This window comes from Muntiacus reevesi, chromosome 1 (assembly GCF_963930625.1).
Source record: "Muntiacus reevesi chromosome 1, mMunRee1.1, whole genome shotgun sequence".
In the NCBI taxonomy this organism is placed as follows: Eukaryota; Metazoa; Chordata; class Mammalia; order Artiodactyla; family Cervidae; genus Muntiacus; species Muntiacus reevesi.
The window spans coordinates 59791923-59903092 of NC_089249.1; the positions used below are offsets into that span (position 1 = coordinate 59791923).

The 111170-nt window shown below is 57.5% G+C and overlaps 1 protein-coding gene and 2 long non-coding RNA genes across 5 annotated transcripts; 2 read left to right on the plus strand and 1 right to left on the minus strand.

Moving 5' to 3' along the window:
• The first annotated feature begins 13736 nt into the window (after nucleotides 1-13736).
• LOC136160538 (uncharacterized) lies at nucleotides 13737-16668 on the plus strand. The gene is made up of 2 exons (XR_010661627.1): nucleotides 13737-14038; nucleotides 14625-16668. It is a non-coding gene; the product is annotated as an uncharacterized lncRNA (long non-coding RNA).
• A 3562-nt stretch (nucleotides 16669-20230) lies between these two features.
• Nucleotides 20231-83038, plus strand: LOC136175114 (uncharacterized). Of its 3 annotated transcripts, XM_065945420.1 has the most exons (6): nucleotides 20231-20704; nucleotides 21274-21550; nucleotides 67312-67491; nucleotides 72293-72411; nucleotides 73734-73805; nucleotides 81392-83038. In XM_065945420.1, exons 3-6 carry the CDS (start codon nucleotides 67346-67348, stop codon nucleotides 82030-82032), a joined length of 978 nt encoding a protein of 325 aa, XP_065801492.1. In that variant the 5' UTR covers nucleotides 20231-20704; nucleotides 21274-21550; nucleotides 67312-67345; the 3' UTR covers nucleotides 82033-83038. The 3 variants fall into 3 exon arrangements, with proteins under 3 accessions (XP_065801492.1, XP_065801500.1, XP_065801508.1); XM_065945428.1 differs by lacking the exon at nucleotides 20231-20704 and having other exon boundaries at nucleotides 21262-21550; XM_065945436.1 differs by lacking the exons at nucleotides 20231-20704; nucleotides 21274-21550 and adding an exon at nucleotides 28162-28206.
• On the minus strand, nucleotides 29277-33060 carry LOC136160544 (uncharacterized). Its single transcript, XR_010661628.1, has 3 exons — nucleotides 31469-33060; nucleotides 30610-30861; nucleotides 29277-29581 (listed from the first exon to the last, which is right to left on the minus strand). It is a non-coding gene; the product is annotated as an uncharacterized lncRNA (long non-coding RNA).
• Nucleotides 83039-111170: the final 28132 nt, after the last annotated feature.

Sequence of the window (111170 nt, forward strand, 5' to 3'; positions counted from 1 at the left end):
TGCAGTCCACAGGGTCGAAAGGGTCGGACGGGACTTACCCAACTGAACAACAGAAACAACTGGAAGAGTTCAATAAAGGTCAAAAAAGAGACGCCGCGTGTCCTATTCCCTCCCAGAATCCTTCTCACTGGCATCCATCTTGGCTGAGTAAAGCGTGCAGCACCAGGAAGGACCCCGAGTCAGAGTGATTGGCCAAAGAAAACCTGGACAATGATCCCATCGCCATGAAACCCGAGAGTGAGAGCAGTCTTCCTGGGCTCCCTTACCTGCTGTTCTCCACGCGGGCGCCTCTGCCCAATAGTCTCTTGCTTTGCCAGTTCGTGTGTCTTCTCGGACAATTCATTGCTGAGAGTTAGACCAGAGCCCCCTCTCCGGGCCCTGGAAGGGGTCCCCTTTCCTGCAGCAGCCGGAACATCTGTCTCTGGGCTGGGCCTCTGTCTGCTGCGGTGAATGTGTCCAATTCAAATCCGTAGAAGCTGCTGGAATCATCTGGTCACTCACGTGCTTAAGCCTGCTTAAGTTTCCCAGGTGGTGCATACGCTTTCTAAGACTCCTACTTAGTCACATAATAAGACAGTATCCAAAAAAATAAAAAAATAAAAAAGACAGTATCCAGGCCAGTGAGGACTGACGCTGGGGAACCCACACTTCGGCCTGGCACAACCATTCTGGGTTCAATTTGTGTGTGCGCGTGCGCTCAGTCCTGTCCGACTCCTTGGCGACCCCATGGACTGCAGCCCGCCAGGCACCTCTGTCCCTGGGATTCTCCAGGCAAGCATACTGGAGTGGGTTGCCTCTCCAGGGGATCTTCCCAGCCCGGGGATCAAACCTGTGTCACCTGTATTGGCAGATGAATTCTTTACCACTGAGCCACCTGCGAAGCCTGGGTTCAGTTTAGCGACTTATAATTTAGGGAACCATGGCAACATTCCCCTCTGTCTTTTCTCTCTGAAAGGCTCCTCAAGGACTGGTATGATCTTGTTGACAAGCCTGAGTCCCGGGGACACCCAGGCGTCAGGGACCACAGCTCAGTCAGGGAGAACAATACTGTTCAATACTGTTAGAAGGGACATGGGTGAGGCGTGCAGATGGCAAAGGGAAATGCCCAGTGACAAAGGCAAGATTCTGAATCTTGAGAGCGCACCTCTCACCCCAGCTGGGAGGAGGAGAGGCGGTAAGCTTCCCAGGTGCTACCTCTGCTTTCTAAGGTTCCTACTTAGTCACATAATACAGACAGTATCCGGCCAGTGAGGACTGACGCTGGAGAACCCGCACTTCGGCCTGGCACAACCGTTCTGGGTTCGATTTGTGTGTGCGCGTGCGCTCAGTCCTGTCCGATTCCTTCGCGACCCCATGGACTGCAGCCCTCTCCGAGAGAGGGAATGGGGGCAGGAACCCACCCTGGGGAGCACCAGGTCCCTCCAGGGGGAGGCGACTATTGGGGCCACCTTTACTTTTTACGATCACTTAGAGGATCTAAAAAACTAACACCAATCAGAGAAAGAGAGGCAGGGCGGGAGAGACAGTCACGTAAAAAACCCTAGGCGATCTCCAGGCGCCGCCGCGCGGGGGGCGCGGGGCCGGGGTCGCCGCCCGCGGGCGCGGTGGGTCCGCATTGGCATTCCGCGCCGCGCCGCCGGGTGCGTGCCCGCGCCGTTCCCAGCCCGCGGCTCCGCGCGGGGACAGTGGCGCATTGTTCGCCGGGACACCCCGGGCGGCGCAGCGCCCTCGGGGCTTGGCGCGGCCCCGCCGCGATTTGCATGCGCTCCAGTCACAAAGGTTCAAGGTCAGGAGCGCGGGGCGGCCGAGCCCCGCCCGGCCCAGGCGCTATTCTTCGCCCCTGGCGGCGGGAATTCCTCGCCGCCCGCGCCCGGGCCGCCCCTGCGCGTGAATGGCCGAGCGCCGCCGCCGCCGTCTGAGGCGCTTTGTGTCTCGGCCCGGCCAGCTGGGCCCGCGAGGGACGTGCCAGCTCGCCCGGCTCAGCCCCCGCGCCAGCGCCCCTGGCCCATGCTAATCAGCCTGGCAGCGCGTCCGGGCGGGCGGCCCGGTGGGCGCCCCCGCGCTCCCTGCCAGGAGGCCCTCAGCCTCCCCCTGCGGCCCGGAGGCCCTCGGGTCCTCTGCCAGGGGCTCCCCACTCCCCGCGCCTCTGCCGGGTCCCCGTCCCTCTCCACCGCCACCCCTCCGACCACGAGACCCTCCCCTCCTCCCGCGCCGCCGTGGGAAAGGCAGGCCCACCGTCAGGGGAGGGGCTGGCCAGGGCGCGGAGCGCGGCCGAGGACCCTGCCCCCGCGCGGACAGGCCCCCGGGGCGGCCGGGGCATCCTCTCCGGGCCTCAGGTTCGCGGAACAGCCCTGCAGGTTGCCCTGGAAGGTCTCCAGGGGCCCCTCTGGACCGGGCTGTGTCTTCCTGCAGGCCTGGGGCAGCGGGGTGCCTAGACCGCCCCCTCCGGGATCTGGCCTCTTTTGCAGCCCTCCAGCCTGGCAGCCTGGAGGCCTAGGGCAGCCGCTCCTTCTGAAAGCCTGAGACATTTCCAGGGCTGACCCTGTGGCTGTGTGGGAGGCGCCCTGGTGAGCCGAGGCTCACAGCTCCCTGTCATGACCATCACTCCCCTTCAAGGCCGTCACCCCTTGGTTTCCTGGGGGCAGGAACAGCTATATCCTCACCTCACAGTGGCACTCAGGATGTACCTAGTGTCTTCATAATCGAATGCATGGATGCCAGCCCGTGTGGGTTCAGCTGTGTGGTGGTGGAGGTGTGCAGGCCATGGCGTTTGGTGTTCCAGGGAAAGAGGCAGACAGCCTGTCTTGTGAAGCGGGATCAGGCCTCTCTTGGGGGAGCCCCACTGTCCCCCAGGAGTGTCCCCACCTCTGACTGTCCGGGGAGGGTTATGAGCTGGCATGCAGGGCCCCAGCGCGGTGCAGGAGGTCTAGAGGCTGGCGCTGCAGAATCAGGGGCCCTCAAGGCACCAGCTCAGGTTTGCAGGTGGGGAGGTGCGTGCTCTGGGTGCATTTCCATGGGCCTCCAGCAGCAGTGGGGGGTTGAGCTGAGCCTCGTGGCCTAGGCAGGCTTAGGCCTGAGAAGAAGGGAGTGGGTGGGGTGGGGGCACAGGGCACCAGAGAGGAGACTGCCAGCCCCAGAGAGGCCCTCCGGAGGTGGAGAGTCTGACCTAAGGAATCAGACGGGTCCGGGTTCAAGTCCCTTCCCCAGCCCCTGCCCCTGGTGACCCCTCCTCCTCTGAGAGCCTATGAAATGGGCGTGATTAAGTTTTCCTCATTGCCGGAGCATCCCTCAGGACCCTGGGGTTAGACTCTCCAGCTTCCCTAACCCCGTCCCCCGCTCAGCCAATCCCACTCCTAGCTGTTTCAACTATCCGTCCCTGCGTTCCTGCGATGCTTCTTGGTGGTGCAAAAGGCGCTCTCCTGCCTGCCCCCAACCCTTCTCCGTCCAGCTCTTGCCCACTACTCAGCCTGTACGGTGTGGTTCAGTTACCGCCTCCTCCGGAAAGCTGCCGTGACCCTTGCTTTCCTGCTTCCCTCCTCCCACCTTCCTAGACTTCCCATGCCGCATTAAGATACTAGGCTCCAAACCCGAGGGCAGTAGGGAGCCACTGCAAGCTTTACACTCAGAACGACAACGCTCGCCGCTGGCCTCAACAGGGAGCACGCAGAAAGGGGTCCTCAGACATCTGGAACTCACAGATCTGCCCAATTTCAAAGAAAATATTGCAGATCTGTTGGCAACTTTCTACTTTTCCATGTTGGGATCTTTAGAAAAATAACTAATTATAATTTCCTTTTTTGAAAGCGTGCTTTTAAACAAACAAACAAAAAAAAAAATAGGAAGAGGATCTCAAGATAAAGGCCATCTCTTCATGCTGATCAAACGTGGCGTTATAAATAACTTCCACGCCATTCTCACATGTGTCATTTCTTCATCATTAACATGTGCAGCCGTGGTCATGGCAGGTCCCTCACCGAGGCAGGCCCTCTTTGGGGCGTTTTGTCCTCTCTGAACTACTCATTTCCTGACTCCACTGGACCAGGTGGTCTCCTGATGGTCCCCTGACACCACTGGGGTCCTCTAACATTGCAGCTCTCAGAAACCATCCCAGGGTACCCGATCAACCATTGCAATGAGCTGAACCATGAGGAGGGTCCCATGGGCGGCCTGCAGGGCCATAGGCAGGGGAGCGCCAACCACTGGAGGAGGAGGGGAGGGCAGGGCCACCTCAAGTGAAGCCGTGGCACTGCACCTTGAGGAATGTTCTAGAAGGACTCATCCTCACTTCCACCAGCAGGCTGCACCACGGACCTCTTGCTGATTGCAAGGTGGAAAAGTGAGTGAAGTCGCTCAGTCGTGTCCGACTCTTTGCGACCGCATGGACTGTACAGGCTCCTTCCACCATGGAATTTTCCAGGCAAGGATACTGGAGTGGGTTGCCATTTCCTTCTCCAGGGGATCTTCCCGACTCAGGGATTGAACCCGGGTCTCCCGCACTGCAGGCAGTCTCTTTATCATCTACATTCTGGGTTAATAGCTATCTGTCCAGGGTCCACAAGGTGGATACCATCAGTAATTAACATGGACATCTTGAACCCCGCATAAGAGCTGGGGTCCCGGGGTGGTCACTGAGGGCTGAGACCCAGAGAGAGACAGCTCATGCCCAAGGTGACACAGCAGGGTTACACTGGAAAAACAACTGCTCTCTCTTTTGGGTGACATGAACTCGTAATCTTGTTTCCAGCTTTCCTTTACCCTTTTATCCCTCTGTTGAGAACAAAGTTCAAGTGTTCCTGTTTCCAGATGGTTGTTTGAAACTAGATGGTCTGAATTAATTTCTGATCAGCTCTGCTTGGTGTATGAGTGCTCAACGGCTCACTCCTACCTGCCGTGGAGTCCTGGACTTGCTGCCCCAAACAGGATGTGCCTGGACACCAGGGACAGACCCTGGGCTGGGTGCTGAGAACAGTAAAGGCTCATGCTCTTGCTCTCCAAACGCCTGCAGCTCAGTGGGGCTCCAAGGCAGGAATGCAGAGCTGGTTTCCAAAGCTGGAGTGGTGGGGATCCACCCCAGAAAGCTTCCTGGAGGAAGTGGTAGCTGGACTGAGCCTTTGTCTGCGGTGTTTGCTCAGTAAACCAATAATGGCAGCTGCTATTGTTATTCACGGTAGGAGTAAGGGAGCAGGAGCTGGGAAGGCAACGTGGGTGGGAAGAACATCCCTTTCAGAGGGAACAGCAAGTGAGAAAATGCAGGCAGTTCTCTTGGAGGGAGAAGAGGGAGGCAGTGTTGAAGAAAGGGTGGGAGGTGAGGCTGGAGAGAGAAGCAAGGGACCACCTGCTTAAGTGGGGTGGGGGTGGGAGTGGGGGGCAGGGACTTTCCTGGCAATCCAGTGGTTAAGACTGCACTTCTCCACCGTAGGGACCACGGATTAAATCCCTGGTTGGGGATCTTGCATGGCCCGAGGCACGATCAAAAAATAAATAAAAGCATAAAAATAAAATGTACAATCCCATTTTATTATTAAAAAAAAAAAAGATCCACAAACACTCCGTTCATCTTTCCTGGAGGGCCAGTTGGTAATATATTCAAGAGCCTTTAAAAAGCAGATCCTCTGTGAGGTTACAATTCTCCTGTGTTTATGTGCTAGTCACTCAGTCATGTCTGACTCTTTGCCACCCCATGGAACCTGCCCCAGGCTCCTCTGTCCACAGGATTCTCCAGGCAAGAATACTGGAGTGAGTAGCCATTCCCTTCTCCAAGAATATTCCCAACCCAGGTATTGGCCACAGTCTCCTGCATTGCAGGCAGATTCTTTACCTTCTGAGCCACTAGGGAAGCCCAATTCTTCTGGTTTAGTCGCTAAGTCATGTCTGACTCTCATGACCCCATGGACTGTAGCCCGCCAGGCTCCTCTGTCCATGAAATTCTCCAAGTAAGAATACTGGAGTGGGCTGCCATTGCCTTCTCCAGGAATTCTTCTCCAAAGAGTACCTAAATTAATAGAATTTAGAACTTGGTAGATGAACAAGGTCCTACTGTGTAACATCAGTTCAGTTCAGTCACTCAGTCGTGTCCAACTCTCTGCGACCCCATGAACCACAGCACGCAAGGCCTCCCTGTCCATCACCAACTCCGAGAGTTTACCCAAACTCATGTCCATTGAGTGGGTGATGCCATCCAACCATTTCATCCCCTTCTCCTCCTGCCTTCAATCTTTCCCAACATCAGGGTCTTTTCAAATGAGTCAGCTCTTCGTATCAGGTGACCAAAATATTGGAGTTTCAACTTCAACATCAGTCCTTCCAATGAACACCCAGGACTGATCTCCTTTAGGATGGATTGGTTGGATCTCCTTGCAGTGCAAGGGACTCTCAAGAGTCTTCTCCATCACCACAGTTCAAAAGCATCAATTCTTCAGTGCTCAGCTTTCTTTATAGTCCAACTCTTACATCCATACATGACCACTGGAAAAACCAAAGTCTTGACTAGACAGACCTTTGTTGACAAAGTAATGTCTCTGCTTTTTAATATGGTGTCTAGACTGGTCATAACTTTCCTTCCAAGGAGCAAGTGTCTTTTAATTTCATGGCTGCAATCACCATCTGCAGTGATTTTGGAGCCCCCCAAAATAAAGTCAGCCACTGTTTCCCCGTCTATTTGCCATGAAGTGATGGGACTGGATGCCATGATCTTAGTTTTCTGACTGTTGAGCTTTAAGCCAACTTTTTCCTCTCCTCTTTCACTTTCATCAAGAGGCTCTTTAGTTCTTCTTCGTTTTCTGCCATAAGGGTGGTATCATTTGCGTATCTGAGATTATTGGTATTTCTCCCGGCAATCTTGATTCCAGCTTGTGCTTCATCCAGCCCAGCATTTCACATGATGTACTCTGCATATAAGTTAAATAAGCAGGGTGACAATATACAGCAGCCTTGACATAGTCCTTTCCCAATCTGGAACCAGTCTGTTGTTCCATGTCCGGTTCTAACTGTTGCTTCTTGACCTGCATACAGATTTCTCAGGAGGCAGGTAAGGCGGTCTGGTAATCCTATCTCTTGAAGAATTTTCCACAGTTTGTTGTGATCCACAACAGTTATATGCAGAGTACATCATGAGAAACACTGGACTGGAGGAAGTACAAGCTGAAATCAAGACTGCCGGGAGAAATATCAATAACCTCAGATATGCAGATGACACCACCCTTATGGCAGAAAGTGAAGCACTAAAGAGCCTCTTGATGAAAGTGAAAGAGGAGAGTGAAAATGTTGACTTAAGGCTCAACATTCAGAAAACTAAGATCATGGCATCCGGTCCCATCACTTCATGGCAAATAGATGGGGAAACAGTGGAAACAGTGGCTGACTTTACTTTTCTGGACTCCAAGATTGCTGCAGATGGTGATTGCAGCCATGAAATTAAAAGATGCTTACTCCTTGGAAGGAAAGTTATGACCGGCCTCAGTTCAGTTCAGTTCAGGATGGACCAGCCTAGACAGCATATTAAAAAGCAGAGACATTACTTTGCCAACAAAGGTCCGTCTAGTCAAGGCTATGGTTTTTCCAGTGGTCATGTATGGATGTGAGAGTTGGACTATAGAGAAAGCTGAGCACTGAAGAATTGATGCTTTTGAACTGTGGTGATGGAGAAGACTCTTGAGAGTCCCTTGCACTGCAAGGAGATCCAACCAATCCATCCTAAAGGAGATCAGTCCTGGGTGTTCATTGGAAGGACTGATGCTGAAGCTGAAACTCCAATACTTTGGCCACCTGATGAGAAGAGCTGACTCATTTGAAAAGACAGTGATGCTGAGAAAGATTGAGGGGATGACAGAGGATGAGATGGTTGGATGGCATCACCGACTCAATGGACATGGGTCTGGGTGAACTCTGGGAGTTGATGATGGACAGGGAGGCCTGGCGTGCTGCAGTTCATGGGGTTACAAAGTGGCGGACACAACTGAGCGACTGAATTGAACTGACACAGTCAAAGGCTTTGGCGAAGTCAATAAAGCAGAAGTAGATGTTTTTCTGGAGCTCTCTTGCTTTTTCGATAATTCAACAGATGTTGGCAATTTGATCTCTGGTTCCTCTGCCTTTTCTGAATCCAGCTTGAACATCTGGAAGTTCTTGGTTCACGTACTGTTGAAGCCTGGCTTGTTGAATTTTGAGCATTATTTTGCTAACGTGTGAAATGAGTGTAATTGTGGGGTAGTCTGAACATTCTTTGGCATTGCCTTTCTTAGAGATTGGAATGAAAACTGACCTTTTCCAGTCCTGTGGCCACTGCTGAGTTTTCCAAATTTGCTGGCATATTGAGTGCAGCACTTTCACAGCATCATCTTTTAGGATTTGAAGTAGCTCAACTGGAATTCCATATAAAGGGGCTGTCTGAACAATGGACTATTCTCCACATTTTAGTGTTTGCAGAATAGTCCGTTGTTTCAGACATCTCCTTTATATAACTTCTGTACCCAGTTCACTGTTGGCTGAAGTCACTTTGCTGTACAATAGTAATTAACCCCACATTAAATCAACAATACTTCAATTAAAAATTAAAAAAGAAAACACAACTTAGACTAAAACAAAAAAAAAAAAGAATTTAGAACTTGGGAATTATTAAAGATGTACAGGAAGGATGTTCAGCACACCACATTTGTAAATCACCTAGATAGTCAACAGTGAACCAGATACGGAAGCTATATAAAGGGGATGTTTGAACAATGGACCATTCTGCAAACATTAAAATATGGGCTATAATATGACCCAGCAATCCCACTGCTGGGCATACACACCAAGGAAACCAGAATTGAAAGAGACAGGTGTACCCTAATGTTCATCGCAGCACTGTTTACAATAGCCAGGGCATGGAAGCAACCTGGATGTCCAACGGCAGACTAATGGATAAGAAAGCTGTGATACATATACACAACGGAATATTACTCAGCTATTTAAAAGAATGCATTTGAATCAGTTCTAATGAGGTGGATGAAACTGGAGCCTATTATACAGAGTGAAATAAATCAGAAAGGAAAACACGAATACAGTATATTAACACTTATAAATGGAATTTAGAAAGATGGTAACAATGACTGTATATGCAAGACAGCAAAAGAGACACAAAGAACAGACTTTTGGAGTCTGTGGGAGAAGGCGAGGGTGGGATGATTTGAGAGACTAGCACTGAAACATGTGTATTATCCTATGTGAAACAAATCGCCAGTCCAGGTTTGATGCATGAGACAGGGTGCTTGGGGCTGGTGCACCGGGATGACCCTGAGGGATGGGATGGGGAGGGAGGTGGGAAGGGGGTTCAGGATGGGGAACACATGTACACGCATGGCTGATTCATGTCAATGTATGGCAAGAACCACTACAATACTGTAAAGTAATTAGCCAATGAAAATAAATAAATCAATCATAAAAAAAATGTGGGCTATAGAAACATATTGAAAGACAAAGTGAGTTGTTCATTGTGTATTAGTGAAAGTGAACAAGATGATAAAACATGTTATATAACCACCATTGGTCATGAATCATCACGATATATGAATATTCATTGGAAGGGCTGATGCTGAAGCTGAAGCTCCAACCCTTTGGCCACCTCATTCGAAGAGCTGACTCATTAGAGAAGATTGAAGATGCTGGGAAAGATTGAAGGCAGGAGAAGGGGACAACAGAGGATGAGATGGTTGGATGGCATCACCAACTCGATGGAAATGAGTTTGAGCAGTCTTTAGGAGTTGATGGACAGGGAGGCCTGGTGTGCTGCAGTCCATGGGGTCGCAAAGAGTCGGACATGACTGAGGGACTGCACTGAACTGAACTGATAACCATCATGATTTTAGGTATATGTTACGAATACAGAAGAAACACTGGTCAAATATATGGTTGAATGTAAGCTGTGGTTTTTTAGAGATAGGATTCTATATATTTGTTACTTCCTTGTGAGTGCCTTTCTTCATTTGTTGATGACAGTACATGTGTACCACATTTATAGTCAAGAGAGTTTTGCTTGAGTCAAAGAGATTTGCTTGTGTGTGTGTGTGTGTTTCAGGGGCCCAGAAAGAAAACAGCAAGTTCAGATAAAGATCCACAGTGACGCATTACCTCCCCAAAGCAGGTTTCTCTTTCCCAGCTTGGAAATGTCTATGGGAAATGCTGGATGTGTAAGGCTGAGCTTGGCCCCTGCTTCTCTAGGACAGAGCTCCCCAGAAGGGGCTGTCCTGATCACCTGGGCAAGGCCACCCACCAGGAGATTTGTGACATGTACAAGCCTTGTCCCACCCAGGTACCTTAGAACCAGAATCTGGGAGAGATCTCCCCACCCCCCACAAGAAATGTTTTTTTGTGTGTGTAGTAAAACACACATAAAAATTACCATTTACCATGTCAGTGTTATTAAGTATTCACATTTGTGTGCAACCATCATCAGTACTGCTCATCTCCAGAACTTATTCCAACAGAAACCTATTAAATAATAACCCTCCATTCTCCCCTCCCCAATGAATGTGACCACTCTAGGTGCCTCATATAGTGGGATCACACAGTATTTATCCTTTGATATCTGGCTTATTTCACTTAGGATATAGTCTCAGCTTTCATCCACGTTGCAGCATGGGTCAGAAGTTCATTCTTTTTTAAGGCTGGATAATATTCCATTGTATATATATGCTACATTTTGTTTATCCATTCACCTGTGGGTGGACAGGGGATGGTTTCTATCTTTCGTCTGCCGTGAATGATGCTGCTGTGAACGTGGATGAGTGAATAACTGGAGTCCCTGCTCTCACTCCCTTGGGGTATACACCTAGGTGTGGAATTGTTGGGTCACATGGAAGTTTTATGTTTAACTTTTCAAGGAAACTGCCATACAGTTTTCCACAGCAGCTTCGTCATTTCACATTTCCACTAGCAAATGCATGAGAGTCCTAATTTCTTTACATCTTCACCAATCCCTGCTATTATTATTTTAATAATAGCAATCTTAGTATGTGAGGTTTCACTGTAGTTTTGATTTGCATTTCCCTAATGATTAGTGATGTTGAGCATCTTTTTCTGTGTTATTGGTTATTTGTATATCAACTTTGTAGGAATGTCTATTTAAGTCCTTTGTCTGCTTTTTAATCAGCTTTGTTGTTGTTGAGTTGTAGGAGTTCTTTATATATTTTGGATATGTGCAGTCATTTTTCACATATATGTATTTCGGGATCATAGTACTTGTTAAAACATTCATTTATTACTTTTTAAATTTGGAAAACATGGAAAGAAAAACGAGGGATACAAGAAGCATTAGTGACTATATTCATTGACTCAGCAATTCCACATCTAGGGATTTGTCATAAGAAATTTTTGTGAACATGCACAAAGATTTAACCATAAGAATGTTCATCATAAAGGAAGGAGGAAGCAAGGATTAATGTCTAACCAGAGCATATAGGTTAAACAAAACACGGGTCACTCTACACAGTACTCTGCCATTACAAGTAACATTGTAGATGACCAGTCTGCACGATGTGTGGACATTTGTAATTAGCCAAGAATAGAAGCAGAAAACTGCAAAACAGTATCTACAGTGCGATCCCAGTTTTGTTTCAAACATATGTGTGATTCTGTAAAGAGAAAGGAAAAATGCGAACGTATTAATAGTGGTGATCTCCTGTGGTATATGAATAGTGGTGATCTCCTGTGGTGGAATCTCAGGTTATTTTTATTTTCGTCTCCGTAGTTTTTTCAATTTTCCAATTATTTCTGCAATAAACATGTGGCTTTACAGTAAAAAAGAAAACAAGTCAATTATTTTTAAGGTATCCACAAGTATATGCACAGTGTTACCCCGATTATGTGAAAAAATATTCACATATCTATTCATAAAGAGTCGAACACAACTTAGCGACTTAACAACAACATCGAAAAACAAATAAAAAAGGTCCCTGCGCTGAGATTCTGAGATGTCTCATTTTTATTTGTATTCTCGTAGGTTTTCCATATTCCCTAGGGTCTGGTTGTTTTGTTATCTGGTTAGGCAAGATAGAAAAAGAAGGAAAACTGCTAAACTTTTAAAAATGAAAACCTAAAGTAAATGAGAATCTGAATGAGATAAAATTTAGCTCAAATACCCTCGGACAGGCGACCAAACAGCTAGCCAGAGTCAGGAGGCGGGACACGGAAACCGACCCACTAGCGCAGCACCCGAAAAGAGGCCCCGCCCAAGCCCCGCCCCCGACCGCGCGTGGCCCCGCCCAGGCCTAGGCGTCTTCTCCGGGACACTACGTCCGCACAGCCCGCTGCCCAGGCTGTTCGGCGACGCTCCCGCAGAGGCCCCGCCCCCAGGAGAGTAAAGACCACGCCCTTAGGCCCCGCCCCGCCCTCTCGGCCGCGCCGCTGCGTCGGACCTCTAAGCTGGCGGGCCGCGCCCTCTCCAGGGCTTCCGGAGCCGGCCGCGCCATAGGCCCCGCCCCCGGGAACGTAAGGCCACGCCCCCTCGCCGCCACGCTGCGTCCGCGCCGCCCGTCGCGCAAGTCCTGGCTTCCGGAGCGGGACGGAAGGGCGGGCAGCCAGTCAGGCCGAGGCTGCGAGGCCCAGCCACGGAAGGGCGCGGTTCCCTAAGGAGCCCCCGAGCGTGCTTCCTTCTGTCCGCTTCAGCCGTGTCCCCGCCTGCCCCCAGGTGCTCAGGTCGCAGAGGCCACAGAGGAGGCCGCACTGCCAAGGGGGGCAGAGATCAAAGCGGGCAGGGCCGGCGGACCTCCCCCCGCCTGCCGGGGACGCGCGCCGCGGGCGGATCAAAGCGCGCCAGGCCGGGCCCGCCCTTCCGAGCGAAAGACTGGCCAGGACGCCGGACCTGCAGTCAGCGGGCCGAACGGGCCCAGCCGGGCGACTTCCTCCTGCCCCCGGTGGACTCTGCCCCACATGAGGGGTCGCAGCGGCCTCAGGCGTGTGAGCCAGACTGAGTTTGCAATGCCGCTTCTAAGATAGAAGGCCCCGCGGTCATGAGAGCAGTTGCCGGTTATTGAAACACAGTGCCAGGCAGGCCTGGGCCTTGTGCCTTCGTAGCAGCTCCATTGAGTGCTGTTCACCTCTTCTCACAGATGAGGGGCCGAGCTCCGAGAGGAGGCTCCTCCAAGGCCTCCCAGGAGAAGGGTTACAGTCTGCATTCGGGCCCCGATCCCCAGCTGTGGATCTCAGGCTTACACTTGGTGCTAACCTGACTCTTGAGGGGTTGGGGGCACAGCTGGCTGCCAGCTCTTAACTTACCTTAGCTCACTGCTGCCTCATCCCCAGCAGGTAGACCCAGAGCTAAGAGCTAAGGCCATTTTGCCCCACTGAAGGTGCCCAGCACCCACCAGCTCTGCCCCAGGAGCCTAGTGACCTCCCAAGTTAATACCCACCTGTTTGCCTCAGGTGTTGGGAAAGACACCCTCTGCCCAGCATCTGAGAAGAGGGTATGAAAAATCGAGTGGTTCCAGAATGGTTTGTTTGTTGGACCAGGTCAGCCATGCCAGTGGTGCAAGGCCAGGAAGTGTGAGTGAGAGCAACCTAGGATAGTCACACACATACACACACACACACATACAAACTCTGTTGAAGAAACCAAACCCCCAGCTATACCAGGGCTGCCTGCCTCCGTCATCTCCACACACCCGCTTCCTGGGAGGCGCTGAGGGGGCATTTTGTTCCACGTGACTTTCTGGGTTGGTATATGAAGACCACGTGATGCTGGACATTGGCAGCGGATGGGACGTGAGGCCCTACCCCAGGCCAGCTCGAGGCCCAGCACGGCATGCCTGCAGCAATCCAGATTTTCCAGCCTCCAAAAGCACCTCAGAGAGGAAGCTGCACATTTGATTTTTTTTTTTTTTTTGGCTCCATATTAAAGAACAAAGCATGGGAACTGGACAGGCCTCTCTGTAAACAGAAAACACATGTTTTCTGAGAGAATGGGCTCTTCCCTTCCTGGTTTCTTCTCCCGTGGACAAAGGCCTTCTTAGGCCTCCTTGCTTCAAGAGCCATGAGGCCTCAAACCCAGCCATGAGACTGAAAGAAGGTAATTATTTTTTGCCCCAACTCAGGGCACAACACCCACATACTTAAATGGGGATGAGAATGGGTGTTAGGAGTCCACTCGGCATTGCGGTGGGCCTAGGGTGTGGTCCCGGGAAGCAAGACCCTCAGGAGCCTGAACAGGATTGGGGTGAAGGGAGGGGGAGTCTGGGCCATTTGTATCTTCCAAGCACTTGAGAGTCATCTTGGGTTGTGCTCAAACCATTTTCAGGTGAGTGTGTGTTTCTTGAGGCCTGCTAGTCACACACCAGGGTAGAGACCTCGCTAACAGAAGAAAGGCTGGGACCTGGTGTCCACAGAGAGCAGACACACTAGAGCCTGCACTGCTGTGTGACCTCAAGTAAGTTTCTTAACCTCTCTGGGCCTTGGTTTTCCCATTGGTAAAATGGGAATAATGATATTTGGTTGTTGAGGATGAAATAAGATGATTAGTATAGCCCTGTCAGACAAAGAGAACAAATGAGTAAGTAAAAGAAATCCAAGTAATGCCTTAGTTTCAGTGGTGAGCTCCGTCTGTAAGAGTGGCCTGAGAACCCTCTACAAATACTGAGGACTCCCTTACTTCACAGAGCACCTCCACATCCCCTGTCCACGGGGCACTAGATGAGCATCACGACTCAGCGACCCTCAGACCAGCTGCAGCATCTCTTTGGAAGCAGTCATCTCAGGAATGCATCATTCTTTCAAATCACCCCAGCAGCCTGATTGTCATCCTTGGGAGAGATTTGATTTTGGAAATAGCCAAATGTGCTTTGGGCCAAGTTGGCTGAGTCGAGGTGCAGAAGCCAAGCCAGCCCCGCCCCCACCCACCCATTCAGTGCCAGAATGTGCCAGAACTGTGAAGTCAGGAGACCCGTGACTCCCAGCTCTGCGGGCAGTTTGGAAGGTGAATCTGGACCAGATCGTCTGGACTGGCCGCTGCTAGTGTCCGTGGGTGTGAGAGTGCCAGCGAGCGGGCGTATGAACCCAGGAGTCACACACACCCAGGCTCAGTGGACGAACCAAACCAAAGCCAGGCTGATTACCACAAGGCTGCCTTTCATCTCTCAGCTCACAGTTCGAGTTTCATGGAAATCTGTGTGGGAAAATTCCGAGCGTTTGTGACACAGGCAAATGCGTGAGAGGGAGGCAGGAAGTGGTCCTGGAAGAGTGCAGGGCTCAGAGGCTGGGGTTTCCTCCTGGCTTTGTACTTAACGGGCTCCGAGGCCTCTGGCTGATCACTTCTCCAGCCCTTGGCTTTTCCATCTGAACAGTGGGGATCATGCTGTCTATCCTTAATGTGAAAAGTAAATTGGGAGCCAGAGGGACGGATACAAACGTGTCTAAAAGTCCTGACCTCATGCAACGAGGGCCTTAAAAACATGGACACCATTTGACCTAACATACCTGCTTCTGGGAATTTACCTTCAGGAGAGAAACATAGCCACACGTGAAACTGTCAGTACAGAGATGTTCCAGCAGCATTTGGGGTGGGGGGTGGCGGGCACACCTTGCTGCTTTTGGATCTTAGTTCCCTGATTAGAGGTTGAACCCGTGCCCTCTGCAGTGGAGGTGTGGCGTCCTAACCACTAGTTCCCGCCAGGGAAGCCCCCAGCAGCATTATTTCTAATAGCAAAAAGTTTATTTTTATTTTTCTTATTTTATTTTGACTGCGCTGGGTCTTTGTTGCAGCGCATGGCCTTCTCTTGTTGCAGAGAACAGGCTGTAGCGCCCAAGGTCTCAGTTGTTGCTGCTATGGGCTTTGTTTCCCTGCTAACATGTAGGATATTAGTTCCCAACCAGGTGTCAAACCCCGTTCCCTACTTTGGAAGGTGGATCATTAACCACCAGGGAAGTCCCGCAAAAACTTTAAGGAAAACTACACATCCAGCAGGGCTTCCCTTGTAGCTCGGCTGGTAGAGAATCTGCCTGCAATGTGGGAGACCTGGGTTGGATCCCTAGGTTGTTCAGAAGATCCCCTGGAGAAGGAAAAGGCTACCCACTCCCGTATTCTGGCCTGGAGAATTCTACGGACTGTGTAGTCCATGGGGTCACAAAGAGTCGGACATGACTGAGCAGCTTTCACTTTCACTTTACACGTCCAGCAAGTGGCAGTCGTGGCAAGGATGATAAGATGGATGAGAACACGGCTCTCAGGACTAATCCAGGCAGGCAGCACACAGGCTGTGCCCACGCGATGGGTCCTTAACCTGTGCCAGTGACACTGTTATAAAAGCATCCGTAATAGTTCTGTTCACAATAGCCAGAACATCAGAAACGACTCAGTTGTCCGCAACAGCAAAACAGGTAAACAAGCTGTGATGGGCATGTAATGGGATAAAATAAAACAATCAACAGACTGAGCTGTTGATGGATATATTGATAGATGAATGTCGACTAGGCTGTGTGAGTCCACACTCTGTGATCCCATTTATGCTAAATAAAGGTAAAACATCTATAGTGGTAGAATTCAGATCTGTGGTTGCCTGGGCCCAAGGAGGCAAAGATTGCCTGCCAAGGGACATTTTGTGGTGATGGTATTTTCTTTCTTGATTGAAATGGTTTTTAGAGGGATGAAAACATTTGTAAAAACTCATTGAACAATAAAGTGAAAAGGATCTCATTGCATGGAAATTATACCTCAGTAAAGCTAATTTTTTAAAAATAAATGGTATTTAAATTTTATTTTTCAAATTCTGAAAAGAATAAAATTTAATGACATAAACACTCAAAGCATATTAAACCAAAAGATTCTGAAATAACCTATATTGTGATCACGCGCGCACGCGCGTGCACACACACACACACACACACACACACACACACACACACACACACACACACACACACACACACAGTACATATACATATGTGGTTTGGAAATACACCAGAAGGACTTTGAATAAAATGTACCTGGTAATTATCTCACAGGTAATTTTTGTTTTCTTTTTTGTGCTTTTCTATATTTCCAAATTTTCTACAACAAACACTTTTCTTTTTATAAACAGATTAAATAAAAAACAAATACATCTCCTGTCCCTTCTTCCAGCTGTAGCAGGCCAGGGACACGGGGCTGGGCTCTGGGACCGAACAGTGACTATTCCCGGGTCCAGCGAAAGGGAACCGCCTGCAAGTCAGTAGTGGTGATGGGAGCGTGAGGGTGGGGCAGAGCCCCACCTCTTTGGCCCGGGTTCTGTGCTGGGTTATTCTTGAGGGCTGCCATGCCCACTGAGCACCACGCATGCAGGGAGAAGCAGGGTCCCCGGGCCAGCCTGGGTGAGCGGGAAGCCAGACCTTCCTGTTTGGAGTGACAGGAACCTGTGACTCCAAGCCCTCCCCGCTGCACCGCTGCGATGTTGCCAGTCTTCCCTGCTGCCGTGGGCAAGGGCAGGTGGGCGTTCTGCCTCTGCCCCGGTGCCACTGTCCCTGCTACCAGAGGTCCTCCTCAGGGAGGTCTGCAGAGGAGGCGAGGGGGTGGCCAAAGTCTCCTGCCCCAGCGGCCCCAGGAGGCTGGGGCTATTCTTTGTCACTCCCACTCCCTCCAAGCTCGGGGGCACTGAATGGAGACGTGACTTGCCCAGAGTCACCCCGATGGTAGCCCCCTGGCAGTTCAGATTTGCCCCAACGCCTGGGTTCCTACTGCCTTTAAATTTCAGCTCCCAGGAGCTTCCGGGAACAGCTCATTAATGCAGCATGGGTTTGGGGGTCATGGGCTGTGTTTTTCTCGTGCCTTTTGTCCGCTCTGGGTATCGTGTGATTTACCATCTACCGCAGTTTTGGTGGACTGGTCAGCTGGGCTGAGCAGCTGAACGTGAGCTCCTCTGAGCGCTGGGCTCTGCCCGAGTTTAGAGCTGCTGGGATCCCCTCCCCTATAAGGCCTCTCCCCTCCAACCAGCTGGCCTCACAAAGGTGCCGAGGAGGAGACCTGATTGAATGGGTTTCTTTCCCCTCCTCGACTGAGCAGATTCGACAGCAGACTGCCGGAATTAGAAATAAGAGCATGAAACTCTCAAAAAAAAAAATTTTTTTTTAAACCAAGTCACAAATGGGAAAGATGAGGCAGCAGCAGGTTAAGGACATTTTGTGATGTAGAATTTTTATCACCCAGCACGTTGGTGACCGTAAATGGCACAATTTATGGTCCTTGGTAGCAGGTGGCAGTAGAAACTAGGGGCTCATAACTGCGTGTGAAGCTGCACGGAACTGTGCTCAGCCTGGCTTCAGTTCAGTGTGGGGGCCAGTAGTTCTGCTTGGATTCTTCTGCGGGGCCTCGCAGGGTTCCCATTTAAAAACAAGTTGATGGAGTCAAAGAAAAAAGTTTTTAAATGAAGTGCAGGGGGATGGGATGAATCAGGAGATCAGCATGGACTGTTACACTCACTATAGGACTGTACACTGCTGATACTACATATAAAATAGGTAACTAACGAGAACCCACCGTGTAGCAGAGGGAACTTGGTGCTCTGTGGTGACCTCGATGGGAAGGAAATCCAAAAAGGAGGGGATCGAGGTGTACACATAGCTGATTCATTTTGCTGTAGGGCAGAAAGTAACACAGCATTGTAAAGGAACTATTCTGCAATAGAAGCTAAGTTTTAAAACACGAAATGGGTTTGTATGTCTATTTATATAGAGAAATAAACCGTAGTGTGAGTGGCCAAAGGTGGCTTTCTTGATGAAAAGGACTAAGAGGCACATGCTTACTTTGTGTGTGTGCATACTGTCATCAGTATTAGTTTCATAATAAGAAGGGACAAAATATGCTTTTATTAAAACTAGTCAAATTTCACCTGAGCCTTCATGTCAAATGACATAACACGACAGACAATCCAGGGTATTTTTATTGAGTATCTGATATGTGCCAGATATTCTGCCAAACTCTCCCACCATCTTGGCTCCTCAGACAGTCCACAGGCGGGAGCTGGCACCCCCGGCACACGCCAGTCGAGGCCCTGAGTCCTACGTGCACCCACGTGGCAGAGTTGGGGGCTGAACGAGGATGGTTCCAACTCTCAGAACTGCACTATTTTCCAAAACAATTTTCTGCCTCTTCAAAGCGAACATTTTTCCTACATACCATGATCTTTCATTCAAATATTTTATCTTGTTTAGATAGAATCTGAAATTATTTCTATATACAAAATTTAATAAAACAAATATAAAAATCATCTGTTTTTTTCGCCCTTAACTGTATGACCCTGTTAGCCAACAGCCAAAGTAGGCAACAGCCCAGAGCCCAGGGCAAAATGAAAATGCAAAGCCCATTGTTCCAAAAGGAATAAGAATTTTAAAAACAACGAGGTCCTGATAAATCACAATGGAAAACAATGTAAAAAGAACATATATGTGTGTGTGTGTGTGTGTATACATATATATGTATAACTGAGTCTGTTGTACAGCAGAAATTGACACAGCATTGAAAATCAACTATACTGAAATTTTTAAAAATTGATTAAAAATAAATTTAAGACAGGGACAGCAGAGCATAGAGCAAAACTGCACAGGCTACATACCCATAAACAAGATCTTGGCTGTTTTTGGCAAAGCTAAGGTGACGTCCCCTTTGGGAACAAGCTGACCACCAGTGACCACATATTTGAAAGCAAATGGGTGGGCTCAAGCTTCAGGAAGCCATGCAGTCCCGGGTGCAGTTTTCAGTCTTGGAAACGCAGTGACTACAGCTCAGGAGTGGAGTCCCCGGTGAGGATGCCGGGGAGAGAACAGGCAGCTTGTCCCCACCCCCAGAAAGGACCTGGCCTCCGAGCGAGGGGCTTTCGTGTCAACAAGAAATGCCTCCTGTAGAATGCACCTCAGCACTGAATGGGGGGGGGGGAATCTTCAGCGTGTCGCTGGAGTGTGGGGCTGACCAACTGGATCTTAGGGAGAAACGCTTGGTCCTGTGAAAACGCCGCTTCTGGGGAAGGCTCCTGGGCTTCACTGGTGGCTGGGTTCTTTTCCAGATGAGGCAAACTGCAGGTACTGCAGGGGGTGACCCGGCAGCCTAGGTCCGTAAGCTGACAAACGCCCGAGGCTCTGAACACCTGCTCCACACGCCACCCTGGGCAGCCCCAGGCTGACCTGTCCGCCTCCGCCGCCTCTGTGTCCATGTCAAGTTCTGAAGCTTCCAAATGAGTGGGCGGCACCCACCAGGTGGCCCCGTGTGCAGCCTCTTCCGTGACCCGCTTGTGGGCATCCAGGACTGACTCCGCAAAGGGTCACGTTTGAGAAGTCACTGGCTGGGGTGGGGGGCAAATACCCACTGCGGCGAGAAGTTCTCTGACACTTGGAGGGAACACCCACTTTCCTGGGACAAGAGACGACATACCCCCCACCCTCCAACCCCAACCTGTCTCCACAGTCCCCTTACCCATTTTTCTTTATATGAACAACCCACCCCATTCTCCCAGCCTCTCACAGAGCTCTGGAATAGTGGGTCGGGGACTGTTTTCTCTATGAACATGTCTTGCTGGGAAAGACAGACAGACAAACTGACAAACAGGCACGAGAATCCCAAGGCCGAGTGACAACGGATGCTCCTGTTCCAGGGCTCACATAGCTGCCTCCTCGAGCCCCAGACATGTCCCCAGGACCCTGCCAAGCAGAGCCCAAAGGGCAGAGGATGGTGCCAGTAGACACGGAGCTCCCGAGAAGAGGAGGCCTGAGCTTCCAGGTGAGGGCCAGCCTGTGAACCCTCCTGCCTCGCACGGGACAGCTACCCAGAGGGCAAAAACTGGGTCCTACCCTCACCGCACCCCCGGGGAGCAGGTGGCCTGGACCCCAGACCCTGGATGGAGCCTAGGTCCTCTTCTGGACATCAGGGTCCCAGCTGTCCTCCTGCTCTCAGATGGAAACACAGGGGAGCTGCTTGCAGTGGCTGACCAAGCCAGTGTGCTGGGGGGACAAGACAGGAGGGAGCCCCTTGGAGCCCAGGCCGGCTGCTGCTGCCTTGGGGTCAACCACCTTCCGGGAAAATCTGGGGCCCACCTCACCCCCACCCCCGCCAAAAATTTGCCCAAGATGCACTGGCATGGGTTATGAAACAGGCAGGTGCCCAAGGAAGGTGCCTCAGCTGCCGCACCAGGGGCCCTGGAAACGGCCCCGCCCTGAGCTGGGGGTGGTTGTTTACCACTTAAGAAAAAAACAACCTAAAACAGCTTCTGGGTGGAATTTCAGGTCCTGGAGATTTCTGAGTAGCCAGGCGTCTCCCCGTCGTATTTCTTTCTTTCCTCCCCTCTCCAGGCCTGCGCTCCCTCTTTGTTGCCAAGCTCAGACGACGCTGCTGAAACCCAGCCCAGCGCCCCGCGAAGCCCGGAAACTTCCAGCTCCGCGACTGTGCGCAAAGTTGGGGTCGCGGGGCCGGGGTGACAGCGGCGCCGCGGGGCCGGGTGCAGCGTGCCCCGGGGCCGGCGGCCTCTCGCGGCTTGGCTCGGCCCGGCCGCGCCCGGACCTCGGACCGTGCGCAGGCCGGACGTGAACTTGACTCCGGCGGGGACCGCGGGGCACCGGGGATGACCTGGTAAGCGGCGCCCGGCTCTGCCGCCTTCGCCCTGGGCGCCCTCCGCGGCCGCCGGGGTCCGGGGCTGGGCCGGGGTTCGGGGCCGGGGATCGGGCCGGGAGGGGGCGCCCGGGGGGCGGGCGCGGGCGCGGGGGGCGCCGCCGTGACCGTGGCCGCCATGGAGCGCACGGCCGAGCCCGCGGCCCTCCGCCCAGCGAAGCCGCCCGCCCCGGCCTTGCGAACAAAGACTCGGGAAGTTCGGGAGGGAATCTTTCCCGACATTTTCGTCCCCCCCAACCTCGGTCGCTGGGTCTGGGCGGCGGCCATCAGGGCTCTTAAAGGGGACAGAAGCTCGCTCTGGTTTTCTCTGCCCTCCGGTCTTGCTCGCCCCCCACCCGCGCTGGCAGGAGTGGAAGGAGGGGGCGCCGTGCTGCTCCAGCTTCAGGTGTTGAGCACCCCGCCAGGCCCGGGCCAGCCCGGGGCTGCAAGCGGATCAGGGCCTGTGGGGTGAGAGACCCTGGCAGCCAGGGGGAGGCATCCCTGGACCCCCGCCCTGTTGACCTCGGCCACTGCCCTGCCAGGGGGCCCTGGGGGGGCTTCTGATCCTCGCCTCCTGCCTGAGCCGCCTCCCCGTGGCCCTCCGGGGTGATCCTCCGGAGTGGACCCCCAGCCGCCACCAGCTGCCGCCCTGTGCCAAGGCAGCGTAGTGCCCAGTGCGGTGGGAGGTTTGGGGGACACAGCCTCGCAGCGTGGTCAGGGCCTGAGGTGGGGGGACAGCGGCCTGGGCCCTGGGGGGCCTTGTCCCGGGAAGCAGGGCTGGGGCCAGTGTGTCCCCACTGGCCTCTGCCCGCAGGCCGAGGCCCCCTCCGGCCACTTTCTCTGCACCTTCCGCCTCCGTTTGCCTGAGACAAGGCCTCCTGTGAGTGGCCTGACCCCTGGGGGGCCCCCAGGGGGTGGGTGGTGGCGAAGCATCCTAGACCCCCCAGAGCAGTGCCCTGGGTTCTGAGGCTCTGAGGTTGACTACCCCCGTTTCCCCCGTCCCGGGCCGGACCCCGAAACCCCAGCAAGGAAGGCCCGACTGGGCCTGCTCTTGCCCGTGGACCAGTTCCCAACCTTCCAGAGGCCGTGGCTCAGGTCACCTCCATCCTCAGGACACCTGGACCCCAGTGTCCCCTCCACAGAAGGCCACGAATGGAAAAGGCCTGCGCCCACGGGGGTCTGGACCGGTCGCCGCCCTCGGCACCCTGGACATTCCAGCAGGGGCCTGGAGTGGACAGTCTTCAGGGATCAGGTGGGGTGCAGTGCAGAGTTTGGGGGACGGTGGGAACAGAGAGCCCAGACCTGCCCTAAGAGGGGGCCTTGCGACGACTCTGGCCACTTGCTGTCCAGCGGGTAAAAGCCTAGGGTTCCAGAGCTTCTGGCTCTTCAGGGGAAGGGAATCTAGATTTGTGCACAGGATGCCCAGATTTTGAAAACCCCAAATGCAGTACAGAGGAAATGCATCCCTGGGGTGAAGCCAGCCCGTGGCCCCCTCAGTTGCAACCCCTGTGTCTCCGTGAGCTGTTTAGTGTTAAAGTGGGTGGGGGGCAGGTTTCTTAAAGACCCCAGCCCCAGCCCAAGCTATGACAAGGAAGCCCTGTAGATCTGGGGTGCAGAGAGGGGGGAGTTTGTGCCTCATCTCAAAGGAATCACCTCCATATACTGAATCATTCAGGTGGCTGAAGCTGGTTTGTCTCTTTAAGACCTGATCTGCTTAATTGAGCTATTCTGAAGTCAAAATCTTCCTAAACAGAGGTACCCAATTTACCCTGGCCCCAGATCTTCTGGGCAATCTGCCTGTCCACTCGAGCTGGGGCCCTGATGCTCTGCAAGTGGGGAAGGAGAGGCAGGATGCAGAAAGTGAACCTGAACTTGAACTTTCTTACATCCCAGGCAATTAAGCCGCTGCTGCTGCTGGTTAAGAAAACCTGGGCTTATTGTTGCAACGAAGGGTCGGTCACCTCTTCTGTGAGGCAGGCCTGCACTCAGACCTTGTCTTGTGATGGCTGGATGACCCTGGGCCAGGAATCTCACCTCTCTGAGCCTCAACTTCCTCGCTCATAAAATGGGCTCAATAGCAGTTCTGATTCAGCGGAGTCCTGGGGGAGAGTTGTGACAGCCGTGTGCCTGCTCAGCGTGGCTCGAGCACGCGGAGGCACCCGGGAAATCTAGCTGCTGTTATTTGAGGTGGACTGTGGCTTCCTGCTTCTCTAACACGGCACCTACTTCTGGGGCAGCTTTTCAAATTTTGTATCAACTCTCAACGGCTTGCCTCTCCACACTTTTTGTGTTTCTTTTCTTACCCCTAAAGAAACCATCACCGAGCCACTCACTTGTGTTTATAGCCCTGTGCTGAATACAGGGGGTCGAGCGGTGAGTCTGATATGGGCCCTGCCTTGAGAAGCTGCAGGGTGCCCTGTGCAATTATAACAGGAGGATGAGCCCCTCTCGGCTAACTTGCTGTCCAGAGAAGGTTGTTTCCTGCCACGCTCCTGCTGCTGGCTGTGCAGTCTTTGTTGAATGCCCCCAGGGATGAGCAGCTCATTACCTCTCTAGTGGTGTTTCTGTAGAAGCTGTCAGAGGAGGCCTCCTTGAAGGCTCTTAGGGGCCTTCACTGGTAGGACCAGAGGGAGACAGGACTGCAGCAGTGGTTCTGGGTCTGAGACATTTGGTTTTCCCGGGGAAAACACACACCTGGAAAGTAGGTCCTAAAAGTGTGGCCAGGTGCTGATTTTCAGTCTCCAGGGAAAGCACTGCACATGATTGATGCATGTTTTTGCAAAACAGAGCCCTGTTTCCTATTTTTGCCAGTAGTATGTGCAGCAAGGAGAAGCGGGAGAGAAGGGGTCACGCAGTGTGAAATAAGACAAACCGAGGACAGAAAGTGGGCCGCTGCATGCAGGAGACTGGAAAGCAAGGGCCAGGTTCTGGAGGCCCCGGGCTCCTCGCTGGGACTGGCTACACCGGCGCAGCGAAAGTGAAAGTGTTAGTCGCTCGGCCGCGTCCGACTCTTTGCCACCCTGTGGACTGTAGCCCGCGAGGCTCCTCTATCCGTGGGATTCTCCAGGCAAGAATCCTGGAGTGGATAGCCATTCTCTTCTCCAGGGGATCTTCCTGACCCTGGCATTGAACTTGGCCTCCTGCATTGCAGGCAGACGCTTTACTTCCTGAGCCACCAGGGAAGCCCAACATCAGTGCAGAACCCAGTGCAAAATTAAAATCTAAAAGTGTTGAGATTTTCAGGATGGTGACAGCAGAGCATTAAAGCTAGCGTGGGACCTTCGGACTGCAGGGCCGTGCTGAGCGCGGGGCCCTGTGTGGCAGAGGCCGCAGGCCGCCACCCCCCCGAGCTGGCCCGGCTCCCTGCACGTGTTCCTGCCGCGTGCTGAGGGCCAGGGAGGGCCTGCCGGCAGCTCTCTTGAAGGAGGATGACTCTTCTCCTGCAGTGATTTTTTTTTTTCCATCACCGATGTTACATGCTAATTTTAGAACATTTTGAATCCTCATAAAAGAAGAAAAGGAGTCTTCAATCACCTGTGAAACAGCCCTCAGAAATAGCCAGTGGGAGCGCTTCATCTAGCTTCTATAAAACATAATTTTAAGCAGAATGAGCATCTTAGCATCTGATTATATGTATCATTTTGTCTTCTGCTTGTTTCACTAAATATTTTACTACAACTGGTTCCCCCAATCAGAAGATACTTTTCTGCAAGTTGGTTTTTAATGACTGTTTAATATTCCACTGATCAATGTCCTTATGGGCTCAGTCACTCGGTTGTGTCCGTGTGTGACCCCATGGACTGTAGCCCGCCAGGCTCCTCTGTCTATGGGATTTCCCAGGCACAAATACTGGGGTGGGTTGCCATTTCCTCCTCCAGGGGATCGTCTTGACGCAGGGATCGAACCCACATCTCCTGTGTCTTCTGCATTGGCAGAGGGATTCTTTACCATTGAGCCCCTGGGGAAGCCCCAGAACTCTTTAACTAACCCCTCATTATTGGACACTTCCATTATTCCCAATTATTTCCAGTTTTTCGTGTTGTTTGGGGAATGTCTGTGTGCATGTTAGGGCTTATTTCCTAAGGGATCGAAGGCTGTTAGGAGAAACTTTCAGGTGCCAGAGCCTTTGGAGGTTGTCTGAAATCCCACCTTGGCCAGGGGCTCAGCCCCCAGCACCTGCACGGCAACAATACTGAGGGGAGGACCTGCTGGGCCTCTTTTGACTTTTAGAGGGAAACTCAGCCCTCGTCAGAGTTGACCTGACCGGGCAGTGGTGAGCACACGCAGCACTGGCTGCTGCGTCCACGGCTGCCCCGTGATGGACCGTAACCAGCCCCCCTTTACAGGTGATGGACCGTAACCAGCCCCCCTTCCGGGGCCCTCCTGCCTGTCCTGTGCTGAGAAGGCCACGTTCGTGATTATGAAGCAGGAAGCGGTCCCTGTCCCCAGCAGACTTCCGGGAGGATCTGGGGGTCCAGGCTGCCTGGAACCCCGAGGCTGTCAGGCTGGGGACGGGATGAGACAAGGTTTAGCGAGGTGCCCACGCGTGGGCGACGCACAGTGAGTGGTGACCAGGCGGAGGAGGAGGTGGGGGGAGGAGGTGGGGAGCCGGGAGGTGAGGTTACAGCCCCCCGGGCGAGGACGGCCCTCAGTGTGACTGGCCACCCGCCCACAGGCTCCTGAGCGCAGGGGTGAGATCTGCTGACCCCCGCCCAGAGCTGCCCGGCGCCGCGCAGCTCCGTGTTTGCGGCGACTGGGCCGCATCCCCAGGGTCTCCTTTGGAGGCATCTGGGCTTGCTGGAGGCAGGGTGGGGTGTCAGGTTCCTGGTGCTGCCATGGCAAAGTCCACCAATCTGATGGCTCAAGCGGCCAGAAGTTACGGAGGCTGGAAGTCTGCAGTGTCTGCAGTGTCGCGGGCCTCAAACCAGGTGGGGGAAGGACTACCTTCTTCTGGAGGCTCTGGAGGAGAATCTGTTCCTGGCCTCTTCCAGCATCTGGAGGTGCCCACACTCCTTGGCTCATGGCCCCTTCCTTCATCTTCAGAGAGAGTGGTGTGCTGCTTTCTCTGATCATAACAGGAAGGAGCCCTGTTGTCAGCTCGTCCCCACCTGGATAATCCAGCTGCTCTCCCAGCTCCAGACCTTTAACTTCATCACTTGCAGAGTGGATTCAGACTGTTCTGGATTTATCCTTGGGCTGAGGAGCTTCCTGCCCGAGGCCACTCCGGCTCCAGGCTCTGTCCATCTCAAGGGCAGAGGGTCTGGGGACTCTGGCAGCTTCTGTGTCAATTTGGGAGCTCCCCTTTCTCTTCCTCAGCCCTGTGGGTAAGGCGCAGTGGGCACTGCTATCATCTCCATTTTACAAATGGGCAAACAGAAGCCCAGACAGGCCAGATAACTTGCCAAAGACCATATAGCTGGCAAGGGGCAGGGCTGAACCTTGGTGATGGCTGGACCTTAAACTTGGGTTCCAAGGGGCCCACCACCTGCTTCCAGGAATGTGGTCTTTCTCAGCTCTCAGACATAGTTCTTGATTCGTTCCAGAAGGGTGGTGAGGCTTCCCGCCCCATTCTCAGAACAGGCCACTGCTGTATGGGACAGAACGGCCTGTAGGGGACATGAGCCCTGGGCAGTGGGCTCATGTGAGTGTGGAGGGATCTGGGAGGGGGGTGTTCATGGTGGGCAGGGCCTCACTGCAGCCTGCGTGTTGGTAGGGAGGGTCAGGGTGCCGAGGGCAAAAAGGACAAGTGGTCCCAGAGTTCTTCACAGGCGGGTGCACTGCCGGGGGCTTTGGGGCATCTCTCCCCGACACTGGCACGGAGCCAAGCCGCTCGGGAGGAGAAAATGAGGAAGAGGATGTTCCGCAGGCCGCCTTTGAAGCTGGGGTGGCTTGAGGGCAGCCGAGGGCGTGGCCCCCCCAGGCCGGGACCCCTCCCCGCTGCCGCCTGCTGCAGCCGCCTCCGCACCCGGCCTGGCCTGGCATGGGAGGAGTTAAGCCGCTGCGGGCACCTTGGCACGTCGTGCCGCCCAGAACGTCCGGCTCCCCACCCCCACTGCTTTTCTTCCCTTTTTGCCTTTTTTCCTTCTTAATTAATCATACACTGCTGCCCAATTTAAATATGGAAATGCCCAGGCCGGGCAAGGCGATTATTCCTCCGGCCAGGCAGGCTGTCCGGGCGGGCCCTGGGCTGCGGGGAGCATGGAGGCATCGCCCCCTTTCTGGTGTGTGTGAAATTACGTGCACAAAAGGCGTCTCCTCATCTGAGTGTGTGAACTAAATAAATAAATAAGGGCTTTGTTTGTTTGCCGGCTCCTGCACATGACTGTTTTGACTAAACCGCCCGTGTTGTCTGTGCCTTTATGGGACTCGGGAGACGGGGGGCCGGGCGTGGGGGGGCGGCCGGCGGGCATCTGGGCCTCTCTGTCCCCTGGCACCAGCGCACCCCCGCCCCTCCGCGCATACACACCCTCACAGGAAAGTTCCCCAGCCCGGGCCGGGCTCCCAGGCAGCTTGGCGCCGTGCCAGGCTCGCCGCTGAGCGCGGGCAGCCGGGTGGGGTGAGCGGCGGCAGCAGTGAGGACGTGGCCGGGCACCCTGGGCGCCAGCAGGACCCGAGGCCTGGAGGCCGGGGCCCAGAAGGTGAGGGACCCCCGGGTGGGCACAGGGCGGCCCAGCAGCGGGCCGCGGGCGGTGCGGCCAGCCGGGAGCAGGCCCGGGCTGGGCAGAGGGGAGGCGGGCAGAGGACGCGGCCACAAAGCCGGGCAGTGCCAGGCATCGCTGCCTCCCTCCCGCCCGCCCTGCCAGCCCGGCTCCACGGGGAGGCCGCGCGTGCATGGGGCTGGGCAGCCGCTGCATCCGCGCTGTGGCCGCTCTGGCCGGAGGAAGGCCCAGCGAGGCGGGGCCCAGGGCTGTCAAGGAGAAAAACATCCCAAGGCCTGCAAATTGCTGCTCTCAGCTTTTTTTTTTTTTCTCCTCCTGCTTGAGAGAGAGAGAGAGAGAGAGAGGAAAAAAAAAAGCAGCGCTTCCTCTGGAGGCGGATGCAAAAAGGATGCAGAATTTTAACCATCTCCTGCACTGTCTTCCCCCGCAGGGTGGCCCAGGCCCTGCGCGGTGGCACCAGAGGAGGGGTGGGTGGTGAGAGCTTCGGATGCCTCCTTCCAAGAGGGGCTGAGAAGCCCGGCCTCCTCACCCTGGCTCCGGAGGCTGGGCCCACACGGGGGTGTGAGGGCTGGAGGGCGTGGGTGCCCAGAGCTGGGCGGTGGTGGCCCGCTGCACCCCCTAACAGTCACCCCTTGGGTCGCCATCCCATATTTGGTGGGCTCTTCTCCTGGTGGGGAATGTGGCACTCAGGACACCCGGTCAGGGACCCCAGCACTGAGCTGGGTGGGGATGGGGGGGCTTGGTTCTCGCCGACTTGGGACCTTTAGTCATGCTGCGATCCCGGGCCTTGCTCATGATCAGCATTTGTGTTTTAAAAATAATGTAGAAAGGTTTTTGGTGTCTAGTGGGGCCTTCACAAGCCATTCATCCAGGGCAGGACTTAAAGAAGGAGTTCTAGAATGAGGAGGGTGATCGGGTCACTGGAGGGGTGGCGGGGAAGTCCCAAATGCAGAAAGAGAGGCCAGCGCACCTCTGTGGGTGAGGATGCCGTTCAGTGAGTGGTCAGGGGTGCTCGGACTGACGGTCCATGCAAGCACAGTGCCCGGGGTTCAGAAATACGTTTTAATTTTAATCAGAAGAAAAAAAAAAACTATAGCAATAATGAACACATAATGATGAATTCAGCGTGGGTTATATTCTTCTTGACACCAGTGCAGTCATAAAATATAACTTTTAATATTTGCGGAGGAAGGAGCCATGAAAGCAAAAGTGCTTGAGTCCAGGAAAGTCGTGATGGGGCCCTGGGCGAGGCCGCTCTGTCCCAGAGCAAAGGGCCAGATGTCCAGCTGCAGGGGGGCCTTGGGTGCCCTGGGAACCGGGTCTCTCCGAACTCCAGCCGGCACGGTTGACACACCTGCAGTGGAGGGTCAGGGCCCTTGAGCATGCGTGTGCGTGTTCCTACACACACTTACATGCTTTACAAAGGGGTCCCAGACACCTGAGTGTGCACGACCCCGTCCTCGAGGCAGTGAACACAGGCTGGTCAGGTGAGGCCGTGAGGGCCTGGGTTCCGGGCCACTGGGCGAAGGGTTGCCACTGGGCGGGGAGGGACAGTGGTGTCCCCATTGTGTGCCCAGGAGGAAGCGGGTTGCGGGCAAGGCCCGTTCCCAGGCCCCGGAACCCACAGCCTGGCGTAGCTCTGTCCGGTAGAAACACGGCTGTCAAGGCAGCCGCATCTGTAATTTAACATGTTCCCCATTTTTACAGAAGTAAAAACGGACAGGTGGAATTCACTTTAATAATACGACTTCTTTAATATGCATCCGAAATAATGCATTTCAATGTGTAATTAATACGAAATTATTAATGACATATTTTCCCTTCCCTGCCCCCCTACCCCCGGTTTTGTATTAAGTCTTTGAAATCCAGAGTGTATTTTGCACGTACATCTCCGTTCCGAGGGACTCTCCACAGTTCAAAGTTCCGTGGCCCTGTGTCAGGAAGGGCCATGGCATCAGGCAGGGAGGGCAAGCTTAGCGGTCCCTAGGGCTCCCCTCCCCCAGAGTTGGGGAGACTGGTTTTTCTGCTTTTTTTTTTTTTCCGCTGCTATCCCTTCTTGACCAGGGGAAAGGACGCTGCCCTGGCTAGTCATGCCCCCAGCAGCCCCGAGAGCTGGAAGAATGGGTGTCGAGGCTGCGAGTTTCCAGGACGAGGAAGGTTCCTCGGCCGCGCTCCTAGACGCCAGGGGGGTGGTACAAAGGGCTGGCTTCAGGGCACAATAGTGGGGCGGTTAGTCACAGTGCCGGGCAGCGGGCAGGCAGACAGAGCTCCCTGTGTCTGCGCCTGTCCGGGCTGGGCCCTGCGGCCCGTCTCCCCTGCCCGTGGCCTTTTGTTTGCGCCCTTCCCCACTCGCTGCTTAACCCCCTGCTGCCCGCCGCCTACCTGGCCACCTGGCCGGGCCAGCGTTCCCAGGCTCTGCTTTCCGTCAGCCACCCCGGCCAGAGGCAAGCTTTCCTCTCGAAGTCGGGCTCGGGCCTGCGTGATTTCGTTGGCATCGCCGGGGACAGAGGCGTCAGGACAGCTGTGTCGCCGTCAGCGTGGCCAGGGGCATTTGTGTGGCTGCGGACTGGGTCTGTGTGACTTAAAGATCCCATCAGCATTTGAGAATATTCGCCACGCAGGGAATGTGCGTTTCTGGAAACAATGAAAAGCCAAAACTGTGAAAAATTAAGGAGTGGCCCTGAAGCTGGTGCCTGCACTGCATGTTTTAAAGTGAACAGACTGATATAAATATTTTAATCCTGCGCACAGATAGATGGATAAGATAAAATAAATTAGTCATGTCCCAGCCTTGTCTAGGGATTGGAAACAGGACTTCTGTCAGCATTTGCTATTTAGCAGTTACAATTAAAATCTCCCCTTGTAAGTTGCAATCCTGGCATCTCAGAAATGGAATTAGCTGTTTGTTGTGATTTGACAGTTAAATTATTAACACGTGGAGAAGGTAACTGCCCCCACCCCCGCCACAAAAGGTATAAAACACAGTTAACAGCCTCCCCCCTCTCTCTTTAATTTAAAAATGATCTGTGCGGAGATTCTGCATGCTGGCTTCTCTTTGTGAAATTAAAGTGGCATGTGTTTTTATTTTAGAAGGCAGAGATGATTTGCTGTGCCCTGGGTAACAAGGGGAAGTAAAAGAAAAGGTCCTGTGAAAATGTGCCCATTTCCTGACAGCTTAAAAAGCCAAGAGCCAGACGTTTTTTCTTGGAGGAGATAGATGTCTCCAATGTATTCACCTTACCTGTGGGTGACATTTTGTAGTTATTTATTGTATCACACTTAAACCTTATCTAAAAATTGAGGATGGCTTTGGAATATCACCAGCTTGGACCTGTTTGGCCCCTGCGATATTGGTGACTCTCTCTTAAAAATCACTGAACGCTGCCTCTGGGCCCAGCCGGCTCTCGGGACAGAGCATACGGTCTATGTGCATCCCACTTCTGCTTTCAGATCATCCGTGATGGGAAGACTTATGGTCAGCTCACACCCTTTCATTCTGATGTATTTTAAACCAGTTGAGATGATTTTCACACAGAGTGGTATAGCTTCCTTGCATTCTGAGGGCCACTGGCTTTTCAAGCTGGAGTACAATTTTTTTTTCAAAATCCAAATTTAGAAATTGCCTTTTAGAGTAGAAAACAGCATGCTGGTTTGCCTTTTAACTCCCTTTGAAAGAAAGACACCAAAGATCAAACGTGTTTGATTCGTGGATTTGTTCCCATCCGTTGTTATCTAGGGGCTGGAAATGGCCCACTCTGACAAAGAACGATAGGAAAAGGCGTGTTCCCACGCAGGCAGAGAGAGTTCTTCGGGGTGAACTGGAGCCCCAGAGGGGCCACGGCGTGTTTTTCCTTCCCAGGAGTGCGGCGTTCACCTATAGTGTCATATGAAAACAAGACAGCCCCTGCCTTTCTGAGACGCCGTCACACCTCTGCCAGGCCACTTCGCTGCAACACACCTCTTGAGATAATTGGATCCTGTGCAAATACCATTGTTTTTGAGCAAACACAACACAATCTTCATTCATTGCAGTTCCGCCCCGGCCATAGGCACCACCTCCAGTAATGAGGAAAAATAATGGAAAAAACGGGAAACACCCTGGATCCTTGGGGAAAATATCTCCCCTGTAGGAAGGTGCTAAGATGGAGGTCCGGAAGCTGCCAGACGGACAGTGGGGTGGGGGCGGCGACTCAGAGCCTCCATTCAAATCTTGGGGCTCTTAACTCAGCTCCTCCAACCCTGAGTGTCCCCAATTGAAGAGGAGGAAGAAAGTGTCCTTCCCTGCTCACTGTCAAGGGTTGTTGCAAGAATTATTCACACTACAGCCAAAATTTGCATAGCAAGGCTACCCAGTTTCATTTTCTATTTGAAAGCGTTTCTCTAAAGGGTAAAGTGCTAGAGACATGTGACCCGGCGTTATCATCTTAAAAACTTTCCTGGCAATAATATATGGTTCTTATTGTTTATGTTCAACCCCTGAGTAATAATAATCATTTATCTTAGTCTTAAGATGAATTCTGTCTATTGGACTTATAATAGTTTTATCAGTAATAGGATCCCTTTCTCTTATGAAAGCAATGTATGGTCACTGTAGAAAGTTTGGAAGATGCAGGAACAGGCATGACAGGGAGAAACCGTTCAGCACACACGAAAGCTCTGGTCCCATGTCCACAGGTTTCCTTCGAGCCTGTCTTCTCTGCCTCATCTACTTCCTGATGACTCCACGGCACTTTTGGGCTGGGGCCACCTGGCCTCTTTGTGTTTCTGTTTTCCGGTGGCAGCGCCCAGCTCCAGGCCTCCACCTTCACGCAGGTCCTGGTGTTTGGGGGGAAGACCTCGGCTCTGTGGTCGCCGGGCCCCTTCCCCTGCCGTCCTGGGAGCCGTGTCAGCATAAGGCCGGGCCGCCAGCGAGGCCCCAGGGCAGAGCCCAGCCTCTCCCAGGGCCTCAGGGACAAGGGGCAAGTGGCCGAAAACACAGCCTCTCGCGGTGCCCACGGCGGTGCCTGCCATGGCGATGGCCAGCAGCACGGCCGGGCCTCCTCCAAGCTGATCAGGGCCGGGTCGTGGGAGGACAGCAGGCACCCCACGCAGGCGGTGCTGATAAGCAGGCCTGAGGTCTGAATTCTCCCAAAGAAAGCCCCTCGGGCCAAAGCACTCCTCAGACGTGCAAGATTTTGACAGAGCTGTCGAGATAATGTTTCCAAGGTGTTCAGCTCTCTGGTCCTGACTTAAACTCACCGAGTGGGTGGTGGTTGGTGCCAAGTGACTCGGTAGGCACACAGAGGCCAGAGCTTTCCATGCAAGGGCATGGTTCCCAAACGCTGTGTTGCAATCGGGCATGTGCCTTGGCTGGTCCCACAAACCCATCAGGCAAAAGTTCCACAGTTACCAGGCCTCTGGAGGGGGAAGCAAACGAATTTCCATATCACTATCTGCAGTAACTGATCTGAAGTGAATTCTAGAATTTGTAAGTTCATTGCTGCTGCCGTGAAGTCTACGAAGCTCTGTCTTGACCCCCTCAGATAACGCTGTGGCTTCAACGTCAGATTAACGATGGATCATTAAGAGATTTGTTAACAACCCACCTCTCAGACAAACTTCACAGGCAAGGTCATTGGTTATAGTGTTAGTTACGGTACAGAAATACTAGCAAGAACTGAAGTTTGTAATAATAATAGGGAGTTCTGGGGTGAATTATCACTTAACAGTATAATGGAATATTAATCATGTCACTGTTAAAATACTGTTGACAAAGAGTTTGTCAGCGCGTAGGGATGTATGGGAGCCAGTATTTCCCAAACAGTAAATATGTGTGTAAATTATGTATTAATACTGTATGCATCTGTTCACTGTTGGGAAGGAAATGCAATTGAATATTATTTTCTAGATAATGGCATGTAGGTGAATTTTCCTTTTCCCCTGTATTTTAGACTTGGATTATTTATATTTCTTATTACTTAAATTATCTCTAAAATGTCTGTCTTCATATTTTACTTTTAAATTACTTATGCTTTAGATTAGGCTATGCCATCTCTAAACATGTGGTATTTTTATAAGCAAGGAAAAATCATTTTTAAAGTATTGTGAGTAGAAATCTAGACAAATGGCATATTTTCCTCCAATAGTTGTGGATAGATGGCATGTAGCAGAAATATTCGTTAGGTCAACAAATATGTATAGTCAGTAAATAGTATTCGATCTCTTATAAAAGATTTGTTTGTTGATAGCTTATTAATCAAATCCTACATGAGTCTCCTAGTCAAATATATACACTTGAACAGCTAAGGCATAAAAATGTCAACTAGGATTTTGTTTGAACTTAAGAAGTATTTTTGTCCCCATAAACAACAGCATCAAGAAGTGGGGGAAAGGCGTTCTTATTTTTCTTGGATGTTTGGTCCAATAACCTCCCCCCCCCCCCCCCACAATGGTTAGACTGCTTGATTTTGAGTTTGTGCTTTCTGCTCCTACTGCTTGTTTTTTAAGGGCAATTTAAAAGATCCTGCAAGTTCCTATCTGGAGAACATAGATCTTGAATTCAGCATGCCAGATGATACACTGTGGTCTTTGGGTGGAAATCTTAGGGGTTTATTTATATGCTCATGTGTTTCTTTTACAAGAAAGAAAGAAAACATAATTTTCCCCCCAGCTTGTACTTCCCAGGACTTTTCTACCTCAACGTATTATTTTTAAAATGTTATTATTCTGCAGCCTTAAGCCACCTGCTGCCGGGCAGTGTCCAGACAAGAGGCGGGCATTTTCCCTTTTAACCCTAACGCTGCAGGACGATGTGACCTGAAAAGCGATGTCCGTGTTTGCATCTAAAAGCGTCAGCCTTCAAGCAAGTGCCATTTGCTGTCCCGTAAAATGCATTAAATGAATTCCCCGGACCAGCAGTGTCGGAGGGTCGGGAAATCAATGACTCCCTGCCCGAGGTTGGTTTACAAGGCCCGGTGGAGGGGGGCGGTTCCCGGAGTGGCCCCGCCCGGGCGCCACGGGGCGCAGGTGAGCCGGCCCGGGGCGCAGGTGAGCCGGCCCGGGGCCCCTCGGACGGCCGCCCCGCGCGCCGAGCCGCGGCCTCCGTGGGCGCGGGTCGGGGCGGCCCGGGGACGGGCCGGCGGGGAGGCCCCGGCCGGGAGGTCCCGCGGCTCGGGCGCGACCCTCTAATCCGCTTTAGTCACTATATTGTCCGCTTTGCTCGGGCAAAGTAAACAGGGCGGGCCCACCGGGCAGAGCCGCCGGCCCGCGGCTCCCTGACCCCGGGGTCGCGCCCTTTGTTCGCCCTCAATGGGGCCGCGCCGCCGCCCGCCCGCGGCTAATTGGGGCACGTGCCGCCGCCGTGACCCCGGCCCCGCCTCGGACCTGGACTCGGGCAGGCCCTCCGACCCCGGACCCGGGGACCCCGGCGCGCGTCCGGTCCCGCGGGCGCTCGGACACCGGGCCCCGGGCCCTGGTCCCTGTTCGGGCCCTGGTCCCTGCCTGCCGGGCCCGCCGCAGACCGACTGGGAGAGTCCCAGCCACGTGGACCCGGCCGCCGCCGCGCTCCCCACGCGAGGCGGACCCCAGGCCCCAGATACCGAGCCACCTGCCCGGCCCTGGCCCTGCCTGGAGGAGGCGCACGAGGCCGCCCAGCCCCCAGGGCCATGCGGACCGCCGGGAGGAGAATAGCTCCAGCCCCGCCGCCCGCCCAGGTCGCCGATGCGCTGGTCCGACGACGGACCCCAGGCGGCCGCCGCCCCGTCCAGGCCGGCGCCCGGCTGGAGGCGCCTTAGGGACCGCGAGCCGCCTGCCGAGGTGCAGAGGAGGGTCTGGGGTGCCAAGTTTTCCTCTTCCGCACCTCGGTTTCTGTGGGCGTCCAGCCGTGGGAAAAGCAGGTGCTGCTGGGGTGCCTAGTCCAGAGTCCTCGGCGGGGACACAGGCACCTTCCCACGCTTCTGCACCGGGATGCGGCCCCCACCCCTCCCAGCCCTGCCTGTCCTCCAAATCGCTGCCTTACAGAGACCCCGGGGAGGCCCAGGTGAGGCCCTCCGCCAGGACGCGCTGAAGGCAGGTGAGGATTCACTCAGCCTTGAACACTTATCCTCTGCCTTCTCTGTTTTCTCTTCCAGTGCTGGACAAGGTTATAATTTTTATCCCAAGCAGCTTTTGAGACTTAGCACCTTGTAACCGTTTTTTAAATTTTTTAAACGTTTTGTCTTTTTTTTTTTTTTAAGCCCGTTGTCTTGTAATTAAGTGCAAAAAGGAAACGAAAAAAAGGAGTCTTGGAAGACTTTGTCTTTGAAAATGAACAGGGCGGCGGCTTCAAGTTCTTGGCCAAGCCAGACCCTCTGGCCTGCCCCTCATTGTGTTCTGTGGGTTTTGTTCACCTGGCTTTGCTGAGGAGACATTATAAAATGCTGAGTGTGTTTCTGAGCTGGTCGGTTATGGGGTGCAATATTCTGAGATGGAAATTATCTTTGGGGCAGACGTCCTGTCCTGAGGGTGATCTGGTGGGGTCAGCATGTACCAGGAGCCCCGGGAGGAGGCAGGCCCGTGGGGAGTTTCTCCCCGTGGTGCAGGTCTCTGCTGGAGAGGGCAACACCATGGCGACCGGCCCTGCCAGCATCACCTTCAGTCCAACCATTGCCCAGATAAGCCGGTTCCCTCTCTCTGTACCCGCTCCTTGTTGTCCTGGCCCCTCCCCAACTGCGGCAGTATCCCCCGTGCTTTCTGAGAGGCAGGAACCGTCTGATGGGAACGCGTGTGCCCCTGCAGACCGCTGGCATCTGGGCACGGGACCTTGGCCACCCCTCCAGAAGAGAAGTGCCCCCGGAGCCTCTCCACGGGGAGCCTGTCATTAGGGATGCTTGCTCTGAGGTTCTCCCAGGCCATCGTCGTCACCCGTTTGGCCTTTTACATTGAGACCACTGGCTGGGACCTGCCAGGCTCACAGAGGGCCAAAACCCAGGGGAGGCTCGGGTCGGGGCTGGGAGCTTTCCTGGCTGCGTGGCAGGGGAAGTCCCTGGTTGCAGGGTGTTGGCACCCCAACAGAAGGGGTGGTGGAAAGGGGGCACTCTGGCCCTCAACTCAGGCGAGGCAGCTTTGTTCCGAGGACTCTGGCAGGCCCAGCTCGGGTGTGATTTTACACCAGGAGGTCAGTTGGTCCAGCCCAGCTTTGAGGGTGATGCACCTGGCAGGGAGGGGTGGACGCCTCAGATGACCAGAGCTGTTGCGGGGGGCGGGAGATCACTCAAGCTGGCTAGCTCAAGGCAGTCCTGGGACCCAAATTCCAAAGGAGCTCTGTTTTTCCTGGGAACTGTTCTTACCTATATATACATATATATATATATGAAAAGCCTGAGTGCAAAGGGATGGCGGTGATGTTTTCCGTTAAAAAAAAATAAAAAGCAGAAATAACAAAGCAATGTGCGTGGCCTCTGTGACGTTGGGCCATAGTCACTGTTGCAGCCTCTTGGGCCTCAGTTTCTCTCATCTTTAAGGAAGTTTGACCATTCTTGTTCCGTCTGCCACTTGGGTTGTGAGGATCACGTGGGACGGGGCTTGGAACTCGCTGTGTAAGTGACGAGATGCTTGCTACACACGCACACGAGATGCTATCCCTGCTACCTTAGCAAAAATCTTCACTGCGAGTGGTTGCTTTCTGAAAATGTTTCATGATATCTGGCACTGACTAAACGCTTGGGGTGCTTTTGTTGATTCGAACTGTATCAAAAACCCTATGCAGTGATACGAGCTGGGTGTGGGCTGAGTGTGGGGAGAGTCTGGACAAGATATGAAGCATCCTGGTGCCCTCAAGGCCTTCGAGCCTGCTAGCAAGATGGCCTCCACTTTGGAGGACTGGAATTGATGATTTGTAGACCCTCCTTCTCCTGGCGTGTTTACCGAGAGCCCGGGCACATTGATCCCAGTTTCCACGGCTCTGTCTGCAGCCTCACCCAGCCTGGCTTGGGTAGTGATTTTTGGGGCCTGAACTCCAGCCTGACCTCCTCTCCTGAGGGATCAGGCTTACCCGGCTTCGGAGACAGAGGACAGAACATGCCCCGGCCCAGGACCCTAGCCGCGCTGCCCGAAGCTGGCCTGGCCGCTCTGGTCCCGACTACGCCGAATGCAGTCAGCTTGGTTTCCCATTCACAAAACACAAGTTTTTTCTTTTTAATTGCAGGGAAAGTTTTTCTATATCTGAGGTTGGTCCTTCATGCCTACAGCAGGTTATGTTTTCACTGGCTTTTGGTGTTTGCACATGTGTCGTGATAGGAGTGATCCCCAAAAGAATACAGGTAGGGCCTGCCCTTCATCGGGGCTCGGCGCTGGCCATCAGGACCTCAGGGGAGCCCCCAAGCCGTAAGAGCCACAAAACCCATGTCCCCACACACACACGTACACGTGGACACACACACATACATGGGAGTCCACGCGCACGCACGCACATGCACACATCCCAGGATATTATCTTCATGCTGCCAACGTTTTAATGTTCTAATATTCAAGTTTGAGGCACCGACAGGCTGTCTTGAAAGGCTCGTTCAGCCTGTCTGCCTTGGAGCTATTTTATTTATAAGTCTTCTTGTCACGTCAAAGAGCTCTGTGTTTCTCGCAGGCTGTGTTCGGGTGGTTGAGTGCTTTGGCTTTTGGCTACAGCTGGTTAATTTTTCCGAATCTGTAGATCCAGGTGTGCGCTGAGAAGTTTTTTCCCAGCGCAAGAAGTTTCCCGGTGAGCCTTGGGGTCCTCCTAGAAATTTCCACATCTTGTGTGTGTGTGAGAGACTGCCAATTTCAGAAACGTTGTGAGGGAGAGGAGGAGGTGGCCATGCCGGCGTCCACTGCCTCCCCTCAGACACTGAGTCTGGGAAGGACTTTGGAAGCAGGAGCTTGTAGCTTGTTTAGAACACAGAGCTGAAAAACGGGTGAATGGCTGAAATATTAGCAACCACATTGACGGTAGTTGAAAATCCCTCTCTCTGAACATCGTTGGAAGCCAAGCACAGCCGTGAAAATGCTTGTCCACGTCTCTGGTTATTTTCAAATACATCTAAAAAATATGTGTTCATCATGTAAAAATTATTTAGACCCTTATTTTCAAGTCTAATGTCGTCCACTGTCTGATTGCTTACATGACCTCTTTCTTTTGGTTAAAAAAAAAAAACAATGAACTTCATGTTTCTTTAAAATTAGGAATTACACCAAAAGTTGCTCTATAAATAGAAAGAAACAAAACAGAACAAAAGCGTTGGCTTTCTTTTTTAGTACTTTATTTTGCAGCCATTAAATATTATCTTGTCTTGCAGTGATAAATTTAGGTGATAAATTTTTTTAGTGATAAATTTAGTGATTTTTAGTGATAAATTTTTTCACTTTTTATAAAAAGGACATATATGAAAAATCCAACCTTAACCTTATCTTTCTGTTAGCCAGATCTAAAAACTATAATATTTATACACTGTCAGGAAAATGAAACTGTCATTATGCACAAAGTGAAGTACTTGTATTGTGTGAAATCATGTTAGAGTTTTTAAAAAAATAAAATGGGAGTATTGCAATAAATAAGACCAGTGTGGTCAAATTTCAAACAATTTGTAATTGACACTCCTATTCCCTAAAAAGTCCTCCTTTCTGTATGGATTCATTTTGCAGGCAGTTTAGGTCTTGTTGCAGTCATTTTAAAGATGTAATCTGTGAAATCTTTATTTAAAAAACAAGTTCCTGCTATGCCTTGCAATTTAGCAGTGAACCATCTGAATTCTAAATCAGGGTTTTTTCTTTTCTTTTTTCTTTAATCTAGAGGGGTTATAATTTATCTAGCTCACTGAAGGACTAGGAAATGATATTAAAATTCCCATTTTGTCTGTGGGGAAGAAAAAAAATTCCATACTGATCTTCATTAGCATTTCAGCATTATTTAAACTAAAAAAAAAAAAAAAAAAAAAAAACATTTGACAGTTTTAAAAGTTGCTTTCAATTCTTAATTGCTAAATTCTGCTTAGATATAATTTTAAAAGAATAATGACTAATAATGACTATCAGACTCCTATAAAGGATTGATAAGATATAAAAAATACTTCCAAAAACTCGATACTTTTCAACCATGAAAGGAAGGCATTCCTTGAAAACTGAGGGAGTGAAATTCTTTTCAGATTTTCTGATGTCTTTTAGTTTTTGTGGAAATTAGTACCTCCTTCTACCAGAAACTGTTACAGTTCAAATTCTAATATATCTTTAATTGTTAAAAAAAAATTGCTATGAGCTGCACAATAAATTCTTTAGAAAAAAGTTAATTTCCCAATTTATGATGATTCCATTTTAGAAATTGCAGAATTGAGCAACCTAAATACATAGATTCATCACCCACATCTTTTTGAAAGGTAATTTTGATGTTTTAAAAAATTTAGTTTGTACTGTGCTTTTCTCATTCCTTGTATGAAGCCAGGAATATAGCTTTGGCATTTGATACATGCATATATAACCAGGGATACTGGCCCATCTTCTTTAATTTGTATTTTCTGATTTGTGCTTCTAACTATTTTGCAATGGAAAATATGCATTGTAGTTCCTCATTGGTAAGGGGAAATTTCTCATACTAACACATATGTATTTTATAGAGTATATTCACATATTTATATCCATGATCGAACACACATTTATTTTAGACTTCTAGTTGTTGGATGCTCTCCTTTTAATTGAAAAATATTAACTCCTTAAAGAATGCCCTCAGGGTTAATAGACTTTTTTGATATACACGCAGAGGTAACATTATGGAACATGAACGTGTAGACTTCCAAAGTGTATTTAATATGATAAAACAGCCACTCACAGAAGGTTTCTAACCAGACAGGTGACTGCGTGTTGTGGCGCTCCACCCGTCAGCCCGCTCGTCACTGTCAGAAGCGGGCACGCTGAGTCTGTTCTTTGCATGTGTGTATTTTTTTTAAAGAAAGAAAACACAGGAATGCCCTGCCAGCATGCGCTTTTTGTGGGGCCGAGGGTTGGCTACCGATGCAGTATCCTTGCCCTGTGCCTGTCCTTCAGATACGCTGTCCCGTGGCCAGAGTTTCCTTTCTATTGTTTGTTAACTCAAAACCAAGTAGCCTAAAGCAAAAGGTTCTGAAAAATGCTTCTTTACCTTTGGAAGGAAAGAATCCTTTCTATGGATACGTGCTCACTTTTCCTTAACCACCCTGAGACTGTAGAAACTGTTTTACTCACCTGAAGGCTTCTGTCCCCTCTCTCTAAGAAAAAAAAAAAAAAGCTTACCCAAGGTAAATGGATGCTAATAGGTTTGTGGGTAAATAATTGAGAGTTAAAATGAAGGCTTCAGAAAGCAAGGATACAAATTATTACGAAATAGATGGATCAAAATGGAATCCCAAACCTACAAACTACTTTGTGACAAAGGCAGAAGGGAAAAATAAAATCGTGAGCCTGGACTGCTTTTCCGCACGGTACCCAAGCTCTGCAGAGGCTGCTCAAAAGGACACTTTGTCTGGGATGACTGAAAGGGTGGCATCTTACCCACGAGCTGCCTCAAACTGGCCACCTCCGGTTTACTGGGCTAGGTTTTAAAGCGTCAGAGTCTTGGGGTGGGCAAGTCGAATGTCTAAAACCCAAGTGAACATGTAAGTTTTCACTCACACTCCATCCTGCTTACTTTAATTAGATTAAATGCATCTGTTTACCAAGTCCTCCTAATGCTTTGGACAGCGAAAATTTTAAACTATTAAGCGTTGCTAGGTTAAGAACAGGGAAACTAAACTCAAGTGCCCCGGCCTTGTGAGGCTGGACCGTGGCCGAAAGCTGTGCTGGGGCACAGCAGGAAGTGGCCGGCCTCATTCCCATTAGGCAAATCTTGGGAGAAATCAGGAAAAAATAACTGTATAAGGCTGATACTATAAACATCCTGGTATAGCAAGAGCCTTCCTATGACTTATTTTTCAAATAGCTGACCGCGGGCATGGTGCGGCCCACAGGCAGAGACCAAGTTCCTCCTCCAAGAAAGCTGTTCATCAGAATATTCGTCCAACAAAGTCAATTTCCATGTTTCCTTTTTGCTAATGTGAGCGCCCTTTAAAAAATTTATTTACTTTGAACAATACAATATGATAGCGAGTTGGAAAAAGGCTTCACAAACCTGAAACTTGAAAAATACCCAACAGAACCACCTGAGTGCTATTATTTTTCTTACGTAAAGCAGAATTTGATTTCTGAATTTGCAACCAAATTATATGTAAATCCTTGCCAAGTGTAGAGAGGATAAAAAAGTGTGTGTTCTTGAATATTATTCTGACTCACCCAATTTCTTGTTTTACCAAATAAAAATTGGGAGGAGGAAAAAGGCATTAAATTAACTTATTACAGTGTGTGAGAGCAAGAAAAAAAAATCAGCTAATAAAAAGGTTAGCAAGCCAGTACTATTATACAGTGATTTCAGGTGAAAATTACAAAGCTAATATCTTGGCATTTAGTCATTGCCTTCATAATGATACAGTTGTCAAATCGGTATTTGTGCCAATGGAACAAGAGTTGTAAGTGGCATAATGGAAGATAATCTTTTTCTTTGTGGCTTTTTAAATTCAGTGTTTTAATCCACCCATTTAATCACACAACATATATCACATTAGTTATAATATTTATAGTGTTTAGGAAAGTGATTATAAATAGATTATAGTGTGGTGGTTGAATGTATTGGTTGTAGTATTTGTCTGTGTGTGTGTGTGAATTTATCTCAAAGGTATGAAGCCTTTCTGGAGTTTGCACTTGGGAATGGTTTTCCGTGAGAAGAGTCACCAGATATTTATTTTCAAAATCTCCATTTGGTCCTTACCAAGCTTTCTCATTATTTTGGAAAAACACAGATTTGGTATTAAAAGGGCCCGGTACGTCCAGTGTTTAGATCTCTGCATCCAGCCTGGTCTCTGAGGCATTTCTGTTGTTCCAGAGTCCCCAGAGTTGCTAAACCACAAAATGTCTTTAATATGTTTTTTATAAAGTAGTTGAACCATACAGTAGAGATGGGGAAAGGGGGAGTTTATAATGGCAGTTAGTGGTTGGGTTCTTCCTTGGCGTGGCCAGAGCAGGAGGGGGTGACGGCAGGGTCTGTGTGGCTTGGGGGGGCTGCCCTCAGTACTCATCTCGTGGGAATGTGTCCTCTTCCCCCATGTGTCCTGGTCGGGGCTGGGAACTGTCATAGTGGAGAAAATTATAAAGGACTGCGCTAAGGAGAGATTGGTTTTTCCTGCCGTCTTGTTGGAACGTGTGGCTGCGGCTGCTGAGAGTCCTTTTCTGAGGAAGGAGAGCACAGAATTCCTGGGCTTCCCAAGGGGACCCCACAGCCCTGGGAGCTGGGAAGGGGCACCCTGGACCTTCCACGGGGCAGGAGCGAAACCCACCCCATCGTGGGACCACCCCAGCTTGGGCCCTCTCGCTTGGTGTCAGCAGCCGTAGAAAGTGAAAGTTGGTCAGGGTTTCGGTGAAAAGATTAACCAGAAAACATTTCCACTCCTGTCTCTAAAACTGGATTTTCTTATGGCCGGGGTTGGGGGGTGGGCTGGGAGGGGGGTGGAAAGTCTGTCCCTACAAAGAAGGGGCCACTAGGAAGATTCTAACACACAGGAAAGTAATTTTGGAAGATTTCTTAATCCATCCTATTTCCCTCCCTCCTTCCCTTCCTCCTCCCCACATCGTATATGTCAGACGGTGGTGGCAGTCATGTGTGTGTGTGTGTCTAGCACGATTCAACGCCAAGGTCAGGGTGGGCCTAGGCAGCATCCAAGGTGGGTCAGTGGGCAAGGGAGGCCCGGGCCTGAGCTGCTCCGGCTGTCCCAGCCCAGCCTGGCACCATGGCGGGTACCCCCTGCCTGGGCAGTCCAGTGTGGAATGAAGTTTCCTGGGAAGCAGGGCGCACGAGGAACTTTTGAATTTACCAATGGCATAAAAAGTATATATATTTTTATGACAACGGGCAAGTTTCAATTGGTTGACAGAGATGGCGAGATGTGACGTCAAGGGACACTGGTGAGAATGCCAAGGCCGGCGGGGGTGGGGGGGCGGGGGAGAGACAGGCACAGAGAGACACTGGGATGGGGCCCGGGAGGCCTCTCGGCCCGTCGTGGGCACTGGGGACAACCAGGTCCGTTGGGCTGAGAGAGGGCATGCCCCGGTAGGGGATGGGGTCCAGGCAGGGCGACCCCGTGTCGGCGTCCCCAAGCGCCAGGAATCACTCAGGCGCCCCTACGAGCAGGCAAAAAAAAAAAAAAAAAGCAGCTGTGGCCTTCTTGTCATTCTAACCAGGGGCCGGACCCTGGAGCCCCGGCCCGCTCGCGACTGCGGGCAGGAACCGCGCGGCCCGGGGACAGCAGCGTCGTCGCCCGGCCCCCAGATAGCAAAGCTGCGGCCTAGAACTTCTCCCCGCAGCTCCTGCGCCCTGGGCCGGGGGGGAGAGGGGGTGGCAGGAAGTTGTTTCTGCGGGGAAGGAAGAGAGAGAGGTTGGAATTGGGCAGCGGCTCCGGGCACGGTGCCCCCGCCCATTCCATGCCTTCCCCGGGCACCATGAGGGCTCCCCTGTGCCAGGCACCTTGCGGCCCCCATCTCTGGGCACAGCGCGCTGCCCCCTCCGTTGCACCAGGTCCCCTGCACTCCGTCTCCCACCCCACTGGACCCCGCGCCCCTCCCGCAGCCCCGCAGGCAGGATCCGGACAAGCCGCCGCGGGCTCCTCCTGGTGCGCACCGTGCCCTGGGGGAAGCCCGCTGCCACCCGCGATCCCAAGCCCTGTCCGGGAGCTTCGTTTAGAGCTCCGCTGCGAGCCCTAGCCTCGCAGGCAGGAGGCCGGAGGTCTAGCCGCCACTCCGCCGCGCGCGCTGGGCTGCGGTCAGGCCAGGGACCGTCGGTCCGCCCCGGGTCCCCAAGCCGGGCCCGAGCGTGCGCGCGCGCGCTCCGCTGCCCGCAATCATGGCAGCCGGCGCCTCGGAGCGCAGCCGCCGAGCGCGCTCCGGCCGCCGCCTCGGTGCCAGGGCGGCGGGGGCGGGCCGGGACCCGGGCTTACGGGCCGCAGGGCGCCAAGCCGAAGGCTGATGAGTCCCCGCGGCGCGGTGCCCCCAGCCCCGCGGGACCGCGCGGGCGGGGAGCCCCCGGGGCGGCGTGCCCGCGGGGGCGCGCACGCGGGGCTGCGGGGCGAGGCGCGGGGCCCGGGCGGCGAATCCGCGGCTCGCGCCTCCCGCCCCGCCCGCGCGCGCCGGGCCCGGGAGGAGGGTGAGCGGCGGAGGGGGAGTCGGGGAGGGGCCAGGCCGGGTCCTTGCCCGCAGCGGGCACGGCCGGGGGCCCCGGGAGGCCTTGTTGGTATTCCGGGCACAGCCGAAGCCCTGATCTCCCCGCGGAACTGGGGCGCCCGGGAGCGCTGCACGGCCGCCGCCCCCGGGCGGTCTCCCCCAGGCTGCGGGGCCGTAGGCGCCTCGCTCCCCCCGCCCGTCCCCTCCTTTCCAGGTCCCCCGGACCCCCTCCCCCGCCCTGATCCGGCGGCGAAGGGGTGGGCAGGGAAACGCGCTCTCTGGGACAGGTGCCAACTCCGAGACAAAAGACATAAAATAGGCGGCAACGGGGGAAGCGCGGCCGGCGCGCTCGGGCGGGGACGGAGGCGCCGCGGGGGCCGCATCCTCGGTGCCGATCGGGGAAAGTTTGGGAAGTCGCCGCGGCGGCTTCGCGGCGGCGGGGGACACGCGGACCGGGCCGCCCTCCGCGCCGCTGCTGAATAATTCATGGCGCGGCCGCCGGCCATTAGCATGCACCGGGCGCGCGGCGCGTCTGTGCCCAGTCGCCGCCGCCGCCGCGGCATTCGGCGCCCCGGCCGCGCTCGATGAGCGGCCGCGCGGAGGCCGAGCCCGCGCTGTCCCCGCGCTCGCCCGCCGGTCCGCCGGCCGGCCGGCTCCCATTGTGCCCCGGGCCTGCGCCCCGGGCCGTCCGGTGACCGCCCGCACCCCGCAGCGCTCCCGACGGCCGGGCGCTGGAAGTTCGGGCCCACGGCGCTCGCCCGCCCGCCCCGGGATGCACGTGAACTTCGAGAAAGTCGCGGGGCGCGCTGGCGCGGACCTCCGCGGCAGGGCGTGGGCGCCCCCGGCCCCGCGCGCTTTCGTTTTCGCCCCGGACAAAGGTCCCTCGCGGCGCAGGTCGCGGATGTGGAGACCGTGTCCTGCGGGTCACTCTGCGGGTTGGTCCGATCGTTCAACCCGGGGAAGCCGGAGCGAGAAGAGAACGAGCGGCGCGGTCGGAGGCGCGGTGCGGGACCCGGGGAGTTGGGCCTGGCCGTGCGCTTCGTCCGCGCCGTCCCGGAGCTGTCCTGCCCTGGGAAGAGTTGTGGGAGATGGCACTGCTTTGCTCTCTGCCCCTTTTGCCGCGTGAAGGGGAGAATCATTTTGGAAGCCAGGACTCGGACCGATGGGCCAGGGCCTGTGCAGCCGTGGGCGCGATAGCGCAGCGCCGGCTGCGTCCGAGAGCGATCCTCCGGCAAGGGCAGAGCTGCCGACCAGCGCGCCCCAGGCTCGATCGGGTTCAAGGCGACTCTTGAGGACGGTAAGTGCATTTCTCACTTTCGCTACTTAGTGAATATTTAAATATTGATGAAGGGATTTCTAAGAAGAGCCCTTTTGTAGGGCAGGCCTTCCGCAGACCCGGGACCCGGGAAGGAAGGTTGATCTTGGACCCGAAGCCGCACCAGCCTGCAGCAACTCCATGGCCGTCATTAAAATTCTGGAACTTGGAATTTGTGAAATACAGCTTTTAATCTCAGATGTGTGCCGGCCATTTGCCAGAGAGAATTTGGTCGAACACGCCAAATAGCAGGCCTCCTAAATAGAACACGAGTAAAAGAGAAAACAACAGTTTTTAGATCAGATGTGTTCCAAAAGGTTGTTTGGAAGCCACAGTCCTTTCTTGAAAAACTGAAATCTTTCATTCACTTCCTAAACCATCAGTGCTGCTTCTTTTTTTTTTCCTGCTGGTGAGGCATTAATGGAGAGCTGGTTTAGGGCGGCCCTGGGTCAAGGACTGGCCGCTCTGGCCCTTGGAGTGAAAGCCCCATGTGTGGGTGCTGTTGTTTATGGTGGCATAAAACAAAAACAACTCATAACTTTTCATAATAAATCCCTCTTTATAGATGGGTCACACACGGGCCCAGCCCGCAGCCCTGGGGAATCTGTGGGGAGCAAGAAAGGGGTGAAGGAATGCATGTTTGCCGTAATTACAGGGTTTTAAGGTAACGCTGAAATTAATTTCTTCAAAGTTGGGCTTACAGAGGCCACGGCAGTCTCTGTAGGCCAGCACCATGTTCATTTTATTTTAGTTCGTTGGTTTTAGCTGTTTGGGATTTTTAAAAAGCACGTTTGTACTTGCGTGTTACCTACCCTGTTAAAATGAAACTCATAACTGGGAGATTAAACCCGCTTTTTAATATGATCGTATCACAGGTGCGATTTCCCCTTGACTCTGCCTCATCTTATTGATGTGGTTTGGACAACCTTGCGGGGTGCTTTGACCACAAAATAATGGGGAGGGGGGCCTGTTTCCATAACACCCCAGAACTGTGAGCTGGCACTCGGAGGCCGTGTTTCCGGGAATGTGGACAGAGGCCTGGGTAGCCCAGGCCTGCCTCGTGCCTCCCTCTCCCAGGGCTGCTTGCTTTCCAGAACCGAGAGGAGAACCCAGAGGAACGAAGAGACGGTTTCAGTAAGGTCTGCCCACCTGGCCCTGAGGCTGAGAGTGTGCTTCTGTGAACTGCCGTAGAGCCATCCTCGCCATCTTTTTAGCTAGGCCATCGCCCCTTACCCCAGTCTTCTGTTTTGAATTTGTTTTTATGACTTTATCAGAGGCAGTTAGCAGACTTGAAACGCAGGGAGGGACACTGGGGAGTGATCTCAGAAACGGAGGGTGGCTTGCCCCTCCAGCCGGGAGCTGACGCTGGCCGTGGTGTTGGCAGAGACGGGTTAGTAATTACAAAAAGCCCAGGTTCCGCTGGGGCCTTGCTTGTAAAATGCAGGAGACATTTTCCTGGGTCCATAGATGACCCGTAGTGTAGTGCACGATGGGCAGGCATGGTGTGGCATTCTGCTCAGACTGTTGGGCATCCCCCCAGGGTTAAAGCAGACCCCAAAACAAGGGGTTTTGGTTGCTCCCTCTCTGAGAACCCACGGGCCAGACACTGGGAGCAGGGAGAGGCCTGAGCATCCAAGGAGGCACCCCCAGGGCCACTCAGCGGGGGGCTACTGTTCATCAGGCTCCAGAGGCCCAGCGCCCGCCCCACGTGTGCCCCTGGCACAGGGGATGCACTGGGGCTGAGAGGCCGCAGCCAAGAGCCAGGCCGGCCCCGCGGAGGGAGGCCCTGCCTCGGCACCATGCCGTCCTGCCCTGCCTTTGTCCTTGTCCGTAGGGCCAGCCTGACACCCTGGAGACTCCTCGTGGAGACCCGAGTCTCGGCCGGGGGCTTCTCACCAGGCGGGGAGGTCTCATCTGGAGAAAATGCGTTTTTGAGGATGTGCACGTGACACAAAGTTCGGAAAATGGAACTGGCGCCTGCCTGGTTTTCCTCACTGGGTTTAGGGGACAATGTGCTAAGCAGGGGACAGGGTCTCAGGGACTGCAGCGGGCTGGCGGGAGGCGGCCCTGGCGCTCTTGTTTTTTGTTTACAACCAGGGCCAGGTGCCCCCTGGACTGCACTGAGTCTGCCATGCCCCGCCTCTGGCCACTTGAGGCCCCCCGATTCTGACCTGGGGGCTCTCCAGGGTGTGGGTGGGGCTGGCTGTCCAGTACAGGCAGGGGTGGCGACTAGCCCCCGCCCACAGCCAAGTCTCCCCTGCCCCCTAAACAGGTACAGACGGCGTCTTGCTCTGCTCAGCGGGACCAGCGGGGATCTTGGCCACAGGAGGGACGTTTGGGTCCCTGGAGTTTGCGCCCAGCTGTGGCCAATGCCGTGAATGGGTCTCACTTGCTCCCATCTTCATCCCAGTGTGGACGAGGCCTGACGGGAAGGCGGCTGGTGGGTCCCAGGGAGGGGCTCAAGGGCTCTGCCCACCCTGACGGGCTCTCTGCCTGGGTAGGTGGGTGGGTGTTCCCTGGTGTCCAGGGCGACTGATGTGTGCCCTTGGTGAGGGACAGCGCTCGGGGAAGGCAGGCAGCCCCACGGACCGGGCAAGGAAACATCTTAAAACCATCGCGCCTGGCTGTTCTCAGGCTGGGAGGGCGTTTCTGCGTGTTTAGGGAGCGCAGAGCCACCCCTGCAGCAATCCTGCCAAATGCTGGTTTCCCAGCTCACGGCCAGGCCACGCCAGTCCAGACCCCTGCCCCTGGCTCGCCGTGGGATCCTGGACAAGTCCTGTCCCCTCCCGGGACTGCAGCCCACACTCTCGAGCAGGAATGAGAGACCGGACCTCGGAGGGTCCTCGGGAAGGTTCAGACGAGGTTATTTCCACAAACCCCAGTTGGGGCACGTGACAGGGACGCCATAAATGGCTGTCGTTGTAATTGTTTTCGTTGTAAATGGTAATCGCCATTTTTATTGCTAGTTGTTATCATATTTTTGAGCTTCTAAGAAACAGGGAAGCTAGTTTGGGTTTCGTTGGAAAGGACACCTGGGCGTTCACGACACACCACCTCTCCCCCAGCGCTGCCCAGGTGGCGGTGAAAGTGAACCTTGGTGTTTTCAAGGTAGACGGCCAGGCGCGTCCACGCCAGCGCTCTCCTTGTCGTGGGGCCTTGGCTTAGGCGCGTGCTCACGGAGGAGGTGCCCCGTCCTAAGCCCCTTTTAGGAGTGGAACCGCCTCAAGGGTGGCACTCACCTGGGAGCCGACCTCGGGGGCTGACCAGGGAGAGACAAGGGCAAGAGGTCCTGACCCAGGCGTCCAGAGTGCCCACACCAGCCGCTGGCATCCTTGCCTGCAATTCAGGTTGGCAGTTTGATGGGGCTTCATCACTCTTGACAGGCTAATTGTTCTTTGACCCCATACGAACGAGCCTTTACCAAGATGCTTGCTTTAAGAGAGCTTTATCTCTTAGCTGATCATCCGGGAAGACCCAGCAAGATTGCCCTTTCTGGAAGCATCTTGTCGGAACAAGAAAGAACCCCAGATGGCATCGGCCCTGCTTGCTGATGTTACGGAGCCGAGGAGAGAGAAAAAGCAACAATTGTCTCCGAGCAAAGACAATGGACCTTTTATATGAGATATTTATTTTCAGGGCCGACCGGTGTCCCGGTGGCTCGGCCTCGCAGGCCCTGAGCGCTCAGGGACGAGTTGTCCAGAAAAAGAAAAAAAAAAAAAAGAGAGAGTCCCCTGACCTGTGATTCTTGGGGGATTTCGGTGGGAATGTCTGGCTTTCTTCATTGAGTGGAGTTTAAACTTTCACAAGTTTATTTTCTCTCCCTCTGTGATTTCTTCTGAATGGCCGCTTGCAGGGGCATGTTGGCACACAGCAGAAAGGTAGCCAGGTTTTGGACCATGGGCTGGACGGAGCCTTGCTAGGGCCAGGCCTGGCTGGCTGTTGTCTGCTGGGGGGGTGGGACGCAGGATGGAAGTGGAGGAAGAAGGGTCCTCACGGGGGTGGGGTGAAAGGAAAGCCACCGGGAGCCAGTCTTGGACGGTATTTGTGATTCTCCGGCGTCCCTTACTCCTCCCCAAATCGCGTTGTTCGATGAACTTGGAATCTGCCAGCAGCTTATCAGAGAGTCTGGCCTGAGTTGGCGAAGCCACACATGGACCCTCAACACCCTCCCCGGCTGGACGGGCCTGGCCCAGGGTTCCTGCTGGATGGACGTTCTCTGAGCTAAGCGAAGTACCAGGCTTTTACTCGGAGGCCTGCTCTCAAGCCACCTCCCCTTCCCTGCCTTGAGGCTCAAGTGGGGCTCATGTTGCTGACCCTGGTTCCTGATCAAGGTCTAGCTTCGCTGCAGCTGGGAAGGCGCCCTGGGACGCGAGGCCCGGACCCCAGGCTCACGCTAGGGACCCCGGGAGGAATGGATCAGGCTGGGGCTTGTGACGGGAGCATTGAGGCGCCAGTCTAGCTGGTGTCGGGCGTGGGGGGTGTTGGCAGGCCATGGCGGGCCATCGGCCAAGACCCCTACTGGCTGAAAGGGTCCTTGGTCTGGTGGGTGGAGGGCAGGAGAGGGAGTGGCCCCCATCAGGGTAAGCGGTGGGGTTTCCTCTTTACCCAAAAGACTGTTGGCAAATTATATTATCTGGCTTCAAAAATGAGTTGTTTTTTTTTTTTTTTTTTAAAAACCAAAACCTGCTGTTGCATCTTTCTTAAAAAAAAAAAAAAAAATCCTGGAACTTCTTAACTGGGGTCTATTTCACCTTCTGCATTAACCCCCTCCCTCCAAAAAAAATATAATGAAGAGAGCTCTCTTGGGGCGGGGGGTGGGGGTGGGGGCACCTAAAACAGGTTCGGAGCCCGTGCTTGGAGTTGATAAAATTAAAATGGAAAAGACTGAAACCCCTTCTCATGAGGCAGGACAACCTGAAAACACAGAGTTTATTTACTTCTTTTTTTTTTTGGAGAGGAGTTTTGCAAGTAAAAGGTTGCAAAGTCTTCCTGTGAAATTTTGGACAGAATTTTGTTGTTTCAAGACTCTGGATTCAGAAGTCTTGCCTTTAGGGATGGCTCAGAAATCCTGTGGATGGGTAAATCGGCTGGCGGGGCCCACTGTTGTGCATCGGTGGCTAAGAGGTTTTCTGAGCAGAGACGTGGCCAGCAGAGGCGATGTTTATTATCGCTAAATGAGCCTGGTAGTTCTGGTTAGAAAATGTGTGCATGGGACTTACAGAGCAAAGCCCAGATTTTCTTTCTCTGTTTTTGGAGTAATAGAATTTCCCCTTAAGATGGGGGCTGGGGGCGCGGGCAGCATGTTACCTCTGCTGCCTCCGTTTTGTAATGCTGGGGCTAGGTTTCTCGGTGAATCGCCCTTCTTTTAATTCTAGGATTTGAGGTGGTTAGGAAGTTTAGCTGATATACTACATGCTGATTTGGGGCTCTTAAATCTAGATTTGCCTTTCATGTGTTTAAAAGCGATATTTACATTCAAATCAGCCTTTCATAATTACATTTTAAATTATAATGAAATGATGGAGCCAGGGCTTCAGTCTTCCACATGTTTTAACTGTAAGAGATGCTCTGGCGGGCTGCATATCACGTCACAGCCCTGGGCTTCACGCAGGCGTGAGCAGGCATCGGACATGCAGGTGTTGGCCTGCAGGGCCCACATGTGTCCTGAACATGTCAGAGGGCGTGCATGTCACCTGCGGTGCCTTCCCCACACTCCTGGGAGAAGGGCTTGTGGATAATTCTGACCCCAGCATGGCAGCGATGTTGCCAAACCCTGTGGCATTGGGCTCCCTCCCAGAAGGGCCTGGTTCGGGCCTGGCTGCTCTCTTGGGTCTCGAGCCCCGTGCGGACCCGCAGGCCTTGGGGACGGAGGCCTTGATCTCCTGGGTGGCCAGCTGGGCACCTCTGGGGTGCTGTGTGTGCCAGGTGGGGGAGGGGCGCCCTGACCCAGGTCCTGCCTCCTCTCCCTTGTTGGGGCGCCCCCCCGCCGCCCCTGATCGCCTACAGTTTCCCGTGGCTTCCCCCACGGAGCATGGGGGACTCTCTCCTCCTGGGCCCAGGCTGTTGGCAGCCGTGCCACGCGGTTCCTGGAATGGAATTCCCGGCGTTCCTGGTCAGGCGCGTGGCATTGGAATCCTACCTGCTTTGTCTCTGGCATCAGCTGGTGAGCTAGTCACGTGGCCGTGTGCGTGAGCCCGGAGCCCGAGGACCGGCGGGAGGAGCCCGCCGCTCCCTTCTCCCTCGCTCCCCCGCTTGTGCCTGTGTTCCGGGCACAGTGTCTGCAGCCGTTAAGCAGCGTTGAATCAAACCCACTCCAGGCAGCCAGGGTGCAGCGGGAGCTCCGTCCACGGAAAGGCCTGGAAGCCGGGGAAGCTGCCCCGGGGGCCCCAGAGCAAACTCCGGCCGCGGCGGCCCAGCCTCGGTCCCCACACGCCGTCCCTTCTGCCCCCAGAGCTGGCTCTGCTTGCCTGGGGACCCTGCCCACATGCACAGGCTGGTGGCCCATCACCACCAGGGGACAGCCCGGTGGTCATCGCCTCAGGTCCGGGCCACAGAAAGGTCCGAAGGAGAGGCCTGGGCGGACCGGCCGGCCACGCGGCACGGCCCGGTGCCCGCAGAAGAGGCCCGCCGGGTCTGATAAATCCGCGGGTGGAAGCGCCCCTGTTATAGAGCCTCAGGCCCACTGACCCGGCACGGGTGGCCGCTCCTCTTAGCGCTGGATTTGCCCGGGTGCGACCTGTGGGCTTGTGAGGGTCTGGGTGGGGTGTGGTGACGGGCCCTCATCGTGGCCAGGCTGAGCATTCCTCACTGTGTCATCACGGCAGCCCAGAGTGGCCGGGGCCCACCAGGTCCCGATGGGGAAACTGAGGCTGAGTGAGGCGGCGTGGCCGCTAGCACCCAGGGCTGGGTTCGGGGCGGTGGCGCGGCTCTCGGCCTGGACGGCGCGGCCTCTGGGGGCATCGGCTAGAGGAGGCTTGCGCTGGGGGGCCCCCAGAGGGCCTGGCTGGGGTGCTGGCTGCCCCGGCCCCCGGCCGGGCCCGGGGCGGGAACAATGCGGCCTCTATGCCCCGAGCTGGCCAGCCCGGCGGGCCGCCCGCAACATGGCGCCCGGGCCGCGCCGCCTGTCCACGGGGAGGGCTGGCGCCTGGACCAGCCCGGCCCCCCGCGTCCTCCCGGGCCGGCTACGAGTGGCCAGACGCTGCGGCTGCCCCCGCCCTCTCCCGCTGGGCCGGCCCCCGGCGATGGGTTTGGGGGTCCGGCCCACCCGCCTCTGCCACGTCTGCCACCCTCCCAGCACCCACGAGCATCTTTCAAAATTCCCGGTGGGCGGGGCCGAGCCGCAGCGGCCGCCTCTGGCCCCCTCCCCGCAGCCAGTGCCAGATGAGAGCAGGAGACAAAAGTAGCATTTTCCTCGTCCTCCTGGGCGGGCAGCGGGGCCTCCCCAGCGCCCCTTGGCTCCCGGCGGCCCTGCCTCCGGGCTGCCGAGGCGGCCGAGGCCCCGGCCACGCCGGCCGGGGCGAGGGGGCCGGTGGACAGTGGCGGCCGCAGGCGAGGCGCCCGAAGGCCCGTCGCCCAGAGGGCTGGCACCGGGGCTGGCCCCCGGCCTGCGGGCCCGGCCCTCCTCTGCTGCCGCGGTGCCTGGCCGGGGCGCCGCCGCCTTCACTGCCTTGCCTTGGAGCAGCTCACCGTCCTCCTGCGCCCGGTAAGTCTGCCTCTTCAGTGCTCTCCGCTGGAGGCGAGCCGAGGGCTCTGCCATCTTGTGCATCTTACGTTTGCCTCTCTCTAATTGGTTACCCGAAATTCAAAATTCTATTTCAGATCCCCACCCCCCCCAACCCCACCATCTTCAGTGAAGTAAGCCCTTCCAAAAACTGCAGGGAAGAGGCAGAAGCCAAACCCATTTATTTTTAAGATTCAAAGCTACAGGGTGTTCGAAATCACAATAAAAATGAATGTTTGTTATTTCACAGTAGCTGCATGTTCAATTATAATCTGAGTGAATGTTTCGGGAGGTATTAATAGGCACGGCCTTACTCTTCCATGCTCAGTTGTACCGGGTTTATTTTTATTTTTTTGGAGGGGGGAGATCTCATTATTGTTGTGATTATTGTTTTAATTTTTGGCCAGACCAGGAGTGGCAAAGGGAAAAAAAACACCAGAAACATCCACGGTCTCCCCAGCCAACTCCTCGGCAGGCAGGGCCAGGCGGGCACACGGGAGACTGGATTCTGCCTTGAGAAACAGAGGCCCTTTCATTTTGTCCGGTGTCTTTAATGCTGCCATATCCACAGTTTAGCGATCCAGTTTCTTTCTCCCTTTAATTTTATTTTATTTTTGGGGAGGGCAAGAAAAGGAAGCTGTTTTCAGCTCTCAGCTTAGTGTGGGAAGATTTTTTTAGGTTGTTTTGGGCTTTGTTTTTTAAGCACTTCTTTAAGCCCGGGGTTCCAGCTAAGATTGCTATGCCGGCTCCTATCCAGCCTGCCCGTGGACGGCTCTTGGGGTGCACGTGGGCCCGCCCGCCCGCTCGACCCTCTGGGGCCCTGAGTGGTCCCAGGACCTGTCTGTGCCCCGACCCCGCCCTGGCTGCCGACTGGCAGAGCTGTGACTGAGACATCCCGACCATCCCGGCTCTGAGCCCTGTCCCCTGGGGTGGGGAGTGAGTCCTGGGAGGCCTCCGAGCTCCCGGGCCACACTGCTGCCCACCGGGACCTGGGTCCTGTGGCCGTCTGAGTCTCTGCTGGGCCCGGAACCTTTTCATTTAGAAGGTGGGCTTTGCCGAGTTCAGCTCTGAGCTCGCCTCCACCCTCTGGCAGGCTGACAAAAGCGCCCGCTGACACAGCCTGGTTTCCCCATGTTGGAGGGGCAGCAGCCAGGGTCTTGATTTATGGAAAATGGAAAATCAGGCCCTGAAAGTTCTAAATTGCGACTGAGAGGAAAATTCCCACGTGAATGCGTTTTTGTTTTCCTGGTTCCGAGGCGTGGGGGTCCTGTTTGTGCAGGCCTGAGCAGCCGGCCGGAGCAGACACCACCAAATGCTGGAACGGAGCTCGGCACACGCGAGAAGTGTCTGCGGCTGCTTTTGTTCTGAGATCCGACAGCAGTCGCTCCTGGAGGATTTGGGACTGCAGAGACAGGCGCAGGGAGCAGAGATAATTAAAACATTTTCATGATTGTGACAGCCACATTCTGCTGCTGCAAGCTGGAAGATCATTCCACCCAAATATTTAACAAGCACCAAATAAAACACTGGTGACAAAATAAAAGTAATAGGAAAAAAAGAGTGTAACAAATTCTAGAGGCAAAAGAGTCCACAGTACAGAGAGGTTGGTTGGAGGGGTATGGAGAAGAGGGTTGATCATTTTTAAAGAATTTATACTTTTAATAGCTGCCCACTCCTCATTTTTAAAAAATTTTGCATGATAAAATTATAATTTTCTTGTGATTAACATAGATGAATAGGCCTTTAATTCTAAATCCTGGAGTGATAGTCAAATTTCCTGAGCGTTAACTCATCTTCTTTTTGGACAAGGTAGGGCAAGTAGCATAAAATCAATTAATTTTCATAAATGAGCATTTTCATTCTAAATTAGTATTTTCCACCGAGATTATGTTCACCTAATGGTTTTAATGTATATGAATAACACATTTTCCAGCCTACACCTTGTATACTTGGGATAGTAATATGTGATCAATTATCATCTTCATTTTTTAATTTGGGTAATACTGTACCTCTCCCAAATCAGTAAATTTCCACAGAATCTTTTTTTTTTTTTAATTGTTTTAATCAGGCAAAAATATCAGCATTCTCCATGGCACCTAGTACTTCTCAGCAGTATTTTTTTTTTTTAAGAAAGTACCACACATAGCAGTTTTCACATCATCGCTTCTATATAAATTCCACTATAGACTGAAATTATACATTCTCACAGCACAGATGGGCTGGTCTGTCATTATGACTGCCGGGTCCTTGTTGGAACACACAGCATATTTCAATTGTGGAGTCGACAATTTCGAAGAACTGAGGTCAAAATAAACAAGTTGCCTTTGTACATCAAAGCAGTCTTATTAAATGATCTTCTGATCCCCTGAAACATTTGGTAGCAGAACAACCGTCACCTTATTAAAATTTAATTTAAAATTTGGACTTCATCTGCACCTTTTTAAGACTCCAAATACCCTATGTCAAAGGACCTCAGATGTTTTAATTAATTACCAGTTCTTATCTTTTTTTGCATCATCAACAGCCTAACAGTAATTTATATTAAAAATTATGGGGTTTGGGACTTTTGATTTTACTATCTTTATAATTTCTGTAGTAAAGAAACCTTTCACTGTTCTATGTAGACATTCATAAAAATTATCTTGAGAAGCTTCTGAAAAACCAGATGATAAATATTTCACGTGGTCTAAAGATACATCTGAATCCAAGCTAAAAAAAATTCAACAGGTAAGCTACAAAGAGTAGCTATAAACTTAAAAAAAATTATCTCACCAAGATAAAGTGCAGAATTTATTGGTCCATATCAACACACGTGAGGGCAGAGTGGTTTTACAGCCACGATAATTTGCAAATGATGATAACTGTTTATTTTGTGAATTTGCTCGCATTATGATGTAATCGGTTCTGAGGGCTCTGTTTTCCCAGCTCCTCCTTATCTTTAAATGTTCGCTTCTGCACGTCTGAATTCTGGATTCGGGCTCTGCGGCCTCGGAGGCTCCTCCTGGCCTAGAGCAGCTCGCCCAAGTGCATGCCGTGCTCGGCGAGATCCGGTGCTCCCTCTGCCGTGTCCCGAATGCTCCCGACACGGTTCCATTTGTCAGCAGAAGCACTTTGTTGTGGCTTGTTTGTTTGAAGGAACGTACCTGTTGGCGGAGATGTGGGGGAATAATAGGAAAAGTGAGATGCTGATGAAATTTGCCAGGGTGGGTTGTGAGCTGCTTTCTGCAGCAGCTGTGCTCTGGTTTTTGTTTTTTTTTTTTAACCACTTTCTCCTTTCCCATGTCGGTCTTCGCAGAGGGCATCAGAACTGGGTTTAGTATCAGCCGCCGTGAATGTGGCGCTGGTCTGGGGCTCTCAAAAGAGGAGACGCAACAAGGCGTCCCGACAGACGGTCAGAGCCTCAGAGGGGTGGTGTCAGAGCACGGAAGGTGGTGGTGGGCATGGTCGCCATGACGATGCTCCGCCACATGCTCCACGCCAGCCTCCTTCCCGTCTGGAGGAGGAGGGTGGCGGACAGCGTGAGCTCTGGAACTCATGGCCAGGGTTCATGCTGAGTCCTTGTGATTTGCTGGCTGTGCTGCTCAAGGTCAAGGGCGAGTTATTTCCCCTTTGTGGCCTCAGTTTCCTCATCTGTAAAATGGGGGCAGTAAGTGTCCCTGCCTCACAGTAATACAGATAGAGCACTTGGCTCAACACTTTTCACAGAGAGCATGCCGTACGTTCTGTTCCTCCTTGGTTTGTTTCTGAGTCTCAGAAGCGCCTGCATGGTGGGGTCGCCAGCACCATTTCTGCAGGGGATGAGCCTCAGAGGTTCAGCCAGATGATGCGGGTTGGGGTGGATGTGAGCACAGGCCTGCAGGCCTCCAAAGCCTGCGTGCCTGCTGCGTTGAGTGAAGGTGTGGACACAGTGTCTGCGTGCTGGCCCCCTGTGGCTCTCGTGGTCCCTCGGCCTGCATGCGCATGCCTCGGTGGTACCGTAACGTGGGCATACACACGGGGGCCCAGGTCTCTGGGCCACCCCGGAAGATGCCTGACTGGGCGTTCCACTGCCCACTGGGTGGGCTGTCCTCCCGGTGCTGGGTGGACAGGCCCGGGGTGCCGGGCACTAGTGAGGGAAGGAAGGCTCGTGGCTTGGCTGGCCGCGCTCTGGGCCCCGGTCAGGCTCCCACAGTCTCCTTGGAGCAGCAGGCCCGAGGCCGGACGCCAGCCATTTGCAGACCCGGAGGACTGGCATCGGGCCTCCGGCCCAGAGAGGAAATGGCGGTGGGGCAGGCCCAGGACGGGGCCCGGGAAGGCCGCCGAGGGCGGGGGCGGCTGGGGGGCCCAGCGGGCGTGCGTCCTCCAGCCGGCGCCTTCCTCTGGGAAGCGGATGGCAGGGCTGGCCTGCGGCGCAGGTCTGCGTGTGTGTGCGTGTGTGTGCCTGTGCATGCGTGTGTTCCCGTGTGCGCACAGGCTCGGGGCCCTGAGCGCACACCCAGGAGCTCAGATGAACTGTTTCCCCACCAGGAACACAGCGTGGACTGGGGGGCAGGATCTGACGAGATGGCGCGCACCCCCAGCCCGCCTTCGAGCAGACAAGGCCTCGATAAGAACGGTTCTCACTGCCAGGCCTCGGTTCTCTCATCTCTGAAGTGGGGGAGACAGCGTCGGCCTGGGAGAGTGGTCAGAGGCAGCGAGTGGGGGTCTTGCCTGGAAGCCAGCGGCCATGCTGCGGCCTTGCGGGAAGAGCATGGGGCCTGGCTGCTCGGGGAGCCACCTGCCCCTCTCAGCCTCAGTTTCCCCACCCAGAGGCAGGGGGTAGGCCCTACCCACAGGCTCCCTGGAGACGGGCCGTGTCACCTGCAGGTTTGGGGGAGTCCCTGGAGGAGGTTCGCCGGGGGCTTGAAGGGAGCTGGGAGCGGGGGCACTCTGGGGGTCTGGCCGCTGCAGCGCACACAGGAACCTCTGGCCCAGTTTCCTGGGCGCTGGCCCTGCCGGGGATTCCTGCGGTGGGTGTGCCCGCGCTTTCCGGCTGCCGTGGGTGGAGGGATCCCAGAGGCGGGCGGCCAGTTCCCGCCGCTCCCGCCCGCCCCAGCCTCCCGGGCGTGCTGCTTCCTTGAACTCGAAGGGACGAGGAGTCCCACCTGGGCCCGCCATGCTGGGTCCAGGCCAGCAGCGCCCCCGACGTGGCGGCTGTGGAGGGTGCTCGGTGGTGTGAACAGGGTGCCCTCAGCCGGCACCTTTGTCGCTGGGAACACGCAATCGTAAGTCGCCCCGCGCCAGCACGTGGGAGACTCTCGGCCCCGATGGGTGGACGGGTGCATGGGCCTCGAGGGTCTATGCTCCGGTCCTGGTGTTCCTGCCCAGCCTGTGACCAGTGCCCAGGGGAGGCCCAGCGAAGCAGCCTCCAGGGAGTGGCTCCCGGGCCTGGCCGCCTGGCACGCCGCTGTGACCCACCGCCTCAGGCGCATCCAGCTGCCGGGGAGGGTGAGCGACGCAGGCTGGGGCAGGACCCATGGGTGGGGGGGACTCGGGAATCAGAGCTCCTTTGCCTTAAGGGTCGGGGTCCACCCTTGTCTCCCCCACATTGGAGGCCAGTGCGTGTCTGAGTTTGCAAATAAGAGTGAGCTCCCTAGGGTTGGGGGAAGCTGACCTTCATGGACCTACTAAGTGCCAGGCCCAAGGTCAAGTCCTTGTTTCTTTTTTTTTTTTTTTAATTTTCTGTATTTTTTTGGCCACCCCACCCAGCTTGCGGGATCTTAATTCCCCAACCAGGGATTGAACCCATGTCCTCCGCCATGGGGTGCAGAGTCCTAACCACTGGACCACCAGGGACCTCCCTAGGGCCGAGTTCTTTAATCCACTTCTTTTAAACATCTATTTTTAAATTTAATCTGTTCGATTTCATCTTGTTTCAACATCCAATCAGAGCCAACAGGAGCTAGTGCTGTTCTGGTGCCAGGATAGGGCACAGACAGGATGCCACCCTCCCTGCCCGCGTGGAAGGTGGGTGTTAACGGTTCTCTATGTGGGAGAACTCGAGGCTCACCGAGGCCGAGGAACTTGCCCAGAGTCACACAGCTAGCAGGCGCCAGAGCCTGCCCTCAAACCCGGGTCCCTGACTGCAGGACCTGGCGTCTCCCCTGGCCGGCTGGGGACAGCCAGGCAGGGTCCATCTCGGGGATGCCGACCTCGAGGGGCTCTCCCCGGATGCCGGTCTCCACGAGGTCCTGTCCTCTGGCCTGCCCCAAGGGAGAGTCAGGGTTTGCCTCCATCTTTCCCTTCCTGGGGACCATATGGCGGTGGCGGTTCTGGGAGACCCGGGCCTGTCTCTACCTGAGCTGCCATTTCTCTGAGCTCTCAGGCCCGCTGGTTGGACTGACGCCGCCCCTGAGCGCCCTGCTGAATGAGGCTCCAGGCCTCTGTGTCGTTCGCTGGCCCAGCGTGGACGACGCGCAGCGTGTCAGCGAGGGGTGGGAGGGAGGGGGCCGTGGCTACCCTTCGTCTCGGTGTCCCCCGGCCCAGAGTGGGAAGGAGTGAGGCTGCAGGTCGAGGTGATTGAGGCTTTAACACTCGGACAACCGCGTGTCAAACCTTTGGGAGATGCCCTAAAACCCCCAAACAGGCCAGACCGTTTTGCAGGCTCCAACATTCTCAAGACGGTCCTTTCTGCTCTGTGCCAAAGCCAGACCCTTCCATAATACCGGGAGCCTGTGGTGTAGACCAGGAACCCAGGGTTGTTCTCCGTGGGGCTTGCTGCAGGCACCACTGGATGTCTGAGGGACCCTGAGTCTCTCCCCTGGAGACGCGCCCACCTGATCTTGGGGTTCCCAGATCGGTCAGTAGCAGGGCGTCACTGGCACGGCTGGGGCCTGCATGCCCCATAGTCTGCCCCGGTCCCGATTTGCAGGGCTCCTGCCGGTGAGGGCAGGACAGGGGTGGTGGGGGGAGGCGCCTAGTGTGGGGGTGGGGGGGTGAGCTCATGGAAACCATCTCTCTGCAAGCGAACGGGGGCCCCGTCCGGTGTCCAAGACCCTGATACTTGGGCCCCATCCTTTGGCCGCCTCGCTAGTGCTCTGCCAGTGTCCCCGCGGCTTCCTTGTGTCCCGGGGCGGCTCAGCACCCACTCGATTCTCCAGGGCACCTCGCAGGGCGGTCAGGGGGCCAGCTCGGAGCGCAGGAAGGGAGCGGTGGCGGCACTGTCCAGGGACCAGTGGGGCAGACCTTGTGGAGCACCCTCTCACTGGCCGGAGGACTAGAGCCATGACTTGGTGGGGTTGGCGGGGGGTCTGTCCCAAGAGCTTGTGTCTCAGCAAACACGGGCGCCTTCCGCGAGGCCACGGGCTGAGATGGTGCAGGAGCAGGCTGGGCCCAGCCAGGCGGGCAGCAGAAACTCAGGCTGGAGTGGCCAGTGCGCGCGCCCTGGGGCGGGGGAATCTGGGTGGCCTCCTGGAGGTGGCAGACCCACGGTTCCGGGCGTGTGCGCGAGTCCGGCCGGGCCTGCCACGTCCCAGGGCCCTGCCGCCCGGCGCCGCCCCTCCCGCCGCCCGCGCCAGCCCTGCACAGGCCACATCTGCTGCAGCGAGCCTGCCAGGACTCCACCTCCCGGCTCCGTCCCCATGGAAACCGCGGGGAGGGGGTCCTGCCGCCTGTGGCCCTCGGACTGGTTTCCATTAGAGCCAGCCTGCTTTCCTTGAGGCTTGCCCCTGGAGGTCGGGGCTCCCCTCACCCCGACAGGGGCATCTTCCCACAGTTACCGAGTGCTGGCCTCTCCTGTGCCAGGAGGCCTGGTGGTCTGGGCCTGCCCGTCCTGACGGGCATCCCTCTGTGGGGTGAGTGCCTGGAGCCCTGCCCAGGGCCGCGGCGGCTCTTGTCGTAACAGGCTCAGACCCCGCCTCCTCTCCCACCGAGTCAGCAGCTGCCTGGGCTCAGACGCTGGACCTAAGTCGGGGACCCCGGTTCCCACTCCAGCTGTGCCAGGGAGTCACCGGGGGACCTCGAAGGGGCCCCTTCCCCTCTCTGGGCCTCAGTTTACCCCTCTGTGAAATGACAGGGTTGACCTGTCCCTCCAGTTCCTTGCGATGCCAGAAAGGAAAGAGAATGAGAAGATGAAGCTGCCGCAGGCCAGCGTTTCTGGAGTCTGTTCTGGGAGTTTTGTTTGTTTTCAAAGAGGGATTTTTTATTTATTTTTTTTTTAAAAAAGGAAGGGGCCATGGAATTTGACCGGAGATCAAATTTGAGAGGCCGAGAGCCAGCCAGAGCCCACAGACCCGTGATAGGGAGGCTCAACTGGGCTGCGGGCGGCCAGGGGCCTGTGCAGCTGTGCCCGCTAGGCTCCTCCTGGCATGTGCCGGGTGCCCGGCGGCCTGGCTGTGAACGCAGTGAGCAGAGGCATGCACCGTGCCCCCGATGGAATCCAGAGGGCTCTGGAAAACTACCCGAGAGGTTTCAGGAAGTTAGAAATGTGGGCAGAAAATGCGATCCAGCTTTACAAAGAAACCCAGCTGGCTTTTCTTCCAGGGAGCCCAGTGAGGGGCCCTAGGGAGTGGCGATGCTCGGGTACCTGTGATGAGCTCGCCCAGGGCTGCTCCGTGGCTGCTGCCCCAGGCTCTGCCCGGCGCCCTGGTGGCGGCCCTGGCCTCCTCACCTCCTCCTCTCACAGGAGACATGGGTGACGTCTTGGGGACATTTCTGCCCACCCTGCCCAGTGGGTGCTTTAGCTCCTCCCATGAGACCCCTCAGCACCCACGTGCTGCTTCTGACCTGTCACAGGTACCTCGGGGGCTGGCCCCTGCTTGCTCCCTCTCACTGCTCTCCGGGGGACACTTTTCAGCTCATGATGGGGAGCAGAGCCTTGGGGGCGGCGGGAAGCGGTTTCCGGGTGGTCTGGGCAGACTGCTTTGCTCCCTGGGCCTCTGTGTCCTCGTCTGTAAAACGGACAGATTTTCAATAGGTTTCCTGTATTTTTTTCTACATTTGTTTTTTTTTTTTTAATCCCCCTTCTCTACTTCTCAAGGATAGTGTTAAAAAAATTAATACATATTTAAGTTACTTAGGGGTCGGGCTTCCCTGCTGGCTCAGCGGTAAAGAATCCGCCTGCAATGCAGGAGACACAGGTTCAATCCCTGGGTCAGAAAGATCCCCTGGCGAAGGGAATGGCAATCCAAGTATTCTTGCCTGGAGAATTCCGTGGACAGAGGAGCCTGGCGGGCTGTGGTCGATAGGGTCACAGAGTCGGACCCGACTGAGTGAGCATACACAACACCCACCTTCGGTGAGACGTGGGGTCAAGGCTGGATACGCACGGGAGATGGCATCAGAACAGCACCCACCCCACGCTGTCAAGAACGAGCAGACTTGCGCGTCCCCGGCTGGTACAGACCCACGGAGGGGCTGCCCGTCCCCTGGCACAGCTCCAGGGAGAGTGGGGACAGCCTGACCTTCCTCAAGGTCACCTGGAACCCACCGCTGGAAGGCCCTGGGTTGCCCGCGCGCTGGTGTTTCCGCTTCGTCGTCTGAGCTGAGGGACCGTGGAACTCCCTGCCCGAGGCGGCCCGGGTTTGCTGTCAGATCGGGGTTGTGGGAGAGGCAGCCCCTGGGCCCCGGTCACTGCAGCTTCAAGGGTGGGGGAAGCGCCTTCGGTTTTCTGTCCAGGGCGGGAACGGAGCTTCAGTTTGAGCAAAGATGGCACCCCAGCCGCCCCTGCCTCTTGGCACGCCAGCCCGCCCTCACCAGTAAAGTAGGCCGAGGGCGTGAGCTTGCAGCAGCAGCCTGCTGCATGCGCTGAGGTTGATTTAGACACACAGGGAGCCGGGGATGACGGAGGAAATGAAGGAAATTTCCCCAGGGAAGTGGGAGGAAAAGAAAGAGGAGCCTAAGTGCCCAGATAATTACAAAGCCTGGCGCGGTGGTTCACGGCGGGCGGCGGGCTCCCCTGACTGGCCGCACTGCCGCCTGCCGTCTCCGCGTCCCCGAGCCCGGAGACCCCCAGACGCCACCCAGCACCTGTGCTAGGAGCCCCGCTGCATGCCGGGCCCTGACGTCGGTTATCGGGGCGACCGCGTGGAACCCCGACGTGCCACCAGCCGGAGAACTGAGGTCTGGAGGCTGAGCCCCCACTGCAGAGCTAAATGGCGGCGCCCGAGTCAGACCAGCTGGTGCCCCAGACCTCAGAGACGACCCTCTGCCCACAACCGCGTTCGGGGCCTGGGGGGGCAGCCGTTCGGAAACGTGACCAGAGTGGGGGTGGCCCCTGGGAGGGGGACGGCCAAGACCACAGTCGGGCAGAAGAAAGAAGATGCACTTCCCGGCGGGGATCTGGGACTGCTCTGTAACCAGACGGGAGACGCCGGGCTGCCTGGACAGGGCGCCGTGTCGGGCCTGACCTTGGGTGGCTTCCATGGGGACTTTCCTCTGTGGTGACCACACCCGTCTCCTCTCCCTCCTAAAATTCCTGGGGGATGTCCCCGCAGCTGCTGCTCTGCCCCGTCATCCTCAACTCCCCTTCCCACCACACCCGGACTGCCCTTCCAGCACTGCTGGCGTCCAGCGTTTCCCGGACACCCTCCTCCCCCCCCGCCAGATGGCGTCCATTGTCTTGCCCACCCAGGAGCAGGCCATCGCAGCACGGGGCAGCCTCTGCCCTGTTGCCCATTCTGCAGGCTTGCCTCCAGCTCCTGGCTGCAGTCCAGTGTCCCGTTCGTGGGACTCAAGAGGCCCCCAGCAACCTGTCCTGCCCGCTCCATGGCGCCATCCCCCACCTCTCCAGACTGTGGTGCAGAATCGCCTCCTCCTGGAAGCCCTCCCTGCTCTCTACACGCCTACTGCCCACAGACCGCTTGCCCTGGAAGACTGGGCGCTTCAGGAAGGACGGGCCAAAATCACCAGCCTGGCACAGGGCAGGCTCTTGGGGAACGTTTCATGAATGGACGAAATGGAATCCGGAGACTAAAACGGAAGAAGAGAAGGCCGAGTGCCGACTCCCCAGGCTCTGCACCAGGCACAAGCCAGCAGCTCGCCGTGGCGGCCAGGACTCCAGGCTCCCGGAGAAAGGAGGAGAGAGTTTCTTTTTCTGCCTCCACCAGACACCTTCCCTTTTAGGACGAATCCGGACCCGTGGAACCACACCTCGTCACAAACGGTGCACTGGGGCCCGAGGCACGGCCCCAGGGCGCGGACGGCGGGGAACGCCAGGCTGCGGGAGGACCACGTGGCCTCCGAGGGTCCTAGCTGGGAAGACCAGTGAGTCCGGCTGCCTGTGGGCACCGTGGGGCCCATTCCTCGCCCATCACTGGGCGTGAGAGGCGGAATCCGTCAGTCCGTCTGGTGTCACGGACGGGGGGCCGTCCGCACGTTCTGTTTAAGTGAGATATTTCTGACTCACGGATCTCCTACCCGCTCCTGCCCCCACATTGTCACAGCTCCCAGGGGTCCCCTCCAGGGGGTGATGAGGAGGTGCAGGGACCCTCTGGCCTCCCGTCTCCCTGCAGCGGCTGGTTCCTGCCAGGTCAGCCCTGGGCTTGCCGCCCCTCGGCGGGGACGTGCCACAGCCCATCGTTGCCACTGTTCACCTCCACGGGCCGTGGTGAACGCGGGTGTCAGCGCCCGGCACGCTTCTGGGGCATCTCTGTCCAGCCGTGCAGAGTCCATTCAGGCCACTTGAAGGTGTGCCTTGGGGGGCTTCCCTGGTGCTCCCATGCAGGAGGTGCGGGTTTGATCCCTGTCAGGGAACTAGACCCCCACGTGCTGCACAGCTCGGCCAAATAAACACTTTACGAAACAAAATACATCTTAGAAAAGGAAATGGAAAATGAAAGCGCGCAGTGGGGAGATCACCGGCCAGCCGGCAGGGGCCTCAGCAGCCTCCCGGCGCTGTGGGCGGCCTGCTGCGAGGTCGTGGCCGGTCCCTGCCCTGCGGTGGGCCTGTTTCTGCCCCTGCTGCACCATCCTTGTGACCTGCGCCTGTGCTGTCGGGTCTGTCTCTGGAAGGTTCTGAGGGGCCACATTTGGGGCATCGACCTCAGACATGTGAGAGTGCCCTGGGCTTTGAGCTGGGATCCCACTTCAAGGGGTCTCCCGGGGGAGCAAGGGAAGGTTTGTGCACAAAGATGAGAGGTATTCATCCTCACTGACGCCTCTTACAAAGCTGAGAAACGGGCCCGGCCGTCCTTCTGGGCTTGGCTGTGTGGGTTGGGCGGCTGTGACGAGGTCACGGGTGGCAGGCTCTGAGGCCTGTCAGGAGGACACGCCAGGGTTTGTGGCCACATGCACGCGCCTCCAGAAGGACTGCGCGTCCTCAGGGCTGGGCAGAGGCCTGCCGTGTGCTGGGTTCACCGAGGATGCAAAATGTTCGCTGCCTCTTTCGCCTTTGTTTGCCAAAATCATGTTCCGCGAGCATCTATGCCTTTGGTAACTGAAGAAAACATTCTTTTAAATTACGAAATTAACCAGCAGAGTGAAACTGACCCGTGGAAATTCTCCCTTTGTGTTCTCCCCTGAAGGAAAACGTTCCCTAGGCACCGGTGGTCACGGTGGGGGCAGCACCGTCGTCCCGGCGCCTTCAGAAGCAGCCTCCCCCCGTCTCAGGCTGTCATTTAAAGGGAGCGGAGGTGACTTGCAGGGAGGGGATGCTCTGACATGGGGTGCCCGCCCCACCCTGCCAAGGTGGCGGGACCGTGGCTCCAAGCAGAGCCCATCTGACGTCTGGACGCGTGTTCACGGTGTTCTGAGTCAGAAGCCTGGAAGGAATCTCTAGGATGTGCAGGACTGTATTTTGCTGTCTCGCTAGAACCCAGCTCTTACTCTGCTGTTGCAGGCGCTGTCCTCGGCTGCGGTAAACCCCACCCAAGATGCGAGCCTGGCGGAGGCCGGCTTCCCCAGACCAACTTGGTGACAAGCCTACTGTCGCCGACGGCCTGTGGTGCGGACCCACTGTGTGTGCCTGCCAAGATCTTGGGAATTCCACATTCGTTTGCTCAGATGTCAGCTTTGGACGGTAGGTGTAAATGGCTGCTTCTGAAGGTACAGAAAGGAGGCCTCGAGAGGCCAGGTTTCACAGCCCAGAAGGCTCTCTGTGGCCCTGATTGGCTCTGGAGCCTCGGCTTCTCCCCGCGGCTGGCACCTCTGCCTCCAGATGCTGTGTCTTAGCAGCTCGCGCTCACCGGCATCCTGCCCACACTGCCTGCCCTGGGAGCCGTCAGCCCCCCGAGGCCCTCCAGGAGCTGTCTCGGCCACAGTGGGGCGGCAGAGTGGGGCACACACCCCCGGTCTGTGCATCTGGGAGCCCCCCGGGGGGGCAGTGCTGGAGGACGTGGCCCATAGACTCGCCTGCCGACCTCCGACCCCTCCCGGCCTGTCTCAGGCCCCTCCGAGGGCTTGAGTCCTGGTGCAGCCCCACCCAGGGTGCCCACGGCACCTCTGCCCACGGTTCGTTAGCACTTGGCGTTTCCAGGAAGGAGTTTCTCCCACACATGACCTCTGAGAGGGGCCAGGTCGGATGCTGAAGGCTCGTGTGCAGAGGCAGGGCTGAGCCCCAGGGGGCGCTGCGTGCTGCGGGTCTGGGCCCTCACTTTGGCCGACAGGGGAGTGCCTGCTGGCGGTTCGGAGCCTCCCGCCCTGGGGCCTGCCCGCAGCTATGTCCACTCAGGCCCAGGCCTGAGCCCTGGCGGGTCGGCCGGCTGACTGACGAGAGGCCGCATGCACCAGAGTGGCCGTCTGTGGCCTGGAAATCACACGGAGGGGCAGCAGTGGGCGCCACCGTCCCCCGAGCCCCTCGGTGAGCAGGCACACAGTGTGCCTGATCTCCTGGGTGAGTCCTAGGCGGGGAGCACCGCCCCGCTGCCCCTTGGTCACAGACGAGGAGGTGGAGGCCCGGGGAGGTGAAGGGGCCTGGCCAGGCTGACAAGCACAGAGCTGAGATGGAACCCCGTGGCCCCTGGCCCCTGTGGCTGGACGCCGCAGTGTGCCCGTATCCAGGGGTGCTCGGGGGCTGGGGCGGGGCGGGGCGGGGTGGGGTGAGCCTCCTGGCACCCCGCTGGGCCTGATGCTGGTGCCAGCAGGCTCCACCAGCCTCTGTGGGCCAGGAGCTTCCGGGGACAAAACTGTCTGTGGACAGAGGACCTGCCCCCCGAGGGACCCCTCCACAGGGCAGGGACTCTGAGCGCTGGGGACCCTGTGGGATCCCAGGACTGAGAGGGGGAGCCTGACTGTGAGCCTGCCTTGGGTTGGGGACTTTTCCTCCTGTCGTCCGTGATGTCACAGCCCTACAATGGGGACAGGCTGTCCCATATCGTGCCTGGAGTCACACGGCACGAGGAGGCAGGGGGTCTGACTGACTCTCCTGCCTTCCCAGTCCCCACACAAAACAGGGGGCCTGTGTCCACAAGGGATCTCAGCTTGGGGTTCACTGTGACCCTGAGACAGGCTGAGGCCCCCAGCCACCCTTCAAGCTCAGCATGTGGGCCAGCCCATCGGGAGAGGCTCAGGCCCTCCCCGGGGGCAGTCTGCACTCCCAGGACTGCTTTAAAGGCTCCGAGGGCAGGTAACGTGCCATGGGCGTAACCCTGGAACACGGGACGGGAGCAGCAGAGGGTGAGGACTGCAGCCCGAGGCGGTGGTGCTGCCCGCACCGCTGTGCAGAGCGCCGGACTGGGGAGCCCAGCGGTCAGCCAGCCTGGTGGTTCCATGGGCGCTGCGGGGCGGGTGGGCGAAAGGATTCAGGGGTGCTGAGCGCCCAGAGGGAGGGCCTCCTGTAAACGCTGCTGTGAGGTCAGAAGGGGCGCCCTGGCTCCAGGACCATCCGACGGGTGGCTGTCCGGCGTGAGGTTTCTGGCCGTGGCTGTGTGCGGCTCCTGCGACGCTCAGCCATCCAGCCAGGGCCCCCAGGCCGTCCCCAGGCCTGCAGCGGGAGCTCCCTCACCCTCGGGAGCAAACGCCAGCCCCAAGTGTGCTGAGCGGGCCTACGGTGGCCGGCACCCACCTCTGGCTGGCTCTCCTCTGCTGAAGGTGGCCTGGAAGTCCAGCCTCTGATGCCAGCGTCCACAGAGGATGCTGACCTGGGCTGTTTGCAAAAAGGGGGGTCTCAGCTGCGAGGCCCGTGGGCATTCAGTGTGTGGCCCACGGTGGCACCCTCTGGACGCTGGCCGGGTGCGTCGCTGTCAGCTCCCCCGAGCTGGTGGAGGGTCCACGCTGTGGGCCCTCCTGTGGGGGCCCAGAGCTGCTGCCCCGTCGCTCCGGGGACAGTGTTCGAGCCCCCAGCCTCGGGGCCACAGAGCAGGGGCCGTCAGATGGGAGTTCCTCATCGGGCAGTGGGGTTCGTTCAGCCCATCCTGTGGGGGCGGGCGGGGAGGGCCGCCCCTTCTGGAGGCGGGCGTAGGTGCTCCCTGCTCCCATAAACAGGACAGTGGGGACGCCCCTGCTGGTCCGCCAGCTCAGACTCTGCGCTCCCGGGGGCCGGTATTGATCCCTGGTCAGGGAACCAGACCCCACATGCTACACGAAGATGGCAGATCCCGCGTGCCCAAACCCGGCCCAGCCACACACGCATTAAACCACCAGGACAGTGGTGGGCTTGAGGCCGGCGGCCTGTGCAGGTGGCAGCAGCCAGGCCTGGGCTGACCGCCCGGCCCCCTGCTTCTCTCGGAATCCGCTCGGGGCTCCGGGGCGCAGACCTCGTCGCCCCATCCGACAGTCAGGGAGACGGGAGTCGTGAGAGGCCTGGGCAGTGAGCGAGTGGGAGGCAAGACAAGGACCAGTGCCCATGCCACGTGTAGGTCACAGGTGGTGGGCTCCCAGGGTCCCATCTCTATCTCCAGAGAAGGGGTGACCTCGGCACAGCCTCTGAGGCATCGTAAGGCCCGGGCACATCCCGGGGAAGCCACCAGCAGGTGCCCTGTGGACCCTGAGGGCCTTAGGCGTCCCACGCGTGTCCCACGAAAGTCAGAGGCCCTGCTGCAGAGGAGGGCGCTGAACTGCCCCGAGCCCACACAGCCCTCACCTGTCCCCAGGGAGCGCGGCCCGGCCTCAGTGACAGGGGTGCCCCTGAGAGGGCCGCACATTTGCACCTGGGCGTGGGGAGGCCCCGGCGTGCTCCCGGGGACTGGGCGCCCCGACGCGCCGTCGTCCCGGCCACAGCCTCCCACTGGATCCGGCTCAGAGATACCAGAGAGGAGAGGCCTGGGTGTCTGCCCCCAGCCTGGCCTGAAGCTCAAGGCCCAGCAGAATGCCTAGTCATGGCAGGTTGGACCTCCTTTTGGGTTTGGCTTTTCGTCGTCACAGAGGATGAGCCATCCCTGGTCTGGGAGCGCCACATGCCTCCTTCGGCCCGAGCCCAGGCCGGGCAGGAGCAGAAGGCTGGGCCTGGGCTGCCGTCGGCTGAGGGCTGGCTTCCGGGCCTCTGCTCAGCCTCCTGGGCCTCGTCCCAGGGTGTTCCCATACTGGCTCCTTCGGGAAGGACACAAAATCACATCTGCACTTTCTATTCCCAGGGAGCAGGCACGGTTCTGAGGGTGGTGGTGCTCAGTCGTTAAGCCTCTCTGTGACCCCACAGACTGCAGCACGCCAGGCCTCCCTGTCCTTCACCATTTCCCGGAGCTTGCTCAAACTCATGTCCATTGAGTCAGGGATGCGATTCAACCATTTCATTCTCTGTCACCCTCTCCTCCCGCCCTCAGTCTTTCCCAGTATCAGAGTCTTTTCCAATAAGTCGGCTCTTCGAATCAGGTGGCCAAAGTATTAGAGCTTCGGCGTCAGTCCTTCCGATGAATATTCAGTTGACTTCCTTAGGATTGACTGGTTTGATCTCCTTGCAGTCCAAGGGACTCTCAAGAGTCTTTTCCAGCACCACAGTTCAAAATCATCAATTCTTCGGCACTCAGCTTTCTATATGGTCCAACTCTCACATCCACACATGACTACTGGAAAGACCACAGCTTTGGCTATACAGACCTTTGTCGGCAGAGTGATCACTCTGCTTCTTATTATGCTGTCTAGCTTTGTCGTAGCTGTTTTTCCAAGGAGCAAGTTTCTTTTAATTTCATGGCTGCAGTCACCATCTGCAGTGATTTAGGAGCACGAGAAAATAAATTCTGTGGGGGCATTTCCAGGCTTCCTGGGTGCTGGGCACCATGCTAAGTGTGAGGATCACACAGCTGCAAAGAGGTCGTCTCTACCAGGCTCAGGAGCTGGAGCCTGAGGGGGGACAGGTAGCAAGAGCCTCTGTGAGCTGATTTCAAGGGACCCCAGCCTGTTACTAGAGCTGGCCCTATTGCTCCTGACCCAGGAGGCCCCCCTGGCGGAGGTGACTGAAAGGATGGGTAGGAACCGGGCCTCTGATGGCAGGAGAACTGGCCCCAGGTGCTAGTTGGTGGGTGCCAAGGCAGGGCCAGAGTGGAGAGGGTGGGGCTCCATGACGTGGCAGAGCTTGCTCTGCTGGGAGCAGGCGCCTCGAGTCTTGCCAGCCACCTTCCTCTGCAGACTCAGGAGGATGCGCGGCTGGGCTGCGAAGGAACTGTGGGTGGGTTTGTTTTTGAGCGCGAGTCCAGCGCCAGGGACGACAGTGGGGCGGTCAGATTGTCGGAGAAGGTTCTTCTTTGCGGTCCTCCACCTCTAAGGTCCCCGATCTCTGGTGCGGAGGCCCCTCCTTGGCCGTGTGTGGAGGGCTGGGCGGTCTGCAGGAGCAGTATCCGGCGGGGTGGGGCAGATGAGGGCAGGGCAGAGGCCCGCTGAGCCCCTCTGTGCTTGGGCCGCGAGCCACCAGACCTGTGGGGCTGACTCCTCGCTCCCTTTGTTTCTCGTAGAACACGGCTGGTCCGAGAGCACCTCCAGGAAACCGGATGCCTGTCCTGGCCTTCGGAAGACGCTCCAGGGACGTGTAGCGGTCTCTGCCCCATGTCTGGGTGGCAGGGCAGCCCAGGAGGTGAGCGGCCTGACCGGGAGGGGAACATGGACTGGTCTCGGGAGACCCCAGCGCCAGCCCTTCCTTGCAGGCCCCAACCTGCAGCCAGCTGGGCCCAGAATGCTCAGGGGCGCCCGCCTCACCACCAGGAACTGGGGAGTAGAGCGGCTGATTGCTGCCTGCTGTGGTGCCGCCAAGCCCCGCACCTGCCGTGTGGCACAGCCGTGGCGCTGGTCAGAATCCTCAAAGCAGACAGACGGGGTGCTGCCTGCCCCTCCCCCACCGGAGTTGTTGGTGCAGAGATTCCCCTGAGACCACTCAGCGCTGTCAGTGCCTGCAGCCCCCAGACCACCTCCCACAAGCTGTCTGGCCCGACAGGCTTCTCTGGAGCCCTGAGTCTCGGTTTACCCTTCCATAAGACTTGGGCAGGAACACCTCCTAGCAGAGTTTGGGAGTGCAGAGTGAACCCCAGCGCACCCGCGACTTCAGCAAGAAGCCTGGGGGTGGAACCCGGTCTCTGCAGGGGTTTATGATCCACTAAAGGGCTTCCCAGGTGGCTCAGACGGTAAAGAGTCTGCCTGCAACACAAGAGACCCGGGTTCGATCCCTGAGTTGAGTATATCCCCTGGAGGGCATGACAACCCACTCCAGGATTCTCGCCTAGAGAATTCCATAGACAGAGGAGCCTGGTGGGCTACAGTCCATGGGGTCGCAGAGTCAGATATGACTGAGCGACTAACACTTCCACTTTTTCATGATCCACTGAAAGAACTCCCCAGCCAGGCGCCCTGCTGGCCCTGTCTCCCTTTGCCAGAGCAAGTGGAAAGCCTGAGGCAAGGCAGAGCCGCCACTGCCCCGTGCAAAAAGGGGACTTGGCAGTAGCCTCCAGGCAGCTCGGGGCTTTGTCAGCAGCACCTCTGCGGCCAGCCAGGAGGGATTCGGTGGCCCAGGAACCCAGGCCTGCTGTGGTAACTGACCACGGGCTTTGGGTCAGTGTCAGGCTTGGGAAGGGTGTGGAGGCGGCCCTCCGAGTAAGGACTCTGCTGGAGGTGCTGAGTGGGGAGAGGGGCCCTCTCTGAGGCCTCAGAGTCTCAGCAGCCTCCTGCTGGTTGTGGGTCTGTTTGCACATCACCGGAATAGATGGCCCACCTGCCCGGGGGTATTCCAGGCCCCCGACGTGCTCCTGGCCCGTGGTGTCCCCCGAGAGGCTCTGGGTGCCCCTGAGCTGTGCTGGCCGCTGCGGGGTCTTAGGGCGGGGTCTCGGGGAGGGCTGAAGCCAACGGTGTGCAGATGCGGGGTGTGCACTTTCCCACAACTTAAGCAGGATCTCTCTCTCCTCCCAGGCCTCATCCCTCCGCCCGGACGCCTCGGTCCTCTGCTGACGCCTGGAGCTCGGATGACTGTGCCATGCTCAGGTCAGGCAACGTTCAGATGTTGAAAATCAGAGCTCCCCACCCTGGGCTGGGTATGTCTGACAGAACACAGACGTGTAGCACACGTGTGTGTGTCTGCGTGTCTGTGTGTGTGTGAGAGAGAGAGTGTCACGGGGCCAGACAGGCAATTCCTGCCCATTTGCTCAGGTTCAGCTGGGGGTGCGCCCCACTCAGCTCTGCCCTCCCGCCAGCCTCTTTCTGCAGCCGAGGGTCCAGGGTGAGTACGGGGTGAGGGGCTTGCCGAGGTCTGCCCCAGGCTGCTCGACTCGTGTTTCCGGCTGGCCCCGGCACATACAGTGGATGAAGCCCCCTTTGCAAGGAGGCAGCCACTGCAGGAGGGCCTGGGTGGCGAGCTGGGGCCCGGTAACCACCGTGCAGAGATCAGGGGCTCGGCACGTGAGGACGTCCCGGCCTGCCCCTGGGCCCCATGCCCTGATGCCATCATGCTTCGAGTTTGCTGGGCCCCCCTGACCACACCCTGCCTCTCCCAGGAGCCAGCCTGCAGTGCAGACTGTCGGGCCCCCTCTGGCTGCTGCCAGCATCCTAGAGGGCCGCGGGGTCCGTGAGGGTCAGGGCCGGACCGTCACCCTCTCCCTTCTTCCTGCCTGATGCCATGGCTCGGGACCGGTCTACCTCCCAGGTCTGCCTAGACAGGGCCCGGGACCCTCTGCCATCTGGGCCTCGCGTGTTTACAGGTCCAGCCTGCCCGCCAGACTCCGCAGCCGCAGCCCCAGAGCTTTTGTGTCTGCACGCAGGGCCTGCGCCAGCCGCTGCCCGAGGGCGGGGAGGGGGGAGGCCCCCATGGGGACATCAGGGACGGGGAAGAGACCTGACGGGAGTGTAGCAGAGCAAAGGAGAGCGCAAACGGGTGGAGGCAGAGAGCAGGCCAGGCCCCGGGAAGGAGGACACGAGAGGAGGACCTGGGACCGCCAGGCGTCACCGGGGAGACGGGCCCCCCTGTGGAGACGCGGGCCCTGAGAACTGTGTCCAGCACCCGGGCTGGTGCACCCGTGTGCCCTGCGACCGACCCCCAGGGCCTGGCAGACACGCAGGAGGCCGTGAGGGCACGTCCCCGGGTGTGTGCGGGGCACACGCCCTGCCTCTGTACCCCGTTGGCTCTGGCCCACCCCACCCCAGGACTCCAAAAGGCCCAGCACAGGTCAGGGGCACCCAGATCCTCTCGGGGGACCACGGGCCAGGAGAACCTCGGGGGTCTGGGATACCCCCGGGGCAGGGGTCGCTGTGGGGACCCTGTCTCCAGGCCGTGACCCCAGACTCCCGGCAGTCTTGGGCCCAGCAGGGACAGCTTCTCAACTTGGCTCTGCTGTGGGGCTCTGGGCCCACCATGCGCACACCTGTGTGTCCTGTGGACCCACATCCATGCAAACCCCTAAAGAGCCAGCGGCGCGGCCTCTATCCACAGGTCCCCAGGGCGCCAGGGAGAACAGGGCCAATTCTCAGCAGAAAACCGGCCAGCAGGGGTACTGACTGGGCCCCACGCAGCTCCTGCCTGCTGCCCAGCGCGGGTGGGACACCAGGGTGGGCAGGGAAAGAGGTCAGGGCGCGGCCCGGGGCCCAGACCAGGACACAGGCCCTGCCCAGGCTCTGCCCCTGCCCGTCTCCCACCAGGGCACCAGGCCCGGCTGTACCCCAGATACATGAGTAGCCTCTCCCCTGAGTCGGCTGCTTTGCACTCCCCTGCTGGCTGCAGCCAGGTCCGTGCACCGGGACCCTCTGAACCTGTCTGCCATCTTTAGAGTGAGGCTGGTCTCCATCCTGAGTCTTCCCCCTTCCTGCAGGAGCAGGAAGGAGTGGCGATGGCCGGACTCAGGGCTCCCAGGGCAGTGTGCTGGCCTCTGCCTCACGGCTGGGGTTCTGAGCCAGGCACTGGCTGATGGGGTGAGGGGGCCGTGCCTCTTGTCCAGAGGGCGTGGGGGGGAGGGGGCTCCCCAGAAGGGACAGGAGTCTTGAGGCGCCAGAGGCCGTTGTGGGCGGCTCTGCCCGGCTCAGGCCGGGCCTCAGTGCTGCAGAGGTCCCGCGAGCTGCGGCCAGCCACCCCTGGGGCGTTTCTCGGCAGCCGCCCCTGTGGCGCCCTGCCCCTGCACTGGGCAGCCAGGAGGTGCCAGCCTGGATGACGGTGGGGTGGCTGTGCCGGGGTGTCCCGAGAAGGCAGGAGAGCCCCAGGCCACTTGGTCAGAGGCTGCCCCGACCTCAGGCCAATGAGGACCCAGACCCCGTGAGGCATCCATTCTGGAGGCCACCCAGAACCCCCCTGAAGGGGCAATAAATCCTCTGGCAGCCGGGTGACTGGGAGCTCGGGCAGGAGGAAGGTTCTGGAGAGGGCGCTGCCCGTCCCTCTCCCCGGCCCGGCCCACTGGGCCCGGGCCGCTTCCTGAGTGGACGTCCTCCTGCCGCGGGCGCCCTGCGCTCCGCGCCGCCCGCCTTTGTCTTCCCAGAGCCGCACAAAATGGCCGCCGCCCTCCGCCATTTTGTGAGCCGGAAGGCGGCCCGCGCCGGGGAGGGCCCCGCGCGGCCTGGCCCGAGCCCAGCCCGGCTTTGGCTGTGGCCGCCGCAGGCTTGGCACCGGCCGGCGTCTTGGCGAGGCGTCTGGGAGCCCCGACCCTGCCGGCCCCTTGCCGCCCCAGGCTAGCCCGCAGAGCGCGAGGAGACGCCGCACGCCAGCGTCCGGGAGAGGCTCAGTCGGGAAGGCCGTGCCCTGAGGGGAGACCTCGTAGCCGCGCGGCCGCCGCGGACAGTTCTAGAAATGACAGGGTTGGGGGGAGCGGCCGCCGGACACGCCGCACACAGAGGCAGGTCTGTGTGGGCCACGCGGAGGAGGCAGGCGGCGCCCTCGGGCCTCCGAGTCACCCGCGTTCCCGCCTGAGCAGCCTCAGGCGGCCTTCCGGTGGGACCCGGCACCGCCTGTCCCGAGGAAGCTGCCTGTCCCGAGGACACCGAGGCGCTGCTTCCTACAGGGGGGCGCTCCCTGCGGCCTGAGCCGCACAGCCGGCTGCGCCCTCCGCCTCAGCACCCCGGAGACCAGACCCTGAGACCCCAGCCCCCAGAGACCAAACCCTGAGACCCCGCGCCGCTCCTCAGAGACCAGACCCTGAGACCCCGGCCCCCCGCCCCCTGGAGACCAGACCTGAGACCCCAGCCCCCAGAGACCAAACCCTAAGACCCTCTCCCCCCAGACCCCCGGAGACCAGTCCTGAGACCCCGCGCCGCTCCTCAGAGACCAGACCCTGAGACCCCGCGCCACTCCTCGGAGACCAGACCCCCGGAGACCCCAGCCCCCAGAGACCAGACCCTGAGACCCCGGCCCCCCGCCCCCTGGAGACCAGACCTGAGACCCCAGCCCCCAGAGACCAAACCCTGAGACCCTCTCCCCCCAGACCCCCGGAGACCAGACCTGAGACCCCGCGCCGCTCCTCAGAGACCAGACCCTGAGACCCCGCACCACTCCTCGGAGACCAGACCCCCGGAGACCCCAGCCCCCAGAGACCAGACCCTGAGACCCCGGCCCCCCGCCCCCTGGAGACCAGACCTGAGACCCCGGCCAGAGCCCCAGAGCCGGGGCCTCTCCCTCCCAGAGACAGAGCTCCTGGGTCTCCTTCCGCACCCCGCTCTCGACTCTGTGAACCCGCGCCGCCCCCCCAGTCAGCGCCAGGCGATCGGGGCAGAGGCGGCGGCCGTGGCGGGGGTGGACGGGGAGCCGCCGGGCGGCCATGCTCGCCCGCAGGACCCAGCGACGAGGGCCTCTGATGGCAGTCCGCGTGCTTCCCGGAGGGGCGCAGAGCTGTGTCCGGGAAGAGGCCGGGCCGGTGTTGGAGGAGAGGGCGTGCGCGTTACAGGGGCTGCGCCCTTTTCCTGGCATACGGGGCGGCCCCGGGGCCACGCTCTGGCATGTGGTCCCCGGCTGGCCAAGGCTAGGCCCTCGCCGGGCAGCACGCGCATAGCAGAGCGCGCCGCAGGGCCTCGGGAGCGGTGGGGCGGCATCCCCGGACACCCGCGGCCCCGCCAGGCCCTCCAGGCTGGGTCGGCTGCTGGGCACACAGCCCCCGGGTTTTCCCCAGACCCCCGCTCCTCGCGGTTCCCGGAGACGACATTCCGTCACCATCGAGTAGGTTTGCGCACTGCGCCCTCCCACCGCCCAGTCGGGAAACCCAGCCAAGGACGGGGTGGTGCCACGCCCGGCCAGGTCCGGAGCTTCCCGGGATTGACGAGGGTGGTGCTCAGGGAGCCCGGCAAGCAGAAGGCACCTCTTGAGGGGCTGCGGCCAGGTGGGGCTGCCCCGGGGCGCGGTTTCACGCCGGGCGTTTTTAATGATGTGGTTGCATCTGGCCCCCCACCCACCCCCTTCTTTCCTCTCCTTGTCTTGTGACCCAGACTGCGGCTGCGACTGAGAATATTTCCAGATAAATACGCGCCTTTGAGGTTAAAAACGATTGCCTAACGGTTAAACGACAGACGAAGACACCCACCGGCCGGGAGAGGGCTCTGCCTCCTGGCTGCTGTTCCCTTTGGACTCTGAGCAGACCCTCCGCGGTGAGGAGCCGCTTCCCCGGTGATCACCCCGCCCCTGGGCACGGGCACCTGGGCCTTCCTCCCCACAGCCCTGGCTGGCATCCTTGCCCCACTTACCGAGCAACCAGCTGAGGCCAGAAGTGCTGACTGACTTGCCTGAGGCCTGTAGCTGGTTGAGGCCAGAGCAGGGGACAGAACTGTGGCCGGGCAGCTCCCAAAGCCATGTGTCCCCGGCCCGTGCCCATGGCCCTGGTGAATGCAGGGGTGTCTGCAGAGCAGGGCTGGATCTATTGTCTGGGCAGCTTTAGCCTCCCGGCCAGGAGGAAACCCCAGCCTCCTAGATGCTAGAACTTCCCGGGGGGGCTTTCGGACTCACACCTCTGTGGGCAGTGACCCTCGGGCCCTGGTGCACCTCTGGCCCCTTCCCTGGGGAGTGGACATTTACCTTGCGTGCCACCTCCCAGGTGCAAGCTTGGAGGAGGACAGGAGAGCAGGCAGCCAGGGCCTGGCACAGACTTCCGGTCATGGGAGACCTTGACCTAGGGCACAAGGGCGTCTGTCTCGGGGAGGCTGGGTGGGAAGGGCACCAACGAGAGAGCCTCTGGCTCCCTGAGGAGAAAGGCAGGCGTTCCAGCGTCTGTGGGCGCCCCTTCCCCACCTGCATGGCACCGCTAGGCTGTATACGGGGCCGTGGGAAGAGCCGGGGTCAGAAGGCCGACTTCCAGGTCTAGTTTTTGTTTCTCTGTCCTGCCCCCCCCCGCCCCCCCTGGGGTAATCTTGGGGTATTGAAGCAACCGCGCCCTGCGCGCAGCTGAGCTCAAACAGAAGTCAGTAAGTCTCCACTCTGCCATAAGTTTGTTCTTCTTATGCCAGGGGCCTTTTTTGCACTTAAAAAAATTTTACATGGCAACTTTTGATTCCTGAGTTTGGCTGCCCCTTTCAAGTGTGTGCCTAGCCTCTGCCCGGCCGCAGCCGGCCTCTGCTGGGCGCATGTCTCGTTAACTTTATGGGCCATGTTTGTAGGGAGACCCGGCCCCCAGATGCCACCCCCCATGCCTTTTTCCCCGACTCCATTGTTGGCACGGCTTGCCGAGCAGAAACACTGGCTGCTTTATGGGGAGAAACCTAATCGGGGTGGCGGTGGGGGGGGCCGCCATGGGGTGGTGTCCCGGCTCCCGGTGGCCCCAAGCCAAGCCCGAGGTGACTGCGGGGTGACACCGTCTGTCTGCCTCGCTCGCTCCAGACATCCGCCCGGCCATGAAAGGGCCACCTGCCCACCGAGGCCTCCCACACACCTGTCCCCGGTTGGCCTGTCTGCTCCCTGCCCGGCGCCCTGCCCACGGGCCGACGCTGGGGCCTGGGGCTGGGCTGGCGGTGGCAGATGGCAGGGCAACTGCTGACCACTCGCTCCCACAGCCCTGCCCAGGGAGCCCCTTTCGTGGCACAGTGCCTGCTCCTGCCGCCACCCCCACTCCAGGCTGACCAGGAAGGGTCCCTTAGGAGGTCTCAGACCCCTGCCACCCCGCTGGAAGAGGGGAGGTGTCTGCTGACCCTCCCTGGGCCGGATCCACGGTCACTTTTAGGGCTGTGGGGCAGTGGGCCGAGCAAAGCGTGCCTCCTGACACCCGGAATCGGTGCCTCCCCCCCAGCTCCGAAATGTCTCCACGATTGGGTCTCAGACCTGGGTCAGTTCTCCTCCTTCCCGCCAATCCTGGGTCGTTGGCTAAAGAAAGAGCCAGGTTGTGTGGCAGCGGTTCCCTGGTGGGCAGGCAGAGCCTGAGTTTGGGGAACCCTGCTGGGGGTACACCTGCCTCCTGCCCACCTGGAGAGGCCATTAGCTGGGCTGACCTGCGGGAACCCACCCGACCCTCGTGGAGAGAGGAAGTCCCCCTCGTCTGCGGGCATCTTCACGGGCACCGCTTGAGTCAGCTGCACGCCTGCCGCAGGTCTGGTTGTCCAGACGTGAGACCTGGGGCTCAGGAGGGCAAGGCCAGGTCCCAGAGCCAGGATAGAATGAAAATTCACTGGGGAGCGCCCCGCCCCCCGGCCTCCCGATGAGGGAGGGGAACGTGTGTGGGGAGCACAGAGTCTTCACGGGCAACGGGGCAATCACTCCTGGCTCAGGAGAGGCCCGGGCAAAGGCCAGGAGGCCCGTGGCAGGGTGGGGAGGGCTGCCCAGGGCACTCTGCTGCTCTGGAGGCTGGAGGGGGAAGTGACAGGAGCCGGGCCGGGTGGGGCACAGAGATGTGCGCCCAGGTGACTGATGGGCGTCGGGCCTCTGGGAGCACGGGGGGACGGGGGCAGGACAGCACCCCCGCAGCCCAGTGGGCCGCCCTCCGTCCCTGTTAGTGGCCGGGGACACCGAGGCTCCGTGGTTGGTACATGCCAGGGCTGGACACACCCCAGTGGGTCTGGCTCCAAGTCCAGTGACCTGGGCTGAGGTTCAGAGGCCCTCCAGCTGGCAGAGCAGGCTGGAGCCAGGTGGGCCCCGAGTCGCTGAGTGAGCCATGGGTGTGGCCTCAGACTGGGTCCCGGGTGCCCCCTCCCCGGCGTTTCCACTCTTGGGACGGTCTGAGGCTTCACTTTGCAACTTCGTTGTCGGGAGCCTCCTCTGTGAATTGGGGAGTTTGGCTCCTCCTCCTGACTCCCACAAATGGCCTGACACATGGGAGCAGCACCCATCCCTTCTCCCCTGGCTGGCCTCCCACAAATGTCCAGGCCCCAGAGTGGGCGTGGAAGGTCTGGCCACCCAGCATGGGGACACCAGCGGCCCTGGCCACTCACGGATGAAGCCTGGGTTTTGTTCATTCCCCACCCGGGGTCGTCGGGCAGCCAGAGCAGCCTCACTCTCCAGGCCTTCCCACGGGGCATGTCCCTAGGCGAGGGACTGTAGTGAGACAGGCTGGGCTGAGACGCAGGATCCGAAGGAGGTGGATGGGTGAGTCCAGGGAGGAGACGGGGAGCAGCGGCTGGAGCTCAGGCGTGGCTGCACCTCTTGCGCAAAGTCTGATGCTTGTGACTTTTTTTCTAAACCCCAACAGGCCAAGAAGTAGCGCTGAGATGGGAGTGTTTGCCTGAGGCCAGCGTTCCTCGTGGTGAGCCCAGCCGGGACCCCCAGGAGGCCCCTGTGCTGTGGGTCACCGGTCCACCCTGGCCTCGGTGCGGTGACAGCCCCCCGCAGCTGACTGTGCATGCCCCTCCGGCCATCCTGGTGCTGGGAAGTAAGGAGCCGCGGCGGGAGGATTGTAACGGGGAGGGATGTGGTCAGAGCTGTGTCTGTGATGCCCTGTGGCCTCAGCCGTCAGGGAGGACCCTTGGTCACCCTCTCCTCAACCCCCGTGCTCAGAGGCGGGCTGGCTCTGTCCTCGGGGAACCCCTGGTCCTGACTGCCGGCGGGGAGTTCAGGCAGAGACAGTGGGACGGGTCCCTGAGGCCCTCTCACGCAGAGTCCCTTCTGGGGCTTCGAGGAGAGACAGGACAGCCATGTGTTGGGGTATTCCCGGCTTCACGCCCCGGTGGCTGCACCTCAGTCTCGTCCTCTGGGTGGACAGCCCGGAGTGGGCGCTGGAGTCCTCATCCCTGGCTGAGGGCCCTGGCACTGACTTCATTCCCCTCGGGGTTGTTCGGGGAGCAGCCGCTGCGCTGTTTATTGGGCCTGGGCATGAGACCCCTGCTGCTGTAGTGAGCGAGGCCAAGCCAGGGTGAGCCAGGGGGCGGGCTATTCCCCTGCCCGGGGCCCACTGGGGTCAGTGATCCTGGCTTCACCGTGGCACAGAGCAGCCCGGTGCCTGCCTGGAGGAGGCAGCCTGCTCGGAAGGGGCGTGGGGGGGTGAGGGGCGTCTGACGGCTCGGCGCTTGGCGCTCTTGTACAGCAGTACCAGTTACGAGGCGGAGGTGTCACCAGGCAGGAAGCAGAATGGCTTGTTCTCTGCCCTGCCACCTTGGTGACCTGTGTGAGCCTCAGGCTCGGGCGCCGGGGCCTGTGTCTGCAGTTCCAGCCCAGACACCCTTCCCTGAGAGCCAGGTTCGCTTCTGGAAGGGGGGAACATTCTAGAGCCTTTCCCCAGGGGGAAAGCCCGGGTTACCCTGATGGCAGGACCAGGCTCCAGGGGAGGGAGTGCCCCCCACCCCGGTCCAGTGGGTGGAGGCGGGATCGGGGGCTGCGGTGCTGTGAGATGGGGGCGCGGTGGGCACTGTGGCCGCTTTGGGCACAGGTTGATCGCTAACAGACGCCAGCCTCCCAGCGTCTCCAGCGCAGGTCGCCTGGGGACACCGCGGCCTCTCCTGTCCAGATGGGAGCGGCCCTGCCGCCTGTGAGCCTCTCCTGAGAGCCCCGCGGCCCTCTTGGCTGCACCCGTGTCCCCGCTCCCTCTCCTCCCTCCTTCCCTCCCCGCCCTGGTCAGTGGTCTCGGGCAGGGCAGCTCCCTGGGCGCACGGGCCCCTGCTGACCCGCCTGCCAGGGCCCCGGACCCTCAGCCTCCGGCGCCACCCCGAGCTCCTGCCCCCACCGCCGCCTCCAGGAAGCACCTCTGGGAGCCACCGAGTCCGTCCAGCCCAGGCGCCAAGACTGACTGACGGCCCTTTGGGGTGAGGTAGTAGGTTGTATAGTTTGGGGCTCTGCCCTGCTATGGGATAACTATACAATCTACTGTCTTTCCTGAAGTGGCTGTAATACCGACAGCGGCCAGCACCCAGGACCCTGGCTTGGGGGGTGGGGGGCAGGGGGGCGGCCTCTGCAGGGTGGGGCGGTGCTGTGTGGCCTGGGGCAGGTCCCGGGGCCGGCTTTGATCCACTCGTTTCTCGTTTCTCGAGTTGCCAGCCCGTCCAGCTCAGGGCCAGGCCTCTGGTCGGCGGAGGGAGGGGGGCTGGGGCTCCGCTGTCGCGGGCAGGAAGCGAGAGGCGCTTTCTCCAGCCCGCGACGGCCCCGTGGGGCCCGTGCCCACTCCCCGTGCCCGCAGGCGGGCCGGCCGCCGCGGGGGAGCCGTGGTGCAGTTGGCGTGGCCCTTCATGGCTCCGGGGGCCGCGGGCTGGGCAGGCGGCGGACGGCGGACCCTCCCACAGCCGGGTGCCAGCGGGGTGAGGTAGTAGGTTGTGTGGTTTCAGGGTAGTGATGTTGCCCCCTCGGAAGATAACTATACAACCTACTGCCTTCCTTGAGGGGCCCAGTGACGTCCCACGGAGGGTCCGCCCCCGCGCGCAGCAGGAGACTGGGTGGCTGCAGCCCTGGGTGGGCGGGCGGGAGGCTGCGGCGTACACACCCGGAGCTCAATAAAGCTGTTCAACGTGGAGACGGAGTTGGCCCTGTTCCTTCTGGGAGCCTGGGGGCTGGGCGCTGGAGGGCATGCGTGTTGGGGTTGGGAGTGTGGGTCTGGCCCGACGGGGGGCCACCTCTGGGCTGCTAAGGGGTCAGCACACCCTCGTCTGCCATCCCGGCCACCTTCAGGCCCTCCTGGCCGCCTTAAGGCCCTCCTGGCGGGTGCAGTCCTGGACCCCAGCCCCTACCCCTCTCACACCCCGTTTGAGCACAAGCTGTGGGACCCAGGCTCCAGAGGCATCCCTGGGCATCCCTGGGCCCCCACCTCAGGCCCCCTTGCAGGTGGTATGTAACCCTGTCAGCTGCTCGGAGCACAGTCCAGGCCCGGCCCCCGACGCCCCTCAGACCTGGTGCCTGACCGGAGCCTGGAGGTTCCCAGCGCCCTCATGACGGTTTCCGGAGTAGCCCTTAACGTCAGGGGTCCATCTCCCGGCTGACTGCCTTCCCAGTGTTCACCCAGCTTCTGCTGGAGGTCTCAGGCTGTCTGCCAGTGGCTGCTGCAGGCTTGTCCCCAAGACCCCAGCCCAGGTGTTGAAGAGACCAATCGCCCTGACCCAGAGTACCCTTGGGGGGTGGGCTGCCATGCCTGGGTCCACTCCCCTCCCTGTGATCAGAGCTCATGACCTGATAGGGAGCAGGCCAGACACACAACAGCCACCTGTTGTGGTCAGCGCCAAGATGACGGCAGCCCAGGGGCTAGGAGAGCCCTGAAGAGCCCTGGGCCCAGCACTGCAATCGGAGGTGGCTTCCTGGAGGAGGTGACACCTGGCTCACCCTGCAACTTTCTCTACCTTCCAGTCAACCGACTTCCAGCCTCTCCTCTGACACCAACTGGCCGACCCCAGGGACCAACAGGGCCCCAGATGCGGGCCCGAGGGGCATGAGGGACAGGGGCACCTATCACCTGGTCAGCAGTAAGGTGTGGAAGCAGCTGAATCTCAAAACAAACTGAAGTCAGGGTGGGCAAAGCAGCTACTTTGCCTGTGAGGTCCTGGGAGGTGGCAGAAAGGGCCCAGCTTCAGGAGCAGAGGCCTGGACAGCTGCTCTGCTCACCACGCCTGTTTCCTCATCCCATTTCACAGGGGCTGTTGGATGGATGGAAGGAGCTAGCAGTCGAAACTGCTCAGCTGGGGTAGTGGAGGGAGGTGCGGGAGGGAGGGAGCTGGGGGCCAGCCCTGAGCGCTGGTCCGAAGCTGGGCGCCTGCTGCCACCTACTGCCTAACCAGGGAGTGGCTCCTGGCCCATCTGGGCCCTGGGTCTGGCCAGCAGGTGAGCAGGGTGGAGAGCAGGCTGGGGGCCCCCAGACTGTCAGCACCCCCTGGGTAGGCCAGGGCCAGGCTCAGAGGTGTGGGTGAGTGCTGGGGGAGAGTGAGGGACCATGACCCTGGAGGTGATCCCCCGTCCCCAAGCGTGCAGAAGCCAGGCCTCCCTCGGACCTCTGCCGACTGAGACAGGCCACGGAGTGCAACTGTGTCCGCCGGGGCGAGGTCTGCGCATTCCTGCCCTTCCGGGGAGGCGCCTCATCAGAGGGATTCGAGGGATTTCTGGGTTGTCCAAGGTGAGGGACCTTTGAGAGACCAGGGGCCTTAAGGTTTACAGGGACCACCGCTGACCTTGAACCCCCTGGGAGGGATGATGGCAGAGCCAGTCCAGCATTTAGACCCTACAGACCACGACTGAGCCAGGGCCTGCCTGGCCAAGTGGGCACGGAGTGACCAGGCCGCCCCCAGGTATGAGGTGACTCGGGCGAGACAAGGGTCCAGCGTCTCGGGACACTCAGGGTCACGGGCACAGCTGGCCTGTCCATCGGCAGGGCGGGCACAGCGCCGAGGCCCTCATACTGTCCGTGACAACGGAAAGTCTCACTTCAATTCTGCTTAAAACCCGAAAGAAAAATTAATACAATGATACTGACTATATATTACATGTAATATACAATATATGTAGTGACTGTGTATAATGATATGTACTATTTAACACATGGCATCCATAGCAATGAAACCAGCTTGGAGTTCGCTGGTCTTTACGCCACGGGTCCTAAGACATGTTCTGTAATCATGTTTAGGGAGGAAGCACCCCTCCCCTGACCCCCACCCCCCCAGCCAATCTGGGCCCTGCCTGCGAGCACGGCCTCCTTCAGCTCCGTGGCCCGGCCGCCTCCCTGGCCCTGGGCCCAGCCCTGCTCTCATCCCCCTTGGTCCCCCCTTACCCGGCCCGCTGGAGGGCGGGCTGGGCTGGGCCCCGGGCAGCCCCTGCCATGGCACTGGACGTCCCCGACAGCGACACCGTGTGGCGGGAGAAGGCCATGGCGGCCGGCCGTGGGCCCTCCACCGCCCTGGCCCAAGGCTGTGGAAGGGGCTGATCCCACCAGGGGCCAGAAGCCTGGAGTTCAAGGTCAGCCCGGCGGGGAGGGCCCCAGATCTTCCTGCAGACGAATGACTGGGCAGCATTCACTGCCCCCTCCCCCATGCCCTGGGCAGGGTGCACCCCTGCATGGCCCCAGGTGACCCAGCTGGCAGCATCCTGCCCCCCCATCAGCGCCCCGCCTCATGGCCACACCCGCAGCACCCCTGTGAGGGGCAGGGCTCCCTGCCACATCTGTCACCCTGCCTCCAGGCACCGCCTGCAGTCCTGAGGCCACGCTTTCTGCAGGAAGGGAGACAGTCCCCGTGCCTGGGAGGACGGAGACCCCATGATGGGGGCAGCCCCGGCTGAGGGGCCTGACGTGGAAGCCTCAGATGCCAGACTGAGACGGGAGGGCAGGGTCTGGCTCTTGCCGCAGGACCAGGGCCGCCTGGAGAAACTTCATGCTCATTGGTGTCATGTAGCAGAGATGGGTTTCTGCCGTGTTGTCCCTTCTGGATCAGGCAGGGTCTGAGGGTCCAGGGTGGGCTGGGGGGTGGGGCTGGGGTCCTAGGGGCGTCCCTGGGTCAGTTGGGTGAAGGGGCTGAGCTCAGCTAGTCTCTCTAGAAGAGGAGGGGGTGGCACCAGCTACAGTTACGTATGGCAGAGCCTGGATATCTGGAGGTCTGAGATGGGCCAGGAGGAGAGGGCTTTCAGGCCTGGTCTGCTCAAGGGCTCCAATCCCATGGCCTCAGCTGTTCTTGAACCCAAGGCTGCCTTCTTCCCGGCTTCCTGCTTGGTGAGCCAAGTTCATCATCCGCCCTCAGAGCAGCAAGTGCCTCTGGCCCCAAGGCTCCCATGACCTCTTAGATCGCCTGCTGCAAAAACGGCCCCAGCTCCTGCGCATCCCCATGGTGACCAGGTCTCCGTGGCAGGGGTGACTCTCCCAGGGATGGGAGCGGAAGGCTCCAGCCACTGGCATAAATACTCCCGAGTCAGTCCCCGCTGGGGATGCCACGTGCTGGGGCCATGTCTCTGGCCCTTAGGCAGGGGGCTGCAGTCCTGAGCCCGTTTCATGGGTGTGGACACTGATGCTCAGAGAAGCTCAGTGACCCCGTCCCCAGGCCACACAGGGCGCCAGGGCAGAGCTGGAACCGCAACCAGGCCTGTGTACCCCAGGCGGTCCTGCAGCTGTCGCCACCCTGGGGTGTCGGCCTGCCCATGATGAGGGGATGGGGGTGCAGAGAAGGGGCGGGTGGAGTTCTGGACTCCCTTCCCTGTGGCCAGGGAAGCAGACCCAGCCCAGGGCCTGCCCAAGGTCCTCTGCCATCTGCCTCGCACACGAGGGTCCACTTTAACAAGAACAAAGTGGCTGCCGACACCCCAGACACCTGGCCCCTCAGAAGGAAGTGACTCCCTCTCCTTGCGGGCTTGACCAGGGCTTAAAGGCGATGGGGCCTGGACCCCAGCACTCCGCCTTGTTCCCAAATCCTGGGTGTCAATCCCACAGCCAAGCCGCAGGTGGGCAGGGCAGCACAGCGTGGTGACTGCTGAGGTCTCCAGGGAGCCAACAAGAAAGGGCAGCCCATCCTGGAGAGGACCTCGCCCCCTCCTTGACCCCCCTCCTTCCCCTCCTCCCCTCCCTGCCCCCCACATCATGGAGTCTCCCCCAGCACCCCCTCTCCCACACTTCTCCTGGGGCAGCGGAGAAGTCCATGGCCCCTGGCTCATGGGGATGTTCCATCCCCCACGCACTGCAGGGAGGCCCGAGCAGCTGGCCTGTGGCCTGAAGGCATCGGGGCCCAGGCAGCAGCTGGTGGAGAGAGGTGAAGGCCTAGGGGCTCGGAGAGGCAGGATGAGAGGACAGAGGACATGGAGGAAGGGGGTGTGTGAAGGCACCTCTATGGGGGGGTTTGGGGTGGGGGGCTGGGAGGGGGGTTTCAGGGTGTGGGGCTGAGAGAGGGGTTTTGGGGTGTGGGGCTGGGAGGGAGGAGGACAGGCGCCCCCCGAAGGGCAGGCATGGAAGAGGAAGGGCGGTGAAACCAGTCCAGGGGGTGGGGGTCCTTTCGGGAGAAGGTGGCACCTACAGGAGGCTGCCATGCAGGTCAGAGTGGGCACAGCCCCCCAGAGCATGGGGGCAGGTGGGGGCAGGACCGTTCCAGGAGTGAGAAAGTCCTCTGGGGGTCGCCAGTGGCCCAGGAACCCAGCACCCGAGGGCCCAGCCACATGTCCCACCACCCAGTGTTTGGAGCTGAGGCTGGGGCAGAGCCCAGCAGGACCCCTGGTGGGGCTGGGGGTGGGGGAGGCACCCTCCAGGTTGTCTGTGGTCACCCCCAGATGGAGGCACCCCAGGTGCAGGCAGAGCATGGCACCAGGGAGTCAGCCAGCCACCTGCCAGCCCTCTGACCCACAGGCGTTCAGCCCAGCAGCCCCTGCTGCCAGGGAGGGGGCCCAGGGTGTGGCAGAAGGGACACAGGCCCAGGAGACCACCCCGCAGAGGCGCCTCGCCCTCCCCCTCTCAGCCACACCCCAGCGGTGTGACCCAGGCCCTCTCTGAACCCATCTCCTCACCCAGACTGAGGACAAGCAGAGCGGCACTTGCAGGTACTGCGGGGTCCCTGGACCACGAACCCCGGCCAGGTGGGCGGAGCAGGCGGACCCCGCGGGAGGAGGCGGTGAGGGTCCAGCGCTGCTCGGGGCACGGGGCACTGCCTCCCTCCCCCAGACATCCCAGGCCTTCCCCGACACCCCCCCCGGGCCAACAGCGCCCACACGCGCTCCCCGTGGCCCCGTTTTCTCTCCCCACTACCCACTCTTCTTGTCTCCACTGAGCTGTCAGAGCAAATCGGGGCTCCCCCGTGGTGGGCCAAGATGTTCACTGGTCTCGGCTACAAGGCGAAGTCACCCGGCTTCTCAGCACCAGGTGCCTGGGTTGCTGGGCGGGGCCTGAGGAGGCCAGCTCGCTTCCAATTGGCTGCTGTCAGGAAGGGGCGTGACCATGACAGGAGGGGGCGGGACTGTGATTCACCCCCGGAAGCAGCGGTCACTCCCGCAGCTGGGAAGGGGGGAGGTCCGAACATTTCTGTGGCCTGGATGAGGTCCATGCTGCTGTCTGTGTGCCGTGATCACCCTGGGGGTGTCGGTGTTCCGTGAAACTATTCATGTCCATGGGAGGACTGCCAGACCCAGCTGACGTCCGGGGCTGCTCCCTGCAGCTCCAAGCCCCACCTGCCCCCTACCCCGTGTTCCTTATTGACCTGCGTGTGGCCGCCCCCCGACCCCCGAGGCTGAGCTCCAGGGACCTGTGTCATCTTGTCGCTGCCTTATCCCCAGCACCTGGTCTAGTGCGGGGTGCACACGTGTGCTTAAGTCTCTGGGTCACGTCCAACTCCTTGCAACCCCTTGGACTGTAGCCCGCCAGGCTCTTCTATCCGTGGGATTCTCCAGGCAAGAGTACTGGAGTGGGTTGCCGTTTCCTTCTCCAGGGGATCTTCCCGACCCAGGGATCGAACCTGTGTGTCTCCTGTATTGCAGGCGGATTCTTTACCGCTGAGCCGCCAGGGAAGCCTGCCTGGTGGTGCACCGTGGGTGTGTAATAAATGCCCACTGAAAGGACAGACAGACTGGAGTGAGCACAGAGTCTGGTGGGGTGGAGCCCAGCCATGAGGGAAACTGGCAGCAGAGGCGGTGGGGCAGATGGGCAGGCCCTGGGGGTCCTGAGGACCTAGGCTGAGAAAGGCGGGCTGGCTGTCCCTTGTAAAGAGCTTGAGATGCTCTTGGACTCAGAGCTGCGGCTCTCGTGGAGTCACACTGAGGTGATCCCATTAAAGGCTCTGACAAGGCCTGCAGAGAGGAGACAGACCTCTTGGACTTGGTTTACCTCACCATTTCCCGGACAGGCCTGACCTCAGCAGCCTCGCTGGTCAAGTCATACCAGTGGCTGTTCCACAGGCAGGAGCGTGGCCAGGCAGCTCTGCATTTGCCAGAGGTCCCTCGCCGAGGGGAGAGGACCCCTTGGAGGCAGAACTCTGAGTGGTGGTGGCCCATGGGCTCAGGCTGAAGCATCTGTGCCCGGCCCGTGGTGGTGACCAGGAGAGCCCTGAAGTGGCAGGTTTGACTGGGGTAGAGACGGGGCGGGGTGGGGTGGGGGGTGGCAGGCTGGAGGGGAGGACCAGGCCTCTCCTGCCTGATGGGTGCACACCTACTGAAACAGAAAAGCCAGGCCCAACCCGAACCTGAACCGTTAGGACCTGGAGCGGGTGAGGTTTTGGATATGCTCCAGGGACTGACCTTGGGGACCCCACGTGGCTGGAGGTCTGCCCTGCAGGAAGACAGGCCTGTGCTGCCAGCCCAGCCCCTGTGCCCCATCTGCCCTACACACCCTGCCCAGGGGCACCTGAGAGAGACTCCTGGGCTTCCTGGGCCCTCGGGGTCAAGGAGCGCGCCTCATGCTCAGCTCCTGCGGGCACAGTGCCGGGCGGGATGGGGGGCAGAGGAGAGTCCCAGAGCAGGATTGAGCTGGGCAGTGAGCCCTGAGAAGGCCCCCAAGGCAGGACAGGAACTGATGATCCTGGTGCTCTGTTCTCAGGGAGGCACCGGTCCTGGTGGAGTCCAGGCAGCCACTCAGGTGCCAGGCCGGCAGGCAACCAGGCCAGGTGGGCCTCAGGACCAGGCCGAGCCAGTCCCATCCACAGGCAACCATGAGCTAGGGGGTGTAGCCACGAGCTAGGGGGTGTGGTCACGAGCTGGGGGTGTGACCACGAGTTGGGGGTGTGGCCACGAGCTGGGGGTGTGGCCACGAGCTAGGGGTGTGGTCACGAGCTGGGGGTGTGGCCATGAGCTAGGGGATGTGGCCACGAGCTAGGGGTGTGGCCACGAGCTAGGGGATGTTCCCCAAGATCTCAGCCAGCAATGGGATCTGAGAAGGGTGAGGAGCACAGCAGGACAGGTCCTTGCTTGGCCAGGGCAGACAGACTTGACCCCCTGGCAGGGGTTGTACAAACCCAACTGTGACTTGAGTCTCTGCCGCCCTGGGCCTGGGTCCCCATGTGGTCTAAAGCCACTTTAGCCCTGAGCACAACGGGGGCCTTCCTGGTGGCTCAGCTGTAAAGAATCTGCCTGCAATGTGGGAGACCTGGGTTCGATCCCTAGGTTGGGAAGATCCCCTGGAGAAGGGAATGGCTACCCATTCCAGTATTCTGGCCTGGAGAATCCCATGGACAGAGCCTGGTGGGCTACAGTCCATGGGGTCACAAAGAGTCAGACACGACTGAGTGATTTTTGTACACACATAGCCCTGAGCACAACAGAGAGAAATGACCTCTGGACCTGTGTCCGGAGCTCTGCCTCCCTGAGGGACCCACAGGGCTCCTGGCCCCCTGTGAGCGCCTGTCCCCCATGTGCATGATATTGTTGATGTTCAGTCAGTCGTGTCCGACTCTTTGCGACCCCATGGACAGCAGCACACCAGGCTTCCCTGTCCATCACCATCCCCTGGAGTTCACTCAAACCCATGTCCACTGAGTCGGAGATGCCATCCAACCATCTCAGCCTCTGTCACCCCCTTCTCCTCCTGCCCTCAGTCTTTCCCAGCATCAGGGTCTTTTCCAGCGAGTAGGTTCTTGCATGAGGAGGCATGAACTTGAAGGTCCCGCCTGTTTTTTCAGCTGCGTGGGATGGGCTTCCCTCATAGCTCAGTTGGTCAAGAATCCGCCTGCAGTGCAGGAGCCTTGGGTTCGATCCCTGGGTCAGGAAGATCCCCTGGAGGAGGCCATGGCAGCCTACTCCAGTATTCTTGCCTGGAGAATCCCATGGACAGAGGAGCTTGGGGACTTCCTGGGTGGCCCAGCTGGTAAAGAGTCTGCCTACAATGCAGGAGACCTGGGTTCGATCCCTGGGTTGGGAAGATCTCCTGGAGAAGGGAATGGCTACCCACTCCAGTATTCTGGCCTGGAGAAGCCCATGGACAGAGGAGCCTGGTGGGCCAAAGTCCAGTTCAGTTCAGTTCAGTCGCTCAGTCATGTCTGACTCTTTGCGACCCCATGAATCATACCACACCAGGCCTCCCTGTCCATCACCGACTCCCGGAGTTTACTCAAACTCATGCCCATCGAGTTGGTGATGCCATCCAGCCATCTTATCCTCTGTCGTCCCCTTCTCCTCCTGCCCCCAATCCCTCCCAGCATCAGGGTCTTTTCCAATGAGTCAACTCTTCGCATCAGGTGGCCAAAGTACTGGAGTTTCAGCTTCAGCATCAGTCCTTCCAGGGTCACAAACAGTCGACACGACTTAGTAACTAGACGTCGACGTGGCGATGCCTGAGGTGACCACCAGGTGGCGCCCTGCATCTGGCAAATAGCGCAGTTCTGGCTTGGGAAGCGGGTGGTCCTGCAGACGCTCTCCACCCAACCCCCAACACCCGCTTCCTGTTCCCGGCAACCAGCGGGGTCAAGAGCAAGGGGGAGAAGGGCAGGTGGGTTCCTCGAGCTGGCCGCCCCCACAGGAGGCCAGGCCTCTTCTCCCCTCACGCCCCCGGGGTGAGTGTCTTGCTCCAGAGGCAGAGGGGAGATGGGAGACAGTCCCCCTTCCTGCCACCGGGAGGACAGCTGCCTTTGCTGTGTCCAAGCCCTGGGCTGGGGTCCGACCTGGCGTCTGTCCGCGCTCGCCCCTAGCCCTGTCACGGGAGCCCACGCCTCTGCCTCTCTGAGCCTCAGTCTCCCCATCTGCAAAACAGAAAAGAACCACGGCACCCCTTCCCCTTTGCCCCTGGCCAGCGTCTGCAAGTGGGGGGTCCCCAGCAGGGTCACCCTACAAAGTGGAGGGTGCCGCCTGTGCCAGGCTGCAGAAGGCTGCAGGGGTGAGGTCACGAGGTCACACGCAGCAGGGGCCTAGGCTACAGAAGACCCAGGATGAAAGCCCTGCTCTCCTCCACTCGCCCGGTGGTGGGGGGGGCGGTGGTCTCGTCTGATCCCACCACAGGAGCGGAGTCAGGTGTCCCATCCCTGTGCCCTGGGCCCAGAGAGGTCAGCACCATGTCCGGGGTCACGCAGCGTGTCCCCCGAGGACGGGGGCCTTCCTCAATCCCCTCTGCACCCTGTGAGCCCAGTCAGGGATGGCGGACCGTCAGCGCTGTTTTATCAGCGTGGTCCCTGCTCGTGGCCCTGGGCAGTCACCACCCTCCTAGACCCTCAGGGAGTCCCACCCCCAAGACAGACCTGGGGGTATCACTCAGCCACAGGGACTTTCCCCGCCTGAAGCTCAGGGCTCACAGGACAGACTCCTGGCCAGGTGGGGCAGGGAGCATGGGAACAGCGCTGACAAGTAGGCAGGTACCACCCCTGGACTGTAGGCAGGCGCCACCCCTGGCAGCTGATAGGAGCCAGGTACACGTGGGCTTGGGAGCCACGGGCTCTTTAGTCTGGCTGACCCACAACCCAGTGAGAGGCAGGCGGCCCAGCGGGTGAGATTGCCCCACTGGCAGTGGACGTGGGCAACTGCTGGCCTGGCCCCAAGGGAGCAGGCTGGGAGTTGGGCCAGTCCCAGTGGGCTCGGCCGTTCCAGTTGAGACTGGTGCTTAATGGGCAGCCTTGTCTGGGAGGCTATAGGCTGTGCAGTCTCATTGGATCTGAACAAGCTGGTCTTGAACAGGCGAAGGTCAGGCCACTGTCACACCCAGCACAGGAGCAGCCACCCAGAGACAGCAAACTGCTGGGGCCAGACATTCCCAGTCCTCCCGGGCCTGGTTCACAGCCTTGACTGATCTCCCCCTGCGGTGGAAGGCTCACTCCCCGCGGGAGCAACCCTCCCCCACCAGCCTCCCTCCAGCCACAGAAGGCCATCGCCCCCCAGGGCGCATGGCACAGCCCTTCTCACGGCGGGCCTCGGCCTGTGACGCCCCTGCTGCTGCCGCTTGTCCCCAATACCTTCCCTGGGCCTCCATCGTGGCCGCCACCCCGGCTTCTGTTAATCACCAACCATGTATACCTGGCACCGTCTTGCCATCTGACCCTCCTGTAGGCGTTATTTTTTTCCATCCATCTCAGTGAGAAGCCTGCCCGAGACCCCCAGGGTCTGGAAGACACCCATTCAGGAGCACCCCGGGCCCAGGCAGACTTGCACAAACCCCGGCATGCCCAGCCTTGCCTCCACCAGCCAGTCCAGGAGGCAGGAGTCCAGCCTCTTTCCCCTCCAGGGAACCTTCCTGGCAGCTGTCTTTCCCCTGTGCTTGAACCAGACATCCCCGAGCAGCTGTGGATGGCTGACGGTGGAGGGGGAGAGGTTCAGGGGCCAGGGCAGCTTCAGTTGCAGACCAGCCAGGACGGAATGTTCATCACCTTGAGGGACCCACCTAGCGGTGCAGCCCTCCAAACTGCCCTTCATTCAGTCCTTTCCGGCTGGGAGACAGACTCGGAACAGGCACTCACTGCGCCCAAGGATTAGGGGAACGATGCCGAGGGCCTTGGGGGCCCGGGGAGGAGGGAGGGCCACAGAGCAGACGTGCGGGGGGAGTTCTCGGGGAGCTTCCTGGTTCAGAGAAGTCCTGAGTGGGGTTCTGTGGGGTGAGTAGGAGTTTGCCAGCCACGAAGTAGGGGAAGAAATGAGAAGCCCCCACGTCCGCAGCCTGACTGCGGTCATCCCCGTTCTGAGTCCAGCTGGCTGAAAGTCCGGCACAGTCAGCTTAGGCACCCGACTAACACAATAGGGTACACGGGACGGTCTCTGAGATCCCGTGACCTGTAGCCCACCAGGCCCCTCTGCCCGTGGGATCATCCCAGCAAGAACGCTGGGGCGAGCTGCCCCTTCCTGCTCCCGAGTACTATACTGCAGCAGGTTTATAATGCTTTTCACACAAATGAGACATAAAAACAAAACAAACAAAAAAACGCCTTTAATCTCCTAGGACAGCACCCTGAAAATACAGTAGTCCAGTGCAAGGCACACAGGGCCTGGCCTCGAGTGAACAGGCAGAAGGCATTATTGGCCAGAGCCGCGCGAGGAGGCGGGAGATGGGGGAGCTGAAGGGCCGTCAGCAGCAGGAGCCGGAGGGCGAGCTGGTGTTTCCCTCACGCCGGCCGGGACTGGGCACGCAGGCACGTGCACACTTGGAAGGCCCGTAGTCGGGGACTCACTGCGTGTGTGTTGTGGGGGGGCTGTGGGAGTTGCCCTGGGATATGCTGCTGGGGTGGAAGGGCCGGGGACTCCCCGTGGGAGCCGGGGCCCCTCATGTCCTAAAGGACAGGTCCTTCCTAGAGTTGATCTCAGAATTAATCCGGAAGATTTAGTTGCAGGTGACAGAAACCCAGGCCAAACCAGCTTAAGCCCAGAGAGGGACTTACCACCTTATGTAAAAAAAAATCTGAGAATTGGACCCGCGTCAGGCGGGGCTGGTTCAAAGGGCACCCCCAGGGCTCGGCCCCCGTTTCTGCAGACTGCTTTCCTCCGTGTACCCTGCTTCTCCAGCCGGCTCCGCCGCAAAGGCGGAGAAGGCCAGGCCTTGCCCGCCCCGTCCCCGCGCCATGGGAAGCTGTCTCCCTTCCGCAGCAGTGAGTCACAAAGGCTCAGCGAGCAACGGGCTGTGTGTGCTCCCTGGCCCAGGTGGAGTGGGGGGCCCCGGGGTAGGGGGGCAGCAGTGGCCGGGTGGGCAGAGCCGAGTTGCTGCTCCTGGAGCCCACGCTGAGATCAGTGCCAGGACGCGGGCTTCATGAGGGCCCTTGCAGGGAGTGACCTTGACCAGTGGAGGATGGCGGGTCCCCGTGGTGGCATCCACGGCTGTGCCCCTGCGCCAGTCGGAGTACTCAGCCCCGCGCAGTGGCCGGGGGCCAGGGAGCAGCGCCCTGGAGACCGGGCCGGTGTGGCCCTGGCCATAGCCTCCGGGAGGGCAGGGGAGGCACGGTGTTGGTCGTCTTGCTTCTCTCTGGCCACTCAGGGCTCCATGGGACCTTTGGGGTATTTCCAGCAGCCGCCAGGCGGGCACTGCTCATGTCCGCCCATTCTTCGGGCCAGGAACTGAGAGTCCTGCGGCCCATGGGGGCCTGGCAGCCTGTCTCACCCACAACCTGAGCTGCCCTGCATGACCTGGGCCATAGGCCCACCGCCCAGCCTGCTCCTGGCCGGGGCAAGCAGTTTGCTGCAGACGGGAACCTTCACCAGTGTCCCCCGGGGACCCAGGGGCAGCGTGGCACAGCCACCCCCCAGGCCACGGCCGAGTGAGTGCCCTGTCTGGGGAGGGGGGCAGGGTGGGCCGCAGAAGGTTCAGACTTGATGCACAAATCAGGCCGTGCAGAGGCCCAGGGGCGCCCGCCTGCTCACCCCCCACGGGGCACTCACTGTGGCACGGCCTCCATCCTCCCGTGGGGCCGGGTGGGGAAACCAAGGACTGGGAGCAAAGTAGCCAGTCCAGGCCCGGCTGCCCCCAGCCACCCACGTGATCCCCGACGGCCGTCTTTGCAGCCCGAGCTGGCGCCAGTCCCAAGACTCCTGATCAGGGCTTTCCTGGTGGCTCAGTGGTAACGAATCTGCCAGCCGATGCCAGAGACACGGGTTCGATTTGTGATCTGGGAAGGTCCCACGTGCTGCAGAGCGACTAAGCCCCTGCCCCACGACTGCTGACCCCGGGAGCGGCACCCACTGAAGCCCACGCACCCTAGAGCCGGGGATCCCCAACAGGAGAAGCTCCTGCAACTCGAGAAAGGGCTGCGCAGCAACGAAGACCCAGCACAGCCTGAGACGAATGAATAAAATTTAAAAGAAGGAGAACGGACTCCTGAGCAGAGCCTGTCAGAGCTGGAAGGGCTCTTGGCCAGGCCGGGGGCCAGCGGTCAGCAACCGGAGGGGCCCTGGTGGTGGGGAGGTGCCCCCTGGCTCCCCCATCCTTGCAGGCAGAGGACAAGGAGGTGCCCGCTCCCCCACCCTGCTTTATACGATTCGATTCCGGTGCTAAATGCAGAGACACGACTTGGCCAAGCGCCACAGTCAGCCCAGGTCAGCTCCCAAGGCGGTTGGGCGGCCCGGCCATGACCCAGGGCCTGGGAACACAGGCAGGACCCAGGCGAGACGTGGGGCCTCCGAAGGGCGGTCTGCTCGGGAGGCTGCCGACCTTCCCAAGGGCAGACCGCCAAGCGGCGGCCATATCGCCTGACCCCGCGTTCCCTCTGTGCCTGGAACCCCTCCTTGGGCCAGGCTTCTGACCGCCCAGCTGAGCTCCTGGGCACTCAGGGCCTGGGCCTCCCTGCAGGTCTGGCTCTAATGTCAGATTCTTCTGTGGTCCCCAGTCCGCAGGCAGGAGACAGAGGCTGGGCAAGGTCAACCCAAGGTCACCCGGCTGGGGCTGGGAGCGTCTGCTGGCCCTGCCGACACTCCCATCACTCACACCCCCCCCCCCCCGCCCCTACTGGGGGAGCGGGCCCTGTCTCACAGACCATCCCTGAGGTCATGCCCCCATCAGGAAGGTCAGGTACAGGTCTGCGGGTGCAAAGGCGACATCCCCCACCTACACACCCTCCCACCGGGCTGCAGGGATGTCTCCATAAACCAGTCCCCCCCACCTCACAAAGGGGGTTCCTCTGTCAAGGGCGGATCAAGAGCAAGGGCTGTGGGAGGCATGCACTCACCAGCATTGGGAAGGCTTCCGGGAGGAGGTGACGTGACCGCTAACCCAAGTCTTCAGGGATGAGGAGTCAAGGGAAGGGGTAGCCATGGGGTTGGGAAGGGAAGTGTGGTGTTCACAGGGGAGGGAGCCTCTAGAGGGAGCAGAGCCTGGAGGCAAGAGGTGGGTGGGTGTGCTGCAAAGGGCCTGGGGTACCCTTGGGTCCTTGAAGGCCACAGGGAGCCACCGATGGTTTTAGTGGGTGAGTGAGGGAGGTGGGGAGGTGAGGAAAGTGGGGGAGATGGCGGTGGGGGAGGTAGGAGAGGAGGTGAGGGATGATGGGGGAGATAGGAGAGAGCTCTCAGGAGCCTTGGCTGGAGCTGGTGATGGGTTGGAGGGGTGGCAGGCCATGTGGTGTGCAGCCCAGCCCTGACAGCTGGCTCAGGCAGACTGGCTGTCCAGTAGCCCCGCCGGTCAAGACAGGGACCATGGAGGGGGTCAGACTTCAGGGCAATTCGGGGGTTCCTGCGAGGCACCTGGGAGGCAGACCCAGTTGGAGACAGACCTGGAAGCATTGCCTCTTGTGGGGTCCATGGAGCCAGACGGCGGTGGGGGTGGGATGGGGATGGGGTGGAGGGTGATCCACTGGGAGGAGGAGGGGGAGTACTGCACGGGCAGAGCCGGGAGCAGCGGGGGACACGCTTCGGGTGTGAGCAAGGCCAAGGAGGGCCGGAGGGGCCGCGGCATCGGAGAGGGGCAGGAGAGCCCAAGTGTGTCCCCAACAAGCCGGTGGGCCGGGAGCGGGGCTCCAGGGACAGAACGGACGCCCTGGAGGCACTGGGGGGCCAGCGGGCACCCTGAGTGGCCGGCCACCCACACTGCCTGCCCAGTCTTCTCCCAGAAGCTGCTTCTGAATTCCCAGGCAGCCCGCGGGCCCCTGATAGGGCTCAGATCAGGGAAAGAAAAAATAAATTCTTTGTGCCGCAAAACTGCTGCCCTTTCCCACAGCCATCACAATTCCGCCTTTGTTCCCCGTGAAGCCGATGATCGAGAGACCAACCCTGTTCATATGATGGTGGGGGTCTTAAAAAGCAGCCCCCCAGAGCCTGGGGAGGGGTCCCCGGAGGCCGGCCTGGAGCAGGTGGGCATGTGCCAAAGGAAGATGATATTCCCTCGGGATGGGCGGCAGCTGGCCCTTGGATTGGGCTTGAAACCAAAATACATGGCAAGATGCCCTCAAGTGGGAGAGGCTGAGAAATAAGCACGCAGCTGGTCAAAGGTGCTGGCAGTTCGGTCCTGGGAGCCTCCTGCCGCACTCTCGCTTGGCCGAGCCCGCGGTGGGCAGGCGTCAGGCAGGCCGGGCCCGCACCTTCCCCTGGACTGTCTTGGCGTCCACCTTCACCGCTGTGTCGAATTGCCACAGCCGTCTGGATTGCCCGAGAGAGAGAGTGCAACACTCGTGTGTGTTTGCACACAGAGACACGAACACACACAAACAGGCCCCCACACGCAGAAGTGGATGCACACTCGCACACAGATGTGAGCACACATAGAGACATGCATATGCTTGCCCACGCAGGCACACACGCGCACAGGCAAGCATGCGCACAGAGACCTGGGCGCCCCGATGCACACGTGTACATGCACGAGCGTGTGCCCATGTTTGTACACAGGTGTGCGTGCACGCGTGCATTCATGTACATACTCGTGTGCACGTGAAAGTGCATAGTACACGTGTACACACGCGCAGACGCAATTGCAAACCTGCTGGTGTGCACACCCATACACAAGCACATACACACACGCACACGTGCTTGTTCTTGCACGTGTGTGTGAGCTCAAGATGGCAGGCGGGTGACTCCACGCCTCCAGTGACTCAGCTGTGCAGAGTCTGGGGGTGGGCACACCCTCACCTTTCTCCTCTGCTGGGTGATGAGGAGGCGGCGTCCTGGGCTCGGGGAGCTCCCGGGTGTTCCCCTGTGGGCAGAACACACTCGGCTCAAGGTTGGATTCGCTCTCTCTGTGCAGTTCCCGACTTCCAAGGATGGCTCCCGGGAGGGGCTCAGGGGGCGGACCCTCACCCCAGGCTGGGGGCTGGCTGTGCTCCCCCCAGGCCATGGGGAGGGATTCGCTGTCGAGGTCACGATCCCTTTATTGTTCTGAAATAAGTACCCTCTACACTATACGTTCACAGAAAAATGAAGGCTTTGAGCGGGCCAGGGCCGACATCCTGATTCCATCTCTTCTCTACCCCTCAGCCAATGGGTGACTCATGACCCAACAAGTGTAGGCTCAGCGCCCGTGACTTCCCAGGGGCTTGGGAGGACCTCACACGGAAGGAAGCTCAAGTCCTGTAATCCGGTTAAATGCAGGAAAAAGCCGTGTGTGGCCGCGGCGGCCCCCACCACCACCTCCTTGCCCTCCTGGCCCCTCCCAGGGCACGTCTGGGGGGCTTTCGGGTCGGGGGAGGGGTGCCACCGGAACTGCCCCTCGCGGGGGGCGATGGACAGACGGATGGCGAGATCAGTGAGCAGCCCCTCCTCAGCTACCTGGGCCATGACCAGGGAAGCTTCCGGAAACGCGGCCACCGCCCACAGCCCTCTGCATCTGCCAGAAGGGCTTGTGGACGTAGCAGTGGGCCTAACGGGGTAGGACTGTCACTGTCTTCTCTCTACAGATGTGGAAACTGAGGCATGCAAAGGTGAAATGACTTGTCCGAGGCCCTGGGGCCCCGTGGGGACATAGTAGCGCCCCTCTAGGACGGTCACGTCCTGATACCCAGAACCTGTGAACTTCTTCCCTCTGTTTTCTTAAATGTCTTTACTCACGTGTCTGGTTGCTCCGTATCTTAGCTGCGGTGCGAGGGATCCTCAGTCGCAGCGTGTGAACTCTCAGCTGAGGCGTGTGGACTCTAGTTCCCTGACCAGGGACTCGAACCCGGGCGCCTGCACCGGGAGTGCGGAGTCTTAGTCACTGGATCACCAGGGAAGTCCCAATATGCTGCCTTCTTTGGCAAAAGGGACTTTGCAGATGGGATTAGTCAAGAGCCTTGAGACGGGGAGATGGTCCTCGGTTTTCTCCAAAGGTCCAACATCATCACATGGGTCACGAGAGGAAGAAGGAGGTCAGCATCACAGAGAGACCAGGAGATGCGGAGCTGCTGGCTTGGGTGTGGGGAAAGGGTCCGTGGGCCAAGGCACGTGGACGCCTCTGGAAGCTGGCAAAGGCCAGGAGATGGATTCTCTCTTGGAGCCTCCGGGGGAAGCTGGGCCCTGCCCACACATGTCCTGAGCCCACGTGACACTCTGACTTCAGGACTTGCCAGAGAAGAGACTTGGGTTGTTTTATTTGTTTATTTAGTTGGATTTATTTGGCTGTATCGGGTCTTCAATGCAGTGTGCAGGCTCTGGTTCCCTAACCAGGGATCGAACCTAGGCCACCCACTTGGGGAGCACAGAGCCCTAACCACTAGGCCTCCTGGAAGTCCCACTGGTGGTTTTTCAGCCATTACTCTTGTGGTCACTTGTTTGAGTGGCCTCAGGACACTCGTACGATGGCTGGGCTCTTGACCTCCACGGGCTTCTGTCGTCTCACTTAACAGCAGTTCATGAATTCTCCCCCCCTTTCTTAGAGACTTTGTCTATGCCACTCCTGGTAGACCCAAAACCAGCCCTACCACGCCAGGGGTGGGGAGGCTTTCTCTGGCATGGGCTGAAACTCCTCGTCCCGTGTGGTCTCCGGCGGGAGTGGGGGAGGACTCAGAGTCCTCTGGACTGCAGTCCGCTGCAGTCTGGAGGGCGCTCCTAGACGCCCCTGTCTTCCTGGCAGCACTCCCCCCCTCCACGCTGTCCTCCTTCAGGTGTGTGCGTGGTGGGGAGGGCCCTGATTTTCCCCTGGGCTGAGCACACTCCTTCAAATGCCCTCTCGTCCCGGAAGAGCTGGGAGCGAGGCGGCGCTAAATTCCTGAGTGCTGCGCCCCCTAAGAGCGTGGATTTTATGGCGTGTGGATTAGATTGCAGTGAAGCGTGCCACTGGAAAAGGAGAGAAAGGGAAACATCCGTTTGCTGAATTCTGGGGGCAGTGGCAAAGAACATCCACAATAACTGTTAAGTTACGCTCCTTCTTCTACCTGCTGGATTTTCTTCACGGAGGTCGACAAAAATGACAGATTGCAAGAGACTGGTTGCAGAAGCAGAGTGAGGGTAAGCAACATCGTCCCATAGAGCACAGGGAACTAGATTCAATACTTTGTGATAAACCAAAACGGAAGAGTGAGAAGAGGGACATGTGTGTGTATATATATATAGCTGAATCATCTTGCTGTACAACAGAAATTTACACAACTTTATAAATCAACTATACTTAAAGTTAATTTTTTGAAACTAGGGACCATCCAGAAAAGCAAAGAAGAAGACGTAGACGTGAGAATCTAGCTGCTGCCGCCGCCGCTGCTAAGTCACTTCAGTCGTATCTGACTCCGTGTGATCCCATAGACGGCAGCCCACCAGTCTCCCCCGTCCCGGGTATCCTCCAGGCAAGAACCCTGGAGTAGGTGAGAATCTAGCTACCTTCTATTAAACCAGACATTAAGAAGATTTGAAAAAATGTTTTTCAAAATGTGGGGGTAAGGTTTTGAAACTTAATCATTTCATAATCATTCTGAAACATTTAATCATTTGGGGGTAAGGTTTTGAAACTTTTAATCATTTTCTATATGTTAAGATACAACGGGCTTATTATTGTTATTCTATATGAGTTAATAAATACTTAAAGTTTTTCAGTTTTATTTTCTAACACCAGAAATATTGACAAATATAGCCCTCAGAGACAAAATGTTTTGGGGCTCTCAATAGCTTTTAAGAAGATAAAGGAATCATAAAACCAAAATGTTTAAAAATCACTATCTTACACAACCACCATATAATGATTAAAATCAGGAAGTCAACACTATCTATGGGGCAGAACTCATTCTGATTTCACTAAATGTTCCCCAAACCTCCTTTACAGCAACTAAAATTCCGGAATGAGAAATGGGGTGTCAGAGTTGCACGGGATGAGCAAAGTTTCAGTTTTGAAAGATGAAAAAGTTCTGGATGCTGGTCATGGAAGCAAACAGGTGAATGTCCTTTATGCCAGTGAACCACATGCTTAAAAATGGTGCACTTTATGGTACGCGTGTATTTTTTAATCTTTATTTGTTTGGCTGTGCTGGGTGTTAGTCGCGCCATGTGGGATCTAATTTCCTGACCAGGGATTGAACGCAGGCCCCCTGCAGTGGGGGCTCTGACCACCAGGGAATTCCCTGTGTCATGCATTTTACTGTTTAGTTGCTAAGTCATAGCTGACTCTTTTGCAACCCCATGGACTTCCAAGCTCCTCTTACCTGGGATTTCCCAGGTAAGAATATTGGAGTGGGCTGAGCCCCCTGGCAAGCCCATGTAATGTATGTTTTATCACAATTAAAAATTACTGTGTTAAAAGGAAGTTGTTTATTTAAGCGTAAGGAATATCATATGTGTCAAATAAAAACAAGCAAAATTATAAGACGTGACAAGCTTCACTATAAAATAACTGCAGTATGAAAAAAAAAAGCAATCACTAGTGAAAATTTTCTGCACAAAGTAGCTGGTTATTGTTAAATCTGAACATGCACGATGTGAAATCTTTTTTCAAAGGGACTTTTAAAAAAAGTTTGTCGTTTCTGTCTTATTGTTAGTCATAATCTCAGATAAGCTCCTAATCCCCAGGAAGCTGCCAATCTAGTGAGGGAGATGGACTAGTAAAGGGGCTAGTATAGTAACACAGAGAGCTCAGCAGAGGCACACAGCCCAGAGACGGGAGACCCGGGAGGTCTTCCTGGAAGAGGCGGTGCAAGGAAAAGCAGAAGACATAAAAGGAGATGCCCTGCAGGAACAAAAGCACATGGGACGTGGTGGACTGCAAGCAGAGAGGCTGGAGAAAGAGGTGGGAGTGTGACCTTGGCTGACCCTGGGTATCAGTCCCAAGGGCTCTGCCCAGGCCTGTCCAGCTGCCAGCAGGGCGGGAATACGGGCTGGGGAGCGGCTGAGCCAGCAGGGCGGAACCTGGCGCTGGAGGGTAAGGGGACTGAGACGTGAGGGCCCGGAGGAAAGGGCGCCACCTGCAGGGCTGGGGGCGGAGTGAGGGGCTGTGAGGCCCTTCGTCAGGCCGACCTTGACAGTGGTCTCCAAGGGCAGCCTTAAATCCCCCCACGAGGAAACTGAGGAGCTGAGAGGTGAGGCAACTGGGCAAGTTCAGCCAGCAGAGCTGGGATTAGAGCTCAGACTCTCCCTTTGGCTTCGCTCCCTGAACAAAGTGGGTGACGGTGACAGGGAGCGCCCCCTCGGGGCTGCCTGAGCCTCCCTTTCAGGGCCTGGCCCTGGCCCCAGGAGACCCAGCAAGGACTCCATGGGGTCCTGCCCTGAAGGAACCCGCCCCCCCCACCCAGTCCAGAAACTTCCAAGTGGATCTCTGGTCCTGCCGAGCGGCCCTGCCCCAGCCAGCTTCTGGGGCTCCCTTCCAAAGCGGGGCAGGAGTGACAGGGTGGGGAGGCTTGGGTCCCTCTGGGCAGCGGCCTTCTGTTTCCCCAACGTGAGTGGAGGACGCATGGGGCAGCCAGCCCAGGTTCCCGCCGTCCTGGGAATTTCCCAAAGTGTGCCCCATCCCATAACTTCTTCCTCTTGTCAACAGGATCTATCATTCCTACTGGGTTGTAACAAGAAGGCAGAGCATATTTTTAGACCGAAGCAGCAGGCAGCAGAGGAGAAGTCCCCGGAAGAGGAAGCAGAAGCCCAGAGCCCGTCCCCTCCCTGATGTGGCCTTGGGACAGGATTTGGCATAGTCTGTCTGCTGGGCGTTTGCAGGAGCAGGGGTGCGTGACTTTCAGTGGACCAGCCTTGGTCTGGAAGGTTCCAGCCCAAAGAAGGAGCCGATTTCCCCCAGGCCTCAGACCTGGGAGGCTGATCCCGATCGCCTTTCCAAAGCACAGAGCACGAGACGCTGATCTTAATTCACGCAAGAGATCAGCTGGAAGAGTCATGTGTCTGCTTTTCCCCCAGCGAGGCAGGAAAAAATGCCTCCCTCGTGGGCCCTGGCAGCTGGGGTACGTCACGGCCACACCCCCCGAGCACGACGCAGAGTCTGACGCTGGCAGGGGACGTCTGAGATCAGCCGGCCCGGCCTCTCAGTTTACGGCGGGGAACAGACGCGGGGCGGTCGTGGCTGCCCAAGGTCACAGAGCCCGGGAGGGGAGGGGTAGGCACAGTGGAAAAAGTGAGCACACGTGAGCCCGACCGACAGGCACTGGGCCCAGGCCTGCGGTTCCCAGGTATGAGGCTCAGAGAGATGGTGACCTCGACAACGCCCTCTCCAGGAGGCCGAACCAGGAGGGGACCCTGGGCACCTGACCCTCTGCCCTAGAAGAGGGCAATTACCCACCAGCTTTCCTTTCCAACAGCACCCTTCAGGGACATGCTCAAAAATCCCCAAATGGTTGCCACCTTCTCTGTGCCAGGTGAGCTGGGAACATGAGGAGCCCAAGGCCCAGTTTTCAAGCTGCTCAACAGCTGACCCAGAAGATAAATAAATATCATCGAGGACTGAAACAGTGGTTTAAGCCTCTGTGTCTAGTAATGGCAGGCCAGATTCTTTGCACTGACTCTCTCTGGAAGCAAACAAACATTTTGGATAAAGGAGTTATTTAAAAATTATGTTACAGGCCTGTAAATGTGGCCGAGGTAGCGGAGAACCACCAGAGGCTAAGTCTGGGGGGGGGGGCAGGGAGCAGGAACAGGGAGATGCCGCTACAGCCATGTTGCCCTGAGGGCCTTTGCCAATCTGGAAAGGCTGGGCCTTGACCTTGGGGTGGGGGGTCACATGTAAGGACAGAAGTCAAGATCAGAGGCATCTAACTGAGGGATTCTTCTTTGTTTTAAGCTGGAAGCCAGGGAGTCAGGAGCAAGGGGGTTCAGCCCACCTTGCTTTCCTAGAGGAAGTCGGGGCTGGGGTCCCTGGGTGGTGAAGCTGGCATCATTCTTGGAAGGGGCCATCTCGGTCCTTGGCATCTACTTAACGATCACTAGATCTCCCTGCAGGGAGGGAACACTTTGAAATTAAACTCAGCACCAATCCTTGTCTGGAAAGTTGGTTTAATCTAACGTGCTTCAACTTAGGGAAAAGAAGTGATGGGTCTACAGTCCTAAGTGTCTCTCCCACCAGCCACCGAGGGACCCCATCTGCCAGGATGCTGGTCCCGCGTTCTCTGCTGCATGCCCCCGGCACCTTCTAGAGTGTTCCAGAGTGTAGATTTCAGTTTTCCTCCCGCCTCCCATGAAAGTCCGACCCTGCACACCTCAGGCTCCCAGGCAGAGGAAGCGCTCTTCCCCAGGCCTGGCCCCCACCTGAGGACAGTGGGTGGCATGTGAGCGGGGGCCCCGAGTGGGTGTGATCCCAGCAGACTCCCGAGGCCGCCGCCAACACTGTGTCAGAGATCAATCCCAGGCCCTCGTGTAGGACTTTATACTCCTAGCTGCAAGTCTCAACACAAGCCGAAGTGTTGATGGGAAAGTAAATAACAGAAGGCAATCTGGAGGAGAGAGCCGGGCCAGAAGGCCGGGAGAATCAGGAGGCCTTCGAACGTGCTGCGTGTTTATCGGCAAACAGCTCACTGGGGCCAGCGGGGCGCAGACCCTGGGCTCACAGACCCACGTTTGACCCGGTTTGGGGGACGGCCGCGGGTCCACCGAGTCAGAACACAGCTATTATCACTTATTATTAGCACCTTTTTAGTAAGAAAAGGCATTTTCGACAAGAAACCAGGGAAATGTCAAGGACACACCCAGGGACAAAGAGGACCCTTCTTTAGATCAACTAGCTTTACAGAAAACTCGCCAAAAGCTCTTTTGTCCATTTTGCCACAGACTGGGAACATTTCGTTAAACATGGGCTGTCCTCTCAGGGGCCTGGGGACCACGGGCCGCTTGGTCATGTTAGTGAACACCGAGGCCTGGAGACGCTGGCAGACATGCCGGCCGCTCCCTGTCACATTGTGGGGGCTGGTGGGGTGGGTTCCAGGCCCTGAGCACTCGGGGATGGAGACCCGGGTGAGGGCAGCTGGCCGCCGGGGTGGGAACCCGCAGGCTGCCCAGGCTGGAGGTCACGCTGCCTTGACCAGCTGGCAGAACGCTTCTGTACAAGGTGGGCGTGTGCTCACTCACATCCAACTCTTCAAGACCCCAGGGACTATAGTCCACCAGGCTCCTCTGTCCATGGGACTTCTCAGGCAAAAATACTGGGATGGGTTGCCATTTCCTTCTCCAGGCGATCTTCCCGACCTAGGGATCAAACCAGAGTCTCTTGCATCTCTTGCATGGCAGGAGGATTCTTTGTGGCTGAGCCACCCAGAAAGCCCTAACGGCGGGTCCCGGCGTAGATCTGAGGATCACAAGAGGGAACAAGGGACAGGTACTTCGCCAGAAAGTTTCAAGGACTCGATCGTGTCGGCCGTTCTGCGTGGCGAGGCAGGCAGGGGAGAGGCACTGTAAAGACTAAACCAGACAAGAGCCACGTGGGAAGGGGCAGCTTTGCGGGTGGGATGGACGCCAGGCGGGCTTCCTGGAGGAGGTGGCCCTTGGCAGCGCCCTCAGGCAGGCGGTCGCCAGCCCCCAAATGCGACCCACCTATCAGGCCCTGTCCCTGCACTTCCTCTGTCCTCCTTCCTAATTCTCACCCCAGCACCCCTGGAGATCTGCAGTGCCACCCCATTTTCTCGAGGAAAAAGTTCAGAGAGGAGTTCAAGCCATTTGTCTAGGATTATGGTATGAGTATAAGGCAGAGCAAGGTTTTGAATCCAAGTCTGACTCCAAATCCCAGGTTCTGTTTATTAAATTCATGAGGGAATTGGGGGTGCTCCAGAGAGAGGCAGTGATGCCGACATATGCATGAGTCTATTTTGCATTTGTGGGTCAACACCTGTCTTATCTCTGCATCCCCTCCTCCCAGACCTTGCCCACCCACAACAGTGCGCTTCACACTCAGGACCCCCCCGAGTAAGATAACTGAGAACTCCAGCAGGGCAGAATGTCCTTTATTGACCAAATTCATCCATACATCAGGCCTCCCAGGTGGCTCAGTGGTAAAGAATCTGCCTGCCAAAGCAGGAGCTGTGAGTTCAATCCCTGGGTTGGGAAGATTCCCTGGAGAAGGAAATGGTATCCCGCTCCAGTATTCTTGCCTGGGAAATCCCATGGACAGAGGAGCCTGGTGGACTGCAGTCCATGGGGTTGCAAAGAGTCGGACACAACTGAGCACGCACTCATGGCACAACATCAATCAGTTCGGTTCAGTCGCTCAGTCGTGTCCGACTTTTTGCGACCCCATGGACTGCAGCACGCCAGGCCTCCCTGTCCATCACCAGCTCCTGAAATTCACTCAAACGCATGTCCATTGAGTCAGTGATGCCATTCAACCATCTCATCCTCTGTCGTCCCCTTCTCCTCCTGCCTTCAGTCTTTCCCAGCCTCAGGGTCTTTTCCAACGGATCAATTCTTCACATCAGGTGGCCAAAGTACTGGAGTTTCAGCTTAAGTATCAGTCTTTCTAGTGAATATTCAGGACTGATTTCCTTTAGGATGGACTGGTTGGATCTCCTTGCTGTTCAAGGGACTCTCAAGGGTCTTCTCCAGCACCACAGCTCAGAAGCATCAGTTCTTCGGTGCTCAGCTTTCTGTATACATCATACTTTACTGTGCTCTATATGTATGATGATGTATATGATATACCGTGCTTTATATGGATGATGCTTTATACATCACACAGCATCCATCCATCATACTTTGAGATTCTCCCCTTTTGCATCACTCAGGTTCTGAAGCTCCAAGTCCAAGCTCAGAACCCAGCAAACAACATCCGTGACCCAGCCTATCCCAAGGAGCTTAAGCCACGTGGGATGGAGGAGTCCGTGATGATGATGAGGGAATCTGACTCTAGGGAGGGATGGTGGGGGCTGGAGGAGCACGGCTGTGGGTGGGCTGCCTTGGGGTTCTCAAGAACAACAGAGACAGAGATTGGAGACAGAGGCCCATGCCCAGGTGGCGACTATAGGAAAGCCAGTCTGGGGACTTTGGCTGGGGACAGGTGAGTAATCAAAGGGCCTGGCATCTATGATGGAAGCTGTTGTTGGACCTGCAGAAGGTTCCAGACCCTGCATCCTCAAGCAGGTACAGCGCTGTTCCCACCCACCCCCACTTCCATGATAACAACTGGGTAGCATGTATCATTTGCAATTAGTTACTGATGTGATGGAGCCAAGCCGACTTCCCCCTCCCCACCGGGTCACAGGTCACTGCCCACCTCCGCCCGTCCTGTGCCTTTGCCCACTCTCCCCTTGAACACGGCCTCTTTCTCCAGCCACAGGCTTGTGCGTGTGCTGTGGCCCTGCTGATGCGCTGGGCCCAGACTGGTCCTCCACACTCGGCTCCTGGGCCCGCCGGAGACAGCCGGGGCATCGGGCCAGGAGAGCACAGGCTTGGGGACCAGGCAGCTGCACCCTGGGGTTCCTCGAGGCTGGCGCCCTCGTCCGCACCCACTGTAGAGTGGGTTTGGACTCGGAGAGCCAGGTTTCCGCTCATTCTCGCAGACCTCGGCCAAGGGCTGTCACTCCCTTTGTCTCCACTTCTGCAGAATGAGACGAACCCAGCTGTTTTTCGGGGCCTTTGTGAGTTCCAGCCTTCGGGTGACAAGGCTTGGTTACCTGGACCCCTGAGGTTTCGCCATCACTGCTAGGAGAGCAGCCACACACACACCCAGGGTTGGTCCCCGCTGAGGTCCAGTCCGGACCATGGGGTGGCTCTGAACCAGCCAACAGTGAACTCGCCCTTTCTCAGTCCATGTCCCTTGCCCCTGCTGACTTCTGCCATCTCACTGGAGGTCACATGTCCAGGAGATCAGAGGCCACTGTCCTGGTTGATGACACCCCAGAAGCACAAACTCCATCTCACTGGGAGGCTTTGCACATCAGCAAAGGGCAAGCAAGTGACCCACAGAGGCTTGGACAAATCCCGGAAAAGGGCTTCGCTCGACTGGACGGCAGACAGACAGACTTCTGTCTGGGGCCTGGACCCAACTCATGGCAGATGCCTCACCCCTGCAGGGGTCAGGGCCAGTTTCTGAACACAGGTGGTGACCTCACCTGCTTACACATTCAGGGTCTAACCTGCCACCTGGTATCTGGTGACGGGAGCCTCCGCCAGCTACTCCCTTCCTGTCCTCTGAACGTCCCCTGCGGATTTCTCCCCAGAGGCCATGGGAAACCCCTGTCTGCCCCCGTGGGATTAGGTCCATCCAGGTGTGGGCACCACAGATAGGCTTTCTATCCTGGGCTCTGCGGCTGGTCAGTGTGACCTGGTGGAGGGGAGGCGGGTGTTGCCTCATTCCGCCTACTGTAATGTGGGCACAAGAATAATTATTTCTCCAAACGTCTCCAAGATTAGAAAATGTGAAACAGGATCTGAAAGAGCATCAGCACCAAATAAATGGAAGCTATGAATGCAGATACACACATCCCCCATCGCTCCTGGTATTTTCCAAGGCTGCAAAGAGGAACTGGGGCAATGCTCAGAGGCGTATTTAGGAGTGCTACCATGTCCCTGAAGTTACAAGGTGCTGCTCCGGCCCAGTGTAGGAGGCTGTCTATGTTGTTGTGTTGCCCAAGCTTTGCCATCAACACAGAAGTTGAGGGGGGTGGGGGCGGGAGGGAGAGGGATGTCCTTTGTGACAGTATCTCCTATTCTGGCTGTGAAGGGTTTTTCATGGCTAACAGAAGTCTGCTCAAGGTAAACAGGAACCCACAGTCCCCTGGGGGCTGCGTGTATGGAAACCGCGCATGACTATTCCCATGAGAAAAGTCCTGAGCATCCTTCTATTTTTTCCTGGGGAAGGGGAGGCAAGGGGCCGGCTGAGAGCATTTGTTCAAAGGTGATAGCTTTGATTACATTACATGCAAGGAAAACAAGCTTTCTCTCCCTAAAATCTTGGGAGCCCCAAGAACATCATTTCTGTATGTCTGTGGGTGTACACACAACTCTGTTGAGCCCTAGGCAGCTTCCTTCGCCCTCATTCAGAACAGTTTTTACCAGGTCTCTCTAACTGCCTGGTTTAGCTGGGTTTACAGCAGACAATCACGGGTGTGTCTGAGAGAAGCTGGCAACCCTTTATTCCGACTCTTCCATTCTTGATCTGCAGTATGTCAGGTGACATCTCCGAGTTGGATGCCCTCAGGACAGGAGCCCAGTTATGGGCCCTCTAGCTCCATAAATAAACAATACTGTTGCCTGCTCAGCCTGTGAGATATCCAGGATGTAATGTACACGGATCACTTCGTAAACTCTGAAACGTAATACAAAAACTGCCCCTCGCTATATAGCATGCGCAATAAAAGTTGGGCTTGTTCGTGTGTGTTGGTGCGAAGGTGTTGAGGGTGTCTGCTGGGTGGAGCAAAGCTCGCCACAGGTATGCAGCCAATCAACAAGGGTAAGCCTAAGACATCCGTATAAGGGGCCACGTC

Coding starts and splice junctions, on each gene's coding strand:
- LOC136175114 (XM_065945420.1), top strand. CDS start 67,346: ATGCGAGCCTGGCGGAGGCCGGCTTCCCCAGACCAACTTGGTGACAAG. Junction 72,412..73,733: donor GTGGCAGGGCAGCCCAGGAG/GTGAGCGGCCTG, acceptor CTCTCCTCCCAG/GCCTCATCCCTCCGCCCGGA. Junction 73,806..81,391: donor GATGACTGTGCCATGCTCAG/GTCAGGCAACGT, acceptor AAACCCCAACAG/GCCAAGAAGTAGCGCTGAGA.